General features: G+C 33.9%; 13 protein-coding genes and 6 pseudogenes across 18 annotated transcripts; 13 read left to right on the top strand and 6 right to left on the bottom strand.

Annotated features, from left to right (window-relative positions):
• Nucleotides 1-25,530: 25,530 nt before the first annotated feature.
• LOC148554244 (uncharacterized) lies at nt 25,531-26,654 on the bottom strand (annotated as a pseudogene).
• A 7,618-nt stretch (nt 26,655-34,272) lies between these two features.
• On the top strand, nt 34,273-54,204 carry EFS (histone-lysine N-methyltransferase). 2 transcript variants are annotated; one of them, XM_088492970.1, is made up of 19 exons: nt 34,273-34,560; nt 34,797-34,859; nt 35,030-37,986; nt 38,168-38,393; nt 38,626-38,783; nt 38,908-38,987; nt 41,235-41,366; nt 41,457-41,573; nt 42,326-42,418; nt 48,129-48,206; nt 48,548-48,604; nt 49,571-50,267; nt 50,577-50,632; nt 50,941-51,020; nt 51,167-51,249; nt 51,360-51,439; nt 52,240-52,319; nt 52,752-52,797; nt 52,985-54,204. In XM_088492970.1, exons 3-19 carry the CDS (start codon nt 35,097-35,099, stop codon nt 54,041-54,043), a joined length of 6,012 nt encoding a protein of 2,003 aa, XP_088349096.1. In that variant the 5' UTR covers nt 34,273-34,560; nt 34,797-34,859; nt 35,030-35,096; the 3' UTR covers nt 54,044-54,204. The 2 variants fall into 2 exon arrangements, with proteins under 2 accessions (XP_088349096.1, XP_020962013.2); XM_021106354.2 differs by lacking the exon at nt 34,797-34,859 and having other exon boundaries at nt 34,277-34,560.
• Nucleotides 54,205-55,282: 1,078 nt separating this feature from the next.
• On the top strand, nt 55,283-57,187 carry LOC107607796 (uncharacterized). The gene has a single exon (XM_016309698.1). The coding sequence runs from the start codon at nt 55,283-55,285 to the stop codon at nt 57,185-57,187; it is 1,905 nt and encodes a 634-aa protein (XP_016165184.1).
• A 1,113-nt stretch (nt 57,188-58,300) lies between these two features.
• Nucleotides 58,301-60,827, bottom strand: LOC107606005 (Glutathione S-transferase family protein). Of its 2 annotated transcripts, none has more exons than XM_016307965.3 (3): nt 60,600-60,827; nt 59,588-59,882; nt 58,301-59,235 (listed from the first exon to the last, which is right to left on the bottom strand). In XM_016307965.3, exons 2-3 carry the CDS (start codon nt 59,794-59,796, stop codon nt 58,641-58,643), a joined length of 804 nt encoding a protein of 267 aa, XP_016163451.1. In that variant the 5' UTR covers nt 59,797-59,882; nt 60,600-60,827; the 3' UTR covers nt 58,301-58,640. The 2 variants fall into 2 exon arrangements, with proteins under 2 accessions (XP_016163451.1, XP_016163452.1); XM_016307966.3 differs by having other exon boundaries at nt 60,576-60,735.
• Nucleotides 60,828-69,453: 8,626 nt separating this feature from the next.
• Nucleotides 69,454-70,332, top strand: LOC148554243 (mitogen-activated protein kinase kinase kinase 20-like; annotated as a pseudogene).
• An 881-nt stretch (nt 70,333-71,213) lies between these two features.
• Nucleotides 71,214-72,091, top strand: LOC110262444 (mitogen-activated protein kinase kinase kinase 20-like; annotated as a pseudogene).
• An 866-nt stretch (nt 72,092-72,957) lies between these two features.
• LOC107607794 (mitogen-activated protein kinase kinase kinase 20-like) lies at nt 72,958-73,829 on the top strand (annotated as a pseudogene).
• An 872-nt stretch (nt 73,830-74,701) lies between these two features.
• LOC148554242 (mitogen-activated protein kinase kinase kinase 20-like) lies at nt 74,702-75,577 on the top strand (annotated as a pseudogene).
• Nucleotides 75,578-76,442: 865 nt separating this feature from the next.
• Nucleotides 76,443-77,320, top strand: LOC148554241 (mitogen-activated protein kinase kinase kinase 20-like; annotated as a pseudogene).
• Nucleotides 77,321-82,262: 4,942 nt separating this feature from the next.
• LOC148554240 (uncharacterized) lies at nt 82,263-84,042 on the bottom strand. The gene is made up of 3 exons (XM_088495052.1): nt 83,153-84,042; nt 82,414-82,909; nt 82,263-82,313 (listed from the first exon to the last, which is right to left on the bottom strand). Exons 1-3 carry the CDS (start codon nt 84,040-84,042, stop codon nt 82,263-82,265), a joined length of 1,437 nt encoding a protein of 478 aa, XP_088351178.1.
• A 188-nt stretch (nt 84,043-84,230) lies between these two features.
• On the bottom strand, nt 84,231-85,781 carry LOC148554239 (uncharacterized). Its single transcript, XM_088492863.1, has one exon. It carries the CDS (start codon nt 85,779-85,781, stop codon nt 84,231-84,233), a length of 1,551 nt encoding a protein of 516 aa, XP_088348989.1.
• Nucleotides 85,782-93,442: 7,661 nt separating this feature from the next.
• LOC107606004 (kinase with adenine nucleotide alpha hydrolases-like domain-containing protein) lies at nt 93,443-98,054 on the top strand. The gene is made up of 10 exons (XM_016307964.3): nt 93,443-94,145; nt 94,251-94,348; nt 94,584-94,836; nt 94,925-95,590; nt 95,676-95,924; nt 96,015-96,178; nt 96,271-96,350; nt 96,467-96,614; nt 96,715-96,864; nt 97,416-98,054. Exons 1-10 carry the CDS (start codon nt 93,986-93,988, stop codon nt 97,656-97,658), a joined length of 2,211 nt encoding a protein of 736 aa, XP_016163450.1. The 5' UTR covers nt 93,443-93,985; the 3' UTR covers nt 97,659-98,054.
• A 5,021-nt stretch (nt 98,055-103,075) lies between these two features.
• On the top strand, nt 103,076-104,268 carry LOC148554238 (uncharacterized). The gene is made up of 3 exons (XM_088495051.1): nt 103,076-103,087; nt 103,202-103,793; nt 103,892-104,268. The coding sequence occupies exons 1-3, from the start codon at nt 103,079-103,081 to the stop codon at nt 104,266-104,268; spliced, it is 978 nt and encodes a 325-aa protein (XP_088351177.1). The 5' UTR covers nt 103,076-103,078.
• A 906-nt stretch (nt 104,269-105,174) lies between these two features.
• On the bottom strand, nt 105,175-105,719 carry LOC110264731 (uncharacterized). The gene is made up of 2 exons (XM_021106773.2): nt 105,531-105,719; nt 105,175-105,432 (listed from the first exon to the last, which is right to left on the bottom strand). Exons 1-2 carry the CDS (start codon nt 105,717-105,719, stop codon nt 105,193-105,195), a joined length of 429 nt encoding a protein of 142 aa, XP_020962432.1. The 3' UTR covers nt 105,175-105,192.
• Nucleotides 105,720-113,521: 7,802 nt separating this feature from the next.
• On the bottom strand, nt 113,522-113,988 carry LOC148554237 (uncharacterized). Its single transcript, XM_088495050.1, has 2 exons — nt 113,839-113,988; nt 113,522-113,761 (listed from the first exon to the last, which is right to left on the bottom strand). The coding sequence occupies exons 1-2, from the start codon at nt 113,986-113,988 to the stop codon at nt 113,522-113,524; spliced, it is 390 nt and encodes a 129-aa protein (XP_088351176.1).
• A 3,310-nt stretch (nt 113,989-117,298) lies between these two features.
• Nucleotides 117,299-125,095, top strand: LOC107606003 (uncharacterized). 4 transcript variants are annotated; one of them, XM_016307963.2, is made up of 9 exons: nt 117,299-121,365; nt 121,875-122,064; nt 122,250-122,379; nt 122,504-122,582; nt 123,171-123,225; nt 123,431-123,701; nt 123,783-123,825; nt 123,903-124,006; nt 124,481-125,095. In XM_016307963.2, the coding sequence occupies exons 1-9, from the start codon at nt 117,402-117,404 to the stop codon at nt 124,889-124,891; spliced, it is 5,247 nt and encodes a 1,748-aa protein (XP_016163449.2). In that variant the 5' UTR covers nt 117,299-117,401; the 3' UTR covers nt 124,892-125,095. The 4 variants fall into 4 exon arrangements, 2 of the variants coding, with proteins under 2 accessions (XP_016163449.2, XP_016163448.2); XM_016307962.2 differs by having other exon boundaries at nt 122,229-122,379; XR_015892192.1 differs by lacking the exon at nt 122,250-122,379.
• A 415-nt stretch (nt 125,096-125,510) lies between these two features.
• Nucleotides 125,511-127,050, top strand: NDHM (subunit NDH-M of NAD(P)H:plastoquinone dehydrogenase complex). The gene is made up of 2 exons (XM_016307961.3): nt 125,511-126,080; nt 126,683-127,050. Exons 1-2 carry the CDS (start codon nt 125,610-125,612, stop codon nt 126,866-126,868), a joined length of 657 nt encoding a protein of 218 aa, XP_016163447.1. The 5' UTR covers nt 125,511-125,609; the 3' UTR covers nt 126,869-127,050.
• Nucleotides 127,051-127,927: 877 nt separating this feature from the next.
• On the top strand, nt 127,928-134,833 carry USP (UDP-sugar pyrophosphorylase). Its single transcript, XM_016307960.3, has 17 exons — nt 127,928-128,088; nt 128,172-128,276; nt 128,365-128,481; nt 128,691-128,831; nt 129,001-129,091; nt 129,820-129,947; nt 130,025-130,096; nt 130,186-130,250; nt 130,535-130,595; nt 130,675-130,792; nt 131,458-131,582; nt 131,812-131,888; nt 132,487-132,592; nt 132,744-132,803; nt 133,008-133,088; nt 133,537-133,776; nt 134,240-134,833. Exons 1-17 carry the CDS (start codon nt 128,041-128,043, stop codon nt 134,405-134,407), a joined length of 1,803 nt encoding a protein of 600 aa, XP_016163446.1. The 5' UTR covers nt 127,928-128,040; the 3' UTR covers nt 134,408-134,833.
• A 1,521-nt stretch (nt 134,834-136,354) lies between these two features.
• On the top strand, nt 136,355-137,358 carry LOC107606000 (putative calcium-binding protein CML44). Its single transcript, XM_016307958.3, has one exon. It carries the CDS (start codon nt 136,431-136,433, stop codon nt 136,935-136,937), a length of 507 nt encoding a protein of 168 aa, XP_016163444.1. The 5' UTR covers nt 136,355-136,430; the 3' UTR covers nt 136,938-137,358.
• Nucleotides 137,359-143,666: the final 6,308 nt, after the last annotated feature.

The following is a 143,666-nucleotide window of genomic DNA, read 5'->3' as shown; positions in this document are numbered from 1 at the left end:
AGAAAAAGATGTAGAATTTTCTCTAAAAATTAAAACTACAGATAATTTTTTTTAAAAAAAATACTGTTCAAAACACTCAAACTTTTATTTGTCTTATAAAACTATTCATTCTTTCTAAATTGGTTGAACCCTAAATACGATGATTTATTTTACGGTTGAGGTCATTAATTTCTATTTTTCACTTAACTATATGAAACTTTTGTTTGTTTCCGATCTTTCGTTGAGAATTGTCCACATAGATCGAATAATATCCGCATATCTGCGGTAATTATCCGCATCCCATCCAAATTTTGTGGATATTATTCGATTCGCAGAGTCATCGGATTGGATCCAATCTGATCCGTACTATGGTAGAATCGGATTGCGGATTCGGCAGTTATATCCGTGGATCCGATCCGCAAATTTGCATATCCGCACATCACATATAAATAGCATAGTTTAAGAAAGTAAACCCTAATATGATATGAATTTTAGTGTGTTATTTTATGAATTTTATGATATTTTGTTTTTAATTTTTTATGTTTTAGAATAATTAAACTTAAATCTTGTGTTATTATTTTGTTTTTGTTATTCAAGAGAACTATTATTGATAATATTTTAGGAGTAAATAGGCTTAAACAAATAAAAAATAAATTTTCTAGATTTTTTTTGTAAAAATAACCAAAAAAATCTTAAAATAAATCTTTTGAATTATGCGGATATATCCGATCCGATCCAATCCGCAACTATGCAGATATCGTATCCGATCCGATCCGATGAGTGCAGTGCGGATCGGATAGAATTTTAGGCTATATCCGATCCGATCCGATCCGATCCAATCCGTGTACAGCCCTAACCTATCAAATAATATTTTTGTTTCATAAACAAAAAATATACATAAAAAAATTATGATAGACAAAAATATACATCAAGATTTATAAAATATTAACGTACACTCTAGAGATTATTTTCGATAAAAGAAATACGTACACATCAAATATTTATAAATATCAAACTCTTACTACATAATACTAAAAAAAATCATCTCTAAAATATTCTTTAATATTTATAAATTTTTAATGTGTATTTTTATTTAGCACATACAAACTCTTTTGTTTTACTTTTATCTATTTATTCCAGCTTTTTTTTCTTTGCTTTTCTCTCGAATCAAATCCTATAGGCCTTATGATCTTATCACTTATGCAAAAAAAGGACCAAAATGAAACGATTCAGCAACAATTGATTTATCTTCAAAACACAAATAGAAAAAGATATATAGAGAGTTAAAAATAAGAATAATATTATATATTAAAGTCTTTTTGTTAACTAAATTTAATTAAATTAGTCTAACATAATAAAAATTAGTTATGATTAGTATTATTCTAAATTTTATTATTTAATTCAGTTGAACTTAGTTTATAAAAAAATTCAGATGTGTAGTATTATTTTAAAAATAAATGCTACAAAAAAATGTTATTCTATTTTTATAAAAAAAAAAATTATTAAAATCAGTGGTATTTGAAAGTAATTGTTGATGGGTATTTAGAACCCTAGCTATTAGGTACTATATTATATGTTACTTATATTGCAAACAACACAAAAAATAACTTATTGTTATAAAATAAATAAATAAGGAAGATATAAATATAAGATAGAGAAATATAAATATAAAATTCTAATATTAATATTTATCAATATAATTATCTTGATATAATAGAAGTGATTTATATATATATTACTAATATAAGTAATATCGTATGTAAAGAGAGAGAAGAGTATAAAAGAGAGAAAGAATATTGTTATTGATGTGTATGATGCCTCAAGATACATGCCTCTTATTTATACATGTATGGGTCCTTATTTTTAATTTTCATTTAAGTTCATTCTTTCTTGAGAATGGACATCCACGTTGATCCTTATCACAACACTCCTCTCCTCTTTCGATATTCATTTAGGATTATGCCTCATTAAAACTTTACTAAAGAAAAATCCAATAGAAAAAAATTTTAGTAAAGAAAAAAGAGTACAAAGGATGGGGACTGCCTCATTAAAAACCTTATCAAGAAAAACCGAATGAGAAAAAATCTGACTAAGAAAAAAAGAGTATAGTCTCCCCCTCTTGTCGACATTATTTAATATCTCGAAATCGGCGCATCCTAATCTGATGTACCAATTTTTCAAAAAAGGATTTTGGGAGTGACTTTGCAAATAAATCTACCAAATTGTCACTTGAGCAGATCTGTTAGACATCAATTGTCCCTTGATTTTGAAGATCATGAGTGAATAAGAATTTGGGGGAAATATGCTTTGTTCTATCGCATTTGATATATCTGTCTTTAAGTTGAGCAATGCATGCTGTATTATTTTCAAACAGGACAGTTGGAGCTATCTTCTGATCAATCAGTCCACATGATGACAGAATATATTGGATCAAACTTCTGAGCCAAAAACACTCGCGACTAACTTCATGTATCGCTAGTATTTCAGCATGATTAAAGGATGTTGCCACAATCGTCTGTTTTGTGGATCTCTATGATATAGTTGTACCACTATATATGAACAGGTATCCTGTTTGAGATCTCCCTTTATGAGGATCAGGCAAGTATCCTGTATCTGCATACCCAACTAGTTGGGACTTGGATCCATAGGGATAAAACAATCCCATATCAACCATTCCATGAAGATATCGAAAGATTTGTTTGATCCATTCCAATGTCTTCTAATTGGAAAGAAATTATACCTTGCTAGTAAATTCACAGCAAATGATATATCAGGTCGTGTATTATTAGCAAGATACATTAGCGCTCCAATGGCACTAAGATATGGTACTTCAGGACCAAGGATATCTTCATTTTCTTCTTTAAGATGGAATTGATCCTTTTCCACATCCAAAGACCTTACGATAATTGGGGTACTTAATGAATGTGACTTATCCATATAAAATCTCTTCAAAATCTTCTCTGTGTATGTTGTTTGGCGAATAAAGATCCCAATTTTTGTATGCTCGATTTGCAGGTCGAGACAAAACTTAGTCTTTCCAAGATCTTTCATCTTGAACTCTTATTTTAAAGCTTTTATAATTATTGGAAACTTTTCAAGAGTTCTAATGATATTTAAATCATCAACGTATATAGCAATTATAATGAATCCAGATGCAGATTTCTTTATGAAAACACATGGGCAGATATCATCATTCTTAAATCCATTTTTGGTCAGATACTCAGTAAGACGATTATACCACATTCGTCCAGATTGCTTTAGACCATATAAAAATTTTTGTAATTTAACTGAGTATAGCTCCTGCGAATATTCATTGTATGGTTTAGATATCTTTAGTCCTTCAGGGACTTTCATATAGATATCACGATCTAACGTGCCGTATAAGTAGGCTATTACCACATCCATTAAATGCATATGTAATTTATGATATGCGGATAAACTGACCAAATAACGCAATGTTATTGCATCCACTACAGGGGAATATGTTTCTTCATAATCTATCCCGAGCCTTTGTGAAAAACCTTGTGCCACAAGTCAAGCTTTGTAGCGTACAACTTCATTTTTCTCATTTCGTTTTCTCACAAATACCCACCTGTATCCAACAGGTTTTACATCTTCTGGTGTACGGACTACAAGTCTAAAGACTTCATGTTTTGCAAGTGAGTCGAACTCAGCCTTCATGGCTTCTTCCCATTTTGGCCAATCATTTCTTTGTCGACATTTTTCGATTGATCTTGGCTCAAAATCCTTACTTTCATGCATGATATTTAATGCCACATTATATACAAATATTTCATTGACAATTGTCTTATTTCGGTCCCATTTTTCTCCTATAAAGATAAAATTTATCAAGATCTCGTCATTTTCACATTTTTTAGGTACCTGAATGTCTTCTGATATTAAAACTATATCAGAATTTTCGACAACTGCAAGTGTCTTTACTATGTATTTTTTAACAGGAACAATATTTACCTCTTTTCTTTTTCGAGAACTTTTGTCTTTAGAATCGACAGGTCTACCACGCTTCTGGCGTGAATTTGTTTCAGTGGCCACTTGTCCAACTGAGACATCAATTTAAATTGGGGAATTTTCCGCTGATATATAAGATTTGGTTATCCTTTTTGTATTGAAAAATATATCAGGCAATTCATTTGTTATTCTTTGCAAATGTATAATCTTTTGAACTTCTAGTTCACATTGCCCTGATCGGGGATCTAAATGCATTAAGGATGATGCATTCCAATTAAGTTCCTTTTTAGGAAGCTTATTCTCTCCCCCTAATATTGGAAATTTTGATTCATCAAAATGACAATCCACAAATCGGAGTTTAAATATATCCCTAGTTTGTATCTCAAGATACTTTACTATAGAGGGAGAATCATATCCAACATATATCCCCAATTTTCTTTGGGGTCCCATTTTGATGCGAGAAGGTGGTGCAATGGGAACATATATCGCACACCCGAATATTCTTAAATGGGAAACATTTGACTGTTGGCCAAAAGCTAATTACATAGGAGAGAACTGATGGTAACTTGTTGGCCTGACATGAATAAGTACCGCGGCATATAAAATAGCATGCTCCCAAGCCGAGGTTGGGAGATTTGTTCTCATAAGTAAGGGTCTAGCAATTAATTGGAGGCGTTTAATAAGTGATTCTGCTAACCCATTTTGTATGCGAACATGAGATACTGAATGTTCAACACTTATTTCATTAGCCATGCAATAAGCATCAAAGGCTTGGGAAGTAAATTCACCAGCATTATCAAGACAAATTGCTTTGATTATATTTTCTAGAAACTGTGCTTTTAATCGAATAATTTGAACAAGTAATCTCACAAATATCAGGTTGTGAGAAGATAATAAGCACACATATGACCATCTCGAAGATGCGTCTATTAGGACCATAAAATATCTAAAAGATCCACATGGTGGATGAATAGGTCCACATATATCGCCTTGAATCCTTTCTAGGAATTCAGGGGACTCAAATCCAATCTTTACTAGTGATGGCCTTAAAATTAACTTTCCTTGAGAACATACAGCACAACAAAATTCACTAGATTTAAGAATCTTTTGGTTCTTTAGTGAATGTCCATGAGAGTTTTCAATAATTCTCTGCATCATGGTTGTTCCCGGATGACCCAATTGATCATGCCAAGTTATGAATTCATTTGGGTTAGTAAACTTCTAGTTTACAATGGCATGTGATTCAATTGCACTAATTTTGGTATAATATAACTCAGATGAAAGTGAGGGTAATTTTTCTAATATAACCTTTTTCTTTAAATCATGAGTTATGATATATACGTACTCATGAATTTTCTCATTCATTATTTCAATATGATATCCATTTCGGCAAATATCTTTGAAACTCAATAAGTTTCTTAGAGACTTAGTAGACAATAGTGCATTATTTATTATGAATTTTGTTCCTCCAGAAAACAAAATTATAGCTCTTCCAGAGCCTTCTATCACATTGTCTGAGCTAATAATAGTATTAAAATATTCTTCTTTTGGCACAAGATGGGTAAAATATATATCACTTTTGAGAATGGTGTGCGAACTTGCACTATCCGCAAGGCATACATCTTCATTATATATCTTTGCCATTTTCTTTAAACATAAATAATAATAAAATGAGTAAAAATATTTACGCAGTAAAATTTTTTCCTTGATTGAAAATATTTTTCTAAGAAGTATAATATATACTAAAAAATTTATTATTATCTTGGAACATTAAGTAATTTTGAAATTCATAAGCATAAATATTTTATCAAACATTACTCAAATGCATAGAAAATAAAACTTAACAAGAAGTTTCTTACATTATTTATTTACATGAATACTTAACAATCCTATATATTAAACTATTCCATCATTGATGAAATGACCAATATTTCCTTCAAGATCCTCAAAGAAATCAAATACATCATAATGAGTGGTGTAATTTTCAACATCATTTGAAACAAAATTTGTTTCCTTTTCTTTGTCTTCTTTTTTCAAAGATACTTGATAAAGATCGATTAAATGCCTTGGAGTACGACATATACGCGACCAATGGCCCTTTCCACCACAACGAAAACACTTATCCTCTGTTGATTTATTTTGTCCATTGTTTCTTTCTTTATCTTACTTCTGGTGAGATCTATTCTTATGAACATAATTCTTCTTCCTTTCATAATTTTTCTTGTTACCAAAACATTACCATTTACCTCTTGTTGAGTTATGATTTGCCGCATTTGCTTCAGGAAATGGAGTGGCACCAGCTGAACGCGCTTCATAATTTTTTAAGAGCAATTCATTGTTGCGTTCAACAACAAGAAGGCAATAAATTAGCTCAGAATAACTTTTAAATTCTTTTTCTTGATACTACTGCTGCAGGAGCACATTTGAGGCATGAAAGGTCGAGAAAGTTTTCTCTAACATATCATTATCAGTTATCTTTTAACCACATAATTTCATTCGTGAGGTGATTCGAAACATCGCTGAATTATATTCATTTATGGATTTAAAAGCTTGTAGACGCAAGTGCGTCCCTTCATATCGGGCTTGAGGAAGTATCACCGTCTTTTGATGATTATACCTTTCTTCAAGGTCTTTCCAAAGATTTGCAGGATCTTTTAACGTGAGATATTCATTTTTCAATCCTTCGTCAAAATGACGACGAAGGAAGATCATGGCTTTGACTTTATCCTACTGGGATGCATTATTTTCACCCTTAATGGTATCTCCAAAATCCATTGAATCAAGATGGATTTCAGCATCTAGCATCCATGATAAATAGTTGTTTCCAGATATATCAAGAGCATTAAATTCAAGTTGAGAGAGTTTCGACATAATGAAAATTTGTTACCGGAGTCTTCCTAAAATTTGATCAGAGTCTCGTGTTGATAATGTGTTGTAAAATAAATAAATAAGGAAGATATAAATATAAGATAAAGAAATATAAATATAAAATTCTAGTATTAATGTTCACCAATATAATTATCTTGATATAATAGAAGTGATATATATATTACTAATATAAGTAGTATCGTATGCAAAGAGAGAGAAGAGTATAAGAGAAAAAAAATATTGTTATTGATGTGTATAATATCTTAGATACATACTCCTATTTATACATGTATGGAGTCTTTATTTTTAATATTATTTTTATACAAATGCTTAGAAAATAAAGTATTACTCTATTTATAGTGGAAGATCACCCCAAAAAAAAGTATATAAATTAAAAGATAGAATTTATATTAGTCCAGAGAATTGGAACCATTGCATCAATGTTATTGATGAACTCAATGAATCTTGGCAGTGAAATTCAAGGCTTCACGAAAAGAATTACGCCCCTAAAAAAGAAAGGAAAAAAAAAACGAAAAAAGAAAAGTATAACAACGTGCAAATTGAGACAAGTACCATAATTTAATTTAATTTTATGTATTATATTGTTATACAAATAAAAATAGTTATTGTTACATCAATTATATAAATAGTCCTTTAAAAACAAAAGTAATTATTTATTTCGGTATAATTTATACTATCAAAATTAATTATTTTTTAAGGATTTGATTTATGTGTCTGTCAATATTTACCAGAAGACTTCTCTAAGTTTATTAATCAATTATAATAACAAGTTTGTTGGAGTTTTTATTTTTTAATTTGAAATTTGATATTAATTTAATTTGAAAAAGATTTGAGTAGTGCAACTAGACTTCGTTTTGTTGTGATATAAAATTTAATATTTAGAATTTAAAATTTATTTAGTTGATATATAAAATGAAACATAGACATAAATATATAAACATTGAAGATTAAGACACAAAATTTATGTATATATATTATATTTAGTAAAATTATTGAATAAGACACATAAATATTCAAAAAGACTACATTATTTTTAATTTAATCACCAACTTTATTATTATAGTTGCATACTTATCATCTCAAACACTATACTATACTATTATTGATCTTTTTTTTCTTCTTTCAATCTCATCTCAAATAATTATTCTCAATCACTTTTATATTCAAATAAACAGATTTAATTAAAACAAAACAACAAGATAAAAATAGAACATAAATTAAACATACACTCACACATGTGCTTAGAAATTAAAGAAAGAACGAGACAAAAGAAAAAGAAAAAGGAAAGAAGGGAACAAAGAAACAAGGAAAATGGGAAAAGAAGAAGGTGGTGCCAGCGACGAAAATAGAGAACAAGGTGGGGGCAATAATACGAGAGAGGGAGGGAGGAAGAGAGAGAGGAATTGTCGTCGTTATTGTTGCTGCTACAGTTTGAGCTCAGTGCTGGAGAAGAGGGTTGCCTAAGCCGCTACTGTTGGAGACCTTCTCCTTGCCATTGACGTCAAACAGAAGAGGATAAAAAAGGAATTAAAGAAGAGAAAAAAAGTAGATTATGATTAAAAATACAAAGAATAATAATAAAAAATACGCATAATTAATTATTAGTGTCACGATAAGAAGAGACATTAAATACATATATTTCATGTGCACTTATGTGCCATCATATCCATATAAAAAATGCATTTTATTAAGCGTGTTTTGTTGGTGGGTGTGTCAATTCAAAACATAAATACGACATGTTCACTGTTTGGTTAGTGAGACACAAAATTTTAATAGATACGGAAAGACATAAAAGTATACAAAGACACAAAATTTATCTATAATACTGAGGGGTGGAACTAACACTAATCTTGAGACATTTTTTAACATTTATTTTTTAATTATACCCTTATTTTACATTTATAAACCCAAAACTATCCTTCAAATCCTTCACCATCCTCCCTCCCCTTTTCTCTTTTCCACATATAAAATATAATTAGTTTAATCTCTCATCTTTTTTTCTTGCTACTCAGGCCACTGTCGCCTCCTCTTTTTCTTTCCTGCCACTTGTCCACCGCTGCTTCTCCTTCCTCTGCCACTAGACCATCGCTGCCTCTCCTTCCTTCCTGCCATTCTGCCACCAGCCTATTGCCTCCTCTCTTTTTCTTCTCTTCCACCCAAATTACTACCATCTCTCATCATCCTTTCATGTCATCAGACCACCATTTTCTCTCCTCTTTTTTTTTCACCCAGACTACTGTTGTCATTTCTTATCCCTTCCTTCCTTCTTCCCTTTTCTCCTTCTTCTCTTTTTTTTGTTCTTCACAGTTATCCTTTATCTCTGCTTTATATCTTGTCAACGTGTTTCTAGATTCGCACACGGTTCTTCCTTTCTATTTCTCAATCTGTCTCCGTTTATTTTTCTATTTGCAAATTCGTCTTTCTTTGCCTTTTTTCTTTGTCATCATCTTTCTTTATATTTGCTCTTCTTTCTTGTCTTTTGGTTTCTTTTTTGTATATTTTAATTTTTATTTATTTGAATTTCAGTTTTATTTTGTTACAATGATTTTGTTGGATTGAACTATTTTTTGGTGATATTTGTTGGATTAAATTAGTTATTTAGTTTAAATTATTAATGGTGGCTGATTGTTAATGATAGGGATTTGGTTGAGAACTTGACATAGTGGCTGAGAAATGATAGTATTGATAATAATTTGTAATAAGAATAATATTGATATTTTAACAAGATTGTGATTTGTGTGTTCTGTCTTGTACTTGTATACTAAATAGGTTAAACAAAATTGTGGCTTGTGTTGTACCTATATTTTTAATTAGTGTTTATATTCATGTGTTTATGTTATAAGGATACACAAAACAAGTGCAGCCTAAATAAGCGATGAACATGTGTCATTGTGTCCATGTGTCTCTAGACTCTAGTAGACATAGACACTAAACAAATGCTATCTTAGTTCTATTAGCTAGAAAATTATAATTTCTTAATCTATTTATGGGTGATAATCAGATCAATTATTTCATATTATATGACTTATATAGGTAATCTCATTTATTGTTATAAATGATAAATGAAATAAGTCATTATTACTTTTATTTTGGGTTTAAATAAAAATAAAACAAAATATTATATTTTACTTAGTTCTTTAGGATTTAATGAGAACCAATAGTTATGTATAAATAAAGTTTTAGAATTTTGGTCCCCATATACCAAAATCATCTTTAACTTTTGTTCTACTTCTATCAGAGTTGCTATTTAGTCTAAAATAAGGATTTGATAGATTTTGATTAAGGAAGATCAAAGAACCATGGAGTCAAATTCACTCAATAATGCTCACAAATTTAGGTATGTTTTCGTTCTCATATATTTTTCTTAATGATTTATCGTAGATGATCTTAAGGTTAACAAATCAAAAAATTTTAATAAGTGGTATCAGAACTTTTTATGATTAAATCATTAAAAGAGATTATTTTTTATTATTTTAATTGTTCTTTTGAAATTAAAACGATAAAATTCTTTTTCTACTTTTATTCACATTTGAATTAAAAAAATTTTGAGATTTAAATGATTCTACCAATATTTATATTCTTTTATTGATGTAAGGAATATTTTTTTATTATAAAAAGTTAGTTTAGTAGTATATAGACTTTTTTTTTTTTTTGGGTTCAATATATTAATAAGGATTTTTCAAATTTTGTTTATTAATAAAGATTTTTTTTGGAATTTGATTCGACTTTTAAGGTTTATTGTGAATACAATTTTGTTATACAGTAAAATTAGTAATTTTTGTATGTGAATATATGTATGAATAATAAGAACACACAATATTATAATATTATATGGTTATTATATATTGTGTCTTATTATTTTGCTTATTAATTTTGTATTAAATAAGCATTTGGTTTTTGTTATATAAAAAAATTAGTAACAGTTTATATTATAATATCCATTTATTTTGTAAATTAGTAACAATTTTGTAAGTTCTCAAATCACATAAAGAAAAATTGTGTTAAATATCATTCTTAATGTATAAAAAATGAGACATCTCTAATTTGTTTTGATAGAAAAATTTATCTAGTTTTAATACTGAGAGATATTTAATGAATAGATTTTGGTTCTTTTATTTATATAAATTGTCTATAAAAAATTTTATAAAGTTGTATAATGTCAAATGATGTTGTTCATATTTTTGGACAATGTCAAGTTAGTGGAAGTTGAAATAATAAGTTTTTTTTTTATTGTCATTACATTACTGTTAAAGAGTTATGTTATTTGAATTTGGAAAGAAAATAAAGTATATATGTTTTTATAATAATTTGGTTCCTATTTTTATTTTGACAAATTAAATTATTTTTGTTCAATTAGAAATAGATAAATTTTATTTTATTGATAAATTTAAATATATATTTTAGTACAAGTATTTTTGTTTTTGAAATAATCCTAAATTTATTTTAACTATTGGTCTTTCTTTGATGATACTTTGGTTCTATTTCATTTAAGTGAATTATAACTACTCATATTTTAATATCAGAAACACTCTTAAAAGAACATTAAAAATTACAGTTATATTGTTTATAAAATTTCAATTTTTTTTTTTATAATTTTGCATCATTTTGGACATCATTAAAATCTTTTTTAAGAGTTAATATTTAATTTGATCTTTAAAATTATAATTGTCTTCATTCGACTCCAAAGTTTACAATAATAACTCATGTTAGTTTTTGAGCTGATTTTCATAAATGATGTGTTGATTTTGCAAGTTAACTTACTAGGATTTAGACTCCTCAGCTAAATTCCGTGTGACTAAGACCTACTAGACCTCCTAAAAACTTGATTGGCTTCACAACATTCTTGTAAAGACAATAATAACAAATTTAATTTGAAAATTTTATGGCTCTAGAGCAACAATTAAGCTCTTGGAGCTCTAATAAATCTTTATCACATGGAACCTGTGTGACAAATTCAAATTATAACAAGTTAATGTACCAAATCAACATATCGTTAACGAAAATTAGCTCAAGAGTTAATGTGAATTACGATTATAAATTTTGGAGTCTAATTTAAGTCCATTGAAATTTTAAAAGTTAAATTGAATCCGACTTTAAATTTCAATGACCAAATTAAGTATTAACTATTTTTTGGAGATAGAAAATTGATAGTTCTTTGAGGATATTGAATTTTGGAGAAAAGATAATTAATAGATTATCCTAAAGACAAATTCAATACCTCAAGAACAAATGTCATTTAGCATATCAGTAAAAAAAAGTTATCTCATTTTATATGGAATATTATGTATTGATGTTATGAATGAAAAATTTAAGTGCATAAAAAACGATATTTTAGGCTCATCTCATTAATTATCTGAAAGTATTAAACTATTGGTATTTAAAATCAAATGGACCAAATGGGTAATATAAAAATATAAAGTATATTTTATTGCAAATTGTCCCACTAAAAAGTAAAGCATTAAATATAAAGAGATTTTCTTTCAATTTCTTAAAAAAAAAACTCATTTAAGATTATAATAACATTGATTGCATATTAGATCTTAATTACAGTAGATGGATATAAGGAATTATTTTTCAATAGCAATATTGATGAGATAATTGACAGAAAAATTTGTGTCATAAGATACAAATAAGTATATAGATTACAAGTTAAAAAATTCTATTTGTATATTAAAAAAAAAATCTATCATTAATAATTTATATTTTATCAAATTATTATCTCATATGATCTTTTGAGATAAATGTAGTTTATGACAATATACTAGTTAAATGGGAGTAATTATATTTTGGCTAGTCTTGTGTGTTAGTAACATTCCTTTTTTGTATTAGAAATTCGAATATATTGAGATAATTCTCAAGGTACTTTCAAATTATCAGAAAAGAGTTATGTTGTAAGACCTTAAAAAAATTTAAATATAGAATTGCAACTAAGGTTAAAATCCTCTTAACTCTGAGAGAGATAAGTACATTCTCATTAGTACTTCAAGAAAGTTATAAAGTTCAAAATGCATGAGGTTTTTTATGCTTCGACAGTAATATGATGAAACCGAGTTTGTACACTTATAATTATTGTGTAATTGTTAGTATCTTTGATAGATATTTCAGTAAGTTAAGAATGGATCTCTAAATAGTACTCAAACAAAATTTGTTACAATAGAACATTATATGTTCACATATATATATGAAGAAGAAAAATAAAGTTAGAGATTATTTGGTATTCATATTTTGATTGAGCTGTTAAAATGGGTCAAGTCTATTAGAACAACCCGTTTACTCATTTTAACGGGTGGATTTTGTCTCTAAAATTAATCCTATTTAAATTTTGGATTAAAGGGCTGAGTTTGATTAATAAAAAAAGACTGGTTAAAGGGTGACCCATTTATTTTTTTGGTTTTTTTTTTTGAAAAAAGAAAAGCATTTTTAGGTAATATCTTCCTTGGTTTGACTCGAAAATTCGAACAATAAACTAATAAAATGCTGTTCATTTAATATTTTTTTGCTAAAAGTTATATTTTTTGTAAAAATATTTTTAAAAAAAAATAAAAGGTGAAACAAACTGTCGGGCTGGCTATAAACGGTCTAGGCTGAAAATTAGGACCGTGTATAAAATGGGCTTACGGACTTAGGCGGCCAGACTTATTTGTTTGACAGTCCTAGATTCTGACTTTGTTAGATGTTAAGGCAATTTTGATTCATTATTAGAAGAATTTTTTGGAAAGGTGTTGAGAAGACACTTGTTGTAACACCCTACCACACTAAGCTTTACGCTTAAGTCATAAAACAGAGGTGGTGTGGTATTACGACCTCTAAAATAAAATAAGTACATATAATAGCAGAAGAATTATAATATGCTAGGAGCCTTGAAGAATAGAGGAAACAAAAATCGCGAAATAAAAGCGCAACGCTCAAGGAACGAGTTAATTTGCGTGCTAAGGAAACCATAACTATTAAACATATGATAACAGAAGTAAGAATAGAGTGCCAAAGATACAAAATAACAAGCTCCTAACTCAGCCTGCGAAGTCAAGACTGGCCGGAGAATATTTACATATATATACATACATATCCAAAACCCAAAAGTACATATACACAATCCTGCCTCTCCATAAACCTCTAAGAGGATCAAAAAGAACAAGTTATGCAGAGAGAAAGCTAAGTACACATATATTCATCATTGTACAATAAAACTACCCAGTAACCACTCCGCTTCAAGAGTCTAGACGCCTAACGAGGTGCCTCTCGACCTGCATCTGAAAAACAACAATATAGTATGGAATGAGAACCGGAGGTTCTCAGTATGGTAAAGGTGCCACACACATAATATATAAGGTCCTGGGAATGCCAGAGGCAATCCTAGAACGCCGACACTCATATTATAGAGCTTAAAGTATTAAACAGAAGCCATAAGAGGTGGTTTTCTAAGAATATTTAAACCTAACTTAACTTAACCTTAAATCTAAGTCCCATACTGCCATTCCTCCATACCTCCAACTCCATCATGCATTTACACAGACAAATAGACAAACAAAGACAAGCACAAGAATGTTACAATTACTGCAGGTAACAAATACACATTTAACATAGCAACTACATATAGGCACACCCAATTAAAGCACAAGCAAGTAATTCAAGTATTATGCATATGATGCATGCCTGTCCTATGGCTGATGAGGCTCATCTGTCGGTTATCCAGCCAACCCGACAAGTCTGAATTGTCCTTAGACTGTCCCCCGACGTGCATCCCCAAGAGTCTATGCATAGCTTTATCTCAAATAATCAATATTACTCAATGGGGGTAACATTCTTGGGAATTTATATAGTGTCCGGTCACACTTACGTCGTAGGGTCAACAGAGTATCGAGTTTTCAACTTGGTACACGTGGTGGCAAGCCACGGCACTTAATCCAGGGAACCTCGTATCTCAGATCATTAAATTATTCAAGCCATATAAATAATTCAATTATAATTCATCAACATCCACATCATTCTCAATCGCATCTCATTCATCATCATACATCAATCATATTCAATCCTTATCCTTCATTATCACACCTCCCATTCCGTCCATCAATAGTTCGAATTCAAAACATAATTCATTCTTTTCTAAATGAATCAAACTTAAAGCATGCTCATTTTCTTAATAACTCTAAATCAAACCATATAACCTTTGAATCTAAATCTTTTTAAATAATCGTATAAACAAAATCTCTAATTTTTATAAAATTTCGGCAGCATCTCCTCTAAAACTCGGACTTTGCCACCCTTTTCGGGTCCAAACCTGCATTCTTTTCAATTCAACATACCCTTTCTCATCATCATAACAGTCACCACAATAAATCTACCTTAGATCAACAATTATACTCATATAATATTCAAATCCAACAACCAAAATTCAACTAAGGATCATAGTTCACTAATCCTAGGCTTCTAACATAAAATACCTCATTATCACAACAACCTCCATAATAGTTATACCCCAAATCAATAATTCACCAAATCATTAGTTAATCAACAAACACCAAACCAACCATGTTCATCAATAATAACATTCAACCATAATTCTCTCCAAATTAACATAACAACATTCACCATCCAAAATTAATAACTAATTATCCAATAAACTTTAACCAAATATATTCATTGACAAATTACTAAACATTAAACATACACCTGCATTCCAACTTATCCTATGGTCATATAGCCTAAGTTTTCACAGAACATTATATATTAAATGCAAGAAATCTAAACCATACCTTAGCCAATTCCCAAGTATTATTCCAAGATAATTTTCCTAAAAGAACACAGCCCTCAAAATCTCAACTAATCCGCTTCCTCCAAGTTCCAATATTCATAATTTCAAGCTCCAATTATTTATTCACAACCTAATACACATTTATAACACATATATATCCAATTTAATACTTAAAGCTCAAATTTAATGAAAATAAAATAGAATTATCGTATCCTCACCTTACCCAAGCTTCACATATGCAAGAGTGAACGTTTTCCTCAAGTTAATTGGATCCTAAAACATCATAAATCAAAGAAATTCAATCTTCCCACTCAAAATTCGAAAATTGGAGGAAAGAGGAGAGTGAGATAAAATATCAAGTTACCTATGAAATTGTTCTGGTAGAAACGTAGAGCTCGACGTGGTGAACGCGTAGCCGCAAATGGTGCGACAATCGGAGCTCGGACGGAGAAGTTACAGCGTACGGAAGTTAACGTAAGGGTATTTCTCTTCTTCTCTTCCCTGGGAAGCTTGCTGCTTCGTTGAGGAAATGAGAGAAAGAAGAGCCCGTGGCTCTTTTTAATGAGCTGGTCCGGTTGGACCGACAGCCCGGTTCAAGTTCGGTTTAATCGGTTTGGTTATTTCGGTCTAATTTTGGACCGTTTTCTTCGAAATTAGTGTCAAAATTTTTGTTTTGATGAGTTCTACCCTAATTTAATATAATATTCACATTTCTAATATTCCTTATTAAAAACTAATTTACTGACTAATTATCTACTAATTAATCGGGATTTATACTTGTTACTCTTTTTAATAAAGCACTTGAATATAAAATATCTTTTTTGAAGATATCCAATTTGGTGACTATAAATATTTGTCACAAATTGCAAAAATAGATTTAAAATACAATTTGAGTTATTTTGTGATAATGTGTCAGTAGTCTAATATTTTAAATTGTTAAATAAAAGAGTTTAAAGTGTTTAAGTGTCTATTGAATATATTAGCACAAATTTCATAAATACATACATATGTTTTAGTAAGAAATAAGCAGTTAAGGTCTTTCATGTGGATACTATTCAAGTGGGTGGCATATCATTTTATGATATATTATTTTAGTGAAGTGTGTATTTGGATGCTCATATAGTTTACACAAATTTATGATATAAATGTTTCAGAAGAAATAAAATATTTAGTTTTGTTTTTTTCTTTGACTTATGATCTCATAAAGTTTATTAAAGTTAGACCAATTAAAAATAGACATGCATGAGATCATTTTCGCATATAATTTATGAATTACTTATCCAGATTTGATATATACCGTTAAGTATATTAGTATGACGATTATCGTAGTTCAGTCACGACTCTAATGTGATAAATCTGTAGTAATTCCATAATTGATATATGAGATAGACCATATTATTAAAGTTATAAGGGAAATAATATTTAGATACGCGCATAAAGTTTGTAAGATATAATTATTTCAGAAAAAAATATATTTAGATCACATTAACTATTTCATATTATATATATATAGGTGATCTCATTTATTGTTATGAATACTAAATGGAATAAGTCATTATTACGTTTGATTTGGGTTTAAATGAAAATAAAATCAAATATTCTATTTTACTTGGACCTTCAGGGTTTAATGGAACCAATAGTCAAGTATAAATAGAGTTTCAAGATTTTGGTCGCCATATACCAAAATCATCTTGCAATCTTTGTCCCATCTTGTTATTTAGCCTAAAATAAGGATTCGATAGATTTTGATCGAAGAAGATTAAAGAACTATAAGAACCAAACTCTCTTAATAATGTTCATGAATTCAGATATACTTCTGCTCTCATATATTCTTTTTAATGATTTATCATAAATTCATGGATAATCTTAAAACAAAATATCTAATAATTCCAACAAGTTTATGTATCAAAAAATGAATAAATACGTCTTTTTAGCCAATGTTATTTTTATAAGTCCTACACATTTTTATATTATGTTGGTGTTAATAATAAAGATAAATGTATTGAAGATAATATAAAATCAGGCTAAAACAACACAAACTTATTTAATTTAGTATTTCTTAAAGCAACTTCAATAAAATGCTTTTGATATTTATGAGAAGTAAATTGATTTAGAGTTGAAATTTACACTGAAATTGAAAAATGAAATAAGACCAATCTTATTTTAAAGAGATAATATTATCTTAATAAAAAATGATATAAAATTCAAATTGAATTGAAAGCAAGCACTAGAGTGACAAATCTCATATTTAGTCTCGAATTGTTATTTATGATATATAGATTAGGGTTTAGAATAATAAAATTGAAATAAAAATTAGTATTGGAGTTGCTCTTAATGACCACTTATTTATATTTATTAATTATTATTAAAATAATTGAGTAATATTAAACAACAAAACTAATTTGGGTTGGTCGAGTGGTCAGCTCACTCGTCCGCTTAAGCAACTGTCGAGGGTTCGAATCCTGCCTTGTGCATGCAGTAATCCATTGGCCAGCGGCAAACCCTTAAATGGAGCTCAAATCCGCGACGGATTAGTCTTTGACTTATCAGGTTGGGGGATACCGTGGGCAACCAAAAAAATAAATATATAAATTAAGTAAAAAAATTAAATAAGATAATTTTATAATTGAGTAAATCCCTATAATAATTTTTTAGATCAACAGGATTACCCAATTTAGTCCTTGAGATTATAATTTCATTATAGTAGTCTCCCAAATTGAGCTCTGAGCACTCTAATAGTCGCTGAGCTCATTTCTAGTGACGACTCGGCTGTTTTAGTGCTGATGTGGCTATCATTGACCCCACACCTACACCACTGCCACCCTCCTTTCCACCGCACTCTTCTTCAGGCTCTTCTTGTCATCCCTCTCCCTTCTCTTCTCAGTATGGATGGCAATTTTTCTAGTAGAGCGGGTATCGGCGAAGATTTACCTGCACAGGGGATGGGTATGTGGATTTTTTTTTACCCGTAGGGACGGGGTATGGGTACTCGTCAAATAAACAGGGCGAGGTGATAAATGAGGTCCCTGCCATGTAGGTACCCATGTAAAATCTGTATATGTAAAATGATTTTAGTGCCCTCATATATACATAAAGATAAGAAACCCTAATTTTTTTCACCCTCTTTATTGGGCTTTCCTCTCTCCCTCACCAAAACTTTTCCAGAATACTCTCACTCTCAACATACATTCAAACACTTAGTCTCTTAAGTCATGATTCTTATACCTCTGAGTTACTATGTCACCTTCCTCCTCTCTCACTGCCACATTTCTTTCTTCTTACCGCCACTGTCTCTCACTCTCACGTTCTCACCACAAAATCGTCATCTTCCAGAGGGCTGAGGCAGAATCGTCATCGCCTTCCCTTGTCACAACTTGAACGTTGCTTCCTCTAGTCGGATCTTGGTCGCAGCTTCCAATCTGGTCTCTATCACTGCTTCATTGTCGCTACAGCAACATTTTTGCTGATCTGCGTCATAGTTTATTCGTCAGTCTTTTTGCCGTTTGCCTTTCTTCGTTCCGCTCTTTCTTCTGATAAGACAATTGGAACCATTATTATAGCAAGAATGTTGTTGAGGGTGTTGATTAGTTTTAGTCATTAATGATGATGATTGTGGGTGTTTTTTTTTATGGAACCATTATTACTTGTGTTGATGTTTTCAAACAGAATTAAAGATTATTAAACAAAATGGCCTAGTGTGTGTACTTCTTGTGCTGTTGTTGAATTTGAATTACAAATTAGTGAGCTGCTGTGTAAATAACTAATCTTGTGCCTCTTTTTTTCGATTTTTTCTTTACCCTTTTTAAAATCTGCAGATATCTGTGGATATCCGGTAGATACAGGTCCCTGTTACTTGTCATGGGGATGGGGTAGGGGCGGGGGTATGTTTCTGCCCTATAGGGACCCGTTGCCATCCCTACTTCTCATCCATAACTCTCTCCATCCCTCTTTCCCTCTCCTTTGACCTATCTTCCGCCACCCTTTGCCACCTCTCTTACACTCTTTCACCCCTCCCCTCTTTCCTCCGCTGCCACTACACTTCATCTCAAAAGCCTCACACATAGCCTATACTTTGCGCCAGTTCATCCACGACTATGTTTCGGATCCCGATTCTAGTTTCAATTCTCCATCTTTTCAATTTAGTACTTTTGTTCTCTCCATTGTATAAATTCTTTAGGCAATTGTCTTTATTTTTTGACGGAGAGATCGGTGATGAATGTTTTTTTTGCGAGAGATTTTATGGATTCTTTGGGAGTGTTAGAGATGTATTTTGTTTTAGAAATATTCACTGTAGTTGGGCTAGTTTTAGCGCTAGTGCTAAAATCAGTGGATTTAAAAATTGAAATTTTTGGGGTTCTCTTGATTTCATGATTATTCTTCTAGAAAAATTCAAGTGCAGTTGAATCTTTAGATGTTAGAAATATGAATAAGAGTCCTATTCAGTGAGTTGGGTTCGTGGTGGCTCTGTTGGTGTTGAGCTTCTTCCTTGTAATAGGGAGGAAACTGTTTGTGAAAGGAGGGGTGACTGGACCTATTTATATGTGTATACATGTTTAATGACAGAGCTTAACGTGAGGTTTTCTTTTTCGGAGTTTGAGTGTATGGTTTTGACACAGTTAAACTGTACTCCATCCCAACTTCATCCCAACTCCTGGGCTTTCCTTCGTGCTTTCGAGTGCTTGATGGGGTTTCTAAAAATTGCCCCGTCTTTAAATATTTTCTTTTCGCTGTTTCAGGCGAAAGGAGTTCGTAACAGTCTTTGGATAAATTTAAGTAGTTATCCCGGCTGTTTGCTGTTTGTTTTGTATAAATCGTCGTTTAAAAACTTCAAGAAAATGTTTGTGAAAGTCCATTCTTGCGAGATGGAGTATCCCTTTTTCTTAGATACTGAGTTAGGAGAGAAATTTCCTCTTTAATGGTGTCCTGAGCCGATGCAAGTTCTGGATGATGTAAGGAGATCTGAGGAAGAAGATTTATTGTTAGAATATTTGATTGAATATTTTTCTTCCGGGAAACTTTTGTCTATTGCGGAGGTTTTGAAGTTTGAAAATGATATTGATGGTTTGAATAGTTATATTGGTAAGGGATTGATTTGAGTTTTGTCTTTTGTTTGGGGTTGTTCTGTATGGTGATATTATTTTGTACTTTGTGTATGCAGAGGGGAAAGTTCCGAGCTTATCCTCAGCGTGGATGAGATCTTTTCTTGACCAGAAAAAGAAAGAAGGTACGGAAGCGTTAGCTAGCAAAGTGGAAAAGGATGTTGCTACTAATGCCGCACAATCTAGTGCGCATCCTCATGGTGAGGAAAGAAAAACTCCTGAGCCTGAGCACTCGCTCGAGATTCTTTTTGACGTGGATTTGGTTTTCGGCTCTGGAGTTAAGATTGAGGTAAAAAGGCAAATGCGTCTCCATGGGTTCGTGCCTGGTGGAAGCGCAAAATCGGCTTAGAGTGATCAATTTTATTTTGCTGCTTTAGCTGATAGGGTTGCTCAAAACCCGAATGATGTGCAACTGTTGAAGAATGCTGGAAAGGAGGTGATTGGGCAATATTTGCAGGTGAGTTTGGTCTCTTTTTTCTTTATGTGTTGTATTGATCTATGCTTTTGTTAACCTATTCTATCTTGTGTAAGGTTATTGGCACGAGATTACTCTATGTTGGTCGGAGTACGAAATTATTGGGTGTTGTAGAAAAGAAAAAGATGGAGAAGGTTCTGAAGCTCGAGAGGTCAATTGCTGAGAGGGATAGGGTAATCATTGATCTGACTAAAAAAATGAAAGACATGGAGGTGGAAGTAGGGAACTTAAGGATCAAATCTAGACACTTCAGAGTCAGCTGAAGGGAGCTGATGTTGAAAAAGGGAAGATGACATCTCGGATTTGAGAGCTTGAGGGTGAAGGGCTGGAGTTGTTTGCTGATGGATTTGATCGTGCCGTAAGCCAAGTTTCTATTTTTGTTCTTGACTTTGAAGTTAGTCAATTTGATGTTACAAAGATAATAGTTGATGGAAAATTGGTGGATGACGAGTCTGGAGGAGAGGTTCAGGAGGAAACTGCAGATGTGGTCGATAAATAGAATTGACTTTAAAACTTTTGGTTGTATTTGTTTGAACTGATTTTAGCTTTCGATAATGTAAAGCTATGGCACTTTTGGATGACTTTGCAATATCTTTTGGTTGCTATTTTGTTTGTTTATAAAATGGTATTGTTTGTTGCATGTTAGCTTATATTGGTAGGAAAAATTTGTAGTAATTCATGAAGTTATGTTGAAGAATGGTAAATTGTTCGAAGTGGTCGGCCTCGTTAAAACCTCCCCGAGTAAAATCCTGTTTGGGAAAAAACCTCAGTGGTAGAGAAAAGAGTACCTTCCGAACTTCGAATTGTTACAAGTAATCAAGTATGATACAAGCATGATGACAAAATATTCCAAGTGTTTAGTAAATCGATTTCTTCTAAAGTCTGCAGAGAGTATGCTCTTCGGCCGTGTACATGTGAAACTTGTAAGATCCCAACTTTCGACACGTCATGACCAATGTCAATTGTTTAGGTGTTACTTGTCGTAAGGACCTACTTAACTCTAGACTCGGATTTCATAAATAAATGTTATTATAAGCCTTTACCGGTTTAGCGTAATTAACTTATTTATCATGAAAAATCGTTAGTTGCTCGCAAGGTTAATACTTAAAGTCATATCATAGATAAGTACTCGGTAACAGAAAATAACATATATTCATATAAACAAACATACACATGAGTTAAGCTTGGAAATACATGTCATCCACCAAAAGACCAAGTACTACACTAGATTATATACATATGTACAGACACAAAAGAGAAAGTCAGTCCCAACCCTGACACGGGCTTCCTAAACCGGAACCAAACTATTAAGAGGTCCTACCCATCTAAAAGTATTACAAAAGTGAGAGGAAAGTAATACTAAGATCATAAAAAAGGAGCGGAAGATCCACTGCAACTAACTCTGGAGTGATCTACGAACATCGTCCAAAAAAGTGGTCCAAAGCATGCTCCATATGAAGACTCCGCTGTGCGCTGGATCCTCATAGCTCAGGATAGAACGAAACTCAAAGAGCTCCTCTACCGGACCCGTCTGGGGAGGGGGAAGAAACAAAGAAACGAAAGGGTGAGAACTTAGAGTTCTCAGTAAGGTAAAAATGGGCCTAAGGTCTTTGTCTCTAAGTTGTCGTGAAACAGAAAAAGAACAAATACAGAAACACAAGGCACAAAGTATATACAACAAGTAAATAGAATAAACAATCAAGAAATGGAAATAAATAATTCACAAGAAATTCATATGTGCAAACAAGGTGATGCATGCCTGTTCCTAGCGCGGGCCATGAGCTCATGCGTCGGTTGTCTACCCGCAACCCGACGTTACTCGGAGTGAACCCCAAATACGGTTCCTTTACTGTATCAGTTAGACACCTTGGCATCATGGTTACCCGTGTCAGTTAGGCCTCATACATTTTAATGTGAATCACAGTAAGAAACAATGCTATCAGTTAGGCGAACATTCCGACATTAGCAATCTCAGGCTATCCGTTAGGCGGGCACTTTCGCATTTGCAGTTTGGCACAAGGCCCATTCAACATGCACTTTTCATAATTTATTATTCATTTCAATTATCTCTTTTATACATGGTTTCTCATTTCCTTTCTCTTTATTATGCCTCCACATCACCAACACTATAAAAACATACCTCCGCATCACCACCTAACTTTACATACCTCCGCACCATCGCCTAATTATACATACCTCCGCATCACCCATTAACCTTAAACCTTCCTTGGTTGTCCTAATACTACTATTTTAGAACCTAAGGCTTGGTATTGAGGTAATTTGGTCATAGCTTAAACTTATACTATCCCTTTTAAAAAAATGTTGTTATTGTTTTTGAGAAAATGCAGCAAGAAACAGCAAGGGCAGTAGAATTGTTAAATTCACTAAAAATCTAACTTTTACCCATTGTCTTTCAAAATTCATGTCCTTAAACAAGACTCTTCCAGATTTCTAGAAAACAAAATTTCCGATTATTAACATGTCACATGAAAAATTTATGAGCTTGGGAACACAGCCCTGCCTTTTAGAATTTTGTTTTTAAAATCCTGCGAGCTACCCTCACTCTTTGCAACATGACTAATTGGTTAAAAAGATTTTTGATACGAAATTTAAACTGAAGATTTTAGGCACATAAAGCTTGAGACTACCATTAGTTTCAACCCAAATACTCATCAGAATTGTAAATTAAGTAGATTGGAAGTTCATGCTTCTGCAGTAAAGAAACAGAATTTTCTACAAAAACCATCAATCTTTAAAAAATCACTTCTCCCAAACCACTTATCAATAAATTCTGAAATTTTGATGAGACACTCAAAAAACATTTAAGTTTCATGGAAAAATAGCTTCATTAAAAAATAGGGCCTGGTCTGCTCCCATAAATGGATCTATTCTACTGTTAATTATGTAGAAATTCTATCTAGACATTTTCAACAATCTTACATATCATATTCTATGCTTAAACCTATAACCCTTCCAAAACCATCCCTCTAACCTTTCTCTAGATATTCAGAGATGATTTCACAGCCAACACAGTCGAAGAACCCAAATTCAATAATTTTTCACAATTTCAATTACTTAACCATAATTGAACTTTCACTTTTCAGCACTATATCAAACATAACAATTCATATAACCTAACCATCATTCAAACACATACTAGAGCCATATTTATCATCAATCAAGCATATAATAGTTTATATATTCTCATCACAGGCACAGCCACAAGAATAATAGTCTAATTATCCAAACCCTTACCTTTCTTTGAGAATTTACAACCCAAATTCTGTCCTTTGCTTATCTTAAATCAGAAATCCTAACAAACATAAATTAAAGAAATTTGTTTATTTACAGGGCCAAATGGCCAAACTTCATATGGATCAAGAGAAGGGTTCTTACTCTTGTGACGGACTGAGCTTGATTGGTTTGGCCACTAATTAAAGAATTTAAAGTTTAATAAGAATGGAACTTTCGAATTAAGGAAGAACAGAAGAATATATAAGCTACTGGTTCTTACCCAGCAAGAAGAACGTTAAAAAAATTAGAAAAGAAAAGGGATAGAGCTCCTCCTCTGACTTCGGGTAGCAACTTCCATGGATGTCCTTCTCTTCTCCCTTGATGGTGATACACGAAGATGATGATGATTTTGCTTGTGTTTCCTCCTTCTTCTCTTTGATCGATCGCCACTCTTGCTCCCTCCTCCTCTCTCAGCTTCATCTCTGTCCCTCTCTTCTATTCTTGCCGTGCGTTTTTGTTGGGTCCAGAAAAATTGAGAAGCTTGGTTCATCCATATATACCTATAGGAGGTGGGGAAGAAGTGAGCTGGTACCAAAAAGTTTCGTGGCTTTTTCCTCTTGCAACACCACATCATAGCATTGAATGATTAAAGAGGTAACCATGGTTTTCCTTGAAGTGCCATTCGATTGTGAGAGAAGAAGAGAGAATGAGTTTAATCAGGGTTGCCTTCTATTTGGTTTAGTTAAAAGGAGTATGGTTCGGTTGAACCGTGAGAAGGGAAAAGAGTGGTTTAATGTGTTTGATCATGTGCTAACTAGCCTAATGACATATCTATATTCCTCTACTAATTCATCATTTAATCAATTATTAAGAGGTAGTTAGTTTTAAAAGAACTAAATTAACTATAGGAGAAATTATCTAATTACCAAAACTCATCACTCAGAAGCACTAAAAGAAAAAGTTTTAACGCTACGTGTTCTAATTCTAATTCGTTATCTATGCTATATATTTATATATCTAAACCTATGCGCGTCAGCAAATGTTGTATAGAATGAGGAATCACAGGCCTCATGGGGTAAGGTGGTTACATTCTACCCCCCTAAAAAAAATTTTGTCCTCAAAATTTTGTTACCTCAAGGAAAGAGATTGGTTTCGGTACTAGTATTTCCTGCATCCACAACAAACACCCTTCCTGGCTGTTGCTGCCCAAGGGAAACAAATTCGGCCCTTCGTCGTGTACATTATTTGGCTATATGCCCGGGCTTTCCGCAGTTATAGCAAACTCCATACTTCAGCAAACAGGGTCTGCCTCCATGATTCTTTCCACACACAGTGCATATCAGTTTTGGTTAGGTTGATTGCGGTTGTTTACCCAGATTTGGCTGCCGAGTTACTTTGAAGTTTCTCCTTGAGGGGCGAGGTTACGATGGAAGTCCCTTAATGAAAGGTTCTTTTAGTTAGTTTGTGCTGCCACCAGCTTTCTTATGCATTCTTCTATCAGTTGGCTTTTGTCAACTAATTCCGCAAATTTCTGGATTTCCATTGGGCCCACATGAGCTAGTAGTTCTTCCCTAAGTCCTGCTTCAAACTTGATACACTTCCATTTCTCGAATGCAGCTGGTGCCCCCTGACAAACATTTGAGAACCAACATAACTCTTCAAACTTGTGAGTATACTCAGTAACTATCATGTTCCCTTGTCTCAGCTGAAGCAACTCTAATTCCTTAGCGGTATGGAAATACTGAGGGAAATACTTCTTATAAAATTCAGCTGAAAATTCCTCCCAAGTGATGTCAATAGCTTCTCTTCCTAGTAGTTGGAGTACTCCCTGCTACCAATGTTGCGCATCATTCCTCAGCATGTAAGCAGCAAATTCCACTCGCTGTCCTTCAAGGACTTGTTGTGCTCGCATTGATCGTCCTATCTCTTTATACCAGTCATCAGCTCTCGTAGCACTAGTGTTTCCATGAAATTGTGGTGGATTTATCTTCAAGAAAGAGGCTAAAGTCATTGGCCAGTTATTATTGTGTAGTCCACCTTCGTCTTCGTCACCATTTCCATTTCCTTGCCTAGGCTCATGGTTATTTTTAGCTCCGTTATGGCGATCAAGACGTTCAACTACTCGGTTGGTAGCAGCTATTGAGTCACATATAGCAACGGCCATGGCGTTTACAGATTCGAAAATAGCCGCTCCATTGAGGATAGTTCCTTCGCTTGTTCCCTCCAGTCGAGAGCGTCGTCGCCTATTCGCAGCCATTTGAGTCATATTAATACCCAAAAATCAATATTAAGGTGATCAGTCTTAATATATCAAAATCAAGTATTAATATTATTACAATGGATGTTCACAGACCTTCATGCAGAATATATTACAAAAATATCCTAACTGCATGGCATAAAAATATTCAGAGTATGCGAGGGAGCATAGTCAGTCCATCCCAAGGCTCAAAGGACGAACTGCTCTGATACCAACTTGTAACACTCCAACTTTCGACACGTCATGACCAATGTCAATTGTTTAGGTGTTACTTGTTGTAAGGACCTACTTGGCTTTAGACTCAGATTTCATAAACAAATGTTATTATAAGCCTTTACCGGTTTAGCGTAATCAACTTATTTATCATGAAAAATCTTTAGTTGCTCGCAAGGTTAAAACTTAAGTCATATCATAGATAAGTACTCGGTAATAGAAAATAACATATATTCATATAAACAAACATACACATGAGTTAAGCTTGGAAATACATGTCATCCACCAAAAGACCAAGTACTACACTAGATTATATACATATGTACAGACATAAAAGAGGAAATCAGTCCCAACCCTCACACGGGTTTCCTAAACCGAAACCAAACTAATAAGAGGTCCTACCCCTCTAAAAGTATTACAAAAGTGAGGAAAAAGTAATACTAAGATCATAAAAAAGGAGTGGAAGATCTACTGCGACTAACTCTGGAGTGATCTCCGAACATCGTCCAAAAAAGTGGTCCAGAACGTGCTCCAAATGAAGACTCCGCCGTGCGCCGGATCCTCATAGCTCAGGATAGAACGAAACTCAAAGAGCTCCTCAGCCGGATCCGTCTGGGAAGGGGGAACAAAGAAAGAAAAGAAGGGTGAGAACCTAGAGTTCTCAGTAAGGTAAAAAGGGGTCTAAGGTCTTTGTCTCTAAGTTGTCGTGAAATAGAAAAAGAACAAATACAGAAACACAAGGCACAAAGTATATACAACAAGTAAATAGAACAAACAATCAAGAAATGGCAATAAATCATTCACAAGAAATTCACAGGTGCAAACAAGATGATGCATGCCTGTTCCTAACGCAGGCCATGAGCTCATGCGTCGGTTGTCTACCGGCAACCCGACGTTACTCGGAGTGAACCCCGAATATGGTTCCTTTACTGTGTCAGTTAGACACCTTGGCATCACGGTTACCGGTGTCAATTAGGCCTCATCATAATAACATTTTAATGTGCATCACAGTAAAAAACAGTGATATCAGTTAGGCGAACATTCCTGCATTAGCAATCTCAGGCTATCTGTTAGGCAGACACTTTCGCATTAACAGTTTGGCACAAGGCCCATTCAACATACACTTTTCATAATTTATTATTCGTTTCAATTATCTCTTTCATACATGGTTTCTCATTTTCTTTCTCTTTATTATGCCTCCACATCACCAACACTATAAAACATACCTCCGCATCACCGCCTAACTATACATACCTCCGCACCACCGCCTAATTATACATACCTCCGCATCACCCATTAACCTTAAACCTTCCTTGGTTGTCATAATACTACTATTTTAGAACCTAAGGCTTTGTATTGAGGTAGTTTGGTCATAGTTTAAACTTGTACTATCCCTTTTAAAAAAATGTTGTTATTGTTTTTGAGAAAATACAGCAAGAAACAGCAGGGCAGTATAATTGTTAAATTCACTAAAACTCCAATTTTTACCCGTTGCCTTTCCAAATTCATGTCCTTAAACAAGACTCTTCTAGCTTTCCAGAAAACAAAATTTCAGATTATTACCATGTCACATGAAAAAGTTATGAGCTTAGGAACACAACCCTGCCTTTTAGAATTCTGTTTTCAAAATCCAGCGAGCTACCCTCTCTCTTTGCAATATAAGTAATTGGTTAAAAAGAGTTTTGATACGAAATTTAAACTGAAAATTTTGGGCACATAAAGCTTGAGATTGCCGTTAGTTTCAGCCCAAATACTCATCAGAATTGTAAATTAATTGGATTGGAAGTTGGTGCTTCTGTAGTAAAGAAACAAAATTTTCTACAGAAACCATCAATCTTTAAAGAATCGCTTCTCCCAAACCACTCATCAATAAATTCTGAAATTTTCATGAGACATTCAAAACACATTGAAGTTTCATGGAAAAATAGTTTCATTAAAAAAATAGAGCCTGGTCTACTCCCAGAAACGAATCTATTCTACTGTTAATTATGCAAAAATTCTATCTAGACATTTTCAACAATCTTACATATCATATTCCATGCTTAAACCTATAACCCTTCCAAAACCATCCCTCTAACCTTTCTCTAGATATTCAGAGATGATTGCACAGCCAACACAGTCCAAGAATCCAAATTCAATAATTTTTCACAATTTCAATTATTTAACCATAATCGAACTTCCACTTTTCAGCACTATATCAAACATAACAATTCATATAACCTAACCATCATTCAAACACATACTAGAGCCATATTTACCATCAATCAAGCATATAATAGCTTATCTATTCTCTTCACAGGCACAACCACAAGAATAATTGTCTAATTGTCCTAACCCTTAGCTTTCTTTGAGAATTTACAACCCAAATTCTATCATTTGCTTATCTTAAATCAGAAACCCTAACAAACATAATTAAAGAAATTTGTTAATTTACAGGGCCAAATGGCTGAACTTCATATGGAGCAAGAAAAGGGTTCTTACTCTTGTGACGGACTGAGCTTGATTGGTTTGGCCACTAATTAAAGAATTTAAAGCTTAATAAGAATGGAACTTTCAAATTAAGGAAGAATAGAAGATTACAGAAGCTACTGGTTCTTACCCAGCAAGAAGAGCGTTAAAGAAACCAGAAAGAAAAAGGGGTAGAGCTCCTCCTCTAGCTTCGGGTAGCAACTTCCATGGCTGTCCTTCTCTTCTTCCCTGATGGTGATGCACGAAGATGATGATGATTTTGCTTGTGTTTCCTCCTTCTTTTCCTTGATCGATCGCCACTCTTGCTCCCTCCTCCTCTCTCAGCTTCGTCTCTATCCCTCTCTTCTATTCTTGTTGTGCGTTTTTGTTGGGTCCAGGAAAATTGAGAAGCTTGGTTCATCCATATATACTTATAGGAGGTGGGGAAGAAGTGAGCTGGTGCCAAAAAGCTTCGTGGCTTTCTCCTCTTGCAACACCACATCATAGCATTGAATGATTGAAGATTTAACCATGGTTTTCCTTGAAGTTCCGTTCGGTTGTGAGAGAAGAAGAGAGAATGAGTTTAATCAGGGTTGCCTTCTATTTGGTTTAGTTAAAAGGAGTATGGTTCGGTTGAACCGTGAGAAGGGAAAAGAGTGGTTCAATGTGTTTGATCATGTGCTAACTAGCCTAATGACATATCTATATTTCTCTACTAATTCATCATTTAATCAATTATTAAGAGGTAGTTAGTTTTAAAAGAACAAAATTAACTATAGGAGTAATTATCTAATTACCAAAACTCATCACTCGGAAGCAGTGGCGGATCTACGGGGGGCCTAAGGTGGCCATGGTCCCCCCCAAAATTTTTTTAAAAAAATAGTAAATAGTAATAATTAATAATATTAAAATTTTTTATATATAATATTAGAAAATAAAATATAAGTTACAAAATTTTATAAATTAAAATAACTAAAAACTATACTATGTATTAGATATTTGAATTATTGTTGTTCTTGTTAACAAATAGCCCATTCTAATAATTAATAAAAATGGTTCTATTATACTAACCCAAGCCCATACTATTAATTAAAGTAACACTAGTACATTTTTCAAACATTTTTTTCAAACCATCAGAGGCATCGGCGCCACTTTTCTCTCTCTTTTAGTGGCTCCCAGACTTTTGGTCTTCTACTCTTCTCATTCTAATTTTCTTTCCATACCAAAACAAGATATATGAAGAAAAACCACTGAGGAGAAATAAACAGCAAAATATTAACCATTGAATGCACAACAAAGATTCAAAGAGGTATATTTTAGTTTTTTTTAAGTTAATAATAATGTCAAGTATTATTTATATTATTTATTTAAAATAATTAATTTATTTTTTTTATAATAGACAGTGTTCAAAGATTGAAGTGAGGGCAAAACTCAATAGAATTATTTTTAGGTGAGACTTGGAATAAAAAAATAATAAGGTAAATCAATAACTTTATTTTTGGTTATTATATATTTCTGTTTCTAAAGTTATTTGTTATTGCTCAATAGGTTTAATATTTTTTTTAAGAAAATAACATATATGCAATTATTTTTGTTTTTTTAGATAGTTCAAGTTAAGTTAAAAATGTTAAAGATGAAAACAATTCACTCATTTTTCAAGAGAAAAGAGAGAATATATGATGAACAAAATTCAGCTTCAAATTCTTTGAGTAATGTTCAAAATATTATTGAACAATCTGTGACACAACTTGTTCACTTCAGAGATGATAATTGATAATTTTAGTTCCATGAAGCATCGTCGAACAAGTTTAAAAATATCAAAATCTTAAAGTATGTAGTTGAACATTGACTTTTATATAATATAATTACTTTTTTTATATATATGCTACAAATCATATTTTGTTAATTTTTTGTTATATTTTATATTTAATTGGCCCCCTCTTATGAAATTTCTGGTTCCGCCACTGCTCGAAAGCACTAAAAGAAAAAGTTTTAACGCTACATGTTCTAATTATAATTCGTTATCTATGCTATGTATTTATATATCTAAAAATCTATGCGCGTCAGCAAATGTTGTATAGAATGAGGAATCACAGGCCTCATGGGGTAAGGTGGTTACAAAACTCGGAAAGGGCCTTCCCTATTTGCGGCGAGGTTGCCTTGTCCTGGAGGCTTTCTGACGTCTTCTAGGCGTGTGAGCACGAGGTCACCTTTTTCTAATGGCCGAGGTCTGACCTTCTTGTTGTACTTGCGCTGCATCGTGAGTTGCATTACTTCCTGCCGTATTCTAGTGGCTTCTCGTTCCTCCTCTGTTGTGTCTAGCTTGACGTTCCTTGCTTGGTCATTTGCATTATCATCGAAATGGTCGGTTCTTATTTATCCCTGAGATATTTCTATTGGGATCATGGCATTAGCCCCAAAGACCAGCCTAAATGGTGTTTCTTTGGTTCTAGTTTGTGGTGTAGTGTTGTAACCTCAAAGTATTTATGGTATTAGCTCGGCCTACTGGGTTTTTGCTGCAATAAGCTTCTTCTTTAATGCTTGCAAAATGATTTTGTTAGCTGCTTCGACGAGCCCGTTAGTCTGCAGATGCTCGACCGATGAAGAGCACCAACAACGTCCACAAGGGGAAGAGCACCAACGACGTCCTCCTCCTTTGCGTAGCGCCACGGGTTCCTCTCTCGATCAAGCAGTATGGAGCACCTGCAAAAAGGACCCCGACGCTCAAGTCAGTTTATTATAAAAAATATCAAACTTTAGATCAAAAGGCTTTGTTTTGTAGTGTGTTTGCTCATGTGTCCTCATAGGTCGTCTGGCGTTGGTATTTATCTTGAGAATGAGTTCAGTGTCTATCTGTTGAGTTTCCGAGATTCTCGCGGCCAGTATGAAGGTATATCTCATATCTCTTTTTGGATTAGTTACGCGGACTTTGACTTAACAGTTTCGAGGTATAATATCAGTTCCTAGTTTTTTGGATACATATCACTTTTAATTTTGTAATTAGATTATTTTCATGCAAAAATATTAAAGTTAATAGAATAATTTTTCAAAGATACCTTCAATTTATAGAAAAATATTCAGTTAACTCTAATATTTTTTATATTAAGACCTAATTACAAAAATAAAAGCAGTATTAAAAATCTAGTTGAAAAAAATTATAGAAATTTAATTATAAATTTGATAAAACAATATATACTAACAAAATAATTAAATATTTTTTTAAAAGAGAAACTCTTAGAACAAGTAATTTTTAGTATTTTTGGCCATCATTTGATTAGCATAAATATTAAATCATCTTTAATAAATAGAATTTTTTAATTTATGTATGTAAATTTTAAAAAAATCTGGATGAAAACTATATTGATTTATATGTACAAAATTATGATAAATATAAATACAAATTATATATTTTTTGTGTGTAAAATTTTTATAAATATATATATAAATTATTATTAGATAAATACTAATAAAAAATAATAATATTTACTGGTCATATAATATTGTTTATACACCATTTATAAATTTCTTCTAATCTTATAAACAGTTACTGTTGGATTAAAACTAAAACCAAGCAAATCAAAATTCTAAAAACCAAAATATCCAATTACTTATAAAGTCTCCCAAAAAAATATCTAGATACTCAAACATTGCCCATATAAATATATAAACTCCTTTATTATATTGGTTAAACTCTACAAAGCCATAACCAATGATACGAAAGTGTACAAACTAAAGGACAATAGAGACAATTTCTTTGGTCTTTAGTGGATTGGAACTCCATATAATATCTCAAATCCCCATCATAAAAGATCCTCCCATTTTATTATCGAATAGAAAACTCATCATATTATTAATTTTTACTTTATTTTATATACAACTACGGGGGTAAAAATGTGGTTCTGCAATCTTTGATGCAAGTTTTTGTTTGGGACAAACGATTTCAAAGAAGTGATACTTTCTTAATTTTTGTTGGTCTTAAAATAATTAATTACATTGAAGATTACTAATTTTGAACAGAAATTGGACAAAAAGAAAAAATATAAGACCAGCTTATTTTTCTAAATTAAAATTGACCATATATAAGTAGACTTATATATATATATATATATATATATATATATATATATATATATATATATATGTGAGAGAGAGAGAGAATATTAGAGAGTAATTTGTTTCGATAAATATTAGCTAATTTGTTTAAAATTATTTTATTTATTTTAAATTTTTAAATTTTAAATTATAAATTATTACAAACTCTAGATTATAAAATCTAAATTATAAATATTTAAAAAACTAAAAATTTGTAGAATTAAAAAAATTAAATAATGTTAATTAACTAAAAATTAATTTTCAAATTTTTAATTTTTTTGGGTAATTAGAAAGAAAACAAACAACAAATAAAAAAAAAAACAAATAAAAAATTGTTTAAGAAAGATAGTCTCATTAAATACTATTTTTAAACTCCTTTTAAGATAATAGAACTTCACTTGTGGAAAAAAGATCTTTCTTATCATTTTTACTATGATATCTGTTATTATATTTGTATCTTTTAAAATTAACCCAAAATCAATATGTTATTTTTAAGATATAATATCTCAAATTTTTAACATCAAAAGATCAATAAAATCAAAATAATTTTATAAATTATTAATAATAATAAAAACTTCCACATATCCTGTCTCACGTATAAAATTTTTAATATGAAATAACATTAAATTTATATATTATTATTATTATTATTATTATTATTATTATTATGTGCAATACATTAAAAAATAAAAAATACGATTAGCGGTGCAGTAAGGACACGTGTCCTAGGATGAACAAAAGAACAAGTGAAAAGTGGAAAAACGAACGGATGAAGCCGCGTGGCCATCAGGGTAAAACGGTCAAATCATCTCGGAATTTGGTGAAACGATAAAAGCCTCCTTCCGGTCGGAACCCTCTCTCTCTCAGTCTCTCTCTCTCTCCTTTTTCCCTCATCGCGTGTCAATTTTTATTTTCTTTTTTTTTTCTCCTCTATTTTATTTTTATTTATTTTTTGTTGACAACTTCACCAACCATCTCTCTCTTCTCTCTCTTCTGCGCGCGACGCAGACCCAGCTTTCTCTCTCCTCGACTCAGATACAAAAAGAATAGTTTTTTTTTTCGTGTTTTTTTTTTGCCGGTGAAAAAAAACAAAAAACTACCATTGTTGAAAAAACCTAACCTCCTTATCCTCAATCTCACACATCCTCAGCAGGTATCGCTTCTCTACTTGCTCTCCAAGTTTATTTTATTTTTTTAAATTGGTTTTGTTATATTCTTTTTTTTTTTTGGATTTAAATATTCGGTATTTTTCTTAATGTATTTGTGTCTGGGGACCCGTGTTTTCCCGTATGCATTATTTTGCGGAATTCTGAAAGTAGGGTTTTTTTTTTTTTTTGTGGGGGGATTCCTTTTTGTTTTATTTTTTGTTGCCTCTCTCTTTCCGTGTAGAGGTGCCGCAGGAGAATGCTGCTTTCTAGGGTTTTCTTTCTGAGCTATGCTTTTCACGTGCTGGTAATGTTGTTCAATTTGCTCCAATTGAAGTTTGTGTTGTGTGAATACCGTGCTTGAGATTTGTGTTGCTATTTTGTCATATGCATTGTGCTTTGTTTTTTGATTCCTGTTCATGTCCTTATCGTTGGTTTCTTTGTGTTTATTGGGGTACTTGGTTTCTTGTTAATCAGAGATTTTGGAACTCAGCGAGGACTTGGTGGTAATAGTGGACTTGTGGATGAATTTTTGAATGGTTTGATGTTAATTGAGATGGGTTCTTGTGGGGATTCAGCTATGGTTGATGATGGAATATCAGGTGGGTCTGTTATTGAGCAGCATTTGTGCTCAGAGATTCCCGTGCATTCGGATCATTTGCAGAAACAGTTGTGTTCAGAAGGAGCTTGTAGTGTGTTGTACTCTGATGAGCTTAGCAGCTTGAAGGATGGCAGTGTGGATTTACCCCAGGAGGGTTCTGCAAGCGGTGGTGCTGTTGTTGTGGATGTTGAGCTTCACAGGGCGAAGGATGGAAGTGTGGATTTACCCCAGGAGGGCCCTGAGGGTTCTCTAAGCGGCGGTGCTGTTGTTACGGATGTTGAGCTTCACAGGGCGAAGGGTAGTGTGGATTTACCCCAGGAGGGCCCTGAGTGTTCTACAAGCGGCAGTGATGTTCCGGACAGGTGTGGAGATGTCTTGCCAAATGAATGTGGAAACGCTGATATGTTGCAATTGGAGAACACCTCTGAGCATGATTGTCAGAATCATTCAAGGATATGTTGTGGGAACAATGAGGGTTCAGGTCTAAAAACTAGGGGGATGTGTTCGGAAAGAAATTTTCAAGATGAAGGCAACTCAGACATTCCGTCGGAGTCCGTAACTGTGACTGGGTTGCAGGAGCATTGTGTTCAACACGTCGTGCAGAAGGATGAGAAGCTCAATGTATTCCCCTCAGTGAATGATGATTCAGCTGTCATGGGAGGCAAAAATGATGACTCCAGTGTACTTGTGGATGCTTTGGATTGTGTGCATGATTTCAGACATTCTGAAATGTCCTTGGAATCAGAACCCACGACTGACTTGCTAGTTGGTTGTGACCACAAAAATGAGCAGGGGGACATTGTGAGAAATGCAGATCCATTGTCAATGGGTGTGGAAAAATGTGATGCTTTTGATGGGATGGAATCCGATGCTTGCAGGCAGGCATCTCCTTTGCAGATGCAGGCTTTGGAAGTTCCAACAGCTGTATGTACAGAGGAAGATAGCAGACGTGGTCAGCTATGTGATGTTAAATATGGTGATGATTGGAATAGTAGTATTGATGAAAAGATTAAAGCTTTTGTAGATAAGGAAAACATTGTTGATTCACATGTCCAAGTATTGTCCTCACCAGGCTGTCATAGGACCTTGGAGAGTTCACCTGTAGTTGATTCCCCTCCGGAGACTTCAGTGTTGGTCCAGGGTAATGTAATGAAGAATGATATCTTGCAAATAGATGAGAAGTTGTGTAAATTGAAGGACTCTCACTCAGAAGAAACTACCAGCTGTGCTCCTAGGAAACCTTTATATGCTGATTTAGATCGGCCCTCCATTGTTTTAGTCACCGATACCTCTTTGAAGGACACACATGATCTGCTTCCTAAGGGTGGTGTTGTTTCTGTCAATAACAGTAGTGCTATGGACACTGTTGGACAGACAGATAATGATGGAAAAGATACTGTGGAAGCTGATTTTTTCGCTCAAAGCATCCTATTGCCGTCTCAGAGGAATAGTAGAAGAAATAAAGTTGGTCGTAAGACACAAACAAAAAAAGCCTCAAGAAAATGCAACAAAGCTGATTTGACACATCCAGGTGGAGATATGAAGATAAACTTAGAGGTTGCTAGAAAGAAAAGAAGTTCTTTCTCCAAGCCCGCACGATCTTCTATCTGGGGATTGCTTGGGAGCATTGAACAATATTTTGAGCAAGATAATGAGCTTGGGATTAGTAAAGCCATGTGCCAAGAATTGGGGAATACTAGAAGCAAGCGTCAAGCAGGAAAAGCATTTAAGAACAGTGCAAGTTCTAGTTCTTCAAATGCAGGGCAGAAATGTCCAGTTCCAACAACTCGGGTCCGTCTAAAGATCAAGTTTGGGAAAGAAATTGATCTAAGTAGTTCAAATATTTTGATTCCAGAAATTGGCAATGCCTTTAATCCTGCTTCTGACATGGGGACTGGTTCAGGTTCTCAAAAAGTTGGAAGCAATGCAGAAGACAAATCTTTGGGACTGGTGTCCTTGGGCAATTTAGAAACCTTCAAAAGCAACCTCAAGAAGGATGATCTTGTACTAAATGCGCAAATTGCAACAAACCACTTAGAAAGTACTGCAAAAATTGAGAAGTCAAATGGGGATGTAGAGGCAAAGTTTCTTACAAATCCTCTAGAAAAGGTGGTAGAACCATTGATTGAACCAATCATTAATATGGATCCTGGAACTTCACCTGATTCAGAAGTCATCAATTCAGTTCCAGAAGTTCAAGTTGGAGAAAGACATCAAGAAGATATGCATCATGCTCTTTTAGGTCCTCCTTTGGATTTCAATTCTAATTTGCATATTACTATTAGCAAGAAGGGGAAGAAAAAAGACAAACATATTTCTTCAAGTGATTGTATTACTGAAGTTGGATCACATGGGCGACATAGAAGTAATAAAGCAAAACAATCAAAGAATCACAGATGTAAGAAGAATTCTAGTAATACAGTTAGCTCTTTGGAATTGCCTGCTTCCACTGAGATAAATGCTTCAAGCAAATCTATTAGTAGTGAAGAATTTCCGACAGAACCATTACCCCTTTCTGGTGAGAGTGAACTTGGAGACTCTGCTGAAGCTTTGAAGGTCCAAGGGTGCAAGCCATCTGTTAACCACAGGCCATCAGAACCCCTGGGTTCTGAGAATATGCCACCTTGTGTAAGATATTTGGGGCGTAAACTACCTAAAAGCCTTATGAGTGTTAAAGTTAGCAAGGCCAAGTCTAAAGCTTCTGACTCAACAAAGAAAAAGATCACTTGTAGACACAAGGAGAAACAGAGAAGGCCAAATAGTAAAAGCGAAGTCAAGGGAAAAGGTGGCCCGCATAAAGTTACGTCAGAAGTGGAGGATCACATACATACAGGTATCTTTTATATGTAAGAGTATCATTCTGGAGTTTGGATTCTAGTTTTGATAGACCTTGTGTCTTTCGTGATTATTTAAATCATACATAACTAGTATCATTTCTTTGATCTTATTTATTGTTGTTATGCTTTGAGGAATTGAAACATAAAAAGATTTTATGTTTTTGATGGATGTCCCAGCAACCAGCACAGTTGGAAATGGCAAATTGGATGCTGATCAAAGATTTAATGCTGATGGAAACAGAGTATCAGTTAATGTATCTAATTTGAACATATTGCCCACCATTGATTCGGGAGAGCAGCATAAATCACCACATAATGCATGGGTGCGTTGTGATGATTGTCACAAGTGGCGGCGCATTCCAGCTGTGCTTGCTGACCTGATTGATGAGACAAACTGCACCTGGTATACCACGTTTCATTCATATCATTGATTTCCATTTTTATATAATTCATGACTAGAAGGTGGATATATGTCTATCATCTGAGTTTTCAGTGCAATATTTCATTTTATTCTATTTTTTTAGTTATATTTGTTTTCATTATTTCAACCCTTTGCACGGGCTTTACATGGGAAGCACACATAAGGATAAGCTTTTCAATAACCTGACTCTTGTCATTTGTGATTTATTTTTAAGGACATGCAAGGACAGCAAGGATAAAGACTTTGCTGATTGTGCTATCCCTCAGGAAAAGTCAAATGCAGAGATTAATGCAGAATTGGGATTATCAGATGAAGAAGATGCTTACGAAGATTCCAGAAATTATAAGGAATTGTTATACCAACAGCCATTGGGTGTGTAATATCTTCTAGATCTTTTTACCCTTTTCAAAATAAATTTATGTTTGAAACTAGTGTGTTTGGAATGCCATTTGATCTTACTTGCTATTTGATGTGTACTTTGATTTGTGCATTGCAGTTTCCCAGGAGTCAACTTTCACCCAAGTCCTTTCCAATGAGTTTCTACATCGTAGCCGTAAAACACAAACTATTGACGAGGTCCTAAATTGTTCTAGATTTTTTATTTCACATACATGTTTTTATTATTATTATTATTATTATTATTATTATTATTATTATTTCTGACTTGGAGACCGACTGAGTGCTATGATGAGCTGATTTTTTTAATATATGACTTGGTGCATTATTTTTTATTCACACGAGATTTCCTTTACTTCCTGTCTTCTAACTTTCCCTTTAATTAATTATTTTTACCCATAAACAATGGTGTATCAACCTGAACTTTTATATAGGTGTGGGAAAGAGGTCCAGTAATCCATTGTCCAAGTGATCCATCCGTATCCAGATTTATCCAGTTAGTCCTATTAAGGGGAGGCAAAGTGATCTATCAGAAATAGTCTGAAGAAGATATCCATTAGTTGTTCTATTCCATCCATATCCAAGATTCTAAGCCTCTCCACTTACTATGACAAAATTTAATAGCTTTGATCAAATTTTGGTTCATAGATGGTTAATGAACAAACAATATATAATCATATCCATTGGGTTTAATTAGTTCATGATATCCATTGGATACTAAATATTTATCTATTCATTCTAATGGCCGATTTCGAAATAAGTTTTAGAAGTATAGGCGTAGTTACTTGTATAGGTTATTAGTGGGCCTCCAATAATTTTCTACAAGCAAAAGGAGAAAGGGTTTAGGGACAGAGATGGTATTGGGAATTTGGATAGAGGAGTAATTGACGGATCTAAACAAAAAGGACAGCTGGCATGAGGAGATTGTGGATGGGGGAGTTGAGATCATGCGTGGAAACGAGATTATGAATTGTAAATTGGGTCATGGGGTTGTCATTGAACAATCTACGAGGAGTGGGGATGGCTGATGCCATTGGGACAGGGAGAGTACTTTGTTTTCTGTGTATTCTCCTTGCAATCCTTATCATTTTGTGTTTCTCTTTTCTGTCTTCTGTGTCTGGGAGCTTGCTCCTTGAGTATTTTACCCAATCATATTCAATGAAATACTCCAGTTCCACGCCACATACATAAAGGGGGAAAATGTTTCAGCTGGAAGAGACAAAAGAACTATTACGTATTTTTCATGGAAACAGTTGTAAACATAATTGTAATACTAGCTGTTATTAACGGTTAAAAATGGATCTATCATAGAGTTGTAATTTGTTAACGCTACACACGCACGTGCACACACACACAGAAGCTGTCTTTCTTTTGTCTCTTTCCGTAATATATATTGATTGCTTTATTTGTCTTCATCCTTTTTCTTTAATGTTATGGGCTGACCGTTAATAAATGCTTTGTTCGGTATCTTTGGTGACTGTTGAATGGGGTCTAGAACTTAGGATTCATTACTGTGTCTTTATTAGAGTAGTTCTTTTTGACTAACTTGATGGCTTTGGGAAAAGGAAAGAAACCAAATCTTTATGGCGGTACAGTATGATATTGTTTGGTGTATTTATTTGGATCATAATTCTTATATTGTTTAAGTAAAGCTTGTGTTTTTTTACGGAGATTTTTGTATCAAACATATTTATAGTTTGGAAAGATTTGCTCTGCTGATAGTTTCTCTATTCTTTTGATAGTAGTTATTTTTACAATGATATGATAGTTCGTCTGTTTTATATATATATTCATTTGTATATTCAACAATTTATCTTAAATTCTTAATAAAGTTCTAAAAAGATGGTTCTTGGGAATTTAATATAGAAACTGAGTAAATTTTGGAGATCAGTTAACATTTAATGAGAGAAAATAAGGTTTAGATATAAATTTTAAACGCATAGGTTGCTTAATGGAAAAAAAAAGAAAAAGAAGAAAGGGACAGGTCAGATACTTAGTAAATTGGTCAAGGATGGAATGGATTCTAGAGTTCTTAATTTTGATGCACTGATGCTGTAAATTTGTTTATATTGTCACCCAATTAAATCCATCCATTTCTATGATCATTCAAGTGAAGTGGGTTGAAAAAATTAACTGTAGTGACTGATGTGGTAGTTTACAATTTGATAACGGTGTAATTCAGTGCATTCATATTAAATCCTTTTTAAAAATACTTTCCTCAACTGAACAGTTTTGTTTCTTATCCATGTAGTATTATTTTCTCTGAAGTCCATTAATTTGCCACCTTCACTTTGATATTTTCTCATCTTTACATTTTGTTTAAGGTTCATTTTAGTAATATGTTTGTAGCAATCAGATATCAATCATATTTTGAATTTGCACACCATTTTTGTTGTGTTATTTAATATACTTATGAAATTATTTCAGATAATGGTCTGCCATTGCAAACAACCTCAAGTAGGCAAGTTAGGCTGTGGGGATGAATGCCTAAACCGGATGCTAAACATAGAATGCGTTCAAGGAACCTGCCCATGTGGGGATTATTGTTCCAACCAGCAGGTTTGAAAACTATTGATTTTCCATATACAAATATTTTAGTAGGCTGGTTTTGTTATGGGGCATGACTGTAGTCCAAATGTTCGATTTCAGTTCCAAAAACGCAAGTATGCCAGCTTGAAGTGGTTTAAATGTGGGAAAAAAGGTTATGGACTGAAGGCACTTGAGAATATAGCCCAAGGCCAGTTTCTCATTGAATATGTTGGGGAGGTAACTTTTACAATACTTTTCTTCCTTTGTATGATTTTCATAACTATATTTATTGTGATATATGGAATAGTGATATTTAGGGCTGAATCTTTGAATTTTGTGATCACATTTGTGGTTTGGTTGCATACTTTACTGAAATTTTAGGGCCACATTAGCCTAAACAAAGTCATAAGAGCAATCAAGTCCTTTGTGGATCCTCTTTTTCCTATTTTTCCTTTTGCAACTGCAAAAATATCGTGACATAATGTTACTTCGTCAACAATAAGTGAGAGTTGGACCTATATTCTAGAATTGGTTCATCTCTTTGAATGGCATAGAACCATGGGAAAATAGTGAGCCCATAGTTGAGGGGTAGCCAAAAATTAATCTATTGATTTATGCCGTTGCAGGTGAGAATATGAGGCTTGAATCGTGAGCACTGCAGTCTTTGTTTCTTTATATTGAGCTTTGACATATAGTAATAATGAAGGTTGATAGGGTGTGCGTTTGATCCAGTTAGAGTGTTGAACTTGATGTGATACACTTGTAACCAATGACTAAAGGATAGCTGATGTCTAGCAATTGACTTGCTTTTTAAAGACAAGGGATTATTTTGAGAATATTGGACTCCATATTCTTGGAATTTTGTTTTATCTTTTGTGGCATTGTTGCATTGTGTAGTGTGTACTGGGTAATTCTTTATGCATTGGTGTTGCACAAGTTGTGCATAGTTGACCTCTATATATGTGATATCTAATTTATGGTCCATACAGGTGCTTGATACTCATGCTTATGAGGCACGGCAAAGAGAGTATGCTTTGAAGGGTCATAGACATTTCTATTTTATGACCTTGAATGGAAGTGAGGTATGAATGACACCTATATCTGCTTATTACTATTCTATTGTAGTTCTTATGAATGGGTGTGCATGGGCCGGGTGAAACCGGGTTTGATGTGACCCAAACCCGACCCGAAATATATACCGGACATATTTATTAGACTCGAACCCGGCCCTAGACCCGATGAAACCACTTGAAATATACGAATGGAGTGAGACAAGGATTGTGTTTTGGATGAATTCCCTTGAGAGAATTATCTCCCAGCGTCAATATATATATATACATAGGTACAGAAATAAAATCCCTTAATACTAGGAGATATGATAGAATCAGATCCCTTAATACTAGGAGATAGAATCAGATCCCTTAATACTAGGAGATCCAACAGAATTAGATATCTAAAGATGGAAACTATATCAAAACAGATCTAATCTGATATTCAACACTCCCCCTCAAGCTGGAGCATATAAATCATATGCACCAAGCTTGTTACATATGTATTGTATCCGAGGACCCCGGAGAGCTTTGGTGAAAATATCTGCAAGTTGATCGTTGGAGTTGACAAAGGCTGTTACTATTTCCCCACTTTGCAACTTCTCCCTTATGAAATGGCAATCAATCTCTATGTGCTTGGTCCGTTCATGAAACACAGGGTTGGAAGCAATATGTAAGGCAGCTTGATTATCGCACACCAGTTCCATCTTACTCGGCTCACAAAACTTAAGTTCCTTAACTAATTGCTTCAACCATATAAGTTCACATGTGGCAAGTGCCATAGCTCTATATTCAGCTTCCGCACTAGATCTTGCTACAACATTTTGCTTCTTACTCTTCCAAGATATCAAGTTTCCACCAATAAAAACACAATAACCAGATGTAGAACGTCTATCAGATGGAGATCCTGCCCAATCTGCATCAGTATACCCAACAATCTGGTTATGTCCTTTATCTTCATACAACAAACCTTTTCCTGGAGCACCTTTGATATATCTAAGGACTCTAACAGCTGCGTCCCAATGACTATCGCATGGAGAGTCAAGAAACTGACTTAGGATACTTGTGGCAAATGAAATATCTGGCCGAGTGACTGTCAAATAATTCAATCGGCCAATTAATCTGCGATATCTACCAGGATCTGCAAGAGGTTCTCCTTGATTTGGACTAAGTTTTGTATTGGGATCCATTGGTGTATCTACAGGTCTAGAATCCAACATTCCAGTTTCTTCAAGAATATCTAGAGCATATTTTCTCTGTGAGATACAGATCCCCGCATTAGATTGTGCCACTTCAATTCCTAGGAAATATTTTAACTTCCCCATATCCTTAGTCTGAAAGTGATCAAACAAGTGCTGTTTTAACTGAGTGATTCCCTCATGATCATCTCCAGTAATGACAATATCATCCACATAAACAACCAGATATATGGAGGTCATGGAGGAAGAATGACGGAAGAAAACTGAATGATCTGCTTCACTTTGAATCATGCCAAATTTAGAAATAACAGCACTAAAGCGACCAAACCAAGCTCGAGGGGATTGTTTCAAGCCATATAAAGATCGGCGTAAATGACATACTAAGCCGGAAGACTCCCCCTGAGCAACAAACCCGGGAGGTTGCTCCATGTATACTTCCTCCTCGAGATCACCATGTAAGAAAGCATTTTTAATATCAAGTTGATGAAGAGGCCAATGGCGAATGGCAGCCATAGAAAGAAAAAGACGAACAGAGGCCATCTTCGCAACAGGAGAGAAGGTATCACCATAGTCCAAACCAAAGATTTGAGTGTAGCCCTTAGCCACAAGGCGGGCTTTTAATCGATCAATGGTTCCGTCTGAGCTGACCTTAATAGTATAGATCCAACGACAACCCACAGTAGATTTGCCCGGTGGCAGTGGAACAAGATCCCAAGTACCAGTAGAATGTAAGGCAGACATCTCCTCAATCATAGCCTGGCGCCACCCTGGATGTGAAAGAGCTTCTGCTGTTGTTTTGGGTATAGAAACAGAAGACAAAGAGGAGGTAAAAGCATAGTGCGAAGATGATAAACGATGGTAACTGAGAAAATTATAAATAGGATTAGGATTACGGGTGGAACGAGTACCTTGTCTGAGAGCAATAGGAGGACTACTGCTAACTCCCGAAGAAGGATCCAAGGACGGTTCAGCCACGGGTTCAGGAGATGAGTTATCTTGGACTGCAGGCCGTGGGCGGCGATGATAAACTTGGAGAGGCTTTGTGGGAATAGGAGGCCCATCTAAGTAAGGAACAGGAAGCACCTCCGTAATGGAAGGTGAAGTGATGTCGGGTGCAGAGAAAAAAGGGGTATTCTCAAGAAAAGTGACATCGGCAGACACGAAGAAACGATTAAGAGCTGGAGAATAACAACGATAACCCTTTTGAAATCGAGTGTACCCTAAGAAAACACATTTGATAGAACGAGCAGTTAACTTGTCTTTGCCTGGGGTAAGATCATGGATGAAACAAGTACAACCAAAGACTCGTAGTGGAAGAGAAAAAATGTGCTCATGAGGAAATAAAATGGAATGAGGAACTTGATTTTGCAAAACAGAAGAAGGCATACGATTAATTAAATAACATGCAGTCAGAACAGCCTCACCCCAAAATTTAAGGGGAACATGAGTATGGAGAAGAAGAGTGCGAGCAGTTTCAATCAAGTGACGATGTTTACGCTCAGCCACACCATTCTGTTGAGGGGTATGAGGACAAGATGACTGATGTAGAATGCCTTTGGAGGACAAGTAAGACGAAAAGGGTGCTGAAAAATACTCACGAGCATTATCACTTCGTAAAATTTTAATTGAAGTTTTGAATTGGTTTTGAATTTCAGAACAGAAAGACTTGAAATGTACAAATAATTCAGATCTGTCCTTCATTAAATATAGCCAAGTGCAACGAGAAAAGTCATCAATAAAGGTGACAAAATAACGAAAGCCTGAATGAGAAGTAACTCGACTAGGTCCCCATACATCAGAATGAATAACAGAAAAGGGAGACGCAGCCCGTGTATTGACACGACTTGAAAAAGAACTACGAACATGTTTACCTAAATGACAAGTTTGACACTCTAAGGTAGTAAGACGAGATAAACTCGGGACCATAGCTTGTAACTTCGAGAGGCTGGGATGTCCCAGGCGACAATGGACCACGTCCGGAGACTCAACAGCAGCAACAGAAGACACAGTAGTAGTGGGTAAGGCAAGCCGATACAGTCCTTGAGACTCACATCCTGTTCCAATCGTCTGTCCCGTCCCTCGATCCTGCACAATGACGGAGTCAGCAAAAAAGGTAACAGAACAATTGAGAGAACGAGTAAGTTGGCTAATAGAAATCAAATTGAAAGGACAATTGGGCATGTAAAGAACAGATTTCAAAGGTATTGTAGGAAGAGGAGTAGCTTGACCTATTCCCTTAGCACCAATTTTAGAACCATCAGCCAAAGTGATAGAAGGAAGAAATGCAGGGTGTTCAAGTTTAGAGAGGACAGAAGAAGTACCAGAAATGTGATCAGAAGCACCTGAGTCAAGGACCCATGGTCCAAGAGAAGAGGAATGAGAGATACAAGCAACAGAATTACCAGAGTGGGCCACCGAAGCAACGGGAGTAGATGCCTGCTTTGAAGCTTGGTACTTGAGAAACTCATCATAATCATTGCCAGAGACAAATATCCCTTGTGGTTGTGCGGCGGAGTGAACGTCAGATGGCTCATTAGTTTGGACAACATTAGCTACCTTAGTAGGACGACCATGGAGAGCATAACATTTATCCTGAGTATGACCAATCCTATGGCAATGGGTACAACTAGGGCGAGTACGATTACCACGACCATTACCACGACCCCCACGGCCGCCGCGAGTGGGCACTTGAAAGGACACTTGAGAAGAAGATTGGGATGCCAATGCAGTTTGGTCAAAAGTATGGGTCTCAAGAGAGGGGCCGGATTGCAAGAGTCGTGCAAATACGTCTTGAAGGGAAGGAACGGGTGAGGTGCCCAATATTTGTTGCCGAAGAGATTCAAGTTCAGCTGGCAACCCAAGTAACGTAAGTACCAAAAACAGCTTTCCCTGTTGAGCATGATGTTCATCAGCATTAGACACATAGGGAAGGAGAGTCGAAAACTCTTCCCTGACAGCTTCCACAGCCCCAACATAAGATTCCATATCAGTTCCTTGAAGCTGTAAACTACACAGCTTCTTAGCAACATGGTAAAGTCTTGCAATGTCATTAGTGTATAAAGCTTTAGCACGATCCCACACCTTTTTACAAGTTTTGTAAGCCCGAAACATAGTCAGCTTTGGTGGATCAATGGTCTGCCACATAAGGTTACATAGCTGGGCATCAATCTTCTTCCAAGTGGTTTTGTCAGCGGCGCGAACATCATCAACAGATTTAGTAAGGTGGTCTTCATAGCCTTGGCCCATGAACCAAAGTTCTACAGAATCAGCCCAAGAAAGGTAATTTTTGGCACCCATCAATTTTTCAGAGGTCATTGTAGCGGTTCCAGAAACGACAGTTGTTAGAACAGCCGGTTTACCACCATTGGAGTTGGTGTCGGGGATTACCTCAGAAGACATGATGGCAGACACTCAGAAACGGCCGGAAAACACCTGCAGAAGGGAAACGAGGGCCGGAAAAAGCCTGGGCAGCGGAGAAATTTTGGGGACAGGCCGAAAAAAAAACAATTTCTGACGAAGAGACACAACTGATAGTGTCAGCTGGTGGGAAAAGGGAACACGGCTGAGAGATTGCAGCCGGAAAAGAAGAAAAAAAAAAAAAAAAAATAGAAACCAGAGCCGGGTCGGAACCCGCTCTGATACCAACTTGAAATATACGAATGGAGTGAGACAAGGATTGTGTTTTGGATGAATTCCCTTGAGAGAATTATCTCCCAGCGTCAATATATATATATACATAGGTACAGAAATAAAATCCCTTAATACTAGGAGATATGATAGAATCAGATCCCTTAATACTAGGAGATAGAATCAGATCCCTTAATACTAGGAGATCCAACAGAATTAGATATCTAAAGATGGAAACTATATCAAAACAGATCTAATCTGATATTCAACAAAACCTATACACCTTCGGGCCACGTTTATACCGGGTAAAAACCGGGCCGTTAACACTACATTACCTTGATACCTTCTTATAAGCTAGCATGTGAAAATATCCAAATTTTCAAGACTCCAACCATTATTTGATATGGTAAAATTCACTTAGAAAAATATAACAAGAACCAACTCTTCTCTAAAATTAAAGCATAACCATAATCAATACTAATATTGTCTAATAACATCAAATATTTAAATAAATATAAATAACACAATATTATACATTAGTCTAAAATCTTATGCATTTTAAACATAAAACATTAACTTATAGTCTTATAATAACTAATAACACAAAATATTAAGGTTTACAATACTTAAATTCCACATAAGAATAGCCATTATCCATCACTAATAAGACAAAATATTAATTGTGTATGATGACCGGGTCACTGGGCCGACTTCGGGTGACTCGAGACATGGACCCGACTCGACCCGAAATAATGACCGGGTCTATTTTTGAGACCCTTACCCGATCCTAGACCCGGTGAAATCACACCAAAATAGCCCCTAAAGTGTTTGGGGGCCGGGCCGGGCCGGGCCATGCACACCCCTTCTTATGTTAGTAGTTGTTCTGCTTTGTTAATCACTTGTGCTTATTTTGTTAGGTGATAGATGCAAGTGCAAAAGGAAACTTGGGCCGTTTCATTAATCATAGTTGTGATCCTAATTGTCGAACAGAAAAGGTGAATATACAAGCTTTGTTGTTGTTGCTGTTTTTTTTATTTTTATTTTAAATATTGCTGCATATTTGAGCAGCTTCATTTTTTGGTGTTTTTTACGTGGAGCTAATTTATATATGTTAGCGTATATATTTGCTGGAAATATGCATGTTGTATGCATATGAGTATATAGATGTATGTCAATTAGTGCACTTATCTTTTAAGATTGAATGTTGATGTATAGTTTTCAATATGGTAGCCGGAAATGTCATTTTTTGTATAATAGTGTGTAGAGCATGAAATCTGTAATTATGTTGTTGTTTCACATTTGTTGACTGACCATGTGTGATCCTTTTTCTGAACAGTGGATGGTGAATGGGGAAATATGTATTGGACTGTTCGCATTGAGGGATATTAAGCAGGTGTGGTTGCAACCTTTACTTATTCCTTTTATATGTTGATATTCCTTTGTTTATTTTACTTGGTCCTGCAATTTTGTGTTATGTACCTGTATGGCTGTACCCATTAATGCCCAGCTAGCTTTCCCACCTCGTTTTTGGGTCTCTTTTTTTGGGAATAAAGAACACTGTCTTTTAAGAGAGTGAAAACAAGGATTCTTCAGCTTAGATTGATGATTTTTCTGCTCTATGTAAAATTCTTGCCAATGCTAAATTAGTTTACATTTAAGTTTATGAAATAGATTACATGGAGTCTTCGTATTTATGTCATTAATTTGAAGGAATTAGTAGTGAAGTGATTTTATTTTTGTTCTTCCTCTGTGGGTTGGGAGAAATGGTGTTGAAGGTTTATATTGTGGAGGACTAATGGTTGGGGGGAATGCCACCGTTTGGTTGGAGCGAAATATGGGGTAGGATTAGATGCCTAGCATCTATTTGGTGTAAAACTCATGATCCGTTTGGTGATTTTCCCACTCAGGCATTGTTGGCCTTATAGATGATTTTTTCCTTTTTTGGCTTTGCTTTTACATAGGGGAACTCTTATCCCTAATCTTATTGTATCCATCTACTCATCTTAATGAAATTATTCTTTTATATAAAAAAAATGTTAATATGGAGGAATTGAAGGTCCTATTTTGTTGCTTTAAAAGCTTGAAGTATGAAACATTACTGCTATGCATTGAGGGGAGTGAATATTGTCACTCCCAAATTGATAATGCCACTCCTCTGTTATATATTTTTCCCAAATTACCCTCGATGAAAAGTGTCTCTTATCACCATGAAAAATAAAATAAGGAAGTAGGGTAATATGGAAAATCACATAAAAGAGAGTGCCAATATCAAATTTGGGAGTGATAAGATCACTTCTCTGGATTGAGTATCAATAACCTTCCTACCTGAACTTTCTTTCATTTCAACAACCTTCCACAGGATGAAGAAGTGACATTTGATTACAACTATGTAAGGGTTTTTGGTGCTGCTGCCAAAAAATGCTATTGTGGCTCAATTAATTGTCGAGGTTATATAGGTGGTGGTGATCCGTTAAATTCCGATTTGATAGTTCAAGGTGATTCTGATGAAGAATTTCCAGAACCTGTTATGCTTAATGATGATGGCGTAATTGAAAACGGGTTGCTTTCACGCAAGTTTACTACTCCGATAGACGCAGATAATACTCCAGAGAAGGAGAGTTCTATGAACCCTTCCTCTGCTGTTGATTTGTTGCACAGCTCCATCGAAGAAAATTCAAAGGGGAAGTTACCATCTTCTGTTCGCGTTGAAGAAATTTCTCAACTAGTGGAGAATACAGAAAGTAAAACCATGCCTGCTATACAACAAGGGCATGCAATTGATCTTACGGACAAAACTACCTCCATTCAGAAAGATGAGAAACTTTCTTCCCTTGCACCTGTCAGAAAAGTTTTATTGAATGCTACCATCAGTAATAAGGAATTTAAGCCTGAAATAGTCAAGGCTCCTAAACTGGTTAGTTCTGTTAAAAGGGGAAAAGTTTGTGCTAATCCTCCAAACGGCCTCAAAATTGAGACATCAGTGAACCGATTGCAGTTGTCATCTGGGAAACTGAAAAAAGTTGTTGAAGGTTCTTCTAATGCAAGATTTGAAGCAGGTTGGTCATCCTCATTTAATTTGGCTACAAATTTATTTCATGCACTTGAAATAATTAAATAACTAATGTGGGAGATTTGATTATTTGTATGAGTCAGTGCAAGTAAATTTACACTTTACACTCAACTCCATATATTTAATTATTTATATACGTACAAACAGTAAATATATTTAGAAAGAATGATAAATGATTTGTCTAGTTCCTTATTTCCTATTGAACTTACAATGCTTCCAACGTTACAATAAACAAATTTATTTCCAATATATTTAAAACTTGTAATAATGTACATAAGTTTTTCGTTTCCTTCAGTCCAGGAGAAGCTTACGGAATTACTTGATGGAGATGGGGGAATAAGCAAAAGAAAAGTAAGTACTTTATTTTATTGAAGCCAGCTAACATATATTTAAATTGTTGTGTTTTTTGTGCGTTTTATCAGATAGTTATGGTTATCTAACAAACCAAGAGAGGCCAGCCTCTACTCTACTAATGATATATCTTCATTTTATACCTTTTGATGTTATAAATTATAATCAATTATGTGAAATAGTTAATATAATCCACTGTCTTTTATTTTTCATATATGCCTTTATAATAAATGTATTGCTGTGTTTGTAACCTTGGTAGTTTTATGGGCTTATAGTTTTCACCATTTGCCATTCCTTTCTTGTGACAGGATGCCACCAAAGGTTACTTGAAACTCTTGCTTCTCACTGTGGCATCAGGTGATAGGAGCAGCGGTGAAGCCATTCAAAGGTCCTTCTTGTTTGCCTTGTTCATTAATTTGCTTTTCTTTATTAAGCGCATGTTGTGCACTTGTACTAGATTATTCAGGCTTTATGGATATGTAATTTAATGGATATGTAAATTATTTCTAATGGAGTTTTTTATTTTGATTGCAGCAATCGAGATCTCTCAATGATCCTTGATGCCCTTCTGAAAACGAAATCTAGAGCAGTGCTAAATGATATAATTAACAAAAATGGTAATGTTTACTAGCTTTCTATGTAATGCAATTGACCACTTTCTTTGTGGAATTTGAAGATTATCAATATTTGCTGAGTCTAAAAGTAACCCTGGCTTCTGATCTTTCAGGTTTACAGATGTTACATAAAATCATGAAGCAGTACAGGCGGGATTTCAAAAAAATTCCAATATTACGAAAGCTGCTTAAGGTGATTAGATGGGAAATCTTTCATATTTTAATTATTTGTTATCTGTGTCTTTCTAGAAGAGTTTATGCATATTTCAATGCATTATTTCTTGCTGTTGAACCAATAACATGTCTGCTATAAACTGAAACTGTGGAGACTGTTTTGCATATTTCCTTTATCGGCTTGTCTTTTATCCTTATGTATAGTTGCATAATAATAATAATAATTTTTTTTTGGGGTTCAATAAGTTCTGTGGTCCACATTGGAAAATATTTTTGTTTCTCGTTGATCTTTTACATGGGGAAAAGATGCTGAAAACAGTGTTACTTACCTGTTAATTTCTTAGACCTTAATTAAAGTATGTATTTTTACATTGAAAGGATGTGTACCTTCTCAATGAGAGTAAAATGAGGACGCTCTGATGAGCATTTGGTAACAATAATTATCATGACACGCTATTTCTGTTCATTGCAAAAAACATAAACAGCTAATTCATTGTGTTGAATTCACTGCCTGTTACATGATTGGGTATGACCTGTTTGTTCTATTACCAAAAGCTGCGCTATGTATTTCCCCTATGGCCATATGTTGACATCTACACAATATTAATGCACTTTCTTCCCTTTAGATATTGGCCATATGAGGTTCAATCTTGTAATTGTTGATTAGGTGCATGAATATGAACCTATACTTCTCATTAAATTGATGGTTGTGATCCTAAGCTTTTATTTCCTGTCCTCCTTTCTCTGTTCTATCATTTCTATATATGAAGTTAGTGCTAAGAGAATGTATGTACATACTTGGTCAACTTCATTTTGCAGGTGCTAGAGTATCTGGCTGTGGGCAAGATACTGACATTTGAACATATCAATGGTGGTCCCCCATGTCATGGAATGGAGAGGTGGGTAAATATCAGTTTTTTTCTCCACTGGAATAGTTGTTAGAAAATTTCTAGTAGTTGCCTCTTTTGTTTTGGTTCTTATGGTTAACACAAGCTTAAAAAGATGTTATTCTAGTGTTATAGAACAATGAAATATGCTACACCATATGTGTGTGTGTCTGTGTGAAATGTTGAATATCTATACTACTAATAATGGGTATTGGTCCCTTTGGTTATAATTCCTACTATAGTTTTTGTATCAAATCTTGAGTGTGGATTTGAATATTTCATTACTGTGAATATTCAAATTGTTTATATATATATTGTGCAAAAAGAAATTTGTAATCACTACACCTTGCAAATTGCTCTATTCTCAATTTCTCATGTATGTAACTTGTACGAAATTCATCTATTCTTTTGGTTAATAAGTGTTTTTTTTTTTTTGTTTTTCAGCTTTAGGGAATCAATGCTGTCTCTGACAGAGCATGATGACAAACAGGTATGTCTTATGGTAACCATTTCATGTCCCATTATATATTGATTATATATTGATATTAACTTGTTGGGGTTACACGTATATGCTTCTTACCAAAATATATGCTGTTAAATACTTTTTTCTGAGTATCTGTTTTTGGTGCAAGGATTTGAATCTTTGTATGTTTTAATTGTTTCGTATGTACATTTAGGTACATCAAATTGCTCGAAGCTTCCGAGACAGATGGATTCCTAGGGCATCCAGAAAACATGGATATATGGACAGGGATGATAATAGAATGGAATCTCATAGAAGTTACAACAGTAACAGATTTTCATCATCACACAATCATAGGCATGAACAGGACTCTAGACCTACAGAAGCAGTGGATTGTGTTCCAATGTCAATATCCGTGGAAACTTCAGCTGATGCTGGTGCACCTGAGGGATCCTCCGCACCCTCTCTAGATGGGGTTGATGTCAAAGGGACAAAAAAACGAAAGCGCAAAAGCCGGTGGGATCAACCAGCAGAGACAAATTCTTATTCCGATGCAGCAGTTATTGGTTCTACTGATGGAAGCCGGAACATTCATGAGGACGTTCCGCCAGGATTTTCTTGTCCCGTAGGTGCTGGTGATCTTGCTCCGCGAAATGGAGTCCATTCTGGAAGTGCCCCTGACTTGGTTTTTGGTCAGCCAAAGGAGAAATTTAACTCTCGCTTGCCTGTCTCATATGGAATCCCTTGCTCTGTTGTCAAGCAATTCGGAACACCTCATGCTGAGATCTCGGGTAGTTGGGTCACTGCACCTGGAATGCCTTTCAACCCATTTCCTCCGTTACCACCATATCCACGGGATCAAAGAGACTGTTTACCTTCCAATACTTCCAGCGCTATGGAAATTGATCAGCCATCTGAAATCAAACAGTCAGATGGTAGTGGCCTAGTTAGCAGTTGCGCTGATGATACTGTTCGCAGCACAACTGGCACTAACTCTGATGACATGAATCATACAGATGAGGAGAATCGAAACATAACTAAGCGATTGAAGGACGACGATACCTATGACCTGGGAAGGAGGTACTTTAGACAGCAGAAGTGGAACAATTCGAAAATACATCGACCTTGGTTCCGGAGAGATGCATGGAAATGCAATAATAGGAACAACACCAGTGGTGGTGATATGTGTGGTATGGGTGTAGGAAATGTACAATCAGAAGTTACAAGAAGCTCAGAGGATGCAATTTGTAGAGATGAGAAAGGTGGCAAATAATATTTGTTAGTAGTATGCACAGCTTCAAACCCAATATTGTTCACAGGAAAAAGAAATTGATTTTTGTTTTCTTTTTTCTCTTCCATATAATTAATGAACTGTCAATTCATTTGTTCCTGAAATCTATTATTATTCAATGAAAATTTCATTCAATTACAGCATTCTATGGTATATATTGTACCTTGGGGATCCTTCTGCTCCCCAAACCTTCAAAAGGAAGGTGTTATCATAGATTTGTGATTCTCAAATGGAAAACTAGTCATCCTTTTTCTGTGTTCCTCCTTAGATCATGTGATATTCTACTGGATTCTGTTCGAGACTGTTACATTGGAATTATTTTATAGCAATATTCAAGTACAAGCATGCCTTGTGCACGCTGCAATCTGTTATTTCCTTTATGCTTTTGTTCCTTTAATTGTCACTGTTGGCTATTTTGCTATTATATAGTTATATACATACGTACACAAAAAGTATTCTCATCGTACATCTCTACTATAAGAATACCTTGTGCTGAATGTAACAGCCAACCCAATGCGGAAAGGATTGGTTTCTAGGCAATGTGCCTTGATCAATCAAACCATTCATCCCAAAAGGTGAATAAAATAAATGAATAGGTGCTCAGAATTCATGTGAAATGAGGAGTAAGACACAGATTTAAAGCATGTGCGAGTAAAGCTCCTAAAGCCTGTTTAAGTAATAAGCAGTGGTGTTAGCCTATTGTTAAGGCAAGCATCCTAAATTGCTATACATGAATTAACAGTAACATGATAAGTTAAGGATCATCAAGGGATAACCTACATCATGGGTGTTACCTTCCTGTTTAAGAAAAGGTTGCTTTCTGACAAATTAGCAGAGGATCAATGTTTGCCTCCTGTTTATAGTCTACCACTCTTCTCACATCTCTCTACATATAGATATTACGAGGCTGGAAATGATGTGTGAATAGTTAATCCTCAATTACTATGAATTCTAATTAAAATTCATGCTCCCTAAAAGCAATGATGCAATGTGCTTTTCTTGAATTCATTTCATCCCAATCAATCCAATCTAGAAGATAGTTGATCAGGTTGTTTATTTCAACTCCCTAGTTCTTTCTCTCTTTTCTTTTCCTTCTTGTGTACTTCTTTTCATCTGAGAAAATTTTTTCATACATCAATCTTCACAAAATTGCTAACTCTGGGGACTTACCTACTTTTTTCTTGCAGCATTTGACCATTTGATAGAACTGAGCAAGGAAACATGAACATATCTTTAGTTCCAGGGCAACTGCAAGACCTATGGGATCTTTGGGGCCTTGAAGTTCTTATGCTATTGAGCTTCACTATGCAAGTCATCCTCACAGTCTTTGGTAGCCGCCGCAAGGACGTACCCGGCATGTGGATAAGGTTCACTGTTTGGTTTACCTATTTGCTGTCTGCTTCTTTGACAAAAATCATCATTGGCAAGCTGACAGTGATACCAGGAAGTGATCCGGATGAACGCAATATTCGCCGGGAACTAAAGGCTATGTTTGCACCATTACTTTTGGTGCAAATTGGAAACCCTGATGCCATAACTGCTTACTCAATTGAAGATAACAGATTGGGATTAAGGCAACTGCTTGCTCTTGTTCTCCAAGTAGCTGTGGTGATTTGGATTGTTGTCAAGAGCTGGACGCAATCAAAGCTCTCTTATCTTTACCTCCCATTATTCGTATCTGGACTAATCAAGTATGGAGAAGTTGTCTGGGCTCTTAAGTCGGCTTTTAGTAAACGATCCGGCATAATCACCATCCAAGAAATTGACCAAGAAGCAAGCATGCCTGCTTTGTTCAGATTCCTTCCTGATGATATTCCAAACATAGAATTGATCTTAAAGGCATATTATCGCTTTATCTCGTTGAAGCCTCACCGTGAGAACTGGCTCTATCAGCCCTTATATGAATCTCTTCCGCGGATGTCTGTTGATGAATATGCACCAGAGGACATCTTCAAGATCACGGATTCAGAACTTGGCTTCATGTATGATGTCTTGTACACCAAGGCACCAATAATCTACACCAAAGGAGGTTGCATTTTTCGAATTGTAAGTTTCTTTGGTTTAGTTTCAACTTTTACCGGATTTTCAATCATATTCAGGGAAGCTTTTCCACATCATTGGAAAGCATGTTTTATAGAAGGGATGCTAGCAGGAGCTGTCCTTATGGAGATTTACCAGATCGCGCAACTACCCTTCACAGATTGGGCGATCATCCAAATAATCAAGCACCAAAGCTATCCATTCATGATACCTTGCTTGAGAATTCTCGGTCCTCAAGCAAGCAATAGGAAAAGGTGGTCAAATACATTGGCACAATTCAACTTGCTGAGCTTTTGCCTCCATGATAAGCCATTAAAGTGCAGCAAAATTCTCAAATTCCGAGGCATTGGCTTGGGAATGAAGAAGAACAAGAGTAGGACGCGCATACCGTTCCCTCAAGAACTCAAAGTTTTGATGGTTGAAGAAATGAGAGGTATTGACAGAGAAAGAGGACTTAAGCCTTTCAATCAAAGAGGTGAATGGTCACTTGGAAGGTATGGTTGTCTCAATGAATTCAAATGGAGTGTGAAAAGAGATTTTGACAAAAGCATTACCATATGGCACATTGCCACAGATATATGCTACTATTCAGATTCTCACAACAATGTTGCAAATCCAAAAGCTCAAATGGCGAAATTGTTGTCGAATTATATGATGTACCTTCTCGCGCTGCGACCTCATATGCTGTCCATGACTACGGCCAAGATCATATTCCAGCACGCCTTCGACAAACTCAAGGCCTTGTTGGAACAGAAAGAAGAATCCATCAAAGATGAAAAAGAACTATGCAAGATTTTGAGAATGGAATGGCTTCCTCAATATTCAATTTCTGAGAGGAAGTCAGAAACTGTTGTTACATCAAAATGGCATATGTTAAGGGATGCTCAGAGACTGGCCAGTAACTTGATGCTCAAGGAAAATAAATGGCAGATTATATGCAGTGTTTGGGTTGAGATGTTGTGTTATGCTGCTGCTAACTGTAGTATAGACTATCATTCAGAGCAAATAAGAAGAGGTGGTGGTTTGATTACTCATATTTGGGTTATGTTAGCACATAAGACTGATAAATACCATATTAGTGACTAGGAAGTAATGTTTAGGGTGTTGATTCTTGAAGCTGTTACCATTTAGTTAAAAAAAAAACAAAAGATCTGGTTTTATGTTTGTTGTTTTTACCAATAAAAGTTCATTATGTATCATGCCATCACATGGAATTTTCAATATGATAAATGTTATTTAAACATGAAAGATGAGTTCAGTTTCTGCTTATATTTTTGGTATTCTTTTGTTTTCTAGATTTTATGTAAAAAAATACAAGCAAAATAATGATAAACAAAAGAAATCTTATTTATAAATTTTTTTTTTACAAAATTTTAAAAATAAAAATAATGAGAATGTAAATGAAACAGAAAGTATTCAAGACTTCAAGTCTTGTATCCAATATCTTGAGCAAGAGAGATGATTCTCAGAGGTAAAAGAGAAATGTTTGGAGGTGAGTTTACCCATCTTTTTTTTTTCTAATATATTTTTTTTTTATTTTTACTTCTTATTTATCTGTTTGTTTATTTGGATAATCTATCAAAATTTTAACCAAAAAATTTATATCATTAACAAAAACAATTCTAAATACGAACAATAAATAAGTCTCCAAAACTTTTAAATGGAAAAAAATATATATATTTTTAAGTATAAAAAGATTTTATATTTAACAAACAACTTATACATTTTATCGAATTTTTGTTGGGACAATTGAAAAAACATTTAAAAGGTGCATGCAAAAATTTTTCCATCATTCAAAAAAAAGGGGAAAATCTCAAATATATTCACTTGGCATAAAATCATCCAATTCTAAAAATGAAAATAATGTCTCATTTGTCATTCCTCTAATTATTGTTGTAAAACATTATATCAAAATTTGATTTCTGAAATTTAATTTGAAAATATACATCTGATTATTTCTGTTTGTATCTTCTAAAATTATTTTTGTCAATAATATAAATTTTTTAATAGTATTTTGGTAATTTATCCTTGCTTATTTTAAAAAATGAGTAAACTTTTTTCTTTTCTACCCTTTCTTTCTAGAGAAAAGATAATCATAATCCCAGTATACTATCAACTATATCACATTACTGCATACTCAAAACTCGATTCATCAATGATGTTTATACAACAAAGCAAGAAAATGCATAACACGAGTGATTTCTCCAGGATATGGAAAACCTGTAATTGCATTTACATTTTACATATTATCATAATCATTAGATGCTTATTTCTTGGAGAATGGCCACTCCAACATGCAACAAACCAACAGAAACCAAGCCATCTATGTTTTCAGTACCTAGCATCAACATTACTTAAGGGAGAAAGAAAAAAAGAATTCCCCCTTCCCTCTCAAGAAAAGAAAATAAGATGTTTAAAAAAAAATTGCAAAATTAGTACAAAGAACTGTCTAATATAAATCCTCCTTATCTAAACAATACACACAAACAAAGCTCCTTCTTATGTTCACTTATTTTAACTCCTTTATATGTGTACTTCACTAGTATCTCTTCAGCAAACTTCTAATATGAACAAAGCACCATGTTTTTATTAATGTTTTGTGTTTTCTCCAACCATCAAAATGCTTACCAATCACCTTTTTATAACTAGGCCTCTGTTGAACCAAAACCCAGTATTCGGCGATGTTTGGCCTATTGGTTATGTACACTTTCTCTAAATCCAAGAGCACTAAGCGAGCCAGCACCGGGATAAGCACCACATCGGCCATGGTGAAGTCTTGACCAGCTAAGTATGGTGTTTCGCCTAGCTGCCGCTCTACTTCGTCAAGCAGTCTAACCAAGTGCTCCTCGCTCCTCCTTGCAACATCTGGGTCTTTCATTTTTTCTTCAGTTTGATAGGCTTCTCTTAACTTCCGATGGTAAGCGCCTGCTAATTCAGGGGATTCGGACATACGGGCAATCACAACACGCCTTATGAATTTGGAGACGTAAATGCGGTATTTATCTGGTATATGAGAAAGTGAAAAGAACTTAGGATCCCACTCTTGTATCTTCTGCATCCATTCAATCACTTCCCTGCCACTGGTACTGATATTCTCAGACCCTGCCGAGACCACAGCAATTCTCTCTATGTACCTGAAAATGGAATGGGAGCATAAGATGTTTGCTCGTAAGAAAAGCATTAAAACTATATATACTCAAATTGATCGCATTCTTTGTTCTTGGCGAGTGGAAGGCTCAGCGATTTAAGTGTTACCAAGAAATCAAAATGAATGCTCCATAGTCTAAAGAGCATATACAATTTGTTGCTTCAAGCTCAAGGAAATTTATTGATTTGAGGAGTATAAACTATCAATATGCAAAGAGCAACATTTTAAGCAATCAACACATAAGTTTTGTTTCTTTCTTCAGCTAACCTTTTATGCTGCATAAAACTTAAAAAGATGACAGTAACAGAATAATGAAAGACTTGATGAGGAGGACATACTGTATTATATCTATAGTCTTGTATATGATGTGAGATCCATTTTGGAAAACAGGTAGTCTTCCGCTCGGATTCATCTTGAAGAATGAGGAATCCAAGTTCTTGCCAGTTATTGGATTGGCATGGTGAGACGTATAATCGACGCCTTTCTCTTCCAATGCAAGTCTAACCTTCAGACTATCTAAATCAAATGGATGATGATATAACTGCATTTTCGTATCGGTTCCTAGGAAGTTGCAAGTAGAATCAAAGTTTGTCTTGCAGCACAGACTCCAGAAATACTACAGAACAATGAGGTCTGCAAAAAAAAAAAAATGATATCTAAGTTGTTATTAAGCACCAACTTAATTATGCATTTAATTTGTATCTATCCTTGCTATTACTATAATTATATTTTACTTAAACTTCCATTTAATTATTTCCACATTAGAAAAACTAAATAGTTTTCACCCCTAATACTTAACTCATCGAAAAGAAAGGATTTGATTGGACAACAGTATATCAAAATTGAATACATTTACGAATGAAAGGCTAATGAGTGAATTGACCAAAAATAAATAAATCGTCACATAAGTAAGGAACTCTAACTAAAAAACCCAACTAGCAGGGATGTAAGAGAAAAACTTGTTATAAATTAGATTGCATCATAAACTAATATAGATAGTGACCTGAGTAAGAAACTATGGATCCAAGTCCAACCCAAGAAGAAGAAAAAAATGATGGATTTAATTGATTGAATAAAAAGGGAGTCATATGAACCCAAAAATTCAACAACCAGTCACACATTTTTCTTTTCCATTTCCGATTGGATAAATGTAGTAAGGGAGAAAGCTTAGGATTAAGGTAAATTCAAAACTCAAAAAAAAAAAAAAAGATCACAAACAAAAACACACACAAAGAGACGAGTTAATTAGTGATTATGCAGAAAACACAACTTTACACACACAAAAATAATAATTATCAGAGGATAATAAGCATAAGTAACCGTTACATGATTAAGTGAAGAGAGAGATACCCAAAAGCTGAAAAGTTGGAATGAAGAAGAAGAAGTTAGCGTAAGGAAATTGATGGAAGAGAAGTGGAAGAGGCACTGATTCACCAAAAAGAACGCTTTTTTTGGTTTGCAGAAAGAAAACAAGAAGCGACAGCGCAGAACACAAACATACATCGGAGAAGAACAACCATATGTGGATTCCGCGTACTTCCTCATCTCAATGGGACACGTGTCCCCTTAATCAATTTTTCAATTCAATTCAAATTACAGAGTTTAATTTTTCACGTGCTTAGGGTCTAATCATAATCGTTTCTATTTATCCGGTTAACGGAAAAGATAATTATTTTTGTTAATATAACAGTCGATGCTTAAAATTAAAATTTTTTGATTATGTTACATGTATATCAAAATCAGTTATCAAAATCAATTATTAGTATAAAATACATAATAAAATATAAACATAGATTAAAAATAAATTAAACTATATATATATTTATACACAAATATATTGATGGTTAATTTTAGTGAGTGATTTTGAGATACAAATAGCATTTTTTAAATTTTTAAATTAGTTATTACTAGGTAGACAACGAAAAAATGCGAATAACGTAAATAACGAGCTGCATTCCAAACCTATTAAACATAAAAAAAACTTCAATATTTTTTATCGCAGCCACTTCACTCCAGCCTCTCCTGTCACACTGTCAACGTCGCAGGCAACACCAGACTTCAGCGCCGTAGTAAAAAAACATTCACGTACAATAAAAAAGTAACATCCATTGAACTTAAAAAAAACATCCATGTATAATAAAAACTTATGAAGCACGGACACTTTGTTGAGTTGTCGTGTCCGCGAGTCAGACATATTTCGGACACGACACTCACCGACACTCATTTGATACATGTATCTATTGTGTCCAACCGTGTCTTAATAAAAAATAAAAAAATTCTTTTCCGGACACGCCTGGACACACCTAAATACCATTACGTGTCAGCGTGTCTAGTCTTATTCTTAACATATATTTTTAAAATAAATTTAGATGTAGTATATATTATTATTTATTAAAACAAAAAAATATTTAAAATAGTTGATATAATTAAAATAAGACATTAAAAATAATTAAAAAATTTATTTATATTTTAATATCAATAAAATATCAAAATATCATTATAATTTGGGTAAATACCCTTTCCGGCCCCTGAGCATTTTAAATTGGGACATGTCGCACCTTTATCATCCAGAAACCTCAACCAGGTCCTCAACCATCAACATTAGTGGACGTAACGATCCCTGTGACCGGTTGCCAACAGGTTGCCTGGATGACGTGTCAGGTGGAGGCTGAGTTGTCAAATGCAGGTGCCACGTGTCACTAGAAGTTATTGCAGGGACTAAAAACCCCCTCCCTGTCCAAACTGTTCTCAGCCCCACCGGCAACACCCTCCACTCACCACCCCTCCCCAGCACTCTTCCACCACCGCCACCGCCGCCACCACTACAACCGCCTCACAACCTTCGCAACTCATGCGAGTCCTCCACCTCTTCTTCTTCCTCCACAACCTCCCAAAGCTTCACCCAATGGAGGTTCTCTCTCCCGACAACACCTTCCACCACCACCACCACTACTCCTTCGCCACAACAACCACCACCAACGCCAAAAAATATCGGGTTATTTGCCCAATGAGAAAGGAAAGGAAATTCTCATAACGTGCTGTTCATTTGTTCAATTCTATTGGGCGAGGGAAGAAAAGAGAAACATGATGCGATGTAGGTTTATTGAGGCAATGCGTCGAGCACCTTCTGCCCACCTCCGTTTCAGATTCCTTTGCATCCAATCATCGCGAGAATCCTCCGAAAGCGATTCCGAGAGCCCTCAGAACTCAGAGAGCTTGTTTAGAAGGATCGAGAAGCTTCGGACAGGGGAGGCTGTTGGGTCTGCCTTCCGCACTTGGATGGGTGATGGATTCCCCATTCACAGAGGCCATGTCTTCCACGCCATCAACCGTCTTCGCAAGCTCAACATGAACAAACGCCCACTTGAGGTAACAACCAATCATTATTGCTTCAAAAAATATGATTTTTACTTCCAAAAACATTCCCTTAAGTTGAACTCATGTTACAATTATTGTAGGTGATGGAATGGGTGATCCGAGAGAGGCCCTATAGGCCTAGGGAACTTGATTACTCTTATCTTGTGGAATTCACAATTAAGCTTCACGGGATTGAACATGGTGAGAAGCTCTTCCCTCGCATTCCAACCGAGTTTCAGAATGAGTTGCTATACAACAATCTGGTCATTGCAATGCTGGATAAAGGTGTCATAAAGCTTTCACTTGAGTACATGAAGAAAATGAGGGAGTTGGCTTATCCCATCTCACATTTGGTCTTCAACCGCCTCATAATCCTGCATTCCTCACCCTCCAGGAAGAAGTTGATTCCGAAACTGGTGGTGGTTGTTGTGGAAGAAGTTGGTGGTGGTTGTTGTGGCGGAGGAGTAGTGGTGGTTGTTGTGGAAGGTGTTGTCGGGAGAGAGAACCTCCATTGGGTGAAGCTTTGGGAGATTGTGGAGGAAGAAGAAGAGGTGGAGGACTCGCATGAGTTGCGAAGGTTGTGAGGCGGTTGTAGTGGTGGCGGCGGTGGCGGTGGTGGAGGAGTGCTGGGGAGGGGTGGTGAGTGGAGGGTGTTGCCGGTGGGGCTGAGAACAATTTGGGCAGGGAGGGGGTTTTTAGTCCCTGCAGCAACTTCTAGTGACACGTGGCACTTGCATTTGACAACTCAGCCTCCACCTGACACGTCATCCAGGCAACCTGTTGGCAACCGGTCACAGGGGTCGATACGTCCACTAATGTTGATGGTTGAGGACCTAGTTGAGGTTTCTGGATGATAAAGGTGCGACATGTCTCAATTTAAAATACTCAAGGGCCGGAAAGGGTATTTACACTTATAATTTATCTAAAAAATATTTTATATTTTATATGTATACGTGTCCTCGAGTCATGTAAAATTTTAAAATTCGCGTGTCGGCGTGTCCCGTGTCGTGTCGTATCCCGCCTTCATGTCAGTGTCCGTGCATCATAGATAAAATTGATGGAGGGTGGAAGGCGTCCTGCATCGCGGAAGGAGAAAAAGAAGACCGACAGCAGGGAGGGACACGATGGAGAACGACGACGCGAGGGGGCAAAAGTAGTCTCCGCGACGTGATGGAGACGCGACGAGGCTGGGCTGTGTGCAGCGGTTGGGAGGCGCGATGAAGCACGGATACGTGCACGCGATTGCGAATGCACGAGAAAGCTGGAACGTGAGCGGTGATTCGCGAGAGACGGTAGAGGGTCAAGGGGAGAAAGGGTGGGATACGGGGCGGGTGCGAGGGGAAGAGTTTGTGGTTGTTAAAAGTCAAATTTAAAATAAAAATTATATCTAATTAATTAAAAATCCGATTTTTGAAAATTAATTTAGCATTCTTTTTTAACTCATTGTTTAGGTTATTTAAAATGAGCGTTGTTTTTTAGACTTTCTCAAATCCAATATTGTTATTTTTATGTACATGTACATGCTTACTTCACATGCTTACTCCAATCGTTGACTGAACTAAACCTTTTGTGTATGAAAAGACTTAAAAAGATAATATTGTTTAAAAAATATATATAAGACTTAAATTAATATTTGGTTGCCATAAAAATTTTGATGTTTATCCCATAAAATTCAAAATGCTTTTATTTTAACCTATTTCGTTAGAAAACAAAGAAATTATTGGTATAAATTAAAATAAATACATTTTAAATTTTACTAAACCAAAATTTAAAAAATAAAAGGAAAAAATAGTTTACAAAGACCAAAAATTTATTTAACTAAAGAAATATCAATAATTTAATTTGCAAATATATTAGTTCATTGATTTTCAATAGATAGATGTGTGGCTTTAAGAACCACTGTTTTTTTTTTAATTTGGTATTTTATATATGTATTAATGAGTGTGAGTACTTACCAAAATAATAGTAGTATAAATTAAACATCTATTTATCTATTCTTAATATATAAAAATAGATGAATAAGTTTATCCATATTACTTTTAAGATATCTTTCTCCTCTTATTAATGTCATATAAGCAATATCGTTTATTTGGCAAAACTTTAGAATCAACCACTCATTTTTTGTCAAATCAACTATTATTTCCAAATCAGCAATAAAATAAAATATACAAAAAAATATACAAGTAATAGAAATATATATAAATTAGGTTGTAAAATTACCAATGACAATAATTAGAAATTAATAGTATTTAATCAAATTTATAACTTACAAGAATTCATATCTCTATGACTATATTATTTATTATATCTATTCTTAATATATAGGGTAAAGTATTAAATTGGTCCCTACGTTTGGGCGTAATTCTGTTTTGGTCCTTAAGGTTTAAAGTGTCCTATTTAAATCCAAAAAAATTTTATTTAGCATCAATGTAGTTCCATCGTGAGATCAAAGTTAAATAATTAATAAAATGTCCTACATGACAGTAGTACAAGAACAAGGTTGATAATTTGAAGAATAAGTATAAGCTCTAGAGGTACAAAATCAACTGTAGATGCATCAATATATGTATTTATCATTTTTTTAGTTTTATAGAAAATATTTCATTTAAATTATAAGAAAAATGATAAATAAATATATTGATGCATCTACGGTTGATTTTATGCCTTTAGAGCTTGTACTTATTCTCTAGATTATCGACCATATTCTTGTACTACTGTTATGTAGGACATTTCATTAATTATTTAACTTTGAGCTCACGGTGAGACTAAATTGAAGCTAAATGAAACTTTTTTGGATTCAAATAGGATACTTTAAACCTTAAAGATCCAAACAGGATTACATCTAAACGTAGAGGACCAATTTAGTACTTTGCCCTAATATATAAAAGTTGATGGATAAGTTTACGCACATTACTTTTAAGACATCTTTCTTCTCCTACTAATGCCATGTAAGCAATATTGCTTACTTGGCAAAACTTTAGAATCAACCACTCATTTTTTGTCAAATCAACTATTATTCCAAATCAGCAATAAAATAAAATATACAAAAAAATATACAAGTAATAGAAATATATGAAAATTAGGCTGTAAAATTATCGATTACAATAATTAGAAATTAATAGTGTCCGACTAAATTTGTAACTTACAAGAATTCATATCTCTATGACTATATTATTTATTATATTTTATCGTTATAAACAATACAATAAATTTATAACCTAATAATTAATTTATTAATTTTTATAATAAACTATTAATCATAATAAATTTTACGTTACAAATATTCAAATTCTATACTATTTGAACTACTTATATAAATCTGTTATCACTATTTCTTCAAATAACATCAAATTTAGCACAAGAAATTTAATATCACCAAACAAACAGACAATTAGTTTATCAAAGTTCGTGTGATTCATCTATGAAAAATATTAACACCCACAAATGAAGAAGAGTTTCTTTGCTTAAAAATGATTATATTAGATGAAAAAGTACAAAACAAACATATTTATTGTATTTTTAAATTAAACATTTTTCAACACTATTTTGAATTTGCATCACTTGAGACATTGTCTAACAGAGTGGGTAAAAAAAAATATTAACAGGTAATTTCACTTTATACTATTTTAATTATTCTTATTAAAAATAACTTATTTAAAAAAAATTCTACACATTTTTATTCTTTTTATTGTAGATGTCATTAAAAAACTGCATGCACATCAAGAGATTAAAGAGAAAAAACCATATAAATTCAAGACACATTTTCGGAAGAAGAACATACATGCAAAGATGGAACAAACAACACAATAGAAAGTGCATACAATTCAACAATTCATAAAGAACATATTTTCACAAGAATCTACGATAGAAATAAGAAAGCAACAACTCTATTAATAGCAATAAAGAAAAAGGAGGACGAACACTATATAAGAAGACTAAGTCCATCAATAAAAACAAATACAAAAATCAAACCACCAAATAAAAATATCACATTGTACAACTCTAACATCTAAATCTTTGTACTATAAATTATTTTAAACAAAACAAATTTTAAATTTAACTTTAATTTACACATACTTAATTTAATTCTACAAATTATAACTATTTTTAATATTTATTATATACTATCATTAATTTACCGCGTGATGCGCGAGTCCTTCTAGTTAAAATAATATCAGCATGCTTTGTATTTATGTGCGAGTGTGACAAGTGAGATTTTTTTTTTTTGGCATGGACGATGATTTTTTTTTTTTGGGTCAAATACCTTCACACACACCCCCCCCCTTTTTTTTTCATTCCCTTTCTCATTGGGTTACATATATCAACTTCCTAATCATCCCATTCATTCATATATATATAGGCCCAATACTCAAGAATGGATACTAGGGCCCAATAGTCACCAAAAAATTAGATAGGGCCCAATCCAAAAGAAGCAGCACAATTACAAAGGCTCAGGGGTTCCCATTTTAAAGCAACGGAAAAAAAAGAGCGCCTCAGAAATGACACACATCACATGCATAGAATGAGATATGCAATAATTTGTGCAACACAAGATGTATCTTCTTTTTTATAAATGTGACATTTAACTAACTTAAACCCACTGCTCTTAAATTAGCCATATCATCAAACAACAAATCTTGACACACCTGATATATAGATTATTAAATCTAAAAAACTCATATACATTTATTTTCATATAAAATTCATAGTTGATAATCGTTAGATAATAATTTAACTAAATATATCAAATCAGCTAATAATTTTAATTATCAACTTCTTATAAATATAATTATAAGTGAATTTTTACCATCTTTTAAGTTCTTTATAAGTTCTATTCTTAAAGGTCTATATATAGGGAAAAAATTCTTTCAAATAGACATATTCACTTAATTGAAAAATGGTTCGAACAGTGTAGGATTTATTCAGCACATATCATTCGGGAGTAGAGCTAAGTTAAATTAAAAAAAAAAAGTTAAAAACTAATTCCGTAATAAAAATATACTAAAATAAAATTTTTAAAATATATAATTTATGAGAACAATATTAAAGTTTGAGGGACCATTTCAACAAGCCTCTGTGCCTGTGGTCACCTTGCCTAAGGGACATATCAACTATAATCATTTCAAAATCTGAAATGGAATTAATCACTGTTAACCTCAATGAGAATTTCTGAATTTTTTATTTAAATAATGTGAATAGGAACTATTATCTTCTAATGTGTATAGAAATATCTTGTTGTTGAAAAGAAAAGCACCTAACACCTTCGCTCTCAACAAAAGAAATCACGTTGGATGCGTGCCATTTGGTAGGTCCAAAGAAGGCTCCGATCATTCATTTCAAACTGGCTTGTGCAGTTGTGCTTCTACTTCTGAACTTGCCTTCTAATTCAATTTTAATATGAATAATCAAAGGACATGTTTGGTGATTCTTCTTGCCATTAAGGACTCTGTCCATGGTATAATTCGTCGCAAAAGAAAAAACGTCATTCTGTTTTTTTGACGGATAAAGTATTTATAAAAATCTAAAAAATACCAAACTAGTAGATACCTGCAAAGGGTAGTCTAATGTCAAATCAGTAATAATGTAAAAAAAAAAGTGAGAGTTATTAGATTTTCAGATGTCTTCTACTTTTTACTTTGCTTTATGTTATATAGACTTACTTATGGAGAAATGACTGATAAAATTGTGAAAGAATAAGAAAAGTAAAGAATACAAATTTTTATTGATTGTTGATTGATTGAATTGAATTGTAAACTATGAAGGTAAAACTAAATATATATATATATATATATATATATATATATATATATATATATATATTATATAGCATTGTCCTATGAAAGATAAAAGCAAATAAAGATAAGATAAGAACAACTAAAGATAGGATAAAGAAAAGATAAGATAAGATAATAAAGACTAAAATTGTAATTGAATTTATGTATTCTATTAGGCTGAATTTGTGGGTCACAAGACTTCTTTATTGTTGTCATAGGTTAAGGCAGAAGAGTAGTTTAATACGCCCCGCAAGCTGGTGGATGGAAGATGTCAATAATCCACAGCTTGGATAAGTTCCAATGAAATTGTTGAGTGTCTGACGTGGTGACGCGGAGGAAAATGCGTGCGGCGGAGACTAAGCTGCCGGCGGCAAAAATATAAAAGGAGATGCTGTGCTTGAGCAGCGATCTTCAAAAAATTGCGTGCGGTGGAGCTTGATCTGCCGGCGGCAAAAATATAAAAGGAGATGTTGTACTTGAGCAGCGATCTTAAAAAAAATGAAAAAAATAAGCGCGTAGAGCGCAATAAGATTGATCTTTAGAGGACGCGTATGGTGCAATAAGAGTGATCTTCAGAGGGCGCATAGAGCGAAATAAAAGTGCAGATGGAACTGCTAAAACAGAATGCAGATTAAACTGCTGAAACAGAATGCAGACGGAACTTCCAGAAGAAGGCGCAAATGCAACTGCCGGAAGAAGGCGCAGACAAGCCATAGTGACTATTCCATGAATGATTGTTGTTTCCTGTTATAACAGGATAACCAAGATTGATGTTGGATTTTTTACTTCGATGGATGTAATAGAGATTGGTTGGATTCTGAGCTAAATTGGAAGATTGATTATTTATTGTGGGAGGAGGTTAAAAAAGAAGCAGGGTGATTTCTACCAGAAAGATGATAGCTTAGGTATCCTTTTCAAGGAGGATACCAATGCTCTGATACCATGATAAAATTATGAAAGAATAAGAAAAGAAGAGAGGAAGAATAATTAATCGAACACAAAGCTGAGTTGAGAATCCGCAAAAAGAGCCAAAAGAACTAGCCAACTGCAGGAGTAAGAAAAATCAATCCAAGATGAGTGATTTATAATGGAAGAAGCTTAAGGTCATGGGAGCGGATTCTTACGGCATTGTTTATCTTGCCAATGTTGTTGATGAACAAACACCGTATCGGAGCTTCATTGTTGTGAAGAGCTCCATTCCCAAATTGGCATTCTCACTGAAGAAAGAAGAACAGATTTTTAAATCAGTTTGGGAAGGTGAAAGCGGTGGTTGTCAAGAAATCATTCGATGCTTTTGAACTGACACCACGGTAGAGCAGGGACGTTACTTTTACAATTTTCTATTGGAGTATGCTCCTCACGTTTCTTTGGATGACTTGATCCACAAGAAACCTCTCCCAGAGACTGAGGTGAGTGTCTATGCACGCATGATTGTTAAAGGGCTTTCGCATATTCATCGCAAAGGAATCGTCCACTGTGACCTCAAGCCGGAGAACATTCTTGTGTTTCCTTCATTGGATAAAGAGATTGCAAACTATCAATTGAAGATCGCGGATTTTGGATTATCGAAGACCAAAGAGGAGGAAGCAGATGTTGAGTTGTGGAAGTCCAAGCCTAGAGGTACGCTGTCATACTTGTCGCTAGAAGCGTTTTTCGGTCATATTGATGCTCCGATGGATATATGGGCACCTGGTTGCATAGTAATTAAAATACTCACTGGATTTCTTGCCTGGGGTGAGAGTGTTTTGCATGAGGATTATTTGACGTACTTGGTTGAGCATTTTGGAGAATCACCCAAGAAGCCGCAAGGAATCGGTTTTTTCTGTTCTAATTTTCTGGAAAAATGCTTTATGAAGAATCCTAGCAAGAGGTGGACTACTGACATGCTTCTTGGTCATCCTTTTCTTTATATCACACTTTTTCATTCATATTATCTTTTAACTTGGCTATGATTGTTTTTCTTAGTTAGTTTTATTGCAACCTTATCTATGGTTTATGTAGTTAGAGCTATTATGATGACATTGTAAGATTGAACAGCTTTGTTTATTGTGTCCCCTGTCCAAGGGCCTGATGGCTATGCTGTAGGTTTCTTGGGTCAGGCCGTCTTCTTCTCCATGATGGCTTTGCCGAAAAGGAGTTGGAGTCGGGCGGTATTAGGAAATAGAAAAGTTGTACAAAGTGTTTATGAATAATGAGTTTGTTTCTTAACATTTATGATTTGTAAGATTTAATAAACTATGTTAATAACAGTAGTTTTCTTTTCTATTTACAAGATTGATCTTTAGAGGGTGTGTATGGCGCGATAAGAGTGATCTTTAGAGGGCGCAATAAAAGTGCAGATGGAACTGCTAAAACAAAATGCAGATTAAACTGCTGAAATAGAATGCAGATGGAACTGCCGGAAGAAGGCGCAGATGCAACTGCCGGAAGACGGCGCAGATGCAACTGCCGGAAGAAGGCGCAGACAGGCCATAGTGACTAATCCATGAAAGATTGTTTTTTCCTGTTATAACAGGGTAACCAAGATTGATGTTGGATTTTTTACTTCGGTGGATGTAATAGAGATTGGCTGGATTCTAAGCTAAATTGGAAGATTGATTATTTATTGTGGGAGGAGATTGAAAAAGAAGCAAGGTGATTTCTCACCAGAAAGATGATAGCTTAGGTATCCTTTTCAAGGAGGATACCAAGGCTCTGATACCATGATAAAATTATGAAAGAATAAGAAAAGAAGAGTGGAAGAATAATTAATCGAACACAAAGCTGAGTTGAGAATCCACAAAAAGAGCCAAAAGAACTAGCCAACTACAGGAGTAAGAAAAATCAATCCAAGATGAGTGATTTACAATGGAAGAAGCTTAAGGTCTTGGGAGCCGGTTCTTATGGCACTGTTTATCTTGCCATTGTTGTTGATGAACAAACACTGTATCAGAGCTTCATTGTTGTGAAGAGCTCCATTCCCAAATTGGCATTCTCACTGAAGAAAGAATAACACATTTTTAAATCAGTTTGGGAAGGTAAAAGCGGTGGTTGCCAAGAAATCATTCGATGCTTTGGAACTGACACGACGGTGGAGCAGGGACGTTACTTTTACAATCTTCTATTGGAGTATGCTCTCACGGTTCTTTGGATGACTTGATCCACAGGAAACCTCTCCCGGAGACCGAGGTGAGTGTCTATGCACGCATGAGTGTTAAAGGACTTTCGCATATTCATCGCAAAGGACTCGTCCACTGTGACCTCAAGCCGGAAAACATTCTTGTGTTTCCCTCATTGGATAAAGAGATTGCAAACTATCAATTGAATATCACGGATTTTGGATTATCGAAGACCAAAGAGGAGGAAGCAGATGTTGAGTTATGGAAGTCCAAGCCTAGAGGTACGCTGTCATACTTGTTGCCGGAAGAATTTTCCGGTCATATTGATGCTCCGATGGATATATGGGCACTTGGTTGCATAGTGATTGAAATGCTCACTGGATTGCCTGCCTGGGGTGAGAGTGTTTTGTATGAGAAGTATTTGAGGTACTTGGTTGAGCATTTTAGAGAATCACCCAAGTAGCCGCGAGGAATCAGTTTTTTCTGTTTTGATTTTCTGGAAAAGTGCTTTATGAAGGATCCTAGCAAGAGGTGGACTGCTGACATGCTTCTTGGTCATCCTTTCCCTTATATCACACTTTTTCATTCATATTATCTTTTAACTTGGCTATGATTGTTTTTCTTAGTTAGTTTCATTGCAACCTTATATGTGGTTTATGTAGTTAGAGCTATTATGATGACATTGTAAGATTGAATGGCTTTGTTTATTGTGTCCCCTATCCAAGGGCCTGATGGCTATGCCGTAGGGTTTCTTGGGTCAGGCCGTCTTCTTCTCCTTGATGGCTTTGCCGAAAAGGAGTTGGAGTCGGGCGGTATTAGGAAATAAAAAAGTTGTACAAAGTGTTTATGAATAATGAGTTTGTTTCTTAACATTTATGATTTGTAAGATTTAATAAACTATGTTAATAACAGTAGTTTTCTTTTCTATTTACAAGATTGATCTTTAGAGGGCGTGTATGGCGCAATAAGAGTGATCTTCAGAGGGCGCATAGAGCGCAATAAAAGTGCAGATGGAACTGCTAAAACAGAATGCAGATTAAACTACTGAAACAGAATGCAGACGGAACTGCCGGAAGAAGGCGCAGATGTAACTACTGGAAGAAGGCGCATACAAGCCATAGTGACTATTCCATGAATGAATATTTTTTCCTGTTATAACAGGGTAACTAAAATTGATGTTGGATTTTTTACTTCGATAGATGTAATAGAGATTTGCTGGATTCTGAGCAAAATTAGAAGATTGATTATTTATTGTGGGAGGAGGTTGAAAAAGAAGCAGGGTGATTTCTCACCAGAAAGATGATAGCTTACGTATCCTTTTCAAGAAGGATACCATGACTCTGATACCATGATAAAATTATGAAAGAATAAGAAAAGAAGAGAGAAAGAATAATTAATCGAACACAAAGCTGAGTTGAGAATCCACAAAAAGAGCCAAAAGAACTAGCCAACTACAGGAGTAAGAAAAATAAATCCAAGATGAGTGATTTACAATGGAAGAAGCTTAAGGTCTTGGGAGCGGGTTCTTATGGCACTGTTTATCTTGCCATTGTTGTTGATGAACAAACACCGTATCAGAGCTTAATTGTTGTGAAGAGCTCCATTCCCAAATTGGCATTCTCACTAAAGAAAGAAGAACAGATTTTTAAATCAGTTTGGGAAGGTGAAAGCGGTGGTTGCCAAGAAATCCTTCGATGCTTTGGAACTGACACCACGGTGGAGCTGGGACGTTACTTTTACAATCTTCTATTGGGGTATGCTCTCACGGTTCTTTAGATGACTTGATCCACAAGAAACCTCTCCCGGAGACCGAGGTGAGTGTTTATGCACGCATGAGTGTTAAAGGGCTTTCGCATATTCATCACAAAGGACTCGTCCACTGTGACCTCAAGCCGGAGAACATTCTTGTGTTTCCTTCATTGGATAAAGAGATTGCAAACTATCAATTGAAGATCATGGATTTTGAATTATCGAAGACCAAAGAGGAGGAAGCAGATGTTGAGTTGTGGAAGTCCAAGCCTAGAGGTACGCTGTCATACTTGTCGCCAGAAGCGTTTTTCGGTCATATTGATGCTCCGATGGATATATGGGCACTTGGTTGCATAGTGATTGAAATGCTCACTGGATTGCCTGCCTGGGGTGAGAGTGTTTTGCATGAGGAGTATTTGGGGTACTTGGTTGAGCATTTTGGAGAATCACCCAAGAAGCCGCAAGGAATCGATTTTTTCTGTTATGATTTTCTGGAAAATTGCTTTATGAAGGATCCTAGCAAGAGGTGGACTGCTGACATGCTTTTTGGTCATCCTTTCCTTTATATCACACTTTTTCATTCATATTATCTTTTAATTTAGCTATGATTATTTTTCTTAGTTAGTTTCATTGCAACCTTATCTGTGGTGTATGTAGTTAGAGCTATTATGTTGACATTGTAAGATTGAATGGCTTTGTTTATTGTGTCCCTTATCCAAGGGCCTGATGGCTATGCCATAGGGTTTCTTGGGTCAGGCCGTCTTCTTCTCCTTGAAGGCTTTGCCAAAAAGGAGTTGGATTCGGGCGGTATTAGGAAATAAAAAAGTTGTACAAAGTGTTTATGAATAATGAGTTTGTTTCTTAACATTTATGATTTGTATGATTTAATAAACTATGTTAATAACAGTAGTTTTCTTTGCTATTTACAAGATTGATCTTTAGAGGGCGCGTATGGCGCAATAAGAGTGATCTTCAGAGGGCGCATAGAGCGCAATAAAAATGCAGATGGAACTGCTAAAACAGAATACAGATTAAACTGCTGAAATAGAATGCAGACGGAACTGCCGGAAGAAGGCGCAGATGCAACTGCCGGAAGAAGGCACAGACAGGCCATAGTGACTATTCCATGAATGATTGTTTTTTTCTGTTATAACAGGGTAACCAAGATTGATGTTGGATATTTTACTTGGATGGATGTAATAGAGATTGGTTGGATTCTAAGCTAAATTTGAAGATTGATTATTTATTGTCGGAGGAGATTGAAAAAGAAGCAGGGTGATTTCTCACCAGAAAGATGATAGCTTATGTATCATTTTCAAGGAGGATATCAAGGCTCTGATACCATGATAAAATTATGATAGAATAAGAAAAGTAGAGAGGAAGAATAATTAATCGAACACAAAGCTGAGTTGAGAATTCGCAAAAAGAGCCAAAAGAACTAGCCAACTACAGAAGTAAGAAAAATCAATCCAGGATGAGTGATTTACAATGGAAGAAGCTTAAGGTCTTGGGAGTGGGTTCTTATGGCACTGTTTATCTTGCCATTGTTGTTGATGAACAAACACCGTATCAGAGCTTCATTGTTTTGAAGAGCTCCATTCCCAAATTGGCATTTTCACTGAAGAAAGAAGAACAGATTTTAAATCAGTTTGGAAAGGTGAAAGCGGTGGTTGCCAAGAAATCATTCGATGCTTTCGAACTGACACCACGGTGGAGCAGGGACGTTACTTTTACATTCTTCTATTGGAGTATGCTCTCACGGTTCTTTGGATGACTTGATCCACAAGAAACCTCTTCCAGAGACCGAGGTGAGTGTCTATGCACGCATGAGTGTTAAAGGGCTTTCGCATATTCATCGCAAAGGACTCGTCCACTGTGACCTCAAGCCGGAGAACATTCTTGTGTTTCCTTCATTGGATAAAGAGATTGCAAACTATCAATTGAAGATCACGGATTTTGAATTATCGAAGACCAAAGAGGAGGAAGCAGATGTTGAGTTGTGGAAGTCCAAGCCTAGAGGTATGCTGTCATACTTGTCGCCGGAAGCATTTTCCGGTCATATTGATGCTCCGATTGATATATGGGCACTTGGTTGCATAGTGATTGAAATGCTCACTGGATTGCCTGCCTGGGGTGAGAGTGTTTTGCATGAGGAGTATTTGGGGTACTTGGTTGAGCATTTTAGAGAATCACCCAAGTAGCCGCAAGGAATCGTTTTTTCTGTTTTGATTTTCTGGAAAAGTGCTTTATAAAGGATCCTAGCAAGAGGTGGACCGCTGACATGCTTCTTGGTCATCCTTTCCTTTATATCACACTTTTTCATTCATATTATCTTTTAACTTGGTTATGATTGTTTTTCTTAGTTAGTTTCATTGCAACCTTATCTGTGGTTTATGTTGTTAGAGCTATTATGATGACATTGTAAGATTGAATGGTTTTGTTTATTGTGTCCCCTATCCAAGGGCCTGATGGCTATGCCATAGGGTTTCTTGGGTTAGGCCGTCTTCTTCTCCTTGATGGCTTTGCCGAAAAGGAGTTGGAGTCGGGCGGTATTAGGAAATAGAAAAGTTGTACAAAGTATTTATGAATAATAAGTTTGTTTCTTAACATTTCTGATTTGTAAGATTTAATAATCTATGTTAATAACAGTAGTTTTCTTTGCTATTTATAAGATTGATCTTTAGAGGGTGTGTATGGCACAATAAGAGTGATCTTCAGAGGGCGCATAGAGCGCAATAAAAGTGCAGATGGAACTGCTAAAACAGAATGCAAATTAAACTACTGAAACAGAATGCAGACGGAACTGCCGGAAGAAGGCGCAGATGCAACTGCCGGAAGAAGGTGCAGACAAGCCATAGTGACTATTCCATGAATGATTATTTTTTCCTATTATAACAGGTAACTAAGATTGATGTTGGATTTTTTACTTCGATGGATGTAATAGAGATTTGCTGAATTCTGAGCAAAATTGGAAGATTGATTATTTATTGTGGGAGGAGGTTGAAAAAGAAGCAGGGTGATTTCTCACCAAAAAGATGATAGCTTACGTATCCTTTTCAAGAAGGATACCAAGGCTCTAATACCATGATAAAATTATGAAAGAATAAGAAAAGAAGAGAGAAAGAATAATTAATCGAACACAAAGCTGAGTTGAGAATCCGCAAAAAGAGCCAAAAGAACTAGCCAACTACAGGAGTAAGAAAAATAAATCCAAGATGAGTGATTTACAATGGAAGAAGCTTAAGGTCTTGGGAGCCGGTTCTTATGGCACTGTTTATCTTGCCATTGTTGTTGATGAACAAACACCGTATCAGAGCTTCATTGTTGTGAAGAGCTCTATTCCCAAATTGGCATTTTCACTAAAGAAAGAAGAACAGATTTTTAAATCAGTTTGGAAAGGTGAAAGCGGTGGTTGCCAAGAAATCATTCGATGCTTTGGAACTGACACCACGGTGGAGCTGGGACGTTACTTTTACAATCTTCTATTGGAGTATGCTCTCACGGTTCTTTAGATGACTTGATCCACAAGAAACCTCTCCCGGAGACCGAGGTGAGTGTCTATGCACGCATGAGTGTTAAAGGGCTTTCGCATATTCATCACAAAGGACTCGTCCACTGTGACCTCAAGCCGGAGAACATTCTTGTGTTTCCTTCATTGGATAAAGAGATTGCAAACTATCAATTGAAGATCACGGATTTTGAATTATCGAAGACCAAAGAGGAGGAAGCAGATGTTGAGTTGTGAAAGTCCAAGCCTAGAGGTACGCTGTCATACTTGTCGCCAGAAGCGTTTTTCGGTCATATTGATGCTCCGATGGATATATGGGCACTTGGTTGCATAGTGATTGAAATGCTCACTGGATTGCCTGCCTGGGGTGAGAGTGTTTTGCATGAGGAGTATTTGGGGTACTTGGTTGAGCATTTTGGAGAATCACCCAAGAAGCCGCAAGGAATCGATTTTTTCTGTTATGATTTTATGGAAAAGTGCTTTATGAAGGATCCTAGCAAGAGGTGGACTGCTGACATGCTTCTTGGTCATCCTTTCCTTTATATCACACTTTTTCATTCATATTATCTTTTAATTTGGCTATGATTGTTTTTCTTAGTTAGTTTCATTGTAATCTTATTTGTGGTGTATGTAGTTAGAGTTATTATGTTGACATTGTAAGATTGAATGGATTTGTTTATTGTGTCCCCTATCCAAGGGCCTGATGGCTATGCCATAGGGTTTCTTGGGTCAGGCCGTCTTCTTCTCCTTGATAGCTTTGCCGAAAAGGAGTTGGATTCGGGCGGTATTAGGAAATAGAAAAGTTGTACAAAGTGTTTATGAATAATGAGTTTGTTTCTTAACATTTATGATTTGTAAGATTTAATAAACTATGTTAATAACAGTAGTTTTCTTTGCTATTTACAAGATTGATCTTTAGAGGGCGCGTATGGCGCAATAAGAGTGATCTTCAGAGGGCGCATAGAGCGCAATAAAAGTGCAGATAGAACTGCTAAAACAGAATACAGATTAAACTGCTGAAACAGAATGCAGACGGAACTGCCGGAAGAAGGCGCAGACAGGCCATAGTGACTCTTCCATGAATGATTGTTTTTCCTGTTATAACAGGGTAACCAAGATTGATGTTGGATTTTTTACTTGGATGGATGTAATAGAGATTGGTTGGATTCTAAGCTAAATTTGAAGATTGATTATTTATTGTCGGAGAAGATTGAAAAAGAAGCAGGGCGATTTCTCACCAGAAAGATGATAGCTTATGTATCCTTTTCAAGGAGGATACCAAGGCTCTGATACCATGATAAAATTATGAAAGATAAAAACAAATAAAGATAATATAAGAACAACTAAAGATAAGATAAAGAAAAGATAAGATAAGATAATAAAGACTAAAATTGTAATTGAATTTATGTATTCTGTTGGGTTGAATTTGTGTGCCACAAGACTTCTTTATTGTTGTCATGGGTTAAGGTGGAAGAGTAGTTTAATAATGACCGTTTTCGAATACCTTCGATTGTCGAGATATTAGTGAGCACATGTAAGGACTATAGTGCGATTATGTTTGAAGTTCCAACAGCTTGTTTTGACTCTTATTTTGAACTATTAGGGATGGTATGTGAAGAGGTTATTTTTCTGTTTTATTTTAATGATTATATCTATTGTTTGACTTATTCTCCGGCGAGTTACAAATGATAGTTATTAAGTAATAGTGTAATACGATATGAACTAAGTTGTAACGGTCGAATTATATGTAACGACATGAGTGACGATTATTTATGAGTTATGAAAATTCTAACGTTCTTTTGATTTAATCTTCGAATGATAATTTGTAGTCGTCGAATTATAGTGATCAGACCAATAATAAAATACATTTTCAATTTTAGAAAAAAGATTGAAAATTAATATTTTAACCTAATCCAAAATTAAAATAAATACCAGTGACATTAAATTCCAGAACAAACAATGTGGTCCTACAAGTATTAGAGGTTTTTTGTTTTTTGAAAAAAACAAAAATAATAAATAAATTATTTTTATAAGAAAAACGTTAACATATACAGAATCTTCTTTACTGATGACAACAGGCTTGTGAGGCAGATAACAAAGAACATTCCTTAAGCTTTGAAATTAAGTAGGCTAAATTTGAAGGGATATAGGATTTAAAGGTTCCATTCAATTAACTTTAATAATCTAATGCGTAATTATATTGACTTTTATATTTTAGATGAGAATGTCGTTTTGACCACAATTGAAATTCTGATCATATGCTAGTTGCTTGCAAACTTTTTTAATGTTAATATAGACATGTGCATTTTAATAGAAAGCATGTATACGGTAGGTAATTAATGGCAAGAACAGTAACGATGACTTTAATAATAATAATAATAATAATAATAATAATAATAATAGTATACTATATTTCTCTCTATTGTTTAATTTACATTAGTTACATGAAAACTTCAAGGGAATAAAGATAATTTTCAAGAAAAATAATCTATCAGCACATGTTTAATTAAGGTCCGAATTATTTCGGTACATCTTCAATTGTCGAATTTTACAATTATTATTGTTCTTGTTTTTATATACTCACTCTAGATTCTATATTATTTTCTCCAATCTCTCATTCTCTTTCTCTGAGTATTACTAAACAAAAGTTTAGGGTTGATCATGAAAAGAATATATATGATATATATGATATAATAATAGTGTGATCATGATTGTTAAGATCAAGGATAAGTTATTATAATTAGAACATAATTATTAAACTCAGTAGCTTAGATTATTGTCTTATTATGATGGAAAGTAAGCCCACCAGCCGACAAGCTAAGTTTCATTGTCAGTACAAAATTTGCAACTTTATTTATTAATAGTAAAAATAAAGTAAAATAAAATAAAATAAAAAGTTGAGATTGAGAGAGAAATTGGGACCTTGGTTTGTCATTGCCGCTATCCGTTGTTTCTATTTTGGTTAGTATGTCGTTTTGATTTTCCAAACCCAATTTAACGGCTATTCATTGCACATAACATACATGTACATAACCTTCACAATAATAATGATTAATTCTATGCTACGGTTGACCCATTAGCTTATAGTATTATTAGGCAGAATTTGAGCCTAATTCAAGTGTTCATTTTGTCCCATTATTTAAGGTATCTAGCTAGAATTTAATAATTTGGTAGGGATAAGAATAAGATTAAGAAACTATACTAGAACTAACTACTAGAGTTCGATTTGTGTTAGTGTGTGCAATGAAAGTTATGCGGCAAAAAAATAAAAATAAAAATAAAAATTTATAAGTACTTTAAGATACAAATTAAGTATGTTATTTGGATATTAAATATTTCTTAAGGAATTATTTTTTGGTGACTAAACAAGGAAAGAAACAAAGCAAAAACTATTCTAAATCTGAGCGGATGATTCGTTGGAGATCAACACTAGGCTCAGACCAAATAACATGATTAGAGTTACTCTTGGCACCATATTTAGCCATCCAATCCGCAGCTCTATTTGCTTCTCGGGACACCCATTCAACGTGAACAAGCCAAGGACGAGATAAAAGCTCCTGAATCTTGTGAACCAAATCTGTTACTTCAGATGGATACCCACTTGTAAGCTCATGCATGATGGGCAGAATGTCAAGGCAATCTGTTTCACATATAATATCCCTCAAACCGCAATCCCAAGCTAAAACCAGCCCCCTCCAAGCAGCAAATAATTCACATCTGATTATAGACCAAGGGGGAATGCTTCCAGAGCAGCCCGAGATCCAATCTCCCTTAGAATCTCTAATAATACACCCAAATCCCGCTAAATTTGAATCCATATACAAGCTTGCATCACAATTAACTTTAAAACTATTGCCTACCGGTGGTTCCCAACACAGGCAATTTCGGAGAGACCTAAAGGCATTGCTTCGATTCCTGTAAACCTGTAAGTCCTTGGCGGTAATTCTGGCCAAGGCAACAACCTTATGGTCTGTCCAAGGGTTGTCAGTGTTGAATATGTCATTGCACCTATGTCTCCATACCCACCAAAGCCCTGCACCAAAGGACGCCTCATTGTTAGCCAAGGCCTTCCGAAACCACTCTTCAAGAGCAGTACCAGCCGTTGAGTCCAGGATACTAGGATCCAACATATACCAGATTGCCTTTGATCGTTCACAGTCTCTAAGGCAATGCTCCATAGTCTCCTGCGCCTTGTTACATCTCTTACACATATCTGAAGAAGCTAAATGCCGCTTGAATCGAAAGGTCTCAGTTGGTAGAGCATCATGTAAGCTAAGCCACATAGTAAATTTGAACTTCTCTGGAATGTTTGTGTTCCACAACCAGTTCCAATTACTGTTGGCATTCCAATTTAATGTTTTCCTTAATAACCATCTGTAACCCTCCCTTGCACTATACTTTTTTGTTGCTGCAGGCCACCACTCCCACTGTGGCTCCAACTCAGTCAAACTAGGATATCTCAGACCACAAATAAACTGCTTAATCTCATGCGGAATAGGCGTGGTAAGACTATCAACCTCCCAAGACACCCCTTTCCACAAGTCAGCCACCATGAAATCTGATTCAGAAATATGTACATAAGGAACAAGGTTGCAAAGCTTACCAAAAGGAGTCCACTCATCATACCAAACTGATTTGTGGACATCTCCAATATTCCAATGAAGCCCTTCCTTGAGATGCTCATAGGCACTAACAATGTTCTTCCAGGTAGCCGATGAAGAATTTCTACTATTTCCGTTCATACCAGATTGATTCCTGAGATATTTATGCTTCAGAACCTGCACCCATAACTTCTCACTATTATTTAGACAATCCCATACCAACTTTCCCAGAAGCGCCATGTTAGCACAGGAAGTATCCCTAATACCCAATCCTCCTGCCTTTTTAGGAGTTATGGCGACCTCCCACCTGACCAGAGGCAGCCCTTTTCCAGTCGCTTGACCTTTCCACAAGAATTGTCTCATCAAGGAATCAATTTTATTACATGCATACTTCGGGAGAAGAGAAATTTGCATTTCATAAACTGGGATAGAGGCCATAACCGATTTAACAAGACAAAGCCTCCCTGCCTTATTCAGTAGGCGTCCTTTCCAACTGGAGAGCTTTCTCGAAATTTTTTCAATAATCTCCTGAGCCGTCTTCCTGGAAGCTCTGGCATGACCGATGTTAATTCCCAGGTATTTACCCAAATCATTGCAGAACCGGATGTTAGAGACCCCTGAGAGAACCTCTTTTCTCCTCTCTGACACCCTCTTGGAACACTGGGCCTTTGACTTATGAAGATTTACCTTTAAACCTGACGCTCTAGAAAACAAGTCCAAACAATGCATGACCTCTATTACTTGAGCTTTTGATGCCTTACAGAAAAGCAAAAGATCATCTGCAAACATCAAATGAGAGAGTCGTGGTCCATTCCTAGAAACCGCAACTGGGTTCCACAAACCTTGGGAAACTCTATGAGAGATAAAGCAGGCAAGCATTTCCATACAGAGTACAAATAGATAAGGAGACATAGGATCTCCTTGCCTCAACCCTCTCTTTGGATTGAAATTTTGGAGCCTGTTCCCATTCCACAAAACTGCCAACGAAGAGGAAGTCACACAATTCAATATAAGATTAATGGTAGCCTTTGGAAACCCAAACCGGACCAAAGTAGCTTCCAGAAAACGCCAGTCTACCCTGTCATAAGCTTTTTCCAAATCAATCTTGAATGCCATGGTCCCTTTTCGAGACTTGGTGTTCCTCATGAAGTGCATAATCTCTTGAGCAATGATAATATTCTCTGTGGTTCCTCTTCCTGGAATGAACCCTCCTTGCAAAGGACCAATGATCTCCGACAGGAAAAGTCTGAACCTGTTAACTAGAACCTTTGTGACAATTTTATAAATTACATTACATAAGCTAATAGGCCGAAACTCCCGTAAGGAAGAGGGAACTTCCACTTTAGGAATTAGAACAATGAGAGTATCGAAAATAGCCGCATTCAATGGCTCACCCTCAAAGGCTCGCTTGACCAGTCTACACACATCGTTGCTAAGAGAGTCCCAGAACTCTTTGTAGAAAATTGCTTGAAATCCATCTGGCCCTGGGGCTTTAAATGAACTCATAGTCATCACAGCTCTTTTAACCTCTTCAGACGTCACCGGTTCCACTAACTTTCGACAAGCCTCAGTACTAAGAGACGGACAAGGAAAAGGCCCCATGGCGTCCAGGTCAATATCCTCCCTTGTAGAAAAGAGCTTTTGAAAGAAAGAATTTGCCGCCAGTTCTAGAGTCGTAGTCTCCGTGGTCCAAGACCCATCCTCCAAAAATAACCCATGAATTTTGTTCCTCTTTCTCCTGATAACTGTTTGCAGATGAAAAAATTTTGTATTTCTGTCTCCACATCTCACCCATTGTTCTCTAGATTTTTGATACCACAACAACTCTTCTTGAAGAAGGACAGCATTCAGTTCCTGATGCAAAACTTGCTCTTTGATCCTAAGCTGTTGATCCTCCCGACTTTCCAGAGTAATCTGAACGTCATTCAAAAGCCTCTCCAACTCCCTTTTCTTAACAAAAATATTGCCAAAAACCTTTTTATTGAAGCTAATTGCATCTTTTTGAACCTCCAACAAACATTTAGCTACATCCGGAGCTCCTCTATTCCAAGCTGTATCAACAACATTCCTAAAAAGAGGATGAGTCATCCACGCAGCCTGGAATCTGAACGGACGATGGCCCTTGGTATCCCTCTTTGCCATCTTGCACCTAGTGAATAATGGGCAATGATCAGAGTGAAGGCGCGCCAGCACCTCAGTATAAGCCTCTGGAAACATTAGTCGCCAGTCCTGGTTGATGACTGCTCTATCAAGCTTCTTGGCCACCTGCACCCCACCTTTCACCTTCCTGTACCAAGTGAATCTTCTCCCAATAGCCCCCATATCAAACAGCCCACAATCCTCCAATGTTTCCGCAAATTGTTCTGCTCTGGCAAGTCTAAATTGCCCCCCTCTAACTTCACTCTGCAACAAAACATCATTAAAGTCCCCTAACACAATCCAAGGTCCGTGGATCATATTAGCAATCCTTGTCAAGTCACCCCACAGTTCTTTACGCCGATGTATATGCGGATTAGCATACACCGCACTGCAGTAACTAGATGTATTGCCCATGGTGATTTCAAAACTGATACATTGATCAACTACATCCAATACTCTCACAGAAATATTTGAATTAGAACATAGAACCCAGATACCCCCACTATGACCATTAGCCTCAACAATACCAACACCCTGGTAACCTAGATTATTCCAAAAAGATTTCATCCTCTCGAAAGCAATATGGGTTTCAAACAGAATGAAAAAAGTAGGATGAAATTTATTCGCTAACTCCTTACTATGAACCCGGGCCAATTTATTAGAGGCACCTCTAATATTCCAAAATAGGAAGCTTAAATCTAAATAATCCATAAAACAATTTGTATTGTAAAAAGGACCAACCTCAGCTGAAGTCCCTAACGAGATGATGAAGATCCACCATCATATCCCCCTGAGCCTTGCTTGTCCTTGTCCGGTTGTTGCCCGGGTTGTCTGTGTCCCTCCACTGACAACCCTTCCAATTTGCCGATTTGCTGCTTGCTGGTGTCGCCAAGGCAGTCCGGAGTCGACGGCGAATTCTGCAAAGAAGAAGGCCGCAACCTCTTGTGTCCGTTTTTGATAATGGCAGTGAAAGTCGGCACCGCAACGGAGACAGATTTGCCCTTCACCCCTTGCTGTTTGGAAGATGCCATGCGTGCCTTAGATCCGCTAACCGACCCGGTCTTCACCCCTGATTCGGCTCCTCTCATACGTAGCCCAAAGTCACGGTTCTGGTCCAATTTCTGATTTGAGCGCACCGGCATTTTATCTTTAGATGTTTGTTGGGCTTTGTTTGATTGGCTCAATTTTCCTCTCCTTTTGCCGCTGACTTTGGTCCAGCCAGTCTCATTTTCCAAATGTTGGGACCCCACTTCCTTCCCATGCAACGTATCATCTAATTCCTCCCCAATTTCTGCAACTATCACTGACTCTTTGGGATTGCATCCAAATTCAAAAATTTTCTCTTTTGAAGCTTCCTGTGGCTGCACCACCCGGGCCGCCGTCTCGGTCACTGATGTTTCCTTTCGATCCACCCTTTCCGAATCTATTGGGGTCATTCTGCAGTCAGTTGCTGGATGCCCGAAACAATTGCACTTGTCACAAATAAGGTGTAAGCATTCATACTCCACCTTATATTCAAACTCATCGACAATCACACTCCGGACCACCGGCAAACCAAGATTAATTTGCACGCAAGCCCGAGCAAATTTTCCCCTTTCTGCCAACTTAGTAGCCAGATCCACCTTGACTGGTCTTCCCACAGCAGAAGCGATTCTCATCATGGCTTTATCCTGATAGTACCATATGCTCAAACCAGAGATTCGAATCCAAACCATAGTCTCCCCGAAAGTGTCCTCACAAGGTTTAAAATCCGGTGTCCATGGCTTGACTGCAATATAGTGACCGAAGATCATCCATGGCCCCCCTAGTAAAACCTTCTCTCGATCGTCCATGCGATCAAATTTAACGAGGAAGTACCCAAAACCCACATCCAAGATTTCATATCCACCGGTGATCCTCCATACCCCTTTCAATTTGTGAAACATGGCCGTGTAACTAAGGTTTTTTCCAAGAACCTTAATCACAATTGCTTCCTTGTATGGTTCAGAAAGGATGTTCCTAGCCTCTTCGGAGAAGCAAACTCTTGGAGGCATAGGATCTCCTTGTTTTCCAGTGACCACTGCCATGGAATCCTCATCTAGAGCTTCAGCCCGATTTATCCCTGTGGCTACCGTAGAACCAATAACCTTGTCACGGAACGAAATCTTGGAAGTCACCCTGGAACTAAGGTCGCCCTTACTTGATCCCTCCTTCACACCTGATGCAAACCCTCCCACACTCTCCCCCTTATCTCTTTCGATGACATGGCCATCTTCTTCACCGTGTTTCACCCTCAAACGCTCTCTCCCGCTCTCTCCTTCTCTCATTCTCTCTGAGTACGGAGTACGTACTCTTTCTCTGCTAGGGTTTTTTTTCCGGCTTCAAATAACAATCCTCTTATAAAAATTGTTTATTACTGCCTTATGTATAATCTTTTCTTAAGGAATTAGTTTATATATTAATAAATATCTAAATTTATTTTTAATTTTTATTACATTTATGTCTGTTAAAATTATTTTAAATTAAAAAATTTTTAGCGATACAATTTTTATAACTTATGTTTTTTGAAAATTATTTTCATTTTGATTTATAAAATATAATTGTTCAGTGGTGGAGCTTAACTAGGGTAATGGGGCCATGACGTCCCCAAATTTGTTATAAAAAATTTAGTAGTAATTCTTCAAAAAATAAAGAGTAGTTCAATTGGCTCAAATATTTTACTATAATTTAGGGTACTTAGGTTCAATTCCTATTTCATACTTTTACTATAATTTTGCTTCTCATTCTAAAATTAGGTATTTTTATTTATTTAATTTAATTTTTCATATAATAAAAAATATTAGAATATTCAATAAGTATTGATATTATTATATTTTTATAAATTGATAAAAAAATTAATAAATATTATAAATTTTAATATTTATCCTTCTAATTTTTTTATATATTTTACAGGATATATATTCAAATTTTTATACAAAATAATGATGAAAAATAAAAGAATTGATACATTTTTTAAGAGAAAGACTAATATTCAAGAAAGAGAACATATAACTTCTACAATATCAACACCTATAAATAGTTCTTCTACTCTAATGAATCACAAAAAAAGTGAGATACAACCTTCAAAAATTTAAAGAGTTGTATCAGATGAATTTGATCTTAAATTTTTATATTAAATTTTTTTCTCTCCCAAAATTTTGTTTCAAGCTCCGCCACTGTAATTGTTACAACTTTTAAAAATTATCTAATATAAATAAATTATTTTTAAAATTGAAGAATAATTTTACCCACCAAAACTGTATCTTATGTCATATCCTCTCCGTGTTGCTTGTAATTGTCGATTTGAGAACAAATTAAAACCTAATCATTAGGCACCCTCATGTCAAATATGCTGTTTATGTGGAGTAAGTAAACGACTAATGAGGAAAGTGAGATATCTAGATTTGAGTCACAATCACAAAAGAAAAATTAATAAACTGTGGGACGTTACGTTTTGGAGTTATGGATGGGAAGGTTCTTCCATGTTTAATTAGGAGAATAATATATATTAAATTCTTATTTTATTTTTAATTGTTATCTTATTTTTTTTTAAAAAAAATAAAATTTATTATATTTATCTTTTTTTAGTTAGTTATGCTTATCTTTCTCTAACAGAATCTTCTAGAGAATCTGATTGTTTTAACTTATTTTTAAATTTAAAATCAGTTTAGTAATTAATACAAATAAATAGTATTATTCTTTCATCATATAATAAAAATTTTTCATTTTTTCTTTTTTATTCTTTTATAATTTTATTCATATGTGTATATGTTCTTTTTATATATTTTGTATCATTTAAAAGATAATTTTTTATTTTTTTAATCAATAATTTTTAATACAAAAAGTGAAAGATATAAAAAAATATACAAAAAAATAATATATATAATATTTTTCTTTAATTATGTATTACTCCATTAGAATAATAATAATAATAAAAGATATGGTGGAATTTGTGACGTTTCTCACATGGCATATATACATCAAAATCAAATTGCTTCCAAGTTGAGGAGAGGAATAGAATGGTATATATGGAGGTACCTAATAATGTTATGGTGAAGCAAGTGGTGGTGAGTTGAAATTCCCTAAACAGAATCCAACATGAGAGCATGGGGGCTACATATATGTAGTGCCCAAAATGCATACAAAGTTTTGGTGAAATATTTAGGTAATTAGGTTATTGCAATCTTGCGTGCGGGTCTTGCTACTTGCTAAACATTACAATAAAAAATTTGGACCTAAAGAAGATGATATTTTTGGATGTGTCATGCATCATTCTTCTTGTAAATTTAACACATCTAATAAATTTACTTATTATTAATATAATAATTTTTTTATTTTAATATTTTAATATTATTCGTACCCTAGTTCAAAGTAACTATTATAATGGCCCAAACCAAAACCTTTCCACCATCGTAGGTCGTACTCAAGTGACGATCCCAAATTCTTGCTCATTTAGGCTGCGTTTGTATTTGATTTGAAAACAGAATAAGACAAAACACTGAGAATAAAATATAAAAAATAAAAACATAAAATTTTGTATTTTTATATTTTGTTTAGTAGTAAGCTAGAATAAATTATAAAAATCTAATTTATTTTTATTTTTTTATTTAAAAATTTTGAGAGGAAAAATATAATAATAAAAAATATAATTATGAAAAATTAACAAAAATAATAAAAAATAAAAAAATAAGTTGTGTCTCTTGTTAATGTCTTTATGTCTTTCCTATCAAGATGAAAATAAAATACACTAATTTAGTATTTTTGTCCATATTTCTTCTGTCAAACTCTAGTTACTATATTTTCCTGTCTCAATGTCCTATCTCTCTAAATAAATATAGTCTTATGTATTAGAATTTTTTACAAATACTCACTCCTAAGGTTTTAAAACATACACAAAATCACTTCAAACATCTTTATTACTATTTCTGACCTCTTTTTTAAAAGTCCAAATTATATAATTTATTTTAGATACACCTCGGAACAAGCATTAATCATGATCTAACAAACTTTAAATTAAGTATTTTTATAAAAAGTTGAAATATTTTAATTATGTGACAAAATATTAAAATAAATAAAATTTATCACAATAATAATAAATATATTATCGTATATTATTATTTGCATCAATCAAATAATTATAATTACTTTATATGTATAATTATAATAATTATTGATTGATATTTTAGTCAAGTGAAAAACTAAAGTGTATATTACTTTATCTTACAGAACCAAAAAAAATTAAATTTTATAAATAAAAAAACGTCATATAGATATTTAAAACAAAAAGAAAACATCATTTTTTCTTGTCAAAAACATTAACTTTTGTTTTTTTTTTTTTGTTTTTTTTTTTGTTTTTTATAGAATATTGCTACCCTTACAATTTATAATATGGTCCATACATGACTTTTTAATTATATTCTTACATGAGTATATAGAAAAATAAAAATATTGATGAAAGATAACAATATCTTGATATTTATTTTATTATATTATTATTGGTAAACATGTTGGTGAGAGAGTGGAGTGGGAGTGACGGTGGATCTTGTTACGTTGTTGTTGTTGTTGATGCAGATACATATGGTTGCGGTGAGTGTTTGCTAATTAATCCTTGTGACTTGAAATATCATCATCAACACCAAGGAGTCAATAGGACACTAGTGCCCAATGTTGATTCTCTATGTGGTCTCATTACTCATCATATTGAAATGCTACCACCATCTATGTCCCATGTGTGTGCATTAACTGCTCTTAGACCCACCCCTACTTTTTTTTTCCCCCTTAACAAAAAGCCTATCACGTGCATTCAAGATTTAAAGTAAGTAAGTAACCACAAAATTAATCACTTCCTCTTGAATCTTGGCATGGTCGGTTTATGCACGACACATAACATTAATCTATCATTCAATAGTAGTCCTCATATTCTACCATTTACAACCAAGTTCAAGTTCGGTTGGTCTAAGTGATTAATTCACTAATTCGTGTAAATAAATGTCAGAAGTTTAAATTTTATCTTGTACATATATAATTATTTATTAGTTAATAATAAATTTTTAAATAAAATTTTGTTATGTGACGGATTAATTATTGTCTGTAAAAAACCAAAATATACTACCATTTACTGTAGATTCTTCCATGGATTACAAAAATTTGATACGGATACTCAAATTCAAGTGGAGGTAGCAGTGATTCAAATAGTACTAAAAAGAAATTTAAAGCCTTCAAGGGCATTTACAATTTGATAGTACTATAACTCCCAAGAAAGGATAACTCTTTATTATTACATAGGATTTAGCTAAGCTATTAATAGAAAAATTTTAAATTTATTATTTTAATAATAATACATAATAAATAGAATAAATTACACAAATAAAATAATTCCAGCTCAAAATTATACCGATATCCTAAATTAAAATTGGTTGTACGTTATATATAAAAATTATTTTATTTATGTAATTTATTCTAATAATACATTAAACAATTAATTTTGTATTTTTACAAAAAGTTCAATTAATAATCTTAATATTTACTAATATTTATTCTAAGATATATATTAGCTAAATTCTATTAACCTCATTAGAATTTTAGTAGAGTTTTTCTAACGAGTGTATTTAAAAAAAAAAAGAAAAAAAGAAATAAGTGTGGAAGTGAGTTATTTTTGTTTATTGTACTGCATTTCAGTGAAAAATGAAAGAAAGAATGTTTTATATAATAATATTGGTAATTTTATACAATGACACCGACCGTAGATCGATAAAAATCTATTGCTAACAACCGATATTTCGATATACCCTACATTAGATACCCAAATCTTTCTATTAATTATTAGTGAATCAAAATAATATCCAACGTGTTTTAAAGCATTTCTTTCATTTTTGTTAATCTTTGACGGCTTGTTTTGTGTTGCAAACATGTGGCTCTTTTTTGCTTGCCGGTGGAAACCGAAATAATTTTATGAAAAGTGTGAGGAGTCAATGGAATTTTTGTACAATGTGTACAATAAATGTTTAAGGAGTATTAGAGATATAATTATTAGTGTTATTTTTTTTTTATCAGTTGAAGTTTTTGAGATGAGTGGTATCATGACATAATATTAGAGTTCTAGATCCAAAAAAGTCAAGAGTTCGATATTTAGTGAATCCAAAAATCAGTTTAAACTTTTGGGAAGATGTTTATTATCCATAGATAATTAATAAACAAGAGCCCTCTAATTGAGTAAAAAAAAAAACAAATAAAAGATATAATTTGATTAAAGAATGTTTTAAAATGTTGATTAGGAGAATAAATAAAAATATTTTAACTTTTTTAATTTATTGAATATTTAAGAAAATTGAAAATTTAATATTGAATTTAATTTTTCCTTATAATCAGCAAAAAAAAAATTTAACAGACAATTAATTATGTATAAATATTAATAAAAGTAATTAATTTTTAAATTTATTATATAAAAAATTATTTAAATATATAAATTTAATTAGATGGTAGTATAAATTTTTTTACTGTGTATCAAATTAAACTTTTAGTGTTTATCTTATGTTTTTTAATACACTATTTTTTTACAATATTCTTAATTAATATCTTTAAATTATTTGTTAGGGAGATAGACTCTAAAAAAAATAAAATTAGAAATAGAGTCGTATAAGAACAAAAAAGTGCCGTCCTACGCATGCATGCACCATGCTTATAGAAGTAAGAGCCAAATATATATGCCATTTTATTGCATTATTCACCAATCATTACCTTGTTTTAATATATCTTTTTTTTTCAGAATTTATTTATGGAAAAAAGTAGTAGTTAAGAAATTCTACTAGAAAATTTATTGAAAGCTTCAATATTTTCAATCTCCAATATTACTAATAAAAGTAAAATAAAATGAAAATATTAGTATCTATTTGGCAGCGGTTATGGCAGCAGTTTTTTAACCGCTGTTAATCCTATACATAACCACTTTTATTTTACGGATGTGATGTAGTGATTAATTAATATTAAGAATATTTTTATAATAAATAAATTCTATCTATATTGAATTATATATAGTATTTTAAGACTTTTTTCTTCAATTACTTTCTGATTTTTTCTTTTTTACCTTTTTTCTCAAACATGATAAGATAACAACATGATTTAGTGGACATAATTATTCTAAAGTCTCTTGCCATAACGATGATACATACTTTATCTAGGTTTGTGGAATTCATACTTTATTTAACTTTTGTAAAATGCAAAGTGAATGTATTACACGTCAAAAAAAAAAAGGGTAAGTGTATGAGTATGACATCAAAATTAAGAAGAAAAAAAAAACTGTCTGAATTTCCATTGAATGGAATAAATAAATTAAGGAAAAATAAATGTCAAGAATAATGGCGTAGGACAATGAAAAAGACGATAGAGCTGCCATTTTAAATCACACTCAACTTGAAAAACAAAATAATAATAATAATTATAACAGGAGTGATAATGTGGTTATGTATTATTTATCCAAAGCATATATGCATAGACGTCAATACATGATTCAGAAAGCATATTAAGACAGCAACATATTTAAATCCGACATAAGCAAATGATATAGCCGCCATTTGCAATTTGTTATTGACCATATTCAGGTCGCCAAATATTGTTGACCCAAATAAAAATGTGAGACTGATTGGTAAAATATTTTTGTAAATTCTCTTTAAAATTTGCGTATATTTTGATTTTAGTGGAGAAAAATACTAGAGAGTTTTTAAAATTTATTATTTTTTGTTATCAGTTAGTTATTAATATTTAAAAATATGATATAAAATATATGATGACAAAAAATAATAAATTTTAATAATTTTTTAATAAATCTCTTTAATTAGTGAATACAGTTAAAGTAAAATAGAGAGTACAACATTTTTTAGAAAATAATATGCTATTAGGTAAAAAATAAATTAATAAATATTGAATTTTAATATTTTTTAAATGTATATATAATTAATTTATTTAAAAAAAATTAACTGATTAGTAAAATATCTTTTTAAATGTCAATAATTTATATAAAACATAAAGAATGAAGATTAAAATTTTTTAATTAATAAAAATACAGTATTTCTTACTTAATAGTTATTAAAGAATATTTAAAGATAAGTATCCATATAGATAATATTATGATAAAAAGTATCTTTTAATAAATAATGAAAATTATTCCTTTTATAATAAAAAATATTAAATAAGAAAATATATTTACAATACACACTCTTTTATAAAATTTAGGTTTAGTTTGGTAAAAATTTTTGAAAAGGTATTTGTGAAAAGCTCAAACTATTCATTTTGTATTTGATAAATAAACAAGACCATGTACTTGTATTTGCAGTTTTTAAAAGATCGGAGTATTTTTGAAAGCATTTTTTTTGTGACTATTTTAAAAGTATTTAAAATAGAACTTTTTAAAGTTAGCTTGTGTTTTTCAAAATTTAAAAGTCTAATATAATCTCATATGTTAACTAATTTTCAAATTTAATACTTACATTTATGTCTGTTATAGTATTTTTAAATTTTAAAAACTATTTAAAATTATTGTTGCTTGTATTAATTGAAATATATTTTTAATTTAATTTAATAAATATAAATATTACCACTTTTATAAACTACTTTTGAAAAATAAAACATTTACCAAACAAAGCCTAGACACGCTCATCCCCTAATTTCCCTCTTAAAAAAAAATCCCAATTTATATATCATTATTGATAAAAAAGAATTTTGAGTGTTTGTGAAATATTAATATTTGAATAATTTTAACCATAAATTTTAATTATAAAAATATATAATATATTAATCAAAATTAATAGTTAAAATTATTAAAACAATAATAGTATTCTAAAAACATTTAAAAAATTTCAATTGACAAAGCTACTAAACATTTTTAAATGTATTAACATATTTATCGGCTAAATATTCTTAATTAACAACTGACACACGGAAACTTGAGCAAAATGAATATGATATGAATATTATTATTATATTATTATGTGGTAACAAATTTTACCTACCTACCTGATTTCAAGGCAAATCAAAATCCTGGGTTTTCAAAATTAATCAAATAATAAGTTGACCCCTCCTTAATTCAAAAACACAGCAATTAGAATTAGATTAAGATTGAAGTGAAGGTTGGAATTAGGTCCAACGTTAGTGTTCTTAATCTACAACCACAATTACAAGGGGAGAGGGCTCCACTGGTCAAATTAGAGAAAGCACAACATCAGCATCAAACGTTGTTCCCAAATTCATGTTTGTGTCTTGCTGCAAAAGCCACACAAAGAGGGTAGTAATCATGGTTTTAACTGATTGAACCAAGAACCAAATCAAACCAAACCAAACAACCAAAAACCAACGACTGTTAGAGTCTCAACGCTCTCCTTTGTTTTCAATCATATATGAATGTGAATTGTGATGTGAGACACTCAATTCAACTACTAATGAACTGAACTCGCTCAACTATATTGTTGTTGTACTGCGAGAACAAAGAAGGAGGAAGGAAATGATGACGTGTCCGGTGGAGGGAGGTGGCTCCGGTGGGAGGACGGTGGTGGTTGGGATGAAATTGGATTCTCCGAGCAAGGAGCTTCTTACGTGGGCATTGGTCAAAGTTTCTCAGTCTGGTGATACTGTTGTTGCTCTGCATGTTCTTGATCAACATGGTAAGCTATCAACAAAAAGAAGAGATTTTTTTTTTTTTTTTTAATTCTGTGGGGAATTTTTTATTTTGAGTTGTGAAATCTGAAATGGGGTGGTTTTGGTTGTAGAAATTGTGAATAAAGATGGGAAATCGTCGTTGCTTTCGCTTGTGAAGGCCTTTGATCCTGTTCTAGCTGTTTATGAAGGTTTCTGCAATTTGAAACAGGTATGTTTTCTCTGTTTCTTCAATTTCTTTGTTAAAAAAGAATGCAACGACATGCAAAATTTGAAACTTTGCAAAGACTAGTTCTAAATTCTACCCCCTTTTTGTGCTCTTGAATTTTGATTCCTTACTGGAAATAAACAAAGAGTTTAAATTTTCAATTTTCGTAATTTGAATTATTTTTTTTAGACCTGAATTGTGAGGAAATTTTGAGATTCTTTTGGTGGGGATGGTTCAGGTGGATCTCAAGCTCAAAATTTGCCGTGGTTCATCAGTGAAGAAGATTTTGGTCAGGGAAGCCATTGCTTATTCTGCAACGCAACTTGTGCTGGGAACATGCCATGGCCACCACAAAATCCGGTCATCCACCTCTGTGGCTAAGTACTGTGCCAAGAAGTTGTCTAAGGACTGTTGTGTTCTTGCTGTTAACAATGGGAAAGTTGTCTTCAAGAGTGATGGCTTGCCGGATACGGCTGCCCCCGACTCACAAGGTTTCACAATTTTTTCTGGTTTTGAGTTTTGATTGAGGTGAATTTCATGGAATTTGTGTTGAATTCTCACCCATGGAAGTTTTTTCAGGTCACAGAAATGGTTTGCTTGGTTCAATTCACTGGAAAATCAGTAAGAGTACAAAAGTGCTAAGTGATGAGAGTGCAGAGAGTGATGCTGGTAAGAGTACTGGCCAATTTTCGGATCACAGTTTGGCGAAGATTTTAATGGATACTACTGAGTTTGATAGAAAAGATAGCTGCTCGGTTTGTGATCCAACCCTGGCATTGCCGCCTCCAGATTCTTGCCACCAATCTGCAGAAGAAGAATCTTGCAGTGATCGTGGTTGTGATAATTCCTTGGCTATAGTGCCTGTTCCGGCCATGGATGTCGCACCACCTGAATTGAAACCAGGCTGGCCACTACTTCACCAGAGAATCTTATCAGAAACTCAGTTTCCTGATAGACTATCGGCACGCCAGATCTCTGTGGTCCAGTGGGCAATGAGGTTGCCTAGTAGGAATCTTTCATATGCTTCGGATCAAGATCGCAAGCCTCAAGACGAATCTGTGCCTTTGGATAGTGAAACTGGTGCTGTTGTTCCAGTAGATTATGGAATAGTGCCTGCTTCTTTGCCTGAACCGAACTCGAAAAGTATTCCTCTTGAATTGGCCAGCCTTCATGAGAAATACTCGTCAAGATGCAGATTGTTTGAGTACCAAGAACTTGTATCAGCAACATCAAATTTCTTGCCTGGTTGGTTATCTACATATTTCAACTGATCTTGGTTTATCTAAAACTGCTTTTGTATTTAACATGGTTATCAATATATAATTTTCAGAGAACTTGATTGGGAAAGGAGGAAGTAGTGAGGTTTATAGAGGGTGCCTTCCTGATGGACAGGAGCTTGCTGTGAAGATCCTAAAGCCTTCTGATGAAGTTTTAAAGGAGTTTCTTCTTGAAATAGAAATTATCACTACCTTGAATCATAAAAACATTATATCTCTTCTTGGATTCTGCTTTGAGAATGGGAATCTTCTTCTTGTCTATGATTTATTATCAAGAGGAAGCCTTGAAGAAAACCTTCATGGTACACACAAACATGTGTCCTAAAACTTTCACTTTTTCAAGTGTCCTGTTTAACTTTCTATTTACTTGGTTCTTTTCCATGCCAATATAGGAAGTAAGAAAAATTCTCTTGTGTTTGGTTGGAATGAGAGATATAAGGTTGCAATGGGTGTTGCCGAGGCTTTGGATTATCTGCACTGCAAAGATGATCAGCCCGTGATCCATCGCGATGTAAAATCATCAAATGTATTATTATCTGAGGATTTTGAACCCAAGGTATTTCATACATCTTTTGGTTGTTCATTTTCAAAGTTCGAACTATTTGTATTAATCAATCCTCATGTTGTTCTGGTTGCTTTTCTATTCAGCTCTCTGATTTTGGACTTGCTAAATGGGCATCAACTTCATCATCACAGATAACTTGCACAGATGTTGCTGGAACCTTTGGGTTTGTACTTTCGTGTCCATCATAATAAGTGCATTACTAATATCACTTGTATTCTTATCTCTATATAACAATGAATTTAGATATTCCTGAGTTATGAATTACACTTGTTTATGCAGCTACCTGGCTCCTGAATACTTCATGTATGGCAAAGTACATGATAAGATCGACGTCTATGCTTTCGGTGTCGTGCTCCTTGAGCTTCTTTCAGGGAGGAAGCCCATAAGTGGTGATTTTCCAAAAGGTCAAGAGAGTCTTATCATGTGGGTATGTGTCTCTGAACCATATGTAGAATCTTGCATTATCCTAATTTATGTATTATGGAAAATGATAATGAAAAAAAAAAAAAAAAAAACTATTTTTGCAGGCAAGTCCACTTCTAGATAGTGGAAAAGTGTTGCAACTGTTAGATCCCACTTTGGGCGATAACTATGATCATGAGGAGATGGAAAGAATGGTCTTAGCAGCCACACTTTGTTTAAGGCGTGCTCCGAGAGCTAGGCCTAAAATGAGCCTTGTAAGTGGTCCACAATTTACTTTGTAGCAAGTGGGAAAATGTTTGTTGAACGAGAAAGTATAAAAAACCAACTTTAGTTAGTAAGCATTAGCTAACTTTAGTGTTTAGGGTTATAATTTAGGATTTAAGGATAAAGAGGTATGATTTAGGGTCTAGAATTTAAGATAAACAAAATAATTTTAAAAAAGTTGACTGATATTGGTTGAAAAAAATTAGTTACCTAGCATTACTCTTTTTGAAATCGTTGTGCTCTGTGTTGATATGACTTCTACTCCAATACTCAAACTTGTTTTTCACCATTGATGATGTTGGGGTTCCAATCATCCTCTCTTTTAAATATTCTTATGAAAGTGGAAGGGAAAAAAAGCACTTTGCTGCATATGGGATGTTTTTGGTTCCATGGACAATGACTTGACTTTTGTTTGTTTGGCTTATCCGAAATCATGTGCCTGAATTCTTATAGCATACACCTTATTGACTTTATCTTCTTGTTTGATTGCTTGTTGAATCAATTCTTGTTGAAGAACTCATTTGTTCTGCTTGGACCACAGATTTCTAAGCTCCTTCATGGTGATGCTGATGTAATCAAGTGGGCAAGGTCGGAAATTAATGCGAGGAAAGCACCAGAAATGCTTGAAGATGAAGCGTGTCCACCGAGCAACCTGCAGTCACATCTTAACCTTGCACTCCTTGATGTGGAAGATGACTTGCTCTCCATGTGTAGTGTCGAGCAGCACGTCTCTTTGGAGGACTACTTGAGAGGCCGGTGGAGCCGCTCCTCGAGCTTTGACTGAGAAAAGCAAGCTACTAGCAAAACTGCTAGTAGAAGAAGTTGCAGCTATATTCTTTTGTCTTAGTCAATTGTAGATAAACTTTTTCTTGTGATGGATATTCTATCCGTGAGTTCATCCTCTTTGGGATTTTTCATCAAACAGGTTTAGGACGAGAGGTTGTTTTGTATGTGTGTGCCCTCCTCCTAGACTTTAGAATTTGTTGGGTGAGGCTCCTATTTTTTATTTCTAAATGGGGTAAAGCTTTAGTGCTAGGTCTCAATTGGATCGAGTTTTGTATTGGATGATCTGAACAAGTTGTACATTGGAGCATAAGCGACATTGCCGTGTCTCTTAATAAATCAATATGATGAATGGTACAAGGAAAAAGGAGAATGTAACTCAAACATATTTTGAAAATTTGATAGTTGATGCAGCCATGCAGGAAGTAATATTTTGTGGATATATTGCTTGACCTACTGCAACCAATTTGAGTGGTTTGAGTGGTTAACTCACTCGTTACTAATTTGAATTTCGCCTTATATGTATAGTAGCTAATAATCTACTAAATAGTTTTTGGTTTGTCGAGTTGCAAGATTAGGTCAAAAAAAAAAAAATACACCATTTGATTCAAATCAAATGGGATCATGGCCATCAAATAGGGTTATACTATCGTGCTGAAAGGGAAATTTTTCTGCTGGTGTTTAGGTTGTTGCTAAAGTCCCAGACAATTTTTGCGCTGCTGGTATTTAGGTTGTTGCTAAAGTCTCAAACAATTCTTGCGTGATAGCAGAGTGTGATGTATGAAGATTAAGTACAATTAATGCGTTAATGATGGTGATTATGGTATTGGACTTTCTTTTAGAATCCAAAAAATATTTAGACTCACAATAAGGTTTGGTTTTTTGGTTGTATTATTGAACAAAGATGAAGTGAGTAAATATATGATGGATTGAATTGGCTATGAAGTTATAAATGGGTTTTTTTGTAAATATATTTTTGGAAGTTTTCTCTTGAGTTGTTAACTTTTGGTTAGTTTGACATAATATGCAATTTATTTTTCTTTTTATTGAGGGTGATACTAATTGTTAATTTCGTTATTGAAATTGTCATGACAAAAAAAAAAATTGAAATTGTAAAAAAGAATTTATTATTACTAAGTGTATGTTTAGATTGAAGTTTGTAAACGAAAAAAATTGATGTTGATTAAAAGTGAGCTAGAATTAGCATGGTTTATGTTTGGCAAGTTTTTAAATCAAAATAGATTGTAGTAAATTAAATGTTGTTTGAATTATATTACTCAAAATCAATTTTAGATAAAAAATTATTAAAAAGACATGAATTTAAATAGTTATTTGATATTATCTTATCTTTATATTTTAGGTATTTAAATTAATTTTATTAGTCAAGTTAATAATAAAAATTAATGCCAATGAATTATAGCTCAAATGGCATAGTCTCCTCATACTCAATTAAGAGGTTGCGGGTTTGAGTCTTCTATCTTTGGTAAAAAAAAAATTAATATTTACTTATTGAATTAAAATTAGCATAAGAAATTGACAAAATATATTTTATATAAAAAACATAAATAATATATGAAAATATACTTCATTAAATTAGATTACTCATGATTTATTTAGTATTATTTTGGGTTATAAATTTTTTATTGGTATAATTCTATTGATAGTTATAATTAATTTTTTATTTATTTTATTCTTTTTTAGTAGGGTGAATAATTTATATTATAAAAAAATTACAATAATAAATATAATATATAACTATTATAATTACAAGTTTTAACTGAGTTAAACAAATAAAAAAAATTTACATATCAAAAATAAAGTACAACAAAAAAAATAGAAGACAAGAATTTGTATAAGAAAAAAATAAAAATTTCATAAAAAATAATTATATACATAAAAAATGTGAGTACTAAAGAAACTACAAAAAAATAAAATAAAAAACTAAGTAAATAAAAACTAACTATAACATAGAATAAAGTAACATTTATAAGCCAAAATAGTACTAAATAAATTATGAGTAGTCTAATTTCATAAAGTATATTTTCATATATTATTAGTATATTATTTATGTTTTTGATATAAAATATATTTTGTCAATTTTTTATGCTAAATTTAATTCAATAAGTAAATATTAATTTTTATTATAAACTTGATTAATAAAATTTATTTAAATACCTAAAATAAAAAGATAACATAATATCAAATAACTATTTAAGTTCATGTCTTTTTTAATAATTTTTTATTTAAAAGTGATTTTGAGTAATATAATCTAAACAACTTTTTAATTTACTACAATCCATATAAAAACTTGATAAACATAAATCATGCTACTCTCAGCTCACTTCTAATCAAAATTAATTTTATGCAAGTTCTCATCTATAACAATTTTTTTTTTTTACAATTTTAGTTTTTTTTTGTCATGATAATTTCAATAACTAAATTAACAATTATCATCTCTCTCAATAAAAAAATGCATATTATGTCAAACTGACAAAAAATTATCAACTCAATACAGTCCATCATATATTTTAATTAGAGTTAATAGTCAAAATCGTCCCTGAAAGATACCCCGATCTCCATTTTAGTCCTCGAAAGATAAAATTAATCAAAGTCGTCCCCGAAAGTTATTCACGTTGGTCGATTTTGTCCTTCCGTCCTCTCAGGTAGTGACGTGGCTAACGTTTGCTGAGGTGGAACGTTAAGTGCCAGCGTGGTGAGGTGCAAAACGACGTAGTTTCATACCCTCAGCTCCAAATCAGTGGAACGACGTCGTTTATGAGCCACATGTGGATATTCAAACGTTCTGCCCTTCTCTTCTCTCGTAACAAACCTCTTCCACTTTCGCTCCAAAACCCCTCGTCTTCTCTCTACCCTGGTACTCTGTCCAAAGATCCTTTGATCAGAACTTGGTGGCGTTATCGAGTATTTGTGTGTGCGAGGCTTGTAGAAGAGTAGGCCCTGCTACGTTGGAGGAGGTCGCGGAGGAGTTTCGTAGTTGGAGGAAGGAACAGTAACTGCCATAGGTAAGGCTTAATTTTTTTCACAGTTTCTGTTGATTTTGCAATGTTGGTGTCCGTTGGTTTAGGGTGACTTAGTTCTAAGAACCATCTAGTGAGGCTAGGGTTTGGATTAGCCTGAAGATATTCTGTATGCGTTTGTTAGGGGTTTCCTGGTCCTTATGTGGTGGGTTTTTCTGGGGAGTTGAGGGTTTGTGATGGTTATGATTATGTAGTTTGCTGTGTGTTTACATGCAGTTGTAAGAGAGGAGTTGTTTTAGATGTTGATGTTGACTACATTTATTTGCACTTGTAGATGGAGGGTCCTCCGATGACTTTTGTATTTCACCATGGTGGGAAGTTTAAAAAGGATGAGGGTGGATATCTATACTATGAGCCGGATCACACAGAGGTGTTAATGGGAGTTGAAGCTAACACACTTGACGTGTTCTTTGTGAGGGGGTACTATGTCGAACTGGGATATGCTGAGGCTAGGGAGTGCTGGTGGAAATCTCCAGGAGTTTCCCTTGAATATGAGCTGAGGAGGCTGGCGACAAATGATGATTTGGTTGCAATGGTGAAGGATTGTAGGAGAAACTTCAACTTGATCAACCTGTATTTCGAGCATGGTGTTTCAGAGCCATGTGTGGTTGATGAGCAGGAAGAAGATGTGCCTAAAATTAACCCAACCCAGACCAAGAGACATCAGTCTCAACCCACCAAGTTACCATCCCACCAAAAAGCATGCTCTGAGTCCACAAAGGCATCAGCTGAAGGAAGCAGATTATCTCAGCCTTCAAAGTTGCCTTCTCAGTCCAAGAAATTTTCTACCCAATCCACAAAGGAACCAAGTCAGCCCAGTAAACTGCCTACCCAGCCCACTAAGCAACCAATGCAGCCCACTAAGGAGCCCACTAGACCATCATTGAAGCCCACGGGTCCATCAGCTAAGCCTACTAGACCAACCACTAAGCCCAGCAGACCATCATCTCAGCCCACCAAGAAGTCACATGAACCTGTGCAAACTTCATCACAGCAGAGAAAGGCCTATAGTCAGCCTACCAAACCTACCCCTGCTACAGCTCAGCCTAAAGGTAAGGCCAAGGTCACTACCACCACAAGGGCAGACAGGCATGTGAAGATAGTAGAGGTTGAGGAAGACAGTGACTCTCATGACTCCTATAAGAGTGCTGAAGACAGCCTTTACAAACCTCCAAGGGTACTAGGAGATGATGAATCTAGCAGTGACAGTGATGATGGTGTCAACTCTACAAGGCTGAACAAAAAAAGGGAGGTTAAGGAGAAGCACAAGCCTGCTAAGACCAGATTAGCAGAGAAAGAAATAGAGATTGACGATTCAAGCTATGAAGCTTCTGAGAGTGAGGATGAAAGTGATTCAGGTATTTGGTTAAATCATTTGGTTTGTAGATGTTGATTTAATTTTGGTCACATGACTGATTACTTAATTTGTGGTTTCTATTTGGCAGACCTAGAGGATAATCCCCTTGAGGACAATGATTCGGATCTCAACTCATGGCACTCGGAGGACTCAGGCCAGGAACTAGACTCTGATGAGGAATCACCAACCGTCTATCCCCAGTATAATGACAAGGCAAAGTTCGGGGACCTCAAATTTGAGGTTAGTATGATATTCAAATCAAAGGAACATTTTATGCATGCAACTAGGGACTATACAATCCAGTTAGGTAGAAACATATTGTTTACAAAGAATGACAATGTTCGGGTTAGGGCTGTGTGTAAGGCTGAGGGTTGTCCTTGGGTAGTATACTGTGCACGTAGTAAGCAAGACGGGTCGTGGCAGATTAAAACCCTGGTTGACAACCATATCTGTCCTAGAAGGCGAAAAAACAGGGCAGCCACCCAACGGTGGACACTAAGCAAACTTGTTCCAAAACTTAGGAAGCATCCTACAATGAGACATCGTGAAGTGTATGAGTGGTTTGTGAGGAAGTGTAACGTAAACCTGAACAGCACCTGCATCACTAGAGCATTGAAAGCTGCTAGAAAAGTGGTAGAGGGTGATGAAGTTGCTCAGTATGGACTAATCTGGGACTATGCGAATGAGTTGCTTACAAGTAACCCTGGGTCTACAGTTCACGTTGGTGTAATCCCAATGCCAGAGGGTCCTCCTCAGTTTGAGAGGTTTTATGTGTGTCTTGATGCCTGTAAAAAAGGATTTAAGGCTGGGTGTAGACCGATGATAGGATTGGATGGGGCTTTTCTTAAGACCCTGCACGGTGGACAAATATTGACGGCGTGTGCTCAGGATGCCAATAACCACATATTTGTTGTTGCCTATGCAATTGTGGATGTGGAAAACAAGGACAACTGGAAATGGTTTCTGGAGCTGCTGCAATCAGACCTTGGCAACTTCAATGGTAACAACTTGTGCCTCATTTCAGACATGCAGAAAGTGAGGACTAAATTGATTTAATTAGTTATACTTCTAGGACTAAATTGATTTAATGATCATAATTGAGGGATTCATTTGACTAACAATCTTTTTGGGTTTCTTTGTATCTGGCAGGGACTCATTCCAGCAGTGAAGGAAGTCATGCCCATGGCCCAGCACAGGTTCTGTGTCTGGCATCTGTGGCGGAATTTTTCAAAACAATGGGGTAGCACGGAGTTGAAAGACCTGGTTTGGGAGTGTGCTCGATCAAGGACACGTAATGAGTTCGAGAGGAACATGAAGAGAGTAAAGGTCATCAACGAACAGGCTTGGCAGTATCTTGAAAAGTGGCCGAAGGAGGCTTGGACTAAGACTTACTTCAGTGAGGATCCTAAGAATGACAATATTTGCAACAATGCTTGCGAATCATTCAATGCTAAGATAAAGCATGAGAGGACCAAGCCGATTTTAACTTTGGCTGAAGAGGTGAGGAGAATAATCATGAAGAGCATGGTAGATAACAAACTGAAGCTGAGCACTTATCAAGGAATTTTACCCTCGGTTCAGCAAAGCAGACTAGAAGCCATGACAAAGTTATCTAGTCACTGGACTCCCCAATGGTGCGGGGATGAAAAGGAGGAGTTGTTTGAAGTACATGGCTGGCCCACAAACATGGTGGTCGACTTGGGAAAGCACACTTGCACCTGTCGATTCTGGCAACTCACAGGTAATTCATTCGGACCCTATAACTCCTTCACTTAGCCTGAATTAGTCAGAGTTGCTTTTGATTTTGTCATTACCTTTGTCTATCTACACTTGGCACAGGGATGCCATGTATGCATGTAATTTCAGCAATTCAAGACAAAAATGGTAAGAGAACTGAGGAGTATTGCCATGAGTTGTTGACAATGGAGGCGTATAAAAGGACATACTGTTTCAATATTAACCCGGTTAAAGGACAAGATATGTGGGAGAAAACATCTTCACCTGCCCCTGCCCCACCTCCAATCAAGCCTAAACCTGGGAGGCCTACCAAGAAGAGGAGAAAGGACAAAGGAGAGCAGCCAGCTGGGTCAAGCACCAAGATGAAGAGGAAGTACAACCCAATTAGGTGCATGTTTTGTGGTGAAGTTGGACACAACAAGAGAAGTTGTGCAAAGAAGAAAAAGGAGGATGCTGAGGAACAAGCTAGGCAAATGTAACTTCAGCTTGCCCTTGCTAAAGGGCCTGCTCCCCCTACAGATGACCCAAACACCAACAATGAAGTTCAATCACATTCTCTCCCTCCTCCCCCAGTCCAGCCAGAACCTGCTGTGGAAGTCAACCAACCTGGAGGAACCCAACCAGTGCAAGATACCCAACTGCCTGTTCAAGACATTCAGGTTATTTATTTGCTGCTTTTTATTCTGCCCAATTGCATTCGTTTTATTTACTTGAAATTAATTGGTCTTCAACTGGCCTATGCAAGGTGAAAAGAGAGGCAGGCCACCCAAACTGCATGTAATAAAAAAAAAAGGCAAGATCAAATGCCTCTACCCAGTCACCTGTGGCCATTTCTGCTGAGACATTGAAAGGAACAACTTCTGCCACTGCAAAGAAGATGCAAACCTTCATGACATTCGTGCCTACTCCAGGGTTCAAGCGTCCAAGAAAGAAAGATTAATATGTTTAACTAGGAAATATATTTTGTATGTAGTTGAAAAGTTTGCTTTTTGGGAACATGGCTCTGTAAACTGCCTCTGTGTTCAGGATCATTTAAGTTAGGCCTAGTATGTTTTTTTGTTTACATGAACAATGTTGTCTGGATCCTTGATCACCTTTGTGGTGTGTCTACTAAGACAATATGATATCAGTATAATTATGATGTTTGTTATGGATTACAATTACTTTGTCTACTATCATGTATGCTTCTATTTGGTGAAAAGATACTTATAATAGTTCAAACATCACCATCATGTATTCTCAGTGAAACCCATCAAGCTTAAACAACAAGTTTATGTTAAATTAAAGACAATTAAACTATACTTTCATTCATAATTAACATCATCATTACATATCAACTAATTCAATTTCTCTGATCTAACAACACCTCTAACACACAAGAACATAACACTCCATTTGTGGTTTTACTTGGAGATTAATGTGAACAACAGTGATACACACAATACAATAGCCACTACCACTGCAACTGACAGGAACATTATCAGCATCTTCATTACTCTAACCTCACCCTCCAAGCTACCCAATCTCCATGACACATTCAGTCTCCATTCATCATAGTCCCCACCAACCTCTGCATCAGTTTCCGCCCCTGCTACATACCCATCTTCCTCAACCCACCTAAAGAAGTTGCAGTGACTTCCCTTCTGAATTTTTCCAAAAAAAATAAAATCAATTTCAACAACCCAGCAGAATAGACAAAGGAATATTGAAAACAAGCTTAATATATCATAACCTAACTCACCGGGTATCTGGCACAAGTGTGGAACAACCTATCCGGATTCTCTCTTGTGCCGGATTTCTTGATTGTCGTCTTCAACCCACAAAAGCAAGTCTGGTCCTTCATCTTCCTCCTCCGTCGCATGGCAGAGTTCGACTCATGGCTACCGATAGACTGCGACGGCAGGTCACCACTCCGGCTTCCACTCATCATAGCAGCGACTCCTCAAACATACATCGCCACCTGAGAATCGCGCACATATATGCTTCAGATTGGGGGTTAGGGTTGTAACATTAGGACTAATTTGACCTAAATAATCAAACATATCTTATCAGCATTAACGGTTGCCATGCTGGACCTCTCCACGCTGGCACTTAACGTTCCACCTCAACAAACGTTAGCCACGTCACTACCTGAGAGGACGGAAGGACAAACTCGACCAACATGAATAACTTTCGGGGACGACTTTGATTAATTTTATCTTTCAAGGACTAAAATGGAGATTGGGGTATCTTTCAGGGACGATTTTGACTATTAACTCATTTTAATTACTTCCTCTTTGTTCAATAATATAACCAAAAAAATCAAACCATAGTCAGCCCAATTATTTTACCAAATTGTTGCTGAACCATCACAAAAGGCCCAAGATCATAATCATCTTCGACTAATTAATTACCTTATACAACATCCTCCGGGCACGCTGCAGAATTGTCCAAAACTCTTCATCAACAAAGTAAACACGTGTTGCTTTTTCTTCTATGACATATACTTTCAGCACTAACCAAAAAATTTTCCTTTCAGCACCATAGTATTGGCCCATCAAATATGGCGGGATACTAATGAATAGAGTAAAAATTAGGATTTGAAGACCTTGAACATGTAATAATTTATTGGCCATAGACAAATTTTTAGCCTTTAGTGTTTATTTAGGTGTCATTAAATTGATAAAAAAATATATTTTTTTTTTAATTTTTAAGCATATTTGATAAATTTTTAATAATAAAAATACTAACAAAAAGTATTTTTTTGAAAAGTTACAATTTATATTTTTTAAGATCTTTTTTTAAAAAAATATATTTTTACATAATAAATAAATATTTTTATATTATTATATCTAAACATAATTGATAAATAAAATTATATGAAACGGAACCCAAAATAAGTTGGAAAATCAAAGAGAGTGACTCCTCTACCTCAATTTGATTTACTGACGTACCAGTTAAGGGAATCACTCTATCTCACCTGTTTACACCTAAGTTTCTCAAAGAAACTCAAAGAAATTTTTATTCATAAAAAATTAATTCAAAAAGAATAATAAGGAGTTTTTAAATAGGCTCCTAGCTGATCAACCTAAAAATGAGCTAAATCTTTTTAAATATCTAATTTAAATTTAAATCTCTAAAGATAATTTAATTTAAATCATATTTGATCTTTATTGAATTAGATCAGATTTGATTTAAATTTAAAATTTCTAAAAATAGTACTAAACAAATCAGAACTAAATCAAATCTTCTAACAAATCCTAACAACAAAACAAACTAAATATACTAATATAGACTGAAAAAATTCTCCTGAACACATATCATTCCTCTGTAAAAAGATTCGTCCTCGAATCTTGTTTAATCACTTTTGAAAAATAGTTCATCAAATGAGTCTATTGTGCATGCCTTTTGTTCAAGATCACCTGAACTATCAAATACAAAACAAACTGCACTTTGCCAGTTTGTCGTATGTTGAATACAGACATGTTCTATGTAGCTGCTCACTATAGAATGAAATTGGTTGTCATTCATTCCTTTCATCCACATTAATTCTTTCAAAATTCACCAATAAATCTGCAAAACCTTTAAAATCTGGCATGTAAACTCTAGACAATTCATGGTTAGATATATGAGAAATTGAAAACTCTTTAAATATCATAGACACTAATGCACTCTTGTTTAAACTATATAACTTTCAAGATTTCTCTCAATTTTTTTTCTCTCAATGACTCCTCTCTCTCACAATTCCTTGTCTTTTTCTCAAAACTTTCTCTTTTACTCAAACATTGATTCTTTTCATTGAAATACGTACTCTTTTTCTTAGTCTCTTCTTCTCTCAAATTCTTTTCTTTTCTCTTTTATTTTTCAAATTGTTCATATCCTAAGGACCCCTTTGAGAACTGTTGCACCTTTGGTTCCTCCAAATACTCGTCTCTATCTACAGCATACTCAACAAATTCTTCCATCACTGGCCGTGAAGTAGAATTAAAGATAGGATCAAAAGAAGTTTGTTAATGTCAACTTATAATATTCTTCTTGAAATCTGTAACAGTAAATTTTGTCATATCCTCAAACTTTGCTCTTTTAAAATCTTGTGTAGAATTGAAGTCTGAAGAGCGCTAAGTTACTATAAATTATTGTTGCGCCTCCACTTCAATTGCCAAATGGACTAAATCCTCCATTGTTGTATAGTGAGAAAGTTCAATCGTATCTGTAATTTTCTTTTTTAATCCAATAAAAAATGTTTCATAAGAACTTTAGGACCATTGTTAACGTTAGCTTTGCACATTAAATACAGCAACTCCTTGTAGTATTCCTTTATTGATCTTGAAATTTGTTTGACAAAACTTTTTAAGAAACTTGTTGTGGCATAATGATAGTACACACTAATTTCTCACGATGTATGATGATGACACTCAGATTAGGTCACTCGTGTTTATATTTATAATTGGCTTTTATCCTTAATTGAACTCAATATTGTTGCCTTTTATCACTCTTGAAAACTCTTTTATTGTTACACTTTAGAAATCAAATAAAAATAAAAATAAAGTAGAGAAAATTCAACGCAACGATAAAAAAAAATAACTGAAATAAAAGACAAAAACCACAAGACACAAAGTACAAAGAGATAAAAAAAAAATAATAATAATTATTATTATAAAAAGCACTGTTAGTAGAACCGGACCGGACCGGCCAGTTCGACCAGAAAATCGGTGAACCGGACTCTATACCGATCCGGTCTGATAATTGGACCGCACAAGATTAAGAACCGGTAGAAACCGGTCAAATTCAGTAGCAACCAGTCCAATTGAACCGGAACAATTTAAAATTTCCTTGCAACCGGTCCGATCGAACCGGAACAATTTAAAATTTCCTCAAAATTAAGCAGTTGGGGTTCGAACCCCATCCCTCTAATAAATAAAAGGTAACTTTGTCCACCAGGCTACCTTGTCCATTACTAAAATAAATACAAATTAAAATATATATTAATATCTTTCGGTAAATAATTTATTTTTATTTAATTTATTTTAATTTTAATTATAAGCTCACTCATTTTTAAATTAATTATATTTTTATTTAACAGTAATTATAAACTCACTTATTATTTTTTTCATAATTATATAATATCTATTAATATTATTTTTCAATAAATACTTGTAGTATATAATAGTATAATAGATATAAACTAATTAATAAATTATTAAAATTCGAAAATAATACTTATTTTAATATAAAAATAAAATAAAAATATTTATGATAGAGTAAAATTAACAAAATATTTATTGTTTCTGTTCCATATTGTTTAGAATAGCTATATATTTTTAAAATATTAGTAAAAATATGTATTTTAAATTTTTAATTCTAATTTTTTTACTATATTTTGTTTTTTATTTACATAGGACCGGATTAACCGGTTCAACCAGTGACCCACCGGTTGAACCAGTAACCCAGTGACCCAGTAGCCTGACCGGTTCGATCACCGGTTTGGTTCTGACAACTATGATAAAAAGAGAGCAGGTTATTACTTTAGGGATAAGTACGATTTTGGTCCCTCACGTTGAGGGTCAGAATCGAATCCGTCCCCGATGTATATTTTGATTTAAAATCGTCCTTAAAGTCGCATTTAAATTTAAAATCGTCCTTTAAGAAGTAAATTTTTTATAAATGACGATGATACCCTTCTGAAGTTTTTGTGTTTCGCGCGAAACACCTCACCGCTTCATATGCTTCCTAACCCTCAACTTAAACCCAACATTAATCATAACATCTCACCTCACCAATGTTGTTCCACCGTGCCCTAGGGAAGAATCAGAAACGCTAGAAGGTGCTCTTGGAGTGAAGATCGCAGCCGAGTCTGGTCTACTGAAAGGCAGGGTCATGCACATTCTGTCAGGTATGTGTAGCTGTTTATCGGTTTCTGAGAGTAGTAATAAAGATCATTGTGTGGTTTAGGTTTTAATTTTTTCTTCTATTTCTGTGATATGGCACTGTGTATAGGTTGTTGGAGAAGCCAATGGCGTACTTTAAACTGAAAGTCTACCATGGGGGGGGGTTTTTACCTATCGGAATGGGCCGTTAGAGTATGTGGGGGGAGAAACCACAATGATAGAAGAAATTGATGGTGATCGGTGGTCCGTATTTGAAGCTTATGCGGAGTTAAAGCAGTTTGGATATGTGGAGGAGAATATCCCTTCGTTATGGTTCAAGGATCCAACACATGAAGACTTGGAGAAAAATTTGAAGCTGTTTAAGTCTGATGCAGATTCTATTGCTATGTGCAAAATAGCTGAGGTAAGGGATTATGTTGAGTTGTATGTAGTGCACAAGGTTGAGGAAGAGCAGGTGTTTCCTGCTTGTGGATACATTGATGTTGGGGGGGGGGGGTCATAGGATGGATGATGTGGGACAACAGCTGGTTGTGTATGGAGGAGAAGATGCTGGTTCAAAAAAATCTGATGCAGCTGCTGATATCTCTGGGGCCGAGAATACAGAGGGTGGTGATGATGTTAATCTGGATGCTAATATGGGTAACTATAGTGATAGTGATAGCTTTGATTCAGAGTACGAACCATCTGAGGAAGAGAAAGAGACTGAAGATGATTTACACTTTACCAGCAGTGAAGATGAGCTTGATCCTGCTGTCAGTGGATTTGAAGATGTTAATGTGCTGAATGAAAAAAGTCGGGCAGTGAAAAATAAAAGGGTTGCAACTGAAAACTTTGAGGATGAAGATGGAGCAGGGAGTGATGAAGTAGAGGATGACCATGAGGTTGGAGGTTTAGGGTCAGATTCAGACCACCAGGGACAGAGTTATCCAGTTCACAAGCATCAAAAAGACATGAGCCAGTACAAGTGGGAAGTGGGCACAGTGTATGCTACAAGGGAAGAGTTCAAGGACATTGTGATTGCATATGCTGTGCAGAGGGCTCGGGCAATCACATTTAGAAAGTGTGATCTGCAGAGGGTAAGGGCAGTTTGCACTGGCAAGTGTCCGTTTTGGCTGTATGCTGCGAAGATGAAAGAAGAGGATAGTTGGCAGCTTCGTAGCATGAACTTGACTCACACGTGTACACAAACACACAGGGTGGGGATTTTGCACTCTAGATGGCTAGGGAAGGCATTCAAGAAGAAAGTGGAATCAAATCCGAAGGTGAAGATTAGGGAGTTAGTTTCAAAGGCTCAAAAAAAGTGGAACTTGACTGTCACCAAGTCAATGGCAACGAGGACAAAGCAGATTGCACTTGATGAAATCCAGGGAACCTTTCGAGAACAGTATAAGAGGATATATGATTATGCACATGAGCTGATGCGGGCAAATCCTGGGACATCTGTTCGCTTACAAGTGCAAAGGTACCCTGAAGTTGAAAACGAGGTTGCCTCATCACAAACCAGCTGCTGTATCTTTCAGAGGATATATATCTGCTTGGAAGCATGCAAGCAGAGCTTCAACCATTGTAGGAGCTTTATCGGTCTAGACGGCTGTTTTTTGAAGACACCACAGGGGGGACAACTGCTCACTGCCATTGGTTGGGATCCAAACGACCAAATGTTGCCCGTTGCTTATGCAGTTGTAGAGGCTGAGACCAAGGACTCATGGACTTGGTTCCTTAGTCATCTTGCAACTGACATTGGTGTTGAGAAGATGGGAAGAACTACTTTTATGTCTGACCAGCAGAAAGTAAGCAATCCTAAACCAAATTTAACTTATGTACATTGAAACTATGAATTACTTTATCTCAAGTATCAATGACTATTTGGTCCTCCATTTTCTGCTTGCAGGGTTTGTTGCCAGCATACGAAGCTGTTATACCAGGTGTGGAGAATCGATTCTGTGTGAGGCACCTATACAGCAATTTCAGAAAACGGTTTCCAGGGTTACATTTGAAGCAAATAATGTGGAGGTGTGCTAAGGCTACTCACTGGAGGGACTGGGAGAAGAACATGGCCGAACTAAAGGCTGTGAATCAGGAAGCCTATAGGTACCTAATTGCTATCCCCCCTAGGTATTGGTCTAGATCTAGGTTTACCTATAACTCTAAGGTAGATACACTGGTTAACAATATGTCTGAAAGCTTTAATGCTGCCATAGTTGATGCTAGAGAGAAACCTATACTAACAATGTTAGAGGAGATCCGGGTTAAACTGATGACTAGGTGGGCAGAGAATAGGGAGTTGGCTCAGAAGTATGCAGGGACAATCTTACCTAGGATTAGAATCAAATTGGAGAAGAGGTCTAGATCTGCTGGTGACTGGCGTCCATATTGGTCTGCTGCTCAGACATATGAGGTTATGAATGGGTTAGATAAGTTTACTGTTGACTTAGGATCCTGTGAGTGCTCTTGTAGAAGGTGGCAGTTGAGTGGAATACCTTGTGTCCATGCAATTGGGTGCATCAAATTCAAAGGGCTTTCGTTGGAACCTTATGTGGCTGACTGCTACAAGAGAGAAGCATACTTGAGGTGCTACGAGGCAGTAATTCACCCATTGAATGGCCCTGACCTATGGGAGATTACACCACATCCTGATGTAATGCCTCCCCCATACAGAAGACCTAGTCACAGGCAAGTCAAAAAAAGGAAGCCAGCTGCTGGAGATGAAGAAGAAAGCAGCCGCACTCACATGTCCAGGAAGGGGGAGAAACAGAGGTGCTCTATATGTGGTGTTGTTGGGCATAATAAAAGCAGATGCCCTAAACCTATTGAGAATGAGGTATATTCATCAAATTTTTTTACATTGCATGTCTGAGAATTTTTTACTCATGCCTTATGTTCTTCTGTATTGACTGCAAATGTTTCATAGGCCCAAAATTCCAAGAAACAAAGCAAGGGCAACCAATCCAGGGGAAGCAACAACTCTATCCCTCCAGCTGCTAAGGGAGGAAAGAAAAGTGCATCTACACAGCCCACTCCCAAGCTCACTGTGAAGAGAAAAATTGCTTCAGCAACACAGCCAACAAGCTCAGCCCAGTCCAACACTGTAGCACCACCAAAAAGGCCTAGAGGCAGGCCCAAGGGGACCTTGAAGCCCACACCTTCAGCCCACCCTGATCCACCAACTTCATCATCACAACCAACCTCCACTGTTCTTCCAGCATCTCATCCATCCTTTGCCACAGCATCAAGCCAACCCACTAGGCACTACTCTGTTAGCTGTACTGGAGGACCTCATGTTTCTCCCAGGAAGCTGAAGTTAATGGCAAAGTTGCCTCCAAGAAAATGGGGATTGCTTTAGGGAAATCAGAACACTTAGCATGTTTGTTTATTTTGTTTTATGTTGGTGTTAAGCTTCTGGTTAATCCAGTGTGGTTGTACTGAAATACTGGCTTGGATATTTTGTTGCTTTTTGTTGCTTATATGTTGCCTTTGTGCTACTGTTGGTTGTAGTGAAATATTGGCTCTCAGCCCAGCCAATCCTTTTGATGGTTAGCTTGTTTTGAGTTAAGTTTATATTAAGGTGCTGGTAATGTCAAACACTATGGTTGCTATGTATTAAGGTTGTTACCATTTTCATGTCAAACACTGTAGCTTGTTGCCAGTTAAATGACACTGTTAATATTATTGTTCAGTCATGTAAATCATGTTTTGCCACTGAAAACTTTCACTCTCGTTTCAATATCCAACCATGTTTACAAGACAGTCATATTACATCTTCAAATGCATTCAACATGCCACAGACAAGAACTCCCCCAATACATAAACCCCACCCAGACCAACTCACCACCAAAAACAACAGCAAAATATACCTACACATGTTTCAAACCAGGTTCAACGGAATGAGACACTGTTGCGTTGCCTTAGACCAACTCTGCAACAGCAAACATACAAACCCAACCCACCCAAAAAACCCTAACACTGCAACGAACTTCAGCTTCCACTCTGCCACTTGAGTTCTTGATTTCATCATCGAAAGCTTCTTCCTTAACCTAGCAATTTCTGAATACTCCACCTCTGTATCTGGATCTGTCCAACGAAAAAAATTGCAGCCTTCTTTCACCTGCACATACCCACAGAGATCACCATCCCTTCCAACGCCCAGAAGACCGATTTCAGCGAAAAAGTAAATAAACAAACCTCAAAGTAGACACAGCCCCAAAATCTGCGACCTGGGTTCTCCTTGGTCCCCGAGATTCGCAACACCGGCTTCTCACCGTGAGAACAAAGTAGCAGCCTACCTTGTGACGAAGATGGGATTCGAGACGAGGTTGAGCTTCGTGCAGCCATGGCTGTCTCCCTCCAGCAGGTCCTCAGGGTGAGCTCTGCAACAATGGCTTCCACGCTGCTTTACCCTTTCCTCTTCTCAATTCAACGTATCATTATTAAACTTTTCCATTCATTTTAATTTCCTATATATATATATTTATTATTATTTTCGATGATCATAACGGCCTCATAACGACGCAAGGGCATTTGCGTCCGAAAAAGTTATAAAGGACGATTTTAAATTTAAATGCGACTTTAAGGACGATTTTAAATCAAAATATACATCGGGGACGGATTCGATTCTGACCCTCAACGTGAGGGACCAAAATCGTACTTATCCCATTACTTTATATTCCAAGAGAAGGAAGCACGAGAAAGAACAAGAATGACAAAGATGTAAGAGACGTTGATTTTTATTTTTATTTTTCACCAGAAAACAAATATAGATTAATTAAAATTAATCTAATAATTAAAATCTGATATCAAATAATATGGGACGGAATCTAAAATAAGCTCAAAAATCAAAGAAAGTGATTTTCTACCTTAATTTGATCTCCTGATGTAACAGTTAAGAAAATTGGGTATGTCTAAAATCAGCTTAACCATTTTGTGCGCATTAGATGCGCCATCTTTTATGAATCATTAGATTTTATTAAATGAAAATCAAAGGATATTATGAAAGAGGAGTACTGATAGACTTTATAAATATAGAATATATTAGTATATACATATATAAACACATTTTAATACACAATATTTTAAAAATGGCAAGTATAATCTTTTACTTTAAAATAAATATAAAATATATAAATACGTACAAAAATATTTTTTATTTATTAAGATTAATGATTATATAATACTATTTTTAATTACATAATATAAAAAATTAAATTATTTTATATTACTTGAAAATAATTAAATTATTTTATATTATTTAAAAATAATTAAATTATTCATTAAAAAATATTTATTAATAGTTAATTTTATTAAAAATATATTATTATATGACATAATTTTTTAATCAAATATTTGTAAACATACATTTTATTTAAAATAATATATATAATATTATTTTAACAAAATTAATTATTATATAATATTTGAAAAAAAACGTGTAATATTTATATGTATTATATATAATTTAAAAAAAATTAATTTTAAAAATTTTAAACGTATAATATTTTCATGTATTATATATCACAATAAATATGGAAACAATAAACATGTAATATCACAATAAAAATTTGAAAAAACAAAAAAAGTTAATATTTTTATGTATAATATATAATATTTTAAATGAATTTTATTTTTATAAATATTTAAAAAAAATTATATTATATAATAATATATTTATATTTCTGTTACATTAAAAAATTACGTTAAACAATTTATATTACGTTAAAAAACTATTTCTTTTCCAATTTATATTAAAATTATGTTATATAATAATTTAATTATTTATCAAGTAATATAAAATAATTTTAATTATTTTATAAATTATATTATAGTTTAACATATCATTTTAATTTATTTTTTAATATTAGAAAAAAATTTGCATAATAATTAATCCTAATAAATATAAAAGAAGAGAATTGATAGACTCTAATAAATACAGAATATCCTATTACATAGTTAAATACTTTAAATGATAATATTTTAATACGCAATATTTTAAATAGTAACAGAATCTTTTATTTTTAAATAATTAAATATAAAATATATAAATACAAAATATATGAATATTTTTTATTTATTAAAATTAATTATTATGAAATTTTTTTTATAATATTAAAAAATTATATTAAAATAATATTTTAAACTGTAATTTAAAAATATAAAATAATTAAAATTTTATTTTATATTACTTGACAAATAATTAAATTATTATATTCTAAATTTATTATTTTATATTTTTATAATATAAAAATTATTTTATATTACTTGATGAATAATTAAATTATTATATAATAAAATTTTAATGTAAATTGGAAAGGACAGAAATAGTTTTTAACGTAATATAAATTGAAATAGTTTAACGTAATTTTTTAACGTAACAGAAATATAAATATATTATTATATAATATAATTTTTTTCCAAAATATTTATAAAAAAAATTCATTTAAAATATTATATATTCTACATAAAAATATTAATTTTTTTATTTTTTTAAATTTTTATTGTGATATTACACATTTATTATTTTTACGTTTATTGTGATATATAATACATGAAAACATTATACGTTTAAAATTTTTAAAATTAATTTTTTTAAATTTTTTTCAGAATATATATAATACATATAAATATTACACGTTTTTTTAAATATTATATAATAATTAATTTTGTTAAAATAATATTATATATACTATTTTGAATAAAATGTATGTTTACAAATATTTGATTAAAAAATTATGTTATATAATAATATATTTTTAATAAAATTAATTATTAATAAATAATTTTTAATGAATAATCTAATCATTTTTAAATAATATAAAATAATTTAATTATTTTAATGTAATATAAAATAATTTAATTTTTTATATTATGTAATTAAAAATAGTATTGTATAATAATTAATCTTAATAAATAAAAAATATTTTTTACATATTTATATGTTTTATATTTATTTTAAGGTAAAAGATTATATTTTTTATTTTTAAAATATTCTGTATTAAAATATATTTATGTATGTATATAATAATATATTCTATATTTATAAAGTCTATTATTACTTTTCTTTCATAACATCTTTTGATTTTCATTGAATAAAATTTAATGGTTCATGAAAGGTGATACGCACAAAATGGTTGGACTGATTTTAGACATATCCAAAGGAATCACTCTACTTGTTCATACATAAGTTTTTCAAAAAAACTCAAAAAAATTTTTATTAATAAAAGATTAATTCAAAAAGAATAATAAACAATTTTTAAATAAATTTCTAGCATATAAACCTAAGAATGAATCAAATCTTTTTAGATATCTAATTTAAATTTAAATCTCTAAAAATAATTTAATTTAAATCAAATTTAATATTTATTAGATTAAATCAGATTTAATTTAAATTTAAATCTTTTAAAAATACTACCAAATAAATTAGAACTAAATCAAATTTTCTAATAAACCTTAAAAAAAAAAAACTAAACATAGACTAAAAAATTATCTTAAACATATATCATAAAACATATTTTTATATAAGATATTTAAATATAAAATTATCTTATTTTTTTAAAGATTTTTTACAAAAAAAATAACTCAAAAATTTTTTATTTTTCAGGGTTTATCGTTAACTATATATATTGCAGGAAGAAGGAGAAGGTTTGAGAAAAAAAAATAAAAATTGAGACATTGTGGTGAATTCTTCTACGAGTGTGACTGTTGCCCGATTATCGATCAATAATTCTGTCCTTCTTACTCCTCTCTCCGCCGCCATGGATCCCTACTTTCATCACTACCGTCGCCCGAATACGTACATTCCTCTTCCTCCATCGTATAACCACCACCATCTCCGTCAGGTTCCCAACCACGTTCTTGTGAACCCTACCGCATTCAATTTCAACCCTCCCGTTTTATTACCCGCCAATCCACTCTTTGTTCCTCAGGTTCCTGTTCTTTTCGACCATGATTCGCGTCACCGTCGTTCAATGCTGTCGCAGTCTCCTTCAAATTCTAACCCTAGCCGCAGTGCTTCCAGGTTCAGTAAGGAGTGCTTTGGCGGAGCAAACCGCCGTTGCCGTGCGGTTGTTCCTCTGAATTCCGGTACCGAATCGAAACTTTGCTCGGAAGAGGCGCAAGACTCTTCTCTCGAGACTACGGCTTTGGAACTGGATAGGTACGATTACGATAGAGCAGATAAGGTTCATGAATATACTGGCATTCCAAAGAAACAGGTTAAGAGAAAGAGTGCTTTTCTTAGAATCCAGGCGCCAAAACCGAGCAATGGTAAGAATGAGGATGATGAACAATTACATTGTGATGATTGTGCTGTTGTTGACTCAAAACCTGGTTCTAGTTCTTCGAGAATTGAAGACGAGCATTGTTTGAATGATGGGAAGCAAGCAGAAGTGGGAGAAGAAATTCCTTTTGGGGTTGATGTTTTCTTTGAATCGAATTCTATGGTTGCCAAGGCTATTGTGGGGTCTTCCAGTTCTTCCTTTGTTTCTAATCCTGGAACCACTGCAGTTTCTAATACAGCTTTGAGTCCTATTGGAAAGGCAAAGAAAAAGAAAAAGAAGGCTAAAAAAAGGAAGTGTTTGGTTTCTGAAATTTCTTGTTCTGATGCACATAGAGTTTCAGAACTACCAGCAAGTGCTGCCCAATCAAATAGTTCCCAGCACCTGGCAAACGACATCTCTATTTCTGGAAAGGACTTGACTGCACGGAAGGATGTGTCTTTGGTTTCTGAAATTTCTTGTTTGGGTACACATCAAGTAGAACTATCTGCCGACGGTTCTGTAAATTCTCATAGCTCTCAGTGTTTGGCAAATGGCACCTCGAGTTCTGGTGAGGACTTGCTTGCACAGACGAATGCATCCTTGGTTTCTAAAAGTGGTTGTTCTGATTCACAGCTAGTAAAACTGTCTGCAGTGAATTCTATGGTTGCCAAGGCTATTGTGGTGCCTTCAAATTCTACCATTGCTTCTAATGCTGAAACAACTGCTGTTTTGAAGACAGATTTGAATCCTAATCAAAAAGGGAAAAAGGCTAAACGAAAGTCTAAAAAAAGAAAGCAATTGGTTTCTGAAAGTTGTTGTTATGAATCACAGCGAATAAAACTAACTGAAGGTGCTGCCAATTCAAATAGCTCACACTGCTTGTCATATAACACCTCTTGTTCTGGGAAGGACTTGACTTCACAGAAGAGCGTAGCTTTGGGTTTACAGCAAGCAGAACAATTTGCTGGTTCTGGAAATTCACATAGCTCCCAATGCTTGCCAAATGACACCTCTAATTTTAGTAAGGACTTGATCACAGAGGTGAATGTATCTTTGTTTTCCAAAGATTCTTGCTCAGAATCACAGCTTGTAAAACTATCCGAGTTTGCTGGGATTTCAAATAGTTCAGAGTGCTTGGTAAATGGCACCACTAATTCTGGGAAGGATTTAAGGGCAAAGAAGAATGTATCTGATTACTTTTCTCATCTTCATCCGAGTGCAGTCCAAAATCCTAATGGAAAAACTAAGGTGGCACAATCCTCTAAGGGGATTGTAACAGAAGAAGTTGCCAATACAAATTCCGGTAAAGCAACTCCAAGGGTTGTTAAGAAGAAAAAGATTGTTAAAAGAGTGGTCAAAAAGGTTGTGAAACCAAAATCAAGTAGGTCAAGTTCAATATCAGCAAATATGTTTGATGGGACAGTGAAAGAAGATAATGTTCCTGTTAGTTCATTAACTGCTGCTGCTCCTTTGGACAAGATCCCAACGACTTCTTTTGAGGAAAAGACTGCCCCTGTTGACAAGATGTCAGTTCCAGGTTATTTCCAGTCTTTACCAAGTGAAGGAAATTTGTTGCTTGAAGACAAAAATGCTGTTGTACACCTTGAAGAAAAGCATACTGAATTATTCAATGGAAATACTTCTGACATTAATCACATTGAGGCTTATAGTAATCAATCATGCCAACATGAAAAGGAGAACTGTGACATACAATCAGTTCCAAATTCTGATATTTCCATTGATTGTGTTAAAGGGGACACAGGTACTGTTGAAGAGAGAGAGGTTAGAACTCTCTTAAAATTTTCTCCTTCAAAGATGGAGGGCATGTCTCTAGATGCAGAAAATCCAGTTGGTCTTGCAAATGTTGTCTACACAACCTCAGATCTGTTGAAGGTTCCTAGTCTTTCAGAAGCCTTAGATATATCTGTTCCAATGTTAGATTTTGGCTCACAATCCAGAACAGATGGGATCACAACTTTAACTGTGAAAAGGGGGATTTCTGTGGCTGATTTATATGAGGATGCAAACAAGATTTCACCCTTGTACAAAAGGCGCAGAACCACGGCTTGTCACTCTAGTATCACGGAGTGTCCATCTGAACTCAGTGATGTGATTGTGGCTTCCACCACATCTTGTGCAGAAGTCCCTATTCACTTTAGTGATATGCAAGTACATAAGGAAGAAGTTGAATTGCTAAGCATGGCTGTTATGTCTACTCCGTTGCTGACTTATACAGAGGATATTGCTAAATTGTCTGACATTAGCTTGGGTAGAGATTCTTTTGAGTCTATGAATTTAAATAGGGAAAGAGATTCTCCCAAGAGTTTGGAATTGCAGCACTCAGGCATTGCCTCTAATTCTCTTCTTGAATACTCAGCCACTCCAAATGTTCATTTTCCAATGTTGGAAGGTGAACCGAAAGAAAATGCCACTTCAGTTGTGCCAATCAGTACGGAGACAAGCATTTTGGCTGTTGAAAATGTTCAGGGAGAAAAAATTAATTTACAGGACGTTGGGGGAAATCATCAGAAGAGAGTTTGTGTGCAAAGATCTCCAGATTGTGTCATTCCTAAAACTTCAAAGGACCAGTCCTCCTTTTTTCCCCGATCAAAGCCATTTACTTCATCCCGTTCATTAAAACCTCGAACCTGGCTTCGAACAGGTAATAGTTATCCTAGTTCTTTATCTGGAAGCAAGCCTTCTTTGATAACTAGTCCTCCTAACAAGTTAATTCCACAAATGAAAGGGAACACTCAAAATACTCTTTATACCCGTAAGGGTAACAGTCTTGTTCGGAAAGTTATCCCTGTTTCTGCTACAACATCAACATCCGTTGCTAACCAGTCACCATCTTTGGGCTTTGACAACTTTGAAAAGAGCATCAGATCTGAATGCATGGTTAATGTTCCAGGTCAACCAGGTGCTTTGAAAACTGGAGTAAATGATGTTCCTTTGAAGGGTCACATAATACTTCCACTACCCACTGACACCAAATTGGAGAGTGGATCTTCCCCATTTACAGAGAATCTTACACTTGGTTGCTTTGAATTTGCAGCCGATCCTAAGAATGTTAGAGAAACTAATGATGCCGCAAAATCTTATGAGGAATTGTGCAAATATTCTGAAACATACGAAAATCAAATTGGTTCAGACAATCGTGGGGCTGGCCAAGTTGAGATTTCTTCTTCAACTGCAAAGAGAATAGTATATATGAAGCCCAAGTCAAATAAATTAGTTGCATCTTTGGATTCTAGTGATCTCTCTGTCTCTACTGATGGCAAGACTCAAACAGCATACTCCAATGGCTACTACAAGAAGCGCAAAAATCAGATAATAAGGACTTCATTTGTTAGTCATATCAGCCCAACAGTTACAATGCAAGATAGTAATGTAAATTCTGATGGTCCATTGGATTCTAAAGAGATTTGCAGCAGGTTTACAAACAAGTGGTCGCAAAAAGGTATGTTAAGTACCTATTTTTTAACCTTCACTTGTATGAATCTAGTCCTAGTTTCATCACGAACTGATTAACTGAAAATGAATGTACTTCTTTGTGCTTGAGACCTTTATAGACATGTTCAATATGTTATTGTGGTTTATCTGATAAGCAGTGCAGCAAATTGCCTTCTCCTTTCTGTCTGTCTGTTGGCAAAAAATTTCTTAAATCTTAGCACTTGTTTGTCTCATGTATCTAGTATGCTTGTTTGGAAGTTATGTTCTTCGAAATATTGGCTTTGCGAATTTCTATTGTCTCTGGAGCCTTGCCAATATTGACCTCTTTCTTTTAGTTGTTTTCTTTGTGAATAATCATTTTTGTGTGTGTCTGTTTTTGGAGCTGATAGCGGGAAACTGGATATTTGGTCACCATTTTTCAACTATCTGGATGAATATGGAATGCTGTTGATGATCCATTTTTTAATTTCTTTCACTTTATTAGTTGTTATAGTTAACTGGATATTTCATCTGCAGTTGCTGGGAGCTTGTGCAAACCTTTAAAAGCTCCACTTGGTGGGACCCTTTCATCAAAAAACAACACTGGCTCAGGGCATTATCGGAAGATTTTGCCTCACTTTTTTCAATGGAAAAGATCAACATTTCGAAGAAGATTTGTTCACAATCGTGATTTAAGCTCCAACTTTACTCCCTCATCAGCAAACAGGTACCTAATATGTTACTGCTTTTCATCTTCGAATTTCTCCCCTCCTTCACCCCTCTCTTAGTTTGTGTCTCCTTTGGTTATATGCCTTAGAAATATTCACTTGAAACTATTAATTACTCTGAATTTATCTCCCAAAAAAAAACTTCAATTACTGTCTTTTTTAGCAAGAAATTGCTTCTTTTAAGGAAGAGGGATGCTGTTTACACTAGATCAACCCATGGGTTTTCTCATTGGAAACCTAAGGTATTACATACTGGTGGATCCATTATAAAAGGGTCCAAATTTTCTGGCAGGTACTCTGAGAAGGTTAATGAGGTTAGTTTGGCTTTTGATACTAAAGCATTGTCCATTGAAGTTTTCCTTTAAATTTAGCTGGTTTTTATACCAAGTAAAAGATTTTTTTCTCAATAGTTGTCATGTTTTCTTATGATCGATTCAGGAAGCACTTGCTGTTGCTGTGTTGGAGAGGAAAACAAGAGAACAGAAAGATGTTGCTTGTAACAGTTCTCAGGCAAAAAGTAGGAAGCACCTTCCACAAGTGTTTGTCATGATTTCTTATGGTCCATGATCTGCATGTTATTGATTTCTGCCCTTTCAAAATAATGCATTTTCAAATATAGTTTGTGTACTGTCTTTAAAAGTAGCAGCTGATGGTGTAGGAAAAGTTATATTTCATATTGGTTCAGTTTGTTACAGATGGACCCTTTGAAGGCAGCATTCTAGGATTTAATTTTGTCAACTTTTCATATAAATAGTTTCACTTGATTCTTACATGAACCATCAGTATTCTGTGATTAACTGAATGGATACATGCTTTTGGACATCTAGCAGTCTAGCACATTCTTAAGTACTTTAGGTTCACTATTTCAAAGTTTGATGTTGGAATCATCTTTAAGTTTGATGATAACTTTGTAGTTTATATAAATGGACACAATGCGTCCTCATTGAGCTTTTGTACATTTGAGTTGATTGTCAGCCTAGACAAGGGGGAATTATGATTTCATCAAGTACCATTTTTTTGTTTTCATGTTGCGAAGTCTTCATATTTATGCCTTTCCTTTTATGCAATTAATCTCCATCCCTTCTCTCTGCCTCTATCCTTGCAGGCTTGGCTGCCAAAGAAGGTTCCATCCAACAAAGATTAGTGATTGGGGAAAATGTGTATGTGGAATGTTCTTATTTGTTGCTTTGATATCTTATGTGATAGCATGATAATGTCAAATTTCATTAATATTCGTACTCTTGTCTAATATGTTTGAAGATATATGATGGAGAGAAGTGTGCATAATATTAACTCTTGCAGTTTCATTTATCCTCCAGCATTTGAGACTTTGAGTATTGAAACTATTACTTTCATTGCTGCAAGGTATTTCCAAATTGGCAAAGGTAATCAGCTTATTAGGGACCCAAGGAAACGGACTCGGATTTTGGCTAATGAAAAAGTTAGATGGAGTCTGCACACTGCTAGACAGCGCCTTGCACGAAAGCAGAAGTACTGTCAGTTTTTTACCAGATTTGGGAAATGTAACAAGGATGATGGGAAGTGTCCTTATATTCATGATCCCTCAAAAGTAGTTGTCTGCACTAAGTTTCTAAATGGTTTATGTTCTAATGGCAACTGCAAATTGACTCATAAGGTTATATTCGTCTAGGCCAAAATTGAATTTGATCTACTGAATTTACTGATCTATCTACCGTCTAATTTATTTGTTGTTCAGGTTATTCCGGAGAGAATGCCAGATTGTTCTTATTTTTTGCAAGGTGCATTATAGAAATTTTTATCTTATATCAAGTGAATAATGCAAATGTATGTATCATTCTTACAAATTTCATGACAGGTTTATGCACAAACAGAAGTTGTCCTTACAGACATGTCAATGTGAATCCTAAGGCTTCTATTTGTGGAGAATTTCTCAGGGGCTATTGTGCCGATGGAAATGAGGTATTAACTCAACCATGTCAAATTTTCTAGTTAATGTACAATTTGAACACTGAATCTATTTCTCGTTTACTGCAATAAAGTAAATCAATTTCTGTTAACATGATTGTGTTCTATACTCATTCAAGGAACCTGCTACTCTGCTTGTACTTTCATTTGATGATTCATTGCAGTTATAAACTTGTAATGGTGACTCTGTTTTTTATATTGTCAACTTGGACTTCTATATTGTGGTCCTCTTTTGAAGAATGACACATTAAATTTGTCTGCAACTTTTTTTTCTTCTTATCGCCTTGCTAGTTTTGATATTCAGTTAAGTTATATTTGCAAGTGTATGGTTATATTTATATTCCCTTGGTAATTAATGCCCGTTGTAAAATTTCTGCATCGCCATTTTGGTCCACTTTTATTGCATGTCTTTGCCTCCTCCCGTGTTTGTGGTACCATGCTGATACCTGCATATATATGTGGTCTCAGTGTCGGAAGAAGCATAGCTATGTCTGTCCGACCTTTGAAGCAATGGGAAACTGCGAAGAAGGAACCAAATGCAAGCTTCATCACCCGAAGAAACTGAGTAAGGAAAAGAAAAGGAAGAGGTCCAGAGATGAGAATGTTGGTAGACGGCGATACTTTGGCTCCGTTCCCACTGATATCAAAGAAACTGGGTTAATGGTGGCTCAAAGGCAGTGGCAACAGAGTCATGACAAAGACGGAGATGTTGCTGACTATATCGGCTTCGAAGTTGAAGAAAGGGTTGATCAACCATATGAACAGGCAACACCAAGTAACAATGATATTTGGGACTTGCAATTGGACAATCTTGATGAACCAATTAGACCTGTTCTTACATTGAAAAAGAATTTTGTGGCTCAATCATCTTCAGTCTAGTAGCATACAGGCTTAACGAATTGGTCGGAAACTAGATACAATTGTAAATGATGCAATGCAGGGTCTCCTTTTTTTTTTTGGTTAGGTTTCGTTTGTTATATTCAACCATTGGGTTTGAACGCCTATTGTCATTGTATATGAACATCTGAAATGTAAATGAATTTTTAATGAAATTATAGCAATGACAATTGTTATATTCTGAGCATGGAATTATCTTGAGCATAGTAAAATATCAAAAATATTCATCAAACTTTGGTTTGAAGATTGGGCTTAAGCATTTGTTCCCTTTTCATTATCTTCCATATCAGGGATTACTAGATGAAAGTAGATACTTGATAAATAGAATTATTAGTTTTGATGAAATTTCGTTTATATCTTATCCTTGGCGATTAATGTTATAATAAGATGACAAGAGTTTATTCGTAAAACAATAGACTAGCCCTGGCAACCCAAATCTGCATTTTAATTTTTTAAATATATCTCAAATTGTCAATGGATATAAAACATTGCAAGAATGCTTTTTAATCTCATTTTTAAATAGCAATATCTGTGGAAGAAACTTTTCTTTCATTTCTGACCTCACAAAATTCTTCCTCTTATATATATATAAGAAATCTTATCTATAAGAAGAAGGACCAAAACTACTGACAAGAGCTTCTAAATCCAGGGTACTAAAAAGCAAACCAACTAGAGAACTAAACTGACAAAGCATTAAGCCATGGCCACAAGTTGTTCCTACATGGTGTCAACAAGATTATCCATGCTTGGTTGGAGTGGAGGAGGAAGAAAAGAACTCAGGAACAGAAGAGCATCCTTCATTTCAGCTCAGCAGCAACAAACAGATGTGGAGGAAGCAGAGAGTGTGAAGGCACCGCCGCAGGAAGAGCAAGAGCAAGCAGAGAGCAGCCGGAGTTGGAAGCCGAAAGGGACGAAGCCAAGGCCGGTGGAGCCTCAGCTGAATGTTAAGAGCAAGAACATGACCAGGGAGTATGGAGGGCAGTGGCTGAGTTGCACCACCCGCCATATAAGGATCTTTGCGGCCTACATTGATCCGGTGACTTGCGAGTTTGATCAAACCCAGATGGATAAGCTCACCCTTATTCTTGATCCCAGTAATGAATTCGTGTGGAAACCTGACACATGCAACTTGGTCTATTCTTACTTCCAAGAGCTTGTGGATCACTACGAGGTAGTTTTCCTTAATCACCAATTCAATAATGCTCCATGTCTTTTCTAGTTCTGAATTTGGGAACCAAATCTCCGTAATGGTCCTGAGATTCAAGACGTATATTAATTTAGTCTTTAAAATTTTAACTGTATTATTGATATCTTTGTGATTGAGTTTCAGACACTATAATGGTTTTTCGATCTTTTTTAGTAGTAACTCAACAAACGAAGTGATGAATTGGCACTCCGTCGTGGCAAGAGTGTGCCAGCTCATCTTTCTATTTGTTGAGTCATTCCGGAAAAGAGTTGATAAACTATTATGGTGTCCGGAATTTAATCTCGAGAACAGCAATAATACAATTAGAACTTCAGGATGAAATTAGTGTATAAATTTCAAATACCACTTTAAATATTTAGTCAAATTTAAACTTACATCTAAATAAGAGGTCACCTTAGTTTTTCGAGTTGAATTAGTCAAATTCGAATATGATAATAGAGTTAGCATATTAGTGACAGAGACCAAAACTAGTTAACTACCTCGGGAAGATGTAACTAAGGAAAAACTACTTGAGCGTTTTGATGAAAATAATGATTCCTTCATGTTTTGATGAAATTATGAACCAGGGTGCTCCATTAACAGAATACACACTTCGCCTAATTGGTTCGGACCTAGAGCACTATATAAGGAAGCTGCTATATGATGGTGTCATCAAGTACAACATGGACGCTAAGGTTCTGAATTTCAGCATGGGAAAGCCACGCATCATGTTCAACAATGATAACCAACTTGAAGAGCCACCTGAGAAATGAGCAAAGCAAGTGCATTTGCATATTGGTGTAATGACTAGTTCCTTTTTAAAGGTGTATAAAATTGTTGTACATTAGAATTTTAGGGATTGAGTTAAACCAATGGCAACCTAAATATCATTATACTTATAGCACATAGTATTGTCTATCTACATATATTAATATAAATATTTTCTGGCTTTCAATATTTTGGTTCTAGACAATATATTTGAACATCAAAAGCGAGGTATTTATAGTTAGGGTTATTATGAGATCCTTGTAAATTTAATTTTGATTCTATGCATTAACTTTCCTACCAAAAAAATCACCTTTACTTGGAAAAAGGAATTGAGTGGATACATATACTTTAATTTAATTTAGGTTCTTATAATTTAGGTTTTTATAGTTCAAAAGTTTGTAATTAAAATTTTAAATTAGATAAAAGAAATTAATTAGATTCTTTTTAACTACTTTTGTTAAAAATATAGTTTTTTTAAAAAGTATGTATTTTTGTATTTTACGTCAGAATGATTAGTGTAATATTCTAAAAGTAAATATCTTAAAATTATTGTGTTTTTAATTTTTATTTTAAAAATTAATAACTAATAAAAATTTAATTATAAATTTTTATCTAGAATAATGATCAATTATAAATTTTATACTATAAAAATAAAATAAAAAATTAGATAAAATTATAAGAACTAACAAAATAATTAATAATTTAATTTAATATTATCAAGTATCAATCTATCATTTTGTTCAACAATCCATCATTTTTTTCCTACAGATAAAACAACAATAACAAATAATATCAAAATTCAAAATACTCAATTAGAATGTAGTAGAAGAGAAAATCCCAGAATTCAGAAAATAAATAAAACAAAGGGGGAATGCCACGTGACATGATGTTGAGTGGGCCCAATTAACTAACATACCGTGACCCGTGCCATCCGGTCAGACACAGGTAAACTCGGTGGGTATGAGATTGAAACCGAGAAACATTTGACATCTCATCAGATCCACAAGCTTCACCGTCGCATCCGGTCACACACTAATCAACTATTCATAATCACTAATTAATTAATTAATTCATAGTGTACTATCCTCTTCACCACCTTCTTCTACCCTCACTCTCTCTCTCTCTCTCTCGCTCGCTCGCTCTCTCATTCTCTCTGTTTGCGATCTGATTCGGTTCCATGGCTTCCACTCTCGGCGACAATTTCAGCCTCCTCTCGCCGAAACAGGTTCTTTTCTTCTTCATTTTTTTACTTCGAATCACTCTAGATTCTTGTATTCTGAATTATGATACTGATTTTTGAGGATTCAGCAAGAGCTGGCGAAGATGCTGTTGGATAATGGCCAAGAGCACGTGTTTCGTGATTGGCCGGGTCCCGGCGTCGACGACGACAAGAAGAAAGCGTTCATCGATCAGGTTCGTGTTTCAGTGCATCCTGCATAATTAATGCTCTGAATAATTTCATTTCAAATAGATCTCTAAACGGCATTGCGTTTTTGTGCAGGTGACTCGGCTGGATTCTAGTTACCCTGGCGGCTTGCAAGCTTACATTAAAAACGCTAAACAACTCTTAGCTGATTCTAAGGCTGGCAAGAATCCTTTTGATGGCTTCACACCTTCGGTAAGTCATTATTTTCATTAACATGTATGCATTTATGTGCATCTAAGTGTTATGTGATTTGAATTTGGAGATACTTCATATTTGTGTTATCAACAATGCAATGTAAAGTATGTAATTCAATTCAATTTGAACTTTTGGTTGGGACATTGAGGCTATCTGTAGATTGTGTGCGTCTGTGTGTAGAATGTTGTTTAATGATGAATTTGCAGGTTCCAACGGGTGAAACCTTGACATTTGCCGATGAGAACTTCATAAAATACGAGGAGGTGGGTGTTCAGGAGGCTCAGAAAGCTGCCTTTGTTCTTGTCGCTGGCGGTCTTGGGGAGCGCCTTGGATATAGTGGGATTAAGGTAATATCTGGTCACTTTGTGTCATTGATAGTTTTATTCGTAATGGGATGCCTTGCATATATCATTGACTCTGTTTCTGATGTGCTGTAAAGGGCTTTTTGGATTAGCTTCAGATTCAAGATTTGAAGGAATTAGCTCTTGATTTTTGAGCATGCTCTATATTTTGCAGGTTGCTCTTCCTGCGGAAACCACTACTGGGACATGCTTCTTACAGCATTACATTGAATATATATTGGCACTTCAAGAAGCCAGCTCACAAGGTTAGTATTATTCGTAATTGGTGTATTGAACTAGAGTCATAGTTAGATTTTGTTACTCATATGGTAAAACAAATGACACTTATACAATTTAAGGACCAAGGATCCATTTGTTTTGATGGAAAAAAAACACCTTAGTATAATTGTCTTTCTCCCTAATAACATTCTGCTGCCACCATATCAAAATTGATATATTCTGTCTACACTATATTTTTCTGGAAAATTGCTTCCCTTTTTAGAAGGATATGCAATTTCTTCCTCCTTAACTGTGTTGTAACTGTTGCCTAAACTGCTAAAAATCAAGCATAGGGCAAGTGTTATTTTGTTAAAAAAAAGCTTTCTTAAAATATTTTCCACACTATGCACCAGAAAATACTGAACATATATTTCTATATAGAGTTTTTCTGTATAAACAAATTCACCTCTTTTAGCAATTAGAATGGTACAAAGTTCATGACTTCATATATCATAGATATCTTATGAAATCATAGTCCATGTTCATGTAGCGCATAATACAATCATCTTGATTGTATGATAATCTAAGATTGCATAATGATAGGTTCTACAATTGTTGGCCCTTGCTTCTTTTTTTTTTTTTTTTTTTTTTTGGAGGGTGGGGGTGTAAAATAACATAAATCCTTAGGATTTCTTTCTTTGTTCTTATTCTTTTTTCCCTCCTTTTCTTGCAATGTTTCAGACTATAGTCCACTCAAAGTCCTTTCTTTTATTAGGTAAAAACCAGACACAGATTCCTTTTGTTATTATGACATCTGACGATACCCATGGGCGTACCTTAGAATTATTAGAATCAAATTCTTACTTTGGTATGCAGCCCAAACAAGTAACGCTTTTGAAGCAGGTATGTCTTTTGGTGTCTCACAGAAAGTTCAAATTTTAATTTATTTTAAAAATTTCTTATATTTCTGTATGATTCAGGAAAAAGTTGCATGCTTAGAAGATAATGATGCCAGGCTTGCATTGGATCCTCAAAACAAATACCAAATTCAGGTATTGTTGCAAATGGAGTGTTTCTTACTAATTTATCATTATTATATTTTCAAGCACGGTCAATCTACTAATGATTTCTCTTTATGTAGACAAAACCACATGGCCACGGAGATGTGCATTCTCTTCTCTATTCCAGCGGTATTCTGAAAGTATGGTATGGCTCAGTACAGTTTTCTGACCCTTTTTTAAATCTGCATATGCATTTCCGATCTCACTATTTTTGGTTTTAGATAAAGCAAACTTTATCTGTTTGAGTAATTCTGGAGATGTTATAATTGGTAGATTAAAAAAGCTCTTACGTAAAACTAAGATGTTGGTTGACGGTTGTGTATTTTGATGGATTGTCTCCAAGAATTCCTTGAAATTAAAAGAACAAATGGATCTTTGTCTTCTGTTGATATGCTTTGTTAGATTTATATCTTGATATGCATTTGTTAGGAATGAGGCTGGGTTGAAGTGGGTTCTCTTTTTTCAAGATACAAATGGACTTCTCTTCAAGGTTAATTTCTTTCTAATCTCTTCACACTTTTGGTTACTTTTTCCGGTCCCCTTTAGTCTTCATTGTGTAGTAAATACAGGCAATTCCATCAGCACTAGGCGTAAGTGCTACTAAACAGTACCATGTCAACTCTCTTGCTGTACCTCGGAAAGCAAAAGAAGCCATTGGTGGAATTACCAAACTCACTCACTCTGATGGTAAATTTTAACTTTCCATCCCTAATCTGGTAATCCTAATATACCAAAAAAAGGGCTGCTTGCTTTTTGTGTATGTCATGGTGGAATACAACTTTTTCCTTACCTGTAAATGATTTGGATCTATGTATCAGTATTTTGCATATTCCTAATGAGATCAAATATATACTTATTTTATAACAAATGTATAGTTTTAATAAATTTTGGGAGTATATACATTTGCATTATTGCATAATAATTAGTGGCAAGTTATCTGTGCTTTAAACGTTACCATCTAATTTTCCTGTTCAATGGTAGTTTTAAAACAATACTTTTGTTCTTTCATGCTAGGAGGTGGTATTTTATTAGAACTATGGAGGTTTCTTTAGTACCTCCTTTTTTTAGGGTACAAAGTATCCCATAATGATACGTGGTTAATGTTGCCCATATATGCTATCTTATTAAAATAAAAATGTAGATAATTACTTTAACATTTATATTTAATTAAATGAGGCATGGCAAATTGGGGATACACTTTGACCCTCAAAAAAAAAAAAAAAAATCAAGGGCATTTAGAAGTCTTAAAATATTATGTTACTTATAATCCATCTTTATCTTGACATCATTATGTCACTGTTAATTGATTTTCCTGCACCCATTCCCATTGATTTCAATGCACTTAATCATAGGGAGATCTATGGTCATAAATGTGGAATACAATCAGCTAGATCCTCTTCTGAGAGCAAGTGGATACCCTGATGGAGATGTCAATGCTGAGAATGGCTACTCTCCCTTTCCAGGAAATATAAACCAAGTAATCCTCTTTCATACTTAAACATTCTCCTTTATCCTGAGTGGCATGAAATCTACCACTAGTGGATGTGAGCCGTCAACTGACCCATTCATAATTCACTTGGAATACTAGAAATATCATGATGTTGTCAGTTATTGTTAATTATTGTTTTATTTGTGGCATCCATGTCCTTATTTGGTTAAATGTGCCAATGCGATTACTGCACAGTGACAATATCTCATTCTAACAGTTGATTTTAGAACTTGGTCCTTACATTGAAGAACTCTCAAGAACAGGAGGTGCTATAAAGGAGTTTGTTAATCCAAAGTAATACTTCTTTTTTATACTCATTGCACTTTGTTATTTACACTTTGCTGTGCCATCAATGTTCTTTAACACCAATTCTTATACTTTTCTTGTGCATTACGCTTTGCTTGGAAACTTTTTCACTTCCTCTCTTTTTTTCACTCAACTATATTAATGCCATTGTTAAGGGCAAATTACATTAACCTTGGTTAACATTTGTTGAAATTCAGTGTTGGCCTTCTATTTGTTCAGGTCACAACTAAAACCTCCTTCTATGTGATGATAGTGTTATGTTTGAGGGATTTGGTGTCATAATTTATATTATTAGGGTATCGGGACAACTATTGTCTAAACCTTAGGGAGGTCAACTTATGTTTTTTGTAAATTGGGGAGGTCACAGTGAATTTTACCAAATTTCAGGGGAGGTTAGTGTAATTTTCCCCTTATTAAACCTTCTTGTTATTCCTACGAACTTGCAATAGAACTAACAGGTTTTGGCATTCTGAAGAAAAGTCTATTTGGCTTAATATGGCTACATTTTGAAACAGAAACAGAGTTAGATGACTTATCTGTGACATCCTGTTATATCATATTATCATGCTATATTTCCTCCATGCAGATATAAAGATGCCAGCAAAAATGAATTTAAGTCCTCAACCCGACTAGAATGTATGATGCAAGACTACCCAAAAACACTTCCCCCATCAGCCAGGGTTGGATTCACAGTAAGTTATCTTCAGGAGGTTACATAAATTTTCACTAACCAAAGCTCAAGGTTGTCCTTTCATTCATCCCTGGAGCTTTCATGTAACAATATCTTTTTTGAATAGATGCCCAGTTTACTATTTTTGGTAGCTCACTGGAACTATTCTGCAGGTGATGGATGCTTGGCTTGCTTATGCACCTGTGAAGAATAATGCTGAAGATGCTGCCAAGGTAGTACTTATATTCTAATGCAATTAGTTGTTGCAGTGATTGACCTCATTGTTCATTAGCTTGCAAAATATTTCATATGGAGAATCAAATGTACAGCAAAATAAATGCAGAATACCAGTTTGAGCACTTGAATAACAGTGTTAACTTGCTAGGATTTTTCAGGAGAGGAATTATTTCTAATTAATTTTTGTAATATTACTGTAGGTGCCAAAAGGAAATCCATACCATAGTGCAACATCTGGGGAAATGTACATCTACCGTGCGAATAGCCGTATTCTCAAACAGGTATTTTAGTCCTTAATGTCATGAGACGCTAGTTTTTTTTTGTTTCAGTAATGTTTATGTTAACGTTACCGTTATTTTCCTCTGAATCTAGTTGAAAATATTAGTCATTTTGGGAATTAGTAAAATATTTATGATATTTATTGTCTACTTGAATTCATTTAGGGTACTTTGGAAGTTTAGAAGAACTTTTACTTGAGTTACTCTCTAATATGCCTATATTTTTTTCAAAATAAGATACAACTTATATTTTTACTTATGATTTATGAATGGTTTATTTCAAGGAATTTCGTTGTCTCCATATAATTTCAGGGTATCATCAATCCATTGTCTTTAGCAGCTTCTCCTATCTCTTGTGCTTTTATCTGACCTTCGTAGATGTTAGCTGCTCTAACTCGATGATATGGTTCAGGTTGTAAAAAATTGCATTTCCTTTTTGTTTTTCTGCCAGGTTGGTGTCCAAGTAGCTGATCCAGTAGTGCAGGTTCTCAATGGGCAAGAGGTTGAAGTTTGGCCCCGCATCACTTGGAAGCCAAAATGGGGTCTGACCTACTCTCGGATCAAGAGCAAAGTTAGGGGAAAAAGCTCTATTTCCCAGAGGTCTACTCTGGCGATTAAGGGTCAGAATATTTTTATTGAAAATCTGTCCTTAGATGGGGCTCTTATCATTGATGCCGTTGATAATGCGGAGGTATGATGATAGCTTTTTGGTATTTTATCTGCTTGTGTGACCTGCATATTGTGTCTTAACTGCTTAGAAGGAATAGTTACTAGATGTAGCGCAGATAAAACAATTAGAGCTTGGTGAAAGAAGATAATAATTTAAATTTTTAACACCATAACATATATAGACTGAAATAAAATCAAGTCACTCCTACAATCTACTGGACTCCAACTTATCCAAATAACTAGTGAAGATATCCCAGTTTTAAAAAATAAAAGTTTTGAATTTTTCTATGAATATCCTAAATACTTTATATTGTCATTCGCCTTATAATTGCATTGTTTCTATTTCATTTTTATTTTTACATACCCCAAATTAATCAAATCTTGAAATTTGTCTTGTTCAGTATTAATACACATGCATGGAAGACCACGTTTTTTATTTAACGTTTAGATTAATGCGAGTTTTTTTTTCTCTTCTTTTTTAATAGGTTAATGCAAGTGGTTCAGTTCAGAACAAAGGTTGGACCCTTGAAACTGTCGACCACAAGGATTCGAAGGAGCCTGAGGTATTGAGAATCAGGGGTTTTAAATTTAACAAAGTTGATCAGCTAGAAGCAAAATACACCGAGCCTGGCAAGTTTACCCTCAAGCCTTGAACCTGCATCTGCTCTTAAGAAATTTTGGCCTCTCATCTGTAAGTGTTGTTATGAACTGGGTTTGGGAGTGCCTTTCTGGTAATAACGTGTGCTCAGCAGTTAAGAGTTTTGCAGGTCTGCTTATTGCACTTTTTTTTTTAGTTTAATATTTTTTGGATGACTGGTTGCAAGTCTTTAGTATTTTGGTTCAAAAATTTTGCAACCCCCCCACCCCCAAAATCTTCCTCCTCCTCCTCTGAGCAGGGAAATTATTCTTGCATTTCCAGCTAATTGTAAAAAACCCATAAGCTCATCTGAGTTGGACCCCCTTCTAATTGAGCATGTTAGTTTGCACATGGAGAATGGGTGATGTAAAGATAACCAGGGCAAAAGGCCTTGCTGATTGTTTCCCATCCAATATATTACCAGGGACATTTTATGCAGCAATATTATCAGTTTGAGACAAGCAATCAACTTTTGTCTAACTGAAGGTTCAATTGAATTGCGTAAATGGTACATAGTGCTTGTAATCTGAACATTACATTAAGCCTGGACCCTAGTCACAAACTTTTAACAACGTATAGTAGTGTTTCCTCAACCCTTGAATAGGGATTTAGAATTTCATTTCCATTTCATGCAACCAAACTGATCGATTAATTATTGAGAACCGGTGTTATCCAATCAATATTAATATGTTATCTGAATTCAAAATTTGGTTTGAAGTTGGAACATTAGCGAATATCCTCATTTGGTAACAGTAAATTCCGTGCAAGGTGAAGATGTCAAACGGCACGTAAAGGCAAGAGACTTGCCCCACGAGGAACTAATAAGGAATTGAGAAACAAATGCACCACCCTTTTTTTTCCCTTAAAAAAAAAAAAAAAAAGACAAGACAAAAACGAACGAAAGTGTTCGGAACAAAACATAATAAGTTGTCTTGTCTTGAGCATATTGATTATCCATGCTTATCACGTAGCTTAAAAGTTAGTGAACAAAGTATAACTAAATTATACAAGCGCCTTATGGCACTTCTTCATTCTTTTGAGCACTAATGTGGTTCCTATTTTTTCCTTTTTGATGGTGTATTTGCTCTCAAACAAAACTCACGTCATTGAAGACTCCATGTACCAAAAATGACAAAATAAAAAATGAATGCATCCAATGCTCCATCCATGTCGATAGCACGTGTTCCTCATTATAAGAGCAGAAAATAGGCACGACACACGCACCCCACACGCATTTGAATGCACTTCTTAGTCTTTTGTTTAAAGTCTATTTCGAAAAATCTATGCAGTACCCTTTATTCTTAAAAAGCATGAAATCACATGGAAAAGAGACCTCACATAACTTCCACTAAAATATTATTATAAATAATTAACTAATTATACTCCTACACGATTAGGAAAATATAAAGAAGCTTTTTGCAGTTCTTATGTGATTGTCTGGTTACATTGCCTATAAAATTACCTTAACCTGAATTACTTAAATTTCAAATCTAGGCATTTAGGTTCAATCTGATTCACTCAAATGATATTCGATTTCGCTAAATTTTGTAATAGCACCCAACTTAGATCAACTTAACTTGTATTTATTTTGACTGATTTAAGTTGATTCATCTTATTAGATATTACTATCAGCTATATGAGATAGGTTAACTGAACCTCTTTATTCCATGTAAAAATATGTTGACTCATTTTTTGGACAATATGTTTCAGAATAGTATGATGTATACATACATATTTTATATCCAATAGCAGATTTTACTAGAATAATAATAATAATAATAAAGTTGCTTTCAGAGCAAGTGCACAGAAACTTCATGTGCATCTATCTTAGACTATTCTTATCCTTATTCTTAAACAATTCATGTGGGCCAAATAAATTCCTGTTCCATTTGTGCGCATCTAATATTCACCAACCTATACGTTTTTGCAACCATTATATAATTTTATTTTATATATAAATACCCTTACATGGGTGGCATTAGTAGTTGCAAGCATTTTGATTACTTAAGAAGCACAAAAACAAGAGGTGGTTTTTTCACATGTTGTTTGCAAATATGACGTCATCAGTTCTAACTGCCACTGATTTGCGGCGGATATTTGAGAAGCTTGACATGAATTGCGACGGTTTCGTGAGCCTTGAGGAACTCAATTGGCTCCTCCACAACATAGGCTTCCAATTAACGTTAGATGAATTGGAATCCCTTGTTGAGAAGAAAAGCCTTAACTTGAACGAGTTCTTGTTCTTCTATGACTCAATAATATCCAAGAAGAATTGCAATGACGACGATGATGATAATAATGAAGAGATGGATGATGAGTTGTTGGAGAATGATCTTGTGGAAACGTTCAAGGTGTTTGATTTGGATGGAGATGGATTCATAACGAGCAACGAGCTTCAGTGTGTTCTTAAGAGGCTTGGGTTGTGGGATGAGAGAGGTGGCAAGGATTGTGGTTCCATGATTCGATTCTATGATACCAATTCCGATGGCCAGCTTGATTTTGAGGAGTTTAAGAATATGATGTTCCTCACCATCACCACCGCATGAATCTATATCCATGCTCCTTCTCAATTTTCTCTTCATAATTTTACTCAAAATTTCTGTGTCACTCTAAAACAGAGGATTTGTAATGTAATCCCATCATTGTTTCATCTTTGGTGTCAGCATCTTCAACTTAGACATGTGAATGCAGCAATCTGTTGGTCAGTAACAATTTTTTTTAATCTGGAAATATCATGAGAAAAAAAAAAACCTTAGACCTTGGCGCAATTGGCCTATAATTTTGTGTGTATATATATTTAATAATCATAAATAATGTGTACATTATTGTCCCATTATGAGGATCAGATAATACTAGCCTATATGTATTGATTATTTATTAGTTATTAGTTTATTTTATTTTACTTTTCAATGTCTCTCGAAACTCGATAGGTTAAGAAATAATCTATCTTCGAGTTTCACTTAAAGATTATCGTTGGACAATGGATTATTACCTGTCATACATAAACATTGACACTGACATGGGACACGACACGACACAGAACACGCCGACACGCGAATTTTAAAATCTTATAAGACACGGGAACATGCATACATATAAAATATAAAGTATTTTTTAGATAAATCATAATGGTATTTTGATATTTTATTGATACTAAAATATAAATTAATTTTTTAATTATTTTTAATATCTTATTTTAATTATATCAACTATTTAAAATATTTTTTTTAATAAATAATAATATATACTATATCTAAATTTATTTCAAAAATATATATTAAGAATAAGATTGGACACGCTGACACGTGATGGTATTTAGGTGTATCCAAGCGTGTCCAGTGAAGAATTTTTTTTATTAAGACACGGTTTGGACACAACAGACACGCGTGTTGAACGAGTGTCGGTGAGTGTCGTGCTCAAAATGTGTCTGACATGCGGACACGGCAACTCAACGAAGTGTCCGTACTTCATAGATTATTACATATATAAAGCAAGATTTAAATTTTTGACATTTATTTAAATATATAGGTGAACTAACCACTTGACTAATCTCAATGACTTATTTATAAGTTATTAATTAATTGGTTTTTACTTGTTAATAAGCTATGTAACTAAATGTGGTCTTATTAGGAGTGTATTATAAGTATGCAGTTCTGTATATATGGCTAAATGAAATAGTGTATGTAATCCTTTAATCAAAACAATGTACTTCAATCCTCTTATCTAAATAATGAAGTAGTAGAAGATTTTTCTGTGTACTAAAACCATAAAATGTTCAGTGTGCCAAGTTACATAAAATGGATTTTTCTTTAAATGCTAAACGCCATAAAGAATTTCTTTTTTTCTTAACTTTTTTTCAAAGAAGAGTGTGTTATGGTGGTACATTATTCATGAATTTTCCTTAAAATCAATATTTTTGTAAAATCTTTTTGCTGTATATGTGAAAATCTGTAACATTTGTAACCATTTTATTTTCTTCCTTCATATATAGAGTTGGAGTTTCATAGTGTTTCCTAGTTTTTATTGCAAATGCTTCTCTATGGATGTAATTAAACTTCACAAATAAAATGGAATGAAATTAAATATTAAAAATATTTTTTAAAATTAAATTATAAACATCAGAAATAAAAAATATATTTAAAAAAAAATTACAAACATCATATTCGTTTTCAAAGACCCCACAATAAATTTAGTGTAAATACTAAATACCCCCGTAAAAAGAGACTTCTAAAACTTCTAATAATCAAAGATTTTTCTAAATCCATGGGCGGTGTGCTGTTAACGTGGCAAATATTATATGGTTTGGAAAATAAACAGAAAATGTCAAGTTCATTTAGTCTTATTTTTTTTTCAAATAAAGTCGTACATTACCGTAGACAGATATATGGGTCACGATGGTAGTTTCTGAGGAAATTCATTCTTTGATTAATGACATTATTTACTTTGAAAACCTCCTGCTACATCATTAAGCTAAGCCCATCAAACATAAATAATCCGTGTGTAATCTTGGAATCCACATTATCTATAGAGCTATAAAAATATAAAATTATATTTAACAAATAAAATTTATATAAAAATATTATATCTAAAACACTGAATTAATATATTATATTTATTTTGACAAAAAAAATATTAATAAAAAAAATAATTTATTTTTTATAATTATATATTTTTTTAAATTTTTTAAATAAAAAATAAAATAAATTAAATTTTTATAATTTATTTTATTTATTATTAAATAAAATATAAAAATATTAATTTTTATATCTCTATTTTTTATATCTTGTTTGTTTTCATAACTCAACTCTATTATATATTTTCTTGAAGCCACTTGTCAAATGTTTAAATTCCTTTCTATCTAATGTGTCAGCATAGTTGGCTAAAGAGATATAATTAACATATATAACTCATAGATGGATGCTATGTATGCAACTTAATTATTATTTGCATGTAGTCACCAAAAAATTATTATTTGCATGTAATTATTAGGTAAGCAATTTATTTAAATCTCTCCATACTCAATTAAGAGGTTGCGAGTTAGAGTTTTTATATTTTCGGTAAAAAAAAGTCAATGAATAATAGCTCAAATGACATAGTTTCTCCATACTCAATTAAGAAGTTGCGGGTTCGAATCTTATATCTTTGGTTAAAAAAAAATTATTAAATAAGCAATTTCGTTATATAGATAATACAGATGATGAATAATGTGAATAATAAATTATATTTTAAATTCACTAAATATAAATAAATTTAATTAATTTAAAATTTAAATATTAAAATTAAAATTAAAATTTTTAATTTATTATTTACGTTATTAAAAAAAAAACACGTTGTTCTTTTATACTTTTTCATTAGGTAAGGCATTTATTTGAGTTTTATTAAATTGTCTAATTAGTCGTAACATGGCACACGTTCTTACTTGAGATAATTTAAAAAAAAAAAAATAGGTCCAATCTACATTAGGACCTAAACCTCAATGAGTACGGCCGTAATAGTAACAGAGACATGAAAATAATAAGATTGAAATAATATTTATTTTTATTAAAAGAGAAGTCTTATCTGGATATAAGTCTTAAGCACTATTAAAATGACTAATTTCAAAATTAATGAATCATACTATTCGTTGACCAAGACTCGTTGATAATAACTCAAGTCGTCTTCACAATTTCATCTAGTATATAGTATAGGAAGAGTTTTAAATAGACCGAAAATACCGGTCAGTTGTTTTAACTATTGATTTAAATTATAAAAAATATATATAATATATTAATTAAAATTAACGATTAAAATAATTGAAACATCGATGTCCCATTACACTTAAATTTTTCCTATAATATATACGCATGAGGAGGTAAAAAGAAGGAGAAATATCTCTAGACATTGTAATTAGGCAAAGGTATTTCTTTTTTCATCATGGGTAATTCTTTTACTATTTAGACCTTTAATTTAGTTAGAGTATATTTAAAATAAAATATTTTTTAAATTAATTTAATTGAATTTATAATAAATTATGAATTGTGTTTAGAATCAATTATTTAAAATATAAATTGATTTGATTTATAAATTAATATAATAATAATATAAATTTACCTTTTATTTTTATTTATCAATTATCACACATACTTCTACCACCACCACTAATCATCATGAACGACCTCCAAACTCTTCTTTTTTATATTAATACCTTTAATGGTAAAATTAACTTTTTATGTATTTAACACATATGCCAAATGACCAAATCATTTTAATTCTAATCAAATTTTAAAAAGAATATTTGAGCCACGTATTTAACTATTTTTTATTGATTCAAAGCAAATAATTTAAATTTAAAATTAAATTAAGTCTAATTCCATTATATACCAAACACACCCTTAAAAGCTAAACAATTGACTATGAAAATCTCATAGTTATAAAAACCGAATCGATGATCTAATCGATTAGATTATTAGTTCACTAATTCATTAGTTTAATCGATAAGTTATTAGTTGAATCGGCAAAATCAGTCCTATATATATAAAAAATATAAAATAATTAAAAACCTAAAATTAAAATTTAAAATACATATTTTAACTAATATTTTAAAAATAATTAAGTTTCAATAAATTATAATCAACAAGTTATAATATGATTATTATTAAATAAATATATAAAATTTTAATATTTTTCATGATATATATTTTTTAATTTTATTTTTATATTAGAGTATTTTTATATTTATTATATTGTTATGTACTATATGTATTTATTGAAAAATAATATTAATAAATATTATATAATCATAAAAAATTATATTATAATTAATAAAAATATTTGATATTTTTATTTTTATATATTTAATAATATTTATTTTAATAATTATGAATAATAAAAAATATAATTAATTTAAATATAAGTGAATATAAAATTAAAATAATATCTAAAAAAGTTATTGTACGATTTTATTATATAATTAATATTTAGCATATAAAATAACAAAGAATAACACAGCTTAGTAATAAGGGGAGCATTCAGTACAAGAAAGACTCAGATTCAAATAAATCACATGGTCTCTTAGTTTTAGGTCTTTTTTTCAAACACAGTCTAACTGCTTGTTAAATAGTTTGCATAAAACTCATCTCGTCTTTATTTACGGGTAGTAAAAATCTATACCTTATTATTAAAATTTAACAAATAAAATAAAATTTTAAAATTTATATAATTTTTTATTTGTACGTGTATAAATATTTGAATCGTGATTAATCGGATAGCTGTAGTGATTTCAGTAGGAATTTATTCTATCTATTTTATTATATAAAAATTAGATTTCTGTATTTAATGATAGAGCTGACGTAGCATGTTCTGGAGAGTGTTTCTCGATTTAATTATTTTAACTTATTCAATACAATTTATTGAAATGACTTAATTATATCAACTAATTGATTTAATTAGATATTTAAATATCAATATAATTTATTATAATTTATGTTACTTAATTAATTATACTACATTAATTGTAATTCGTTATATTAGTGAATTGATTTTTTCATTTATAAAGTTTAAAATAAAATAAATAATTTATTGTTTATTCTAATTAAATTCATTAAATTTAATTATATATTATATATGAATTAACGTTAATTTATAAATTATTTTATATTATAATATTCAATCAAATAAATTGTTAATTACTTTAAATTATATACGCACGTAAAACTGGATTTAAATGTGGTTTATATAGTATAGATAATATTTAATTAAGAATGGTGCATTTTTAAGTGTTTTGGTATGACTTAATTATATTAGCTAATTGATTTGATTAGATATTTAAATATTCATGTAATTTATTATAGTATATAATACTTGATCAATTTTACTACATTCAGTGTAATTCCTTATATTAATTAATTGGTTTATTCATTTATAAAGTCTAAAATAAAATAAATAATTTGTTGTTTATTCTAATTGAATTTATTAAATTTAATTATATTATATATAAATTAAAGATAATTTATAAATTACCTTATTTTCTTAGTCTTTTTTATATTCTGTAGATTGTTAAGTTTTAAGTTTTATATTCCCGTAAGTAAAGTAATATAAGGCAAAACTTTCTTCATTCTAAACAGAATTATTCTATGTATTATTAACTAATATCACTAGATTTGATTTATTAAAACTATAAAATAATTTTATATAACAAATTATTAATTAAACTCATTCTAAAACGTAAGCAAAATAAATTAATTTTCTAGGCGATCAATATAGATCCATGATTTATACAACAATCAAACAAAATATAGAACTTGTGAATTGTGATAAAAGGGAATAAAAAAGTAGGGCCCACATCATGTTGGCTTGCTTGCCTCCATTGTATTTTAACAAAATATGGACCTACGGAGACTAATCCCAATTCCAAGCTGGGCAGATAAAAAACCTGTCCGGATCTCATACAATTAATTTCAACCCGTACCCAAAGTCTTCTTTTAGTCTTTTTGGGTCTTCTCTCTCTCATCAAGCAAGCATATACGCCAACAATAAAGAACGACGGCTTGGCACTGGCAACTTCAGAACGGCGAAGACGAGAAGATTAGTATCTCCTGATTATACAACCAAAAATTGTCACGTGGCATCTTCTAATTTCTCTTAAATTAGAAATGTTCCCAGTATTTTTTCAATTGCAAATCCATTTGCTTAACAACATTCTTCATCCAATTTTAACTGGTCTTCTCCCTGTGTCTGGTCGAAAGCAAAGCAATCTAACCATTATTATACATATTATTTATGGTGTTTTTTGCTCTGTAATTCTGCTTGAAGCTTTACTTACGCAAATAATAAAAAAAATGCAGTCTCCAGGTCATTTCACGCATTTCCTTTTTCGATTTTCATCGAAGCCATACCCTCTACCATTAACGAAGTTGCTTAACCCTTTGCTCTCTGCCACTATTGATGTTTCACTGGCTTACTATTGCATCAGCTCTTTCAATTTCCTGTAAGCAACTACTGCTCATTTTTTTTTACCTTGCTCCTATGATTAGAGAGTAGATTTGTTTATAATTCTGTGCTAATATTCAAGCAAAAAATTGATGAATTGCTTCATTTTTTTTACATGTATATTACATCTTTCATGAATTTCTGGATATTATAAATTCATTAAATTTTTTTTAGCAATATTTTCTTGCACATTACATGTTTGATGAATTACTTTGTATTATGAAAGTTCGATAGTGGAGCTTACTGGTTCAACATACTACAATAATTGTTGAATTATTTTACTTTTTTTTCCTTGCACATTACGTGTT

This window comes from Arachis ipaensis, chromosome B7 (genome assembly GCF_059453495.1).
Source record: "Arachis ipaensis isolate K30076 ecotype BB chromosome B7, ASM5945349v1, whole genome shotgun sequence".
NCBI lineage: Eukaryota > Viridiplantae > Streptophyta > Magnoliopsida > Fabales > Fabaceae > Arachis > Arachis ipaensis.
Note: the sequence above shows the minus strand (reverse complement) of the source record. Positions and strands in the feature narration are given on the sequence as shown.

What these genes read in the sequence shown, in the direction of transcription:
- LOC148554237 (XM_088495050.1), bottom strand. Translation starts at nt 113,988, where the DNA reads ATGGCTGCACGAAGCTCAACCTCGTCTCGAATCCCATCTTCGTCACAA. An exon ending in GGGGCTGTGTCTACTTTGAG is followed by an intron (nt 113,762 to 113,838) that starts GTTTGTTTATTT and finishes GGGTATGTGCAG; the next exon opens with GTGAAAGAAGGCTGCAATTT.
- LOC107606000 (XM_016307958.3), top strand. Translation starts at nt 136,431, where the DNA reads ATGTTGTTTGCAAATATGACGTCATCAGTTCTAACTGCCACTGATTTG.
- LOC148554240 (XM_088495052.1), bottom strand. Translation starts at nt 84,042, where the DNA reads ATGAAATCTTTTTGGAATAATCTAGGTTACCAGGGTGTTGGTATTGTT. An exon ending in CTTCAAGAAGAGTTGTTGTG is followed by an intron (nt 82,910 to 83,152) that starts GTATCAAAAATC and finishes TCCGTCTCTTAG; the next exon opens with TACTGAGGCTTGTCGAAAGT. An exon ending in TGGAAAAAGCTTATGACAGG is followed by an intron (nt 82,314 to 82,413) that starts GTAGACTGGCGT and finishes CTTCGTTGGCAG; the next exon opens with TTTTGTGGAATGGGAACAGG.
- LOC107607796 (XM_016309698.1), top strand. Translation starts at nt 55,283, where the DNA reads ATGAACATATCTTTAGTTCCAGGGCAACTGCAAGACCTATGGGATCTT.
- LOC107606005 (XM_016307965.3), bottom strand. Translation starts at nt 59,796, where the DNA reads ATGCAGTTATATCATCATCCATTTGATTTAGATAGTCTGAAGGTTAGA. An exon ending in AAGACTATAGATATAATACA is followed by an intron (nt 59,236 to 59,587) that starts GTATGTCCTCCT and finishes TTCCATTTTCAG; the next exon opens with GTACATAGAGAGAATTGCTG.
- LOC107606003 (XM_016307962.2), top strand. Translation starts at nt 117,402, where the DNA reads ATGGATCCCTACTTTCATCACTACCGTCGCCCGAATACGTACATTCCT. An exon ending in TTAGTGATTGGGGAAAATGT is followed by an intron (nt 123,226 to 123,430) that starts GTATGTGGAATG and finishes CATTGCTGCAAG; the next exon opens with GTATTTCCAAATTGGCAAAG. An exon ending in ATTGTGCCGATGGAAATGAG is followed by an intron (nt 124,007 to 124,480) that starts GTATTAACTCAA and finishes ATGTGGTCTCAG; the next exon opens with TGTCGGAAGAAGCATAGCTA.
- USP (XM_016307960.3), top strand. Translation starts at nt 128,041, where the DNA reads ATGGCTTCCACTCTCGGCGACAATTTCAGCCTCCTCTCGCCGAAACAG. An exon ending in GCCTCCTCTCGCCGAAACAG is followed by an intron (nt 128,089 to 128,171) that starts GTTCTTTTCTTC and finishes TTGAGGATTCAG; the next exon opens with CAAGAGCTGGCGAAGATGCT. An exon ending in ATAGCCGTATTCTCAAACAG is followed by an intron (nt 133,089 to 133,536) that starts GTATTTTAGTCC and finishes TTTTTCTGCCAG; the next exon opens with GTTGGTGTCCAAGTAGCTGA.
- LOC110264731 (XM_021106773.2), bottom strand. Translation starts at nt 105,719, where the DNA reads ATGATGAGTGGAAGCCGGAGTGGTGACCTGCCGTCGCAGTCTATCGGT. An exon ending in ACACTTGTGCCAGATACCCG is followed by an intron (nt 105,433 to 105,530) that starts GTGAGTTAGGTT and finishes GGAAAAATTCAG; the next exon opens with AAGGGAAGTCACTGCAACTT.
- LOC148554239 (XM_088492863.1), bottom strand. Translation starts at nt 85,781, where the DNA reads ATGAGAGAAGGAGAGAGCGGGAGAGAGCGTTTGAGGGTGAAACACGGT.
- LOC148554238 (XM_088495051.1), top strand. An exon ending in TCGATTCTGGCAACTCACAG is followed by an intron (nt 103,794 to 103,891) that starts GTAATTCATTCG and finishes CACTTGGCACAG; the next exon opens with GGATGCCATGTATGCATGTA.
- NDHM (XM_016307961.3), top strand. Translation starts at nt 125,610, where the DNA reads ATGGCCACAAGTTGTTCCTACATGGTGTCAACAAGATTATCCATGCTT. An exon ending in AGCTTGTGGATCACTACGAG is followed by an intron (nt 126,081 to 126,682) that starts GTAGTTTTCCTT and finishes ATTATGAACCAG; the next exon opens with GGTGCTCCATTAACAGAATA.
- EFS (XM_088492970.1), top strand. Translation starts at nt 35,097, where the DNA reads ATGTTAATTGAGATGGGTTCTTGTGGGGATTCAGCTATGGTTGATGAT. An exon ending in GATGAGACAAACTGCACCTG is followed by an intron (nt 38,394 to 38,625) that starts GTATACCACGTT and finishes TTTATTTTTAAG; the next exon opens with GACATGCAAGGACAGCAAGG. An exon ending in TCATTGAATATGTTGGGGAG is followed by an intron (nt 41,574 to 42,325) that starts GTAACTTTTACA and finishes TGGTCCATACAG; the next exon opens with GTGCTTGATACTCATGCTTA.
- LOC107606004 (XM_016307964.3), top strand. Translation starts at nt 93,986, where the DNA reads ATGATGACGTGTCCGGTGGAGGGAGGTGGCTCCGGTGGGAGGACGGTG. An exon ending in AACATCAAATTTCTTGCCTG is followed by an intron (nt 95,591 to 95,675) that starts GTTGGTTATCTA and finishes TATAATTTTCAG; the next exon opens with AGAACTTGATTGGGAAAGGA. An exon ending in GATGTTGCTGGAACCTTTGG is followed by an intron (nt 96,351 to 96,466) that starts GTTTGTACTTTC and finishes TTGTTTATGCAG; the next exon opens with CTACCTGGCTCCTGAATACT.